The 138,426-nt window shown below is 52.1% G+C and overlaps 6 protein-coding genes and 1 long non-coding RNA gene across 14 annotated transcripts; 4 read left to right on the top strand and 3 right to left on the bottom strand.

Moving 5' to 3' along the window:
• Window positions 1-18,966: 18,966 nt before the first annotated feature.
• RSPO1 (R-spondin 1) lies at window positions 18,967-45,918 on the top strand. Of its 3 annotated transcripts, none has more exons than XM_061360748.1 (6): window positions 18,967-19,161; window positions 39,898-40,293; window positions 41,873-42,064; window positions 42,832-42,981; window positions 43,578-43,766; window positions 44,301-45,918. In XM_061360748.1, exons 2-6 carry the CDS (start codon window positions 40,200-40,202, stop codon window positions 44,456-44,458), a joined length of 783 nt encoding a protein of 260 aa, XP_061216732.1. In that variant the 5' UTR covers window positions 18,967-19,161; window positions 39,898-40,199; the 3' UTR covers window positions 44,459-45,918. The 3 variants fall into 3 exon arrangements, with proteins under 3 accessions (XP_061216732.1, XP_061216734.1, XP_061216735.1); XM_061360750.1 differs by lacking the exon at window positions 18,967-19,161 and adding an exon at window positions 31,057-31,553; XM_061360751.1 differs by lacking the exon at window positions 18,967-19,161 and adding an exon at window positions 31,938-32,072.
• Window positions 45,919-47,704: 1,786 nt separating this feature from the next.
• LOC133216213 (uncharacterized) lies at window positions 47,705-50,583 on the bottom strand. Its single transcript, XR_009726578.1, has 2 exons — window positions 50,367-50,583; window positions 47,705-48,903 (listed from the first exon to the last, which is right to left on the bottom strand). It is a non-coding gene; the product is annotated as an uncharacterized LOC133216213 (long non-coding RNA).
• A 273-nt stretch (window positions 50,584-50,856) lies between these two features.
• Window positions 50,857-62,622, top strand: GNL2 (G protein nucleolar 2). The gene is made up of 16 exons (XM_061360747.1): window positions 50,857-50,997; window positions 51,087-51,171; window positions 52,281-52,375; window positions 52,820-52,959; window positions 54,292-54,476; window positions 54,948-55,014; window positions 56,309-56,467; window positions 57,025-57,138; window positions 57,846-57,974; window positions 58,670-58,774; window positions 58,882-59,040; window positions 59,189-59,296; window positions 59,609-60,036; window positions 60,678-60,757; window positions 61,424-61,515; window positions 62,442-62,622. Exons 1-16 carry the CDS (start codon window positions 50,934-50,936, stop codon window positions 62,589-62,591), a joined length of 2,160 nt encoding a protein of 719 aa, XP_061216731.1. The 5' UTR covers window positions 50,857-50,933; the 3' UTR covers window positions 62,592-62,622.
• Window positions 62,623-63,274: 652 nt separating this feature from the next.
• On the bottom strand, window positions 63,275-67,182 carry DNALI1 (dynein axonemal light intermediate chain 1). The gene is made up of 6 exons (XM_061360752.1): window positions 67,075-67,182; window positions 66,873-66,997; window positions 66,622-66,791; window positions 65,784-65,962; window positions 65,333-65,497; window positions 63,275-63,614 (listed from the first exon to the last, which is right to left on the bottom strand). The coding sequence occupies exons 1-6, from the start codon at window positions 67,153-67,155 to the stop codon at window positions 63,579-63,581; spliced, it is 756 nt and encodes a 251-aa protein (XP_061216736.1). The 5' UTR covers window positions 67,156-67,182; the 3' UTR covers window positions 63,275-63,578.
• An 86-nt stretch (window positions 67,183-67,268) lies between these two features.
• Window positions 67,269-71,032, top strand: SNIP1 (Smad nuclear interacting protein 1). The gene is made up of 4 exons (XM_061360753.1): window positions 67,269-67,500; window positions 67,584-67,680; window positions 68,319-68,908; window positions 69,536-71,032. Exons 1-4 carry the CDS (start codon window positions 67,331-67,333, stop codon window positions 69,798-69,800), a joined length of 1,122 nt encoding a protein of 373 aa, XP_061216737.1. The 5' UTR covers window positions 67,269-67,330; the 3' UTR covers window positions 69,801-71,032.
• A 360-nt stretch (window positions 71,033-71,392) lies between these two features.
• Window positions 71,393-78,529, top strand: MEAF6 (MYST/Esa1 associated factor 6). 6 transcript variants are annotated; one of them, XR_009726579.1, is made up of 8 exons: window positions 71,393-71,521; window positions 71,670-71,785; window positions 71,875-71,962; window positions 72,384-72,429; window positions 72,980-73,172; window positions 76,554-76,611; window positions 77,256-77,289; window positions 77,755-78,529. XR_009726579.1 is itself a non-coding variant. In XM_061360773.1 (8 exons), exons 1-8 carry the CDS (start codon window positions 71,426-71,428, stop codon window positions 77,761-77,763), a joined length of 612 nt encoding a protein of 203 aa, XP_061216757.1. In that variant the 5' UTR covers window positions 71,393-71,425; the 3' UTR covers window positions 77,764-78,529. The 6 variants fall into 6 exon arrangements, 5 of the variants coding, with proteins under 5 accessions (XP_061216757.1, XP_061216758.1, XP_061216759.1 ...); XM_061360773.1 differs by lacking the exon at window positions 76,554-76,611 and adding an exon at window positions 76,421-76,450; XM_061360774.1 differs by lacking the exon at window positions 76,554-76,611.
• Window positions 78,530-89,186: 10,657 nt separating this feature from the next.
• ZC3H12A (zinc finger CCCH-type containing 12A) lies at window positions 89,187-96,065 on the bottom strand. The gene is made up of 6 exons (XM_061360754.1): window positions 95,917-96,065; window positions 95,261-95,782; window positions 92,106-92,245; window positions 91,230-91,464; window positions 90,596-90,702; window positions 89,187-90,472 (listed from the first exon to the last, which is right to left on the bottom strand). Exons 2-6 carry the CDS (start codon window positions 95,737-95,739, stop codon window positions 89,448-89,450), a joined length of 1,986 nt encoding a protein of 661 aa, XP_061216738.1. The 5' UTR covers window positions 95,740-95,782; window positions 95,917-96,065; the 3' UTR covers window positions 89,187-89,447.
• Between the last annotated feature and the right edge of the window lie 42,361 nt (window positions 96,066-138,426).

Below are 138,426 nucleotides of genomic sequence, written 5' to 3' on the forward strand. Positions count from 1 at the left end.
CAGGCAGCCCTCCATGGCTTTGACAGATGTTCCTGGCACTAAAGCATGAGGATGCTTTGTGGATTGCTTCTGGTCCGGACCAGGTTGGCTCCTGCGCAACGGCAGAGCTCTGGGAAGGTGCATCCCTGGGAGCGCTCCTTGGCTTTGGCAGGCGATGTCCTGGTGAAGAGCCTGGTGCTGGGCATCACCTCCCCAGCCTCCCCCTGTATCCCATCCCGGTGTGGAGGTGTCAGCTGTGGTGGCACAGGGTTAAGGCAGGCGTTAGGAGCAGTGGGTGAAGATCTCAGGCTTCACCAGCAGCTTCTGAAGATGTTGAAGCATCAGATGTTGATGAAGATGTTGAAGGGCTCCAGAGGAACCAGGGGCTTGTGTGTCTGCCTCCCTTTGTGCCATATGTAGATGTGGATTCTGATGTCCCAAAGACAACAGCCACCCACCCTGGTGCAGAAGCACCTGGATCCTGCCCATGCAGCCAGGACAGACCCTGGGTACCTCAGGGCTCTGCACTTCCCCATCCTCCCTTTGCCTAACATTGGTGTTAAACCAGTGAGGAGTGATTTGGGCAGGACAAAGCCCCACTGTGAGCTCAAAAGGTGTCACCTGGAGTCAAAGCAAAGTCACTGAAATGGGGAGAAATTCTCATTTAATTTGGTTCATTTGTTATAATGATTCTTCACCATGGGCCATATTAAACACTTCAGTGATTTTTGCCTCTAAACCCCTCTTGCAGGGATTGTGATGAAAGGTATATTTATTGTACTTCAGCTTGGAAAGTTGTTTCAGATGTTTCCAATTCATCAACTGGTTCAGACATCTGTTCCTGGTTGGGGCAGAGAAGCTTAACTTGCACACACACACACGAAAAAAGCTCATTTTGGAGCTTTTTATGATGAGCTTTCTAATCCTAACAAGTTGTCAAATAGTGCTAATAGCCAGGTCACCCGTGGCCCTGTCACCCCCCGGCTGCCAGGTAGCTTGGGGCTACCTGGCTTGGCTTTGGGGATTAGGTGACAGCTCCCCACTATGAGCCTGCCCCTTGGCTCTGCACCCACTGGGACTGGAGGGGAGAGACTCCCCCAGTGCCACCCCAGAAGGGGCTGGTCCAGGCGGGATGTGTCTGGGATGTGCAGCCGGACCAACGGGCTCGCCTTGGGATTGCAAAATCTGGCTCAAAATCAGACCAAAACTATAATATTTAGAAATACTTCAGAAACTCAAACCTCAAAGCCCAGTTTGAGGGAGGGGGCCTGAAATATTTCATCGAGGCAAAGAATCCATCGCTTTGTTTTGGTCACAACTTTTCAGTGAATATCCATTGCACTTCACCAACAAAAGGCAGTGAGGTCATTCCAAGTGAAAAATCAAAATGATTCATTCAGAAAATGTCAAAACAGGATGTTTTGGTACTGTCAGCCCTCTATTTCCAGATCGCTTTCCAAAGAGATTCTGGTTAAATGGACCAGGTTGTGGAAGGTGCTGGGATTTCGGAGGAAGAATGACATTCCCTGACAGGACACGGGCAGCCACAACTCCCTCCCCTGTTGCTGCTCCAAAGTTCTCTTCCAGCTCTCATTAATACTGGCCGCTAAGAGGGCTGTGACTGTAACGCATCCCAGCATCTCCCATCCCAAACCCTGAGTCATGAGGCCAAGCTGAAGGCAGACACTGTGCTTTGCAGAAGTAAAGCACTCAGGTCCAAGCCAGATGCACACATACATGCACACACCCCCAAACCCAGCAGCTCCTGGTTTTTAAGGAGTTAAAGCTCTTGCTTTACCCCTGTTATCTCCCAGCCTTTCTTGGAGGCTGCGCTTTGCACTGGACTGGACCCACTATGGGCTCTATGTGCTGCTGCAGTGATGCCAGGGAGACAAGTGGGTGAGTTGGGTAAGGATATCCCTGGAGCATCCTTTGCTGGGCAGCACAGAGCCTTGGTCATTGCTGTAGATGCCTTTTGCCTGCAGACACCCTCCCCAAGCACAGCTGCTAAGGAGGAATATGATGGATGAGCTGAGGGCTTGTTTCCAACACACAGTAAAAGCTGTGTCCTATTGGTACAAGGCCAATTAGCAGGAACAACTGAGAATGATGGACTGCAGGAATTCTGTCCTGATGGTGCACAGAAAGCTTCTCATGCTCCAGCCAAAGAGAAGGTGAGATGCTCTGGAGGTACCCAAGGATGGATTCATCAGGGCATTGAAGCCCTGCAGTCAATTGCAACCAGACACTGCTCACAGGGGAGCAAGTGGGGTGACTTCAACCCTGGATCCAGGCTCACCTTGGCCTTCAGTCCTCCTTCAGTATTTAATGAGGTCCTGGCAGCAATTGGCATTTAATGGGGTTCTGGCAGTCCCCAAGGACCGCCAGGTCCGGACAGAAAGGGCACAGCCTGGGCAGGACAGTGCCTCAGCTGCAAGCAAGCAACAGCTTTGGACATCTAATGAACAACCCATAGGCTTGGGGGAGCCAGGGGATCCCTACTGGGATTCTTCTCCAGGGTCCCAGTGGGCAGTTGCACCCATCTGGTGATGGAAGCCTGGGACAAGCAGGCTCCATTTGGCCTGGAGCGTGTCCGGCTTCTCCAGGCACATCAATGGGTACGGTGATGGATGTGACCTCCTGGTACAGCCACCAAGAGTGAGGAGTGAGGTGCCCCAATGCAGGCAGGGGGTTTGGGACCCTGTGGGCAGCACTGGGAACCACCAGCTCCCAGTACCAGGCTGCTTTCCCAGGAGAGCACAGCTCCAGGAATGTCAGCTCCTTAATGAACCCCGAGCCCTGTCACCTGCCTGGGGTGTGAACCCCGCAGCCGCAGTCTGTGCATGGCCCAAGGGGACAGTGAGCAAAGTTAATTGAACCACGTTCCTGACATTCACACCGCGGCTCCCCCGTTTCCCTGTGCCAAGCAGCCTGAGAGCTTCCCAAGGCGTAATCCCCGGTGGGAGACAGGCTGTCTAGCGGCTCGGTGAATGCGGCAAATCCCAGCCGGGTGAATCTGCCCTCTGGTGCTTGCGGAGATTCTTTAATGGAAGCAAATGTTGCCATGGCGGGGCAGAGAAAGCCCCTTGACAGATGCAGGCTGGGGAACAAGGGACAAGGCACAATCTCATTAGCACCTGCAGCCTCAGCTGGTTATTGGATTGGGATGCTTTGAATTTTTATTGTATGGCATCCTTAGGTTCTCACCCTTCTTGCAGCACAAGGAGCAGGTCTGGGGCAGGTTGGGGGCATTCCTGCTCTCATCAGCATCAGCATCCAGCATGATGGGATCCTTTCTATTATCATAGACTCATGGAATGGTTTTGGGGTTGGAAGGGACCTTAAAGCTCCTCCAGCTCCAACCCCTGCCACGGACAGGGACCCCTTCCACTGGAGCAGCTTGCTCCAAGCCCCTGTGTCCAACCTGGCCTTGAGCACTGCCAGGGATGGGGCAGCCACAGCTTCTCTGGGCACCCTGTGCCAGCGCCTCAGCACCCTCACAGGGAAGGTTTTTTTTCCTATTATCTAATTGGATATTAGATATTAAACATTAGATACTGGCTATTAGATATCAGACACTAGAGCTGCTGCCGGAGCTCCCAGTGAAAGGCAGACTGCCTGCCCTGCAAGTTAATGATGCCACAGAGGACCAGCTCCATCCTGGGGAGCTGGAGTGGGACTCAGGGGTGAATGGGCATGGAATGACACTAAGGGGCACTGCAAACAGGAGGATGGGATAGAGAGGTGCCACCCTTGCTGCAGATGCCAGCACTGCAGGAGAGAGGGAGAAGAGGGTTTGTGCCTATCCCTGATTCCTTCTGTAAAATGCCTTTGTGCCCTGCTGTGCTAGAAGCAATGACTTAAGCTGGAGACACACTGCCCACTGGGCTTGCCTGCAGTCCCACCCCATCCCATTCCATCATGCCCATCCTGTCCCATGGCAGCTGTGCTGAGGCTGTCCCTGCTCAGCAGCACATGGCTCATCACTGAAGCACTGGTGAGATGTCTGTGTCCATTCCTTGTCCACATCCCAGGCAGCCTCTGCAATCGGAACAGTCTGCTCTCTGCAGCAATTATCACATTTCCCTTTGCTCAGCCAGCTTTGTTACCTGAATGGGAATCAGAATGATCCAACTTCAAAGCTGAGCTGGGATGCTGGGAGCTGGGCACCACCTGGTGCTCTTACCCTGGATGATGGTGACTCGGGATGAGCAGAGCTTCTACATGCACTGAAGATGCTGTTTAACATCCTCCATCCACCCTGACCCATCCTCTCGCTCCCACTCTCCCCACAGCCAGTGCAGTGCACAAAGAGGGTGTGACAAAGCCTTTGAGGCATCACTCATCCCCCAAAGAGCCGTGCAGCACTTGCTGGTGCTGCTGCTGTGCTTCCAATTAGCTCACATCTGTTAGAGCTCTCCTTCCCTCCAGCCCCCACCTCGAGCGCCTGCAAGTGATTTTAGGCAGTAATAACAGAAATCACGAAACCTGAAATGAATCTAAACAAAAGGAATCATTCAAATTACCCTTAACCCTTGGAAGGCCAGGCCCTGCCCGTAACAAAGAGGCTCAGGTTTGATGTACTCCATGACACGGATCCAACATCTTGGCCAACTGAGTCATGACCTGCAGGAGAACCCAGCTGCTCGGCTCACTCAGGCTCCGGAGCACAATGGATTATTTATGCTGGGAGTATCTGACCCAGATGTGTGGTGCAGCACCCCGTGGTTCACATGGCATCCAACCTCTCTGCTCAGCACGCAGCAAACCTGGCCCCTGCCGTGCTCTGCAGGCTGGGGGTCCATGGGGACACTTGACTTCAGTTTCTAGAGTTTTCCTGCTGGAGGGAATAGATGCATATGTGTTGGGAATGCTGCTGCTTTCCCCCTCCATTGTGCCATGCAGCGCTGTGCTGTTGTAATTTAAGATGCAATTGCTCTTCCTAAAACTTTTAATTTCTCCTTTAATCAATTTAAATGCCTCTCTAATTTCTTAAGATTCCACCCTGTGCCCAGAGAAGCTGTGGCTGCCCCATCCCTGGCAGTGCTCAAGGCCAGGTTGGACACAGGGGCTTGGAGCAAGCTGCTCCAGTGGAAGGGGTCCCTGCCCATGGCAGGGGTTGGAGCTGGATGAGCTTTAAGGCCCCGTCCGACCCAAACCAGTCTGGGATTCAATGATTCTATGATAACCAATATGCTTGGCACCCTCTGCAGTGACTGGGTTGATCATAGCTTGTGGCCAGGCTTATCCTGGCATGGATGGATGGATGGATGGATGGATGGATGGATGGATAGATGGATGTGTGGTTTTGATACCAGATCTCTTGGTTGTCAGAGGGTAGGCAAACACCAAAGCACACAGAGCCCATGAACCGTGATTTCAGCCCATGAATGGAGCTGTCCTGTGCCGTTGCCACCCTGGGATTCCTGGCCTGGAAGACTCCAGATGTCCACAGTATTTTTATTACTGCTCTCCAGAATTCTCAAAGGGCCAAATAAATAAATAATACAGCTTTTTTTTTTTTATATTTTCTTTTAGGAACCCACCAGCTTCTTTCAACGTGGCCCAATTCTGAGGCATTTCTGTGGGTTGTTGCAAATGACCCCCAAGCAGGAGGTTAATGCTGGCGGTTATGGTTAGCAGTCACCCACAAGCTGGAGGCTTCTGACACTGCTAATAAGGCACATGTGTGTGAATGGAGAATGCAGCATGTGGCAGCACCAGGATTTCCTGCGTTCGGGGTTGTCTGAAGCACGAGGAGATGCCGGGGCTCAGGTTTCCCTGACCCAACCGAGCACCGTGCTTCTCGTCCACCACCTGCAAGGAGCAGGGCAATGAACACCAGTTGTGGTGCGGAGGAGGCTTGAGCACCTGAATGGGGATCGGGTCAGTGCCCTTCCCTTTCCTGCTGATCTCCAGCAACCAAGGGTTAGAAGGCCCAGATTTTCACTTCAGATCCATTTACAGCTAAGGCTGCTTGTGATTTAATACTGGTTATTTATTTGCATTACATGCCTGTTTTGCATGGCAATGAGCATCTCCTAAGCCTGCCCACACAGCCAACACCTCCATAGGCTTTCCCTTCCAGGCTTAGAGAGCTGCCCTGCAGACAGCAACCCAATCTCTCCTGATTTCCCTGCTCATTTCCAGACTCCACAATTCCCACATAAGCTCGACTCCAACTTGAGCAGCTGACTGGGCACACAACTGCAGAGCAGAGAATAAAGCACAGATTCATCAGTGCTGGCGTGGTGATCACAACTGGCGGTTATTTATCCTTCTTATCCCTGTACGAATATGGATCCCATGTGGACACCTGGATAATTTAAGGAAAAAAAGGAGCATTAAAGATGATGTATTCAATAATCATTTATTGAAAACATTCAAGGCCAGGTTGGAGGGGGCTTGGAGCAACCTGCTGTAGTGGAAGGTGTCCTTGTACATGGCAGGGAGTTGGAACTGGATGAGCTTTAAGGTCCCTTCCAACCCAAACCAGTCTGGGATGATTCTGTGACTAAAGTAATGTCCATCTCTCCAGAGAGATGTCAGAGGAAAAGGTAGGGAAGACTCCCAAGCAGGATGAAGGCCAGGGAGAAGGCAAGTTCCCCATGGCATGCAGGAAGGTGGCGGCTTGTTGGCCACAAATCCATGCGTTTGTGAAGCCCTTTCTCATCTCTGTCCATCAAAGAGATGCCTCCCAACCCAGGCCTCTTAGGAGCTGGCCTTACAAGCAGTGCAGTACTTTGACAGGTTGCACCACTGAAGAAATGCCATTTGACAGCAGCAGTATCACATTCTGCCATTGCGCTGTAATAGCTGTTTTTGCAGGGGGGGGATCTGTGCTCCTCTTACTCTGCAGTCACAGGAAATGTGTTTTTCACTTTCTTACTATGCTTAAAAATAGCATTAAGTTTTTTGCTGATCACATGATTAGAGAAAAAAAAGCTAAGTGAATGATGCAGGGAGTAAAAACATGTGGCACAGCAAAAACAAATTAGGTTCGCATATGTTTTGTGTAACCCTCAAGACTTGTCTGTATTAGATATCAGTAATGAAAAGAATATTAAACTCTAACAGCACAAAATGCCATATGCTTAGGAATTCAAAGAGGAACAATGCATTTGCATTGGATGCTCCTGAATGGAAAATGCCCACAAATAAGTGTTTTTTCCTTTGCTGTGGAAAAAAACCACCCTATCCTTCCTATAGTTTTCACTAACTGCTTAGTAAGTTCTGGGTGCTGCTGCTGGAAGCCTCTTGTGTGTTCACCCCATGCAGCATCGGGGGCCATGTGTTGGGGACGGCCACAACACATGGTAATGGGAGAAGCACCCATACACATGGTGCCTGATGGAGCCAGCAGGGTCACCAGCTCCTTTCCCAGGTTTTCCTCCAATCCACAGCTTGGTGATGACCACAAGGAACCAGGTTTTGCCTATGTGCTGGGAAGAGGGATGGGTGGCGGTGGGGAAGCATCCTCCATCCCTGTCCCTACCTACCATCCCTATCCCCGTCTCCATCCTTATCCCTATCCCCATCTCCATCCCTATCCCTGTCTCCATCTCCATCCTCATCCCTGTCCCTATCCCATTGCGAGGCCCCCGGGTGCAGCCCCAGGCTCCGGGGGGGAGCGTGTGTTTATCCCTCCTGTTTACGAGCTGCGAGTGGGGATCCTCGGCGTGACTCACTGCCTGCAGCCACGAGTCAACCACAACTGTAACTTTCCAGTTTGCCTCGGAAAAACGGGGCGGAGGGTGGCGTGAAGAGGGAGGAAGAGCTGGAAAACGTTAGGAAAAGGCAGCAGAGGCTCTAAAGAGACCAGAGGCAGCTGAGAAAAACAACAAACAGTCTTAGAAGGATATTAACATTTTAACGAGAATTCCTTTAATTTAATCACAATGAGATTCACCGAGAGGAGGAAGAAACAGAAAGCTTCATTTGAGACCCCTAATGAAAAACTCTTCATGCTACGGGCCAGTGCTCCTGCAATTAATTCCCCTTGGTGGAGAGTTTCCATGTGCACCTCCGGAGTCAGAGCTTTCACGCCTTGGCATTCGCAGAGCGACCAAGGGGATGGCAGAGATTTAGTTGCTTTAATCTTCTGCATCTTCTTCTGATGTCTGTGGCATCGCAGACATTGCCACAGCCGCTCACTGGGACGTCCCAAGTGGAAACATGTGAGGTGGCAGGAGGCTCGAAAACTAAGGGGGACTAAGCCGGTGGGGATGTCTTTGGGGGCTGAGGACCCCCAACATGGGGAGCTGACAAGACCCAAGCCAAAGATGGGCTTGAAATCCTGCTGTGGGCAGAAATGAGCAGGAGGGCGGCCAGGTCACCCTGTGGCTGGGTGCAGCACCCACAAAGGCTGTGCCAAAGCCCCGTGCATCCCATGAGACCCCCGTGGTGCTCACAAGGGGACTTGGGGTGAGATGTCCCCATCAGGCAGAGTGGCCGTGCCCAGGGCATGGGTGTCATGTCTGAGCCGAGGAAGCTGCTTGGTAAGTGCTACCCTCGCCTTGCCCCAGCAAATAAAATAAACTCATTGGGGTTTTACGTGGAAGCAATGTTTTACTGCCTCCGAGCCCAGCCGGGGCGCAAGGGAGCCGAAGGCAGACAGTACAAACGGCACGTCCTAAACGGCAGTTTGAAAAGCTCAAGGCAAGCTTGTAAAGATTTTATTTGCATACGAGGCTGTAATGAATAAAGGAATTGGCATCGCCGCCTCCGCCACCCTCCAAGAGCCCTGTCTGCTTTCCCCAAGCAAAGCCCCATGGAGCAGTGGCCGTGACGCCAGGCCCCTGGTGCGGGCAGTGTGGGGCTCCGAGAGGCTCTCCTGGCCCCCCCATAGACCACAGAATCAACCAGGTTGGCAAAGTCCTTGACGATCACCGAGTCCAACCGTTACCGCAGCCCTGCCAAGGCCACCACTGAACCATGGCACCATCATGAGCCACAGCGCTGCTGAAGGGCAGCAGAGCCTCCACTGGCACTGCTGGTGACAAGGCACCCCGTTCTCAGGCTTATTGCTTTGGGAAGTCTTTTAACAGAAACATATTCTGCATTTAACCATTGTCCTTGGGGACAAAAGCAGAGATGCTGAGTGCATGGGCAAGGATGTCCTGAAGTGCTCAGCCCAGCCAAGGGCTGCTTGGTGCCCTGCTCTGAGCCATGCGTGCATCCCTGCTTCCCAAGCATCTCCTGACCTCCCCCAGCCTCCCCAGCACTAAATGCACTGCTGCCCTTTCCCAGATGCCCTTCCCAGGGTGACTTCACCAGGCTAATCCCAGGCAACTGCTGAACCATTGTCTGCTCAGCGCTGAGCTAGGATATTATGGCTGGGAAAACTTCCTTCCAAACTGCAAGCTGTGTGAACAGAACTTGTTTAAAATAGCTGCTTTAACAAACAAACAGGGCCAGCTCCGTTTCCATCAGCATCTCCTCTCCTCAAACATCAACATTTACGTTTCAGTAACAGGAGACTGCCTTCAGCCGCAGCCACGCTGATCGTCAGGGCTCTCGCCTGCATTACTGGCAAAGGGCAGGAGAGAGGGAGCTGCTGAATGGCCAGTTTGTGCAGTGACAGAATTCCAGGCATCCCAACGCAGCCCTGCCAGCACAGTCCCTGGACCTCGGCTCCATGGGGTGCCCAAGTGGCACCATGGGTACCACGGGTGCCACGGGAAGGGGCTGGTGCTTCTGGGCGCATCCCATGGGATGGAAAGGAGTCAGAAAGCCCGTGAGCCACAAAGCATCCCGAGGACGGACTTTGAAGCCCACATTGTTTTCATTTGGATGTTGTTATTGAAAAAGGCACTTGCATGTTTTCTGGTAAAGCAGTTTGCTGAACTGTTTCCTCTTCTTCTCCAGCTTAGACCAGAACCCGATGGGAGCACACACGGGGCCTGGTTGTGAGCATCTGAGCAAGGGGCAGGAAGGTTTGTGAAGGAAGAAGCCCAAGTGGCACCAGGCAGCTGGTGTCAGGCTGTGATGGTAAGGTCCCAGACTTCTCTGATTGCTTCTCTGATGCCAGCCAGTCCACGTGGTAGACATAGAGTGAAGGTGCCATAGTTCTGCAGGGAATTCACGTTGTTTCTAGAGCTACCTGATAACGCTGAACAGTTGGGCTTATCCAAAAAAGCAGCATGGTGTGGTGATAGGCAGGAACCCTGGGGTGCTGCTGCTGCCTCTTCAAGCCAGTTCTTGAGAAGAAAGGGTGGCCTCTGCTTTGGAAACCACTTTCACCGACTGGTAAAGCCAGAGGATCCCTGCTTAGCTGGAAACTACCCCTCCAACAGAGCAAATTAATTATGTCCCAAAGACAGTGCGAGAAGCAGTGAGGAGGCCAGCTGGAAGCAGCGCCGAGTCCTCTCGCACCAAGGGCCAAGTTCCACTTCACATGACATCAGTGAGCGCTTTGTCTGCGATGCCAATGCAATCAAGGTCTGTCTCGGGTGCAGACAGCTGCCTTCATGGAGAGGAGAAAATCCAGGCCTCTGCATGATGCTCCCAGCGCAACCGGTACCCTCCCTGCCCTGCATCCACAAGGGGATCTGGAGTGCACCACCCTGTGCTGCAGCTCGGGCAGGCTCTGCCCATGGCAGCACCCATAAAGCCCCACAGGGTGAGAAGGAGCTGGTGTGGGACAAGGTGTCCTCCTGCATGCCTGGGGCCTGGCCAGGATGGGAGTCCCAAGGGACTGGGAAGGTGATGGGGGTCTGCAGCCAACGGCTCCAGTTCCATTTGCCCTTGGGAAGGGGTGAGTGTGGCCCTCGGTGATGCTTTTAGCCCTCGGGAATGGGGATGGGGACTGGGAGGGAGCTGTGCCCAGGGCCTCTCCTTCAGCCACACTGAGGACAGGATGAAAACCTTCCTGAAGGAGCCCATTTCGTTGCTGGAAACAGCTCTTCGGGAGCTGGGGGTTCTGATAGCTGATGCTCTATACATGTGGCCCCGTGCAATGTGCAGCAGCCCGGGATGGACACAATGGACACACACAGCTCGCTCCTTCCCGTGACATCCCTGTGGATGTGCTGCAGAAGGTGGGAAGCAGTGCAGGAGCAGAGGGAGGAGAGACCCCAGGAATGGGTCCTTTAGGAGGGAAGGCGCTGGTGCATCCTCCTTGGCTGCAGTGCTGTGTCAGGGAGTCTCAGTGCAGCCTGGGCATTGCAGCTCCCTGCACCCCCTGCACACCAGCACCAGCCCTTCCAAGCCTGACACTCAGGATGGGGACATCCCCCCTGGGAATGAGCAGGGCAGGTCCGACACGGATTGTCCCAACCCATCCCTCCTCTGCTGCTGAGCGCCAGCAGAGCCGTGCGCTGCCTCCCCTGCGAGCAGCACTCAGGTTACACTTGACACAGAGAAGTGGCAGCAAAATGGCTTTAATTTATTTACTTTTTAAATGTAATGACGGAAAACAAAACATGTTGCAAAAGTTGTTTGTTTCGTACCCAGCTCTGCACAGACCCACTGAGGAAGGAGTGGCTCCTGGCAGCTCCTGCTCTTCGGAGACCGGCGATTACTGAGCCGACACGCTGTGCCAAGGACCAGACGGCTGCTGGAGACACCCTGCATCCCCAGGGGCTGAGCCTCAGAGAGGGCCACGATACCCTGGCAAAGGTACCTGGACATGGGGCTCCTGGGGCCATGCTGCTGACCCGCAGTTGCAGAGGGCTGTAGGTGCCACAGGCAGCCCAAGTGAGTGATGAGAGAAGGAGCTCTAAGTGAAGGACACGCTCCTGCAAACCCTCCAGTAACAGCACCCTTGGTCTGCTTTGCTTCATGCCTGTCCAGGGTGCAGCCCCCTCCAGACCAGGCACAGGGCAGGGTCAATCATAGAATCACAGAATGGTTTGGGTTGGAAAGGACCTCAAGAGCATCCAGTTCCAACCATAAGCAGGGATGCCTCACACTAGACCACATTGCTCAAGAATCTGTCCAACCTGGCCTTGAACACTGCCAGGGATGGAGCAATGCAGGGAGTGTGCCTGCCTCCTGGGAGAAGGGGCACCCACCAACACAGCTCGAGCCTCCCTGTGTGGAGGAGAAGGGAGCTGTCAGCAGACCCGGTGGCCCTGGGGCAGCCACCCTGGTGAAGGGCTCCAAAGTGGCGTGGGGTTGGGTCTGGGTCATGCGGGAGGGAAGGCGCTGGTGTGTCTTGAAAGCCAGACCCCAAGATGCGCCTCGAGACACCAGCCCCCTCGGTCCAAACTTTCCCCTGGCACTGTCAGCCCTCAGAATTTATGGTGGACCACCAAGCCTGGGCATTGTCAAGCACCTAATTGAAAACACTGTAAAAGCAACACGGCAACAAGGCCTGGGAGCCCGATGCTGATGGCCACCCGGGTGTTCCGTGGTACCGGGGGCCCGGCATGGCACAGCCGGTGTGCAACGGTGGTGAGGAGCTGGGGTCCTGCTTGCTGGGTGCTGCCCAGCCCCGGGTCCATCCCAATCAGGAGCCTGGAGGCAGGGGAGACGCCATGGGGAAGCCTCCTGCAGCCGTGCTGCCTCCTGCACGGGAGGGTGCTCTTTCCCAGAACTTGGGTTAGGAGATACTCATGAGTTAATTAATCCTTGAGTTCTTAAGCAGAGACATATTTATGAGCCTTGTAAGAAGCTGGGGCCTGGAGAGACATTTCTTTATTCTTCCTCCAGCTCAGCTGAAGGAAACCATAAGGGGAAAGAGCGACTGAGCCACGAAAGCATGGAAGATGGATTTCGGGCTGGTGATGGGGAAACAAAACCCAACTTGCTGGGGTGGGAACAGTGGCCAAGTGACAGCTCCCTTCCCTCTCCTTTGTCTTCTTGTTCTTTGTCTACAGGGTGCTTGCTAGAGCCTGGCCGCTGGATGCCAGGGTATCTCCAGCGTTTGAAGTGCATATGTGAAACACACACATGGTGTGAGTGCCCACCGCCAGCCTCCCTGGCTCCTTTGGGCTGGAGGGGGCTGTTGCCGTGGTCCCATTACCCCCTGCCCAGCAGCAAGAAGCACAGGCAATGCTTTGGGGTGAAGGTTTGGTCCATGAGCACCCGAAGAACAGCTATTGAGGACATGGGAGGGACTGCACTGCCTGCACCTCCTGTACCCAGCCCTCTCTTTGCCCTCTCCTGGCTGGGTTGCCTCCGGTTTCCTTCCCTGACGCTGCAGCCCCTGCTCAAACACACCTGCATGCCCTTCGCAGCTCTCCAAACTGCCCCATAAACAGACCTGGGCATGAGGAAGGTGTTAAAGCAGCTTCTTGCTCCCTGCAATTCCCATGTGCAGTCTCCCCACAGCAGCAAGCGAGGTCTGGCTCCCAGGAGCTCTGGCATCTCCTGCCAAGTGGATCTGACGGGATCTTCTCCCAGGAGATGTGGGGCACCGCTGGGAGCGGGTGGGAATTGCCATTGGTTGCCTGCAGCCAGGGGAGCAGGGGAGGGCAGTGATGCTGCTTACATCAGCCAAGATGCCGATGGAAAACCAAGAGTGGAAGAAACATCCACTGCGCTTTCACTGGGCTTCTCTGCTGCATCACAAGCAGCCAAGAAAGTGCATGATGGGGACAGCCAGATGCCTTCCTGCGCAGGGCACATTTATTTCAGGCTAAGAGCTTGGAGTTGAGGCTATTTTGCTTTATCCCTTTCCTCAGAGTGAGCTGCTTATGACATTCCCTGTCTCCCTGCAATCACCGCTTTATCTATCCACCTCAAATGATGCTTCCTCAGCTTTACTGCGCATCTTGGCCAATAGCGGCCGAGAAATGTGGCCACCACATGTTGGCAGCAATTGAATCCTGGGCACATTTTTTCTCTGCACAGCCTTTAAGCTGTGGGAACCATTTCAAAGGAAACCATTCCCCCTATAACATGCTTGTGATCTGAAGATGTCTATTTAGATGGCAGCCCGGCATTAATTTAGCAATTCACTACAGAGTTTGGCGTGATGTTTAAAGCACTAAAATAAATTGTGGTGAAGTCGTTTCCCTCAAACCAGATTGTGTGGTTTACATTATTTGTCAACCTTAAGTACAACTGGCATGTTTGTATCACTCATGCAAAGCCCCATTGTGCCTCTCTAGAAGGGGGAAGAATCCGCACAGAAAACGCATCCAAGTTCCTGCCCCGGCAGTCTCATATCCCTGGGAGATCTGCCCCGGAGGCACACAGCCCAACTGGCTGGAAGAGAGCCTGGGCTTTCCTCAGGATGATGGGTGTTAAGTGCAGGCTCATATAGGTTATATTACAAAGGGCCGTTTTAATCAGACACAGATTTGTACTTTCTGCCTGCAGTGCCTGAAATCCACCGAGCCGCGATGACTTAGACACGCACATACGGGCACACACATGCACACTGACGTGTGAACGGGGCTGCACGGGGACCCGGGTGGCTGTTTGCCCACCGAGGATGCTGCCTGCTGCCAGCACTGGGTGACAGCCTGGGCCTGACACCACTGCCCTGCACACGGTGTCCTGCCACCCTGCCCGCTGTGCCCAGCTCCTTCCTCTCGGGAGAGCCTGGTTTGGTGTCCCAAAGGCAGCCAAAGGGAGCTGGGGTGGGCTTCTGGTCTCGTTGAAGGCTCTGAAGGCTGCAGGGGAGTGTTTGCCTCTGGCCAGGCTGAGGTTGTGCCCCATCGGGCAGCACTGCGGGGTCCCCTCGCCTCTCTGGCCATGCCCGCGCTGTCGCAGTGCCACCAGACCTGGGTGTCCCTGCTGCCTTTGGCTCTCGGGACGTGTGCGGGGTCAGATGGGGACAGCGCGTCGGCACTTTCACCAGCGGCGCCGGGAGCAGGTTGGAGGGGCGTGCTGTGGTGCTGAGCCTGCCTCCGGGCGAGCAGGCGGGATCCCGCCTGTGATCTCAGTGCTTTATCCCTTCCTTCCCTTCCCTCGGTCCCTGCAGCCAGAGAAATCCCTGTCACAGCTCTCCGCGCCTAAGCGGGGCTGGCAGCGCCGGGTTGCTTCATTCCTCTACCTCCCAGGGGCTCCCGAACGCCAGAAGAGCTGTCCCGCGGGAAGCAGCCGAGGCTTTGCACTGACACAATCGCACCCGCACGTCTCCTCCAGCTCTTGCTGGCTCTCATGGAGGGTGCTCCGCACCACACCGAGCTGCCCTCGGGGCGCAAGGATCACGGGGCAGGTTCGCTCCGCATGGAAGCGGCAACCCCCCCACCCTCCGCTCCAGCAACCCCATCCCAACCCTAGGAATCCCTGTCTAAGAATCCTCTATCTCCCTCTACTCAGCCCCCCCGTGCTACATACCCCACCTCTACAGGTCCCTAGACCTGGATGGGAGCACATCCGTGCTCTCCTCCCGCAGCTCACTGCATCGCAATGTGCGCTCGGAGAGCAGCAGCTCGTCAGCTGCGTTTCTTCTGCAGCATCTCTGAATTGTAAGAGACACCCAATTTTCTGGAAATTGAATTCAGACAATAAAAACCTCGCTTGCTCCCAAGAGCCGTCTGTGTGTGCTCTGGCAGGGTACATGTTTGTGCTTTCATTGGATAATGGCAGAAACTCCCTTGCTCGGATGAAAGCTCAAAGGGATGGAGCAGAAGCAGATCCAGGCTGCTCAGGCATCTGGCAGCACCGTCTGCAGCCTCTAGACGCAGATGTCCATCCCCTGCCATCAGCCAGTGCCCAGGTAGCCTGTGCAGCGTCTGTCCTCAGCAGTACTTTAGATGAGACATCGCCCAGTACAAACACATCGCAATAAAGGCAGCACAAAAGCTCCCAGCCGCGGCATTAAATAATTGTCACATTTTTCTCCTGTAAGGATTAGCGTTCCTGCTAACCTTGCAGCCCTTCATTGAGCTATTGTCACCCCTGCACAATCGCCAAGGGATTAGGGTGTCTGCGGAGCAGCCTGTCCTGTCCTCGCTATTGTGCGCTCCCGGCGGGGGGAGGAAATCCGGCGACAGCAGCCGTAAAGTCCCTGCGGCGGGGACGCCAGATTCACTGCAGGGACAGGCACAAGGCAGCCCCTCGGCAGCCGGGGCCTGGATGTCTGCGGTGGTACCTGGGAACCATCCCTGCATCCGCGCTGCTGGCTGGGAGCGTGGCCGGGTTGGTGGTACCCATGCTTGGGATGCCCGGCATAGGGTACCACTGCCTTGGGCACCAGGGAACCAATTCCCGTCCCATCCTAGGAGCAGGGTGCCCGCACCGGGCTCCTGGGCCTCCGAAGGCGCGTTCATAAATCTGAACGCTGAGGAAATCCCATAAAAAATGGAACAGGAAATACAGAGCCATAAAGGGAAGCTCTTGGCTTTTCTTGCCGGCTGTCGGCAATGCCCGCTGTGTGCGCTGCACTCAGGCACCTGGCAGCCACAGCAGGACCTTGGCCGGGACAGGCTGGATTAGCAGCTAGTTCCCACAGCCCTCCCTTTGGAGCAGGAGGAGAGGAGTATGGCAGCAACACAGGCTGATGCTCTTGGGAGCAGGACTTGGGTTTCTGCAGAGCTCAGTCTCACAGGCACACAGCACAGGCAAAAACTGTGTTGCAAGGATGCGAGAGAGAACAAGAATGCTAAAGCAAACACAAGATTTATGCACATAGGTCCCATAAAGGTCTTACAATGCTTATAAATGACAATACATATTGTCATCCCAGCGTCTATGTTCAGTAGCAAAGGAGAAGAAGTCTCCAGCTCTGGAGCTATTGCACAAGAACAGAGAATGGAAAACAACCTCATCTACTTGTCTCCAACATCTGGACCCTGCTTCAGCATCCCCACTCCCATGGCACTTTCCCAAGGGAAAGAACCTCCACTGAGAAAGGGGGAGGATGAAAAGAGAGCCCAGAGAGACTGTGGTGCACAGGGAGCAGAGCCCAGCATCCTTTTGGTGTGCCCAGTTTGGACTGCTCAACCAGCAAACACCAGGTGCCAGCTCCAGTCCTCTGCTCAGATAGGGACAGACTGAAGTCACTGTCATGGATGGGTGCTGGTTTTTTGGGCATTCATTCTGCCAAAGGGCTTGATCAGGCTTTTGGAGAGGTGTTTGGGTTGAGGCAGACCTGCACAGAGAGGATCTGCAATGGTAAAAGCAGCATCTGGACCCCCCCAGCCCAGCAGGAGTTGTACTTGCCAGCTCTTTGGCAAGGCATTCAGTATTAGGAAGCCAGCACTTGCTCATTGTTACTGCTGTGCAGTGGGATTTCATGGTAGGTTTTCATCAGCTTTGCACATGTTTGATCATACAAATAGGGACTGAACCTCCCCACAAGTGACAGCAGCCTGGCTGCCCAGGGCCTGTTGGGATTTTGGGGGAAAGATGTCCGTTCTCATCCAGAAACTCTGTATTCTCTCTGCACGTGGGGATAATTTGGCTTCCTTTCTGGTGCCATGGCAGAGAAAAGGCTTCTCCCTCTGCCTTGGGGATTGCAGGTGGCCACGCGTGGGAAAAGAGTGATGCCTTCCACAGAGAAGTCCAGGACAAACGTGGCACCAGCATGAACATAAAGATAAGAAGAAGTCACCCACAGTCCAAGGGAGTTTGCTTTCCACTGGGCTTTGCCAGCAGAGTTGGGAGTGAGTGCCCTGGGGAATGGTGTAGGTGGCCTTGGAACCCCCTTGGAACTGACTGGTGATGTCCCAAAGGGTGCATCTTATGGTGCATGCTGAATGTTAGGCTGGTGGTTGGCCATAGAGCTAAATCCTACAGCAGGAGCTTTCCATGGGCACCTCTACTGGAGGTGAGATGTGGGATTTTCATCTTAATCTGGTTTGCTTCATCTGGAGAGGCTTGGAGCAATGAGTCCTGCAGTGAAGCTGGCTCTTCTCAGAGTGATCTCATGAGGCTGCAATGAACCCTTGTGGGCAGAGAAAGACCTGGGGGTACCGGGTCCCCTGCAGGCACTCATGGATGGGGGCACCCTGTGCTACTGTGGGACTTCTTCTCATTGAGCCCCTCTATTTTCTATTAAGGTGTCCATTCTCAAAAGCAGGTGGGGACTCTGGTTACCGGGATCCATCCTAAGACATCTGGAGCGAGGCTGATTTCAGGAGGCAGCAGCAAACGGGCTTTGTGCCTGTTGAAAATTCATCTCTTCTATAGCCCAGAAATACAAGGATTGGGTTTGGAAAACACAAGCAGCTGCAAGCCCCTCTTTCTTCTGAGGGCAGGAGGTAGCGATGACCCCGCTCTTCGTTGCTCTGACTCCTGTGTGGGGCAGACCAGCTCTGGGGCACGCAGTGAAATCAGTTTCACTGCATTCATTTTCCACCAGGGAAGGTCATGAGGGCCGGGATGGGTGTCCCGCCCTGCGAGGAGAAATCAGCTCATGCCAATGCAGCCACCAGCGCGGCGGTCCGAGGGTGGGAGTCCCCGCGTTGTGACCGGTGGTTATTGGCTATTCCGGAGCTGGTTTCCATGAGGATCATTTTTTTTATGGGTGAAAAAAAAAACCCAAAACCCTAAATTGAACAATTCTGGATTCATCCCCATGTGGAGCGGGAAAAATTTTGAAATCTTGAGCATTTTTGAGGGCTTCAAAACAATTTCCCACCCAGTTATAGCCACCAGTCCCATCAGGATGTGTTTGAAACCACTCCAGCAGGAGCTGAGCAGAGCTGGTCTCAGCTGGATACCGCTCTCGACGAGAAATGCCGTGGTGAGGGGTCATGTTTCTTCAGAAAAGAAGTATCTTCAATAGGTCAGGAAGTTATTAGTGTCTGCTAACAATAAGAGCTTTGGATTGATTCAATAGATGCTCATTTTAATTGTAAAATGCCAGTAATGAGAAATGTGCCATCCAATGACTCATTTTTCCCTTGTAAAAATTATTGGACATTTTTATTAGTTTTACAAATGACAGGACCTCGTATTTCTGAGAACACTTTATACAAGCCTTGCACAAGCCCACTCTCATAAAAGCGTGTCTGTGGTGACATCCGGAGCCACAAGAAGGGGAGCGGTAGAAAGGCCCAAAGTGGTGAGGACAGCCCACAAGTGGAACTGGCAGGACCGAACCCCAAGAGGGTGGGAAGGGGTGGATACAGCACCGGAGACATGAGCCTCGGCGCTCCTTCCCAGCAGTGCCTTTCTGGAGAGGCACGGGGCACACAAGGGGATGGGTGCCAGCCGGCGCCCCGAGGTCGGCCCGGCGCAGAGCCCCGGAGCGGGGCAGCGGCGCCGGTGTTGAGACGGGCGATGCACCGGGCACAGGGAGGGCAGGAACCAGCCCCGGCCGGGTAGAGCTGAGCCAAGGTAAGCGCCGTCCCCCAGCCGCGGCCCCTCTGCGGCCGGCGCTGGGCAGAGCGGGGACCAAGCATCCTCCTCCTCCGCTCCCAACGGAGCCGCCGCTTGGCGCCGTTAACCCCAGCGCCCGGCGTTATCCGTGTCGGGGTTATCTCTGCCGGCAGACAGCGGGGGCCCGGAGCGCGGAGCGCGCCTGCCCTCGGCTTGCGAGGAACAAGATAAGGGGCTGAGCGCAGCCAGGGAGCAGGGGGCACGGGGACATCCCACAGCCAGCCCGCCTGTGCGCTGGATGGGGCTGGCGGGGAGTGCCGTCAGGGTGTTCCTCCTTCTCCGGAGAACAGAAGAGCTGCTTTGGCCAGCTTTGCTCTTTTGTAAAATCCAAGCCATTTCCCATGGAGAATTAATTTGCACAAGGAAGGGGGGGGCAGGGAATAGTTTTAGGGAATTTCTCATTGCAGCGTCTCCTTTCCTCTCTCTTGTTGACGTTATTTGTATTTCTGTTTACATCCCATGACAAGTCATCCGTGCGCAGCGTACCATGGGCTGGCATGATGTGACATAATGCAAGAGCCGAGATAGCCTCCTGCTGCTATTTTAGTGGGGAGGATATTTTAAACTTTATGTTATCCAGGAAATTTCTGGAATATTTGTCTTCATTCCAAGCCAGAATGAAAACAATTCCTGAAATGTTGGAAGTTCCCGTGAAAAAAAGTAGTGAGAGCTTCCAGCTCTGGCACTGCTCGACAGCTGGGCAATGGGAGGCCTCGGCAGCAGGCAGTGGGCAGCAGGAGCAGGGAATGGGCAGTGGGAGCAGGGAATAGGCAACAAGGACTGGACAGTGGGAGCAGGGAATACTCAGGAGGGAGTGGGCAGCCAGAGCAGGAATGGGCAGTGAGCAGCAGGCAGAAGGCATCACACCTCTGCCCATGCCTTGCTGCAGCCTGGCATGCATTTGCTTTCCAACAGCACAACTGCAATCGTGCATTAGGGCACAGATATAATGGGGATGGCTGAAGGAAAGGCACAGGGAGAGTACCAGGCACAGGGATGGAGATGTCTTGGACCTAGCAGATGCCACAACCTCCCAGCATCACCCGGGCAAGGGGCTGGGACAGGGAGCAGGATGTGCCGCGGTGTCAGCGGAGGGCAGTGGGGACAGGCAGCCCTGCCATGAGCTTGTGCAGCAGGCACAGCCCTGCCTCTCCCTCCCCACGAGGCGCAGGACCCGATGCTGGGCTGGGGGGGGCTGCAGACGCTGGGTTGTGGCAGCTTCCCCCAGCGTTGCTCTTGGTCAGTGCAGTTCTGGGCCTGTCTGTGGGCTCTCCTCAAGGGCATTGCTCCAGCCCGAGCCCCCGGGGCTGATGCTCTGCAGGGAAGGTTGAGGTTGTGCAGGGCACAGAAGCGACTCCATCAGTCCCCCACGCTCCAGGGCAGACGCTTCCTTGTGCCAGGATGTGCCAGGAGAGACCCAGGGCTGCTTTGCAAACCCTCTCTGGTTTGTGGGGGCCAGCCCAGGGAGGGAGAGCCTCAGCCGGCAGCTGCGGGGCTGCAGGAAGGAGGGATCCGCTCCGAGCCCCAGCGCTGCATCTGCTGAGCCTGAGCCGCCGTGGGACAGGCAGCGCTGCATAGGGACCGCAGGGAGCCGGGGTCTGTGTGTCTGTGTCGGGGTGGGAAGCACCGTCAGGTTCCCAACGCGTTTCCCTTTGCCTTTGCCGCTGCGCTGAGGCTCTCAGTGCTCGGAGCTTTTGTTTTGTGTACTCTGGGAACCGACAATTTGTAAAGACACGCTGCTGGGCTAATCCTCCACCAGCTCCCGCAGCAGAGACCAGCTGGGCTCTGGCAGCTCCCTCCCTTCTCCCGCTTCAGCCTGCTAAAGCCGCGAGTGTCTGTAACCAGTAGCTCGCAGGTTTTGACTTATACGCAAAGCAGAGCAGCAGCAGCCTTCTGCAGCCGGCAGCCGGCACTGCACAGGCACGTCGGGCTCCTGCGCCAGCACAGGGACCTGCTGGGTGGGCAGGCAGAGCCGTGCCAACAAGGTGCTGAGAGCCGCGCTGAGTCCTGGGGGCGATGCCAGCCTCGGTGGTGAAATCATCTTGGCTCTCTCCTGGCTTCGGAGCCGTTGTTATGCCCTGGAGATGCTCAAGGAAGGGAGCTCTTTCCACGGCACGGTTTGCCGTGGCTCCGGTCCATGAGCTAATGCATTGGGGAAGCAATGAAATTAGACTCTAAAACAAAGGTAGCTCCCTCTTTGCGCGCAGGAAAGCCCATCCACGGCACATGGTTTTAACAGAGAGCACAGTAGCGCTGTGAGTCTTGAACCAAGTTGTGCTGCCTCCTCTGTTGAGCCCCAGGCTCCATAGCCGTGCTGGGTGAGCATAGGTAGAGCACTAGGAATAGGGAGAGCTGCCCCACTTAAGGGAGGTTCAGGAGAACTTGGATCTCAGGGTGCTGAGATTTCAATGGGTCCAGGGGTTGGTGCATAGATAGGTGCTGGATGGCATCAAACCCCACATCTTTCCCAGGGGTTAGCAGGCAGTGAACACAGGGCTGGAAGCTAATCCGCTAATCCCGGGTGTGCCAAGGAGAAAGGCTGCACAGGGGCATCCTGAGCAAGCCAGATGGCAGTGCAGATAAATACAGCCCTGCGAGCTGTGCCCTGGGCTGCTGCATGCAGCTTGGAGGAGGCGGACAAGCAGGATGCTGCTGGTAGCCACTGGCTGCTCAAACAGACACCAGTGTCCCAGCAGACAGGCTGGCTCGCTCCAGAATGATCCCAGCTCCCCTGCATCCTATTGCTCCCCAGTCCCAACCAGTGCCGCCGCAGCTCAGTTTGGGGCTAGCTACAACTGGTGCCATAGGATGGCAGCACAAATGGTGCCATCGGAAAGGTTATGGATCACCCCAAAATGTTCATCACCTCTTTGCCAAAGTCCTGCTCTGATGAGACAGCCCAGGCTGACCCCAAAGTTCATCTGGCACAAGAGCTGCCCCATCCATCGCCTCTCGGGCTGTACTGGGGAATGGCAGGGGTTGGGGGGGGGCATGTAGCCAAGGGACCAGCTCTGCTCACAAGGAGACCTGCCCCAGGTCATCCCTGATGGCAGCAGTTGAACAGGGAGCTGGTGATGCCAATTGCCCCCCTGCTCCCAGGGATGTGCTGCGGGGGCACAGGCACAGAGCTGGGTTTGCCCTTTGCAGAGACAAGGCAGCATCTTCCCACGATGGGAGGATGAGGCAGCAGCAAAGGATGAGGGTTCCCCACCCAGGGCACCCCTGTCCTCTGTGGGTAGCAGTGCCCTGGGGAGCTGCGGAAGCTGAGCATCCATTGGGCTCATCCTGCAGCTCCTCGTGGGGAGGTCCGAGCCCATGGCCCTGTGTGCAAAGAGCCTGTGATTTTCAAGAGAACTCATTCTGAAGCTGACTGGAGGCTGTCAGAGCAAATCAGTTGCAGTCTGAGCTAGCCACTTGTCTCTGCCTTAACCCTGGGAAAGCAACTGGGCTGCAAATGTTTACCTTATGAGGCAAACCATCAATATCCTTGAAACTTTGATTAAAAAGAATACTGGACGAGAGCATCTTGTGGGTTTCTTTTCTGGTTTTTTCTTCTCCCTGATTCGTTTCACAATAAGCCAGAAGCATGGCTTGAGTTAGGGCTTTGGCAGGGGCTTTTATCATGATGGATATAGTGGAGGAGAGAAAAGAAGTTTGGTTATCAGAGGATGCCAGAACTCAACTTCCTCACACATAGATTTAATAATGCAAAAGTTCTCCTTTAAAGGTCTCCTTAGAACAAATCCCAGTCATCACAAAATCCATGGAGATAAATTAAATTACATTTTAATAGTGGAGAAATTCCTGGGCCGGGCGCAGTGAAAGTAATGTTCTGTCTTAGACAAAAGTAGCCTCATCTCCCATCTGAATGCTACCATATGAAAAACTTAATTGGAAATGGAACCCCACAGCTTCCAAGGCACAACAAGAGGCCGTCATGGCTGGGCTAGCTCTCTTGCAGGCATTACAGGCACTGGAGCATTATTCTTCTCCCCCTTTTGTAAATGAAAAGGCGTCTCCAAGAAACAGCATCCAACATGTATCTGCTGGAGCTGCATCTGGAAGTGGCTGGCCACGGACAGTTGTGTCCAGCATAACCTAAGCTCTTCCTAAGGGAACAAGGATGCAAAGCACTGTGCTTCCCATACAGGCTTCATGCACTTGAGAGCCCCACAAGAGGCTTCGGCATCACGGTGCTCCGGTGAAGCATCCTTGCCTTTGCCTCGGATCGTTGTTTTCCGCTCTGCCACCTTTCCAAGCTGGGCTCAATCCGTTCTCATCTTCACACTGTCATCCTGAATGTGTTTAGGATATGTAAAGATGCTTCCCATGCAGACACAGACATTTAAAGGGCATGGGGTGTGTGCGGTACGTGCCTCAGGATGGGGTGATGCGGGGTGCAGGCTGGGCCAGCCTCACCTCGAGGCCCTGCGTGATGAACACTCCCCAAAACCGAAAGAAAGGGGGAAAACCAGGCAGGAAAAGCGCGAGGGAAGAGCTGCCTTGTTCCTCTCCGTGTCTGCACAATCCCCAGATCCCTCGGCAGAATTAGCTCCTTGCAGAGCACTGCATTCAATTAATTATATAGTTTAAAACACAATGCGTAGACGGATCCCATCGACACCAGCAAAGCTCTTGGCTCCGCTGGAAACCTCTGTGAAGCCGCAGTGCAGCAGAAGTCAGGCTGTGCCACAGGAGATGCTCTTGAATTGTCATTAAAACCATTGTAGTGTACTAGAAATGCCACAGAACGCAGCTTTTGCTGCTCAAGGAGCCCTTCCATGTGTGTTTTTAACTGATTTAGCTGGGCTGGTTTCAGTACAGTGGGATTCCTGTCTGCTTGCATGAGCCTGGGATGAGCAGTGCGGGGTACATGGGCTTCCTATGGGGACATGGGGACACCCCATCTTCACCTTTTGGTGCTGCTTCAGTGCAACCCAGATCACCCCCATCAATGCTGCAGCAGGAACACCCAGCTCATACCTATGGGGATCCCAAAGCACCCCAGGGCCCTAAAACCACCCGCAGGTCCTGCCTGCTCCCTGCAGGGCACAGATGGGCAGCAAGGAGCTGAACCAGGGCTCCCTCACCCATTCCTCGTTGTTCCCAGAGCCAGCCTGGACCTCTGCTGTGGCTGCTGCAGGTTACTGATGGGGGGCACCCGGGACTCCCAGGGTCACCATCCTGCATCCCCACGCAGCGATGGGAGCCCACAACCATTACAAGCTTCCTGCATGTCCCGCCGCTGGGGCTTGCTCACACATGATGCCTCACATCTGGGATCCGAGCTGGTTGGTGGGGATGGTAGTGCCATTTCCATGTCAAGCTGCAGCTTTTTTACCCCCAGCCGTTTCAGGGCTCGCAGCTATTGTGTGGGGTTTTTAATGTTGCAAGAATTTATATTGGGGGAAAAAAAAAAAGGGCCTTTTTTATCCCCCCCCCCCTTCTTTTCCCAATGCCTTGGGAAATGTCATCCAGCAGGAATGTTCCCAAGAGCTTCCCATGGCCGAGAAGAGGCTGGGCTCAAGCAGGGGCCCCCATGCCCAGCTCCCACCCTTGTGCCCAGCCTCCTGCCACTGGCTCTTTAAGCTGTGGCTCCCTTGGGTGCCCCATCCCTGCTCCCCACGCATTGCCCCACACTTCCAGGGAAGCAGGGCCGGCCCTGCCCCATGGCAGCACCAGGTCCTGCTCCGCTGCTGATGAGGCAGAAGGGAGGAGGCTTGGAGAGGGACAAGCTGTGAACAGAGCCAGATCTTCTGCTTAAGGTGTTTCGTGCCCTCTTGGCTGTGCCAATGGCCTCTTCCACTTCCAGCTTTGGACAGAGCTACAAGAAACGCTGGAAACCCCAGACCTGTGGTTTGTCATCATTCAAACTCCATTCAATTGCGTCCCAAAGCAATTCACTTTTCCCAAACATCAAAGCCTTCACAGTGATGCTGGGAGAGGGAGGGCTTCCCCCATGAATCCCAATGGCTCCTGCACTCCCTGCCCTGCTCTGGTCCCAGGGGCTGGACACCTGCATTGGCTGCAGCCAGGAGACCAGGCTGGCTGTCCCCTCATAGCACATAGAGCTTCAGCCTGAGTGAGAAGGGTGATGTGCTTTGGAAATGGATTAGTACTGTGTGATGGGCCCAGGATTCAGATGGGTTTATTGAGCAGCTTCAGCCTGGGGAGAGGGATGCACCTCAGAGGGGGTTGTGAGAGTAAGGGCAGGGAGAGCTGAGGCATTGCGTGCAGGAGGAGGAGGCAGATCTTCCCCATGAAAGTGCAAGTGATGCTAATAATGATTGCCCCATGTGAAGGTGCTGGATGCCTTTTTCCAGGCTCAGCATCGCGTCACAAACCCCTTCCACAGGACTCATTGTGGGACAGAAAAGGCTGCATCAGATGTGTCTGTGTTCACCAGCAGCTTTGCTGTGATTGACCTCAGAGGGTTCTGGTTCATGTGTAGGGAAGGGAGTAGAGAAAGGTGTTTGCAAACCCACCTGCCTGTTGGGTTCTAGACGGCAGGGAAATGACAAGCTCAGAGGGCAATGCCTGGGGCCGTGCACGGGGCAATGTGTGTGTGGCAATGAGCAGGGCAGTGCACAAGGCAGTGCACAGCACCATGTGCAGGGCAATGAGCAGCGCAGTGCACAGCACCATGTGCAGGGCCATGCACAGGCAGTGTGGAGGGAGCCCCAGCCTGCCTTGCTTTGGTACTTAGGGCATGGCAGCCTCATCTGGGGCTCAAAACCCAGCCCCAGGACCAGGTACCATAAAGAAATAATGAGGAGAAAGAAGTAAGGATGAGATGCCAGGATCAGAGTGGTCCTGCACTCCCCTGCGTGCCAGCGGATGCTGCGGGATGCAGGTGGGATGCTGGTACCCAGGGTGCCCTCACCGCCCCATCAGCACTGCCCTCCTCCCCAGCATCCAAAGTTGTTTAAAGGCAACTGCATAGGAAAAGCTGTAACAGCTCCTGCCTCTGCAAGCACAGTGTGCTGCTGTCCCTGCCGGCGCTCGGAGCTGGTTTGCCTCAAGGAATCCGTGAGATTCGTCCTGCTGTGATCTGTAACAATATTGGGATTAAATTAGCTTCCCTGAGCTGCAGAGGGGTCAGTGTGTAAGGCCCCCTGGTTAATCCAGCAGGCCAAAGAGAACAGAAGCCTCCCTGCATTGGGAAAGGAAAACAACGGGGTCTGTTTGCAATCCGTGGAGCTAATTCAAACAGCATTCCTCAAACAACAGGGGAAAAAGGGCCTTCGGAGCAAATGAGAAAGGAGCATTTCCCAACATGCGCACGGCATCGCTCCTTGGAAGGAGGGAGAATGTCCAGGCCTGCATGGGGTGCCAGTGAGGAGATCCTGAAAGCAGGGCAGGTCCCTGGGGCACGCATGGGAGCTCCCTCCCTGCCCTGTTCCTGGGGAGCACGAAGCGAGCTGGTCCTGCCAGACCCCTCCTGACCTGCCTTGGGCAGCACGGGGGTGCGGGCAGACTGCCCATGACACAGCAGTGGGATGGGGTACTTGGATCTTGCTCTGCCTTCATTTCATCCCATTTTCCTGGCTCAGCACCAAACCGGGGTGAGCTCCCCAGGGATGTTCCTGGAGGGACACGAGCATCCCAGCACGGCCACAGCCAGAGCAAGGTTAGGAAGCAGCATTGCCGGGCTGTGAAAGCCCAGGCTTGCTTGCTCTGCCCAAGGAGAAGAGGCATGCCTGGGTGATCCTATCAGGATCACTCCCGTTCCTCTTGCTTTCCCATGGAAGGCATGATCCTGCGTGCCCCCATGCCTGACCCCCCCCAGCACGGCTTGTGCAGCCTGCCTCAGGAACTCGATAGTCGTCTTTGCAACCAGAGCACTTATTTATGCAGCAAGCTCGGCACTTGGGATAACTGCATTGTTGGGGACCCAGGACCGCAGGTGTTCGGATGCTGCTGCCCAGGCTATCAATGATGCTGCAGGAGATAAGCCTTCTGTGTTAAAGCAGGGTGCAGGGGAGCAGGGGAGCGTCAGAGACAACTTCAGGATGTTCTTGCTTTCCTTCTGCTTTCTCGGCGAGCGTCTCGCTTGCTTTTTGCTTATGCTGAGATATTATCACAGGCTGATGAGGCACCGGGGATGAGTAATGCACCCTCTGTGCCAGCGGAGAACTTGTAGGCACTGGTACCTGCCTCTGCACACAGGGTTAACGTCAGGAGCCCTGGGTCTGACAGAAGCTGTGGTGCTCAGGGCCGGAGCTGCTGGGTGCAACCCCACTGCCTGCATCCATACAGGCAGAGGGATGCAGCTCCTGGCAGCTCAGTCCCAGCCTGGAAGTCCCCATGGTCCCCAGGCAGGGTGGGCTTTCCATGGAGGAGAGGCCTTTCCCCTGGCTGATTGAAGCAGAGGGGGATGAAGGGCAGGAGATGGAGAGGGATGAACTCAGAGCAAAAACCAGCAGGTTTTTAATGGGGAGGGGAACCGCAGGCTTGAATGGTGGGGCTGGGGATGTGGGGAGTCCTCCCCTGCTCCCTTTGGCTTTGTACAGAGCAGGGCACAGAGCCAGACAGGGAAAGGCCGGTGCTGAACGGGCAGAATCACCCATAATGGTGACAGGATAGCTGTAGTGCAGGATTAGACCTGCTGCTTGCTTTTCCACCTAACGTGGCCAAAACTGGTGAATTCAGGCAGCCTTTGTCTGCTTTGCCCACCCCTTTCCCCCATGCAGCACATTCCCAAAGGCATTCAGGATGATGGCTGTGGATGACGCTCCCTGGGTACCACATCGGGTGCTGGCACTGCCACCACAGCCTGGCTGGAGGAGCCCAGCCTGCCGGGTACCTGCTCAGAGAGGACTTCTGTGGGCAGCAGGGAAAACCTCCAGAGCCAGCAGCTCTGCTTCCAATCTGGAGCCGCTTGGCTTTTCTACCCTGCTCCAATGTGGAATTTCACGTCCTTTTGTACAAGAGAGAAACAACCTGTTTAGGATTAATTTAGGATCAGCCTTAACAGCCATTAGCTAAAGAAAACCAAACGGGGAAATGAGCTGCCTGTCAGAAGGGGAAGAAATGTGGGACTCGGTGCTGCATTTATTGTGGAGGGTGTTAAGGCAGGATTTAGTGTGATTTACTGTCCTCTGCAGTGATACCTTCCAACACCAGGAGCTGGCAAGCTCCTTTGCATGCAGTCAGATACGCTTCTCTATGCACTAATTATTGACGTGTCCAGTAGCCCTGCTCTTGCAGCTGGGTTTGTCAGCATTCCCATTATAAAGCTCTGTCTTTAGGGTTTATTGCTCAGTTATAAACATTTGCTCCAGACGGAAACTTGATCTACAGCCGTCAACCGGAGCTGCAGTGCTCTGAGAGAGGGGAGGAAGGAAAAGGTTTGGCTGTTCGAGGCAAGTGTCAAACACAAGGTCTTTGGCTCGTTAGGTTTTCACTCTTACAGCCAACACAGTGATGCTGTCCCAGAGCCACATCGATGGGACTTCAGAATACCCTAGAATAGAAAGTGAAAAAGCTCCAAATCGAAAGAGGGAAGGTCTTTACTATGGAGATTTGCCACAGTGGCTGCTCAGCATCTGCCCAATGTTCAAAACACGTTCACTGATGCTCCTGTGAGATAGCAACGATCTCAGAAGGTATCATTTGCAAGCAGGAAAGCAGGGACCTTTAGCAAGGTGCCAAAGAAACTTCCAGATGAATAAACCCTCCATACACACGTGCATTAACACAAGCACAACGCAAAGAAGAAGCTGTGAAGGGTGAATTCTTCTTGCCTGTTTTGGGTTATTTTGCATCTTTGTGTTGATACCTGCCCCCATGCAGGCGCTGTGCAAAGCAGAGGTGATTCCAAGGGTGTGAATAACTCATACCCAGGAGATCCTCCAAGCCTGTGTATTCAGGGTCTGTTCTATGCCATGTCCCATACCTTTGCTCTGCTCTTCCTCAGGGCTGCCAACTCAAAGAGTGCTCTGCTGGGGATGCTCAGAGTCCTTAGCAGGGACCTGTGGGCAGCAGAAATCAAAGGGGACCTGCCCCATCTCTCCATCATGGGACCCAGGGTGGGATTCAGGAATCACTGCAGGGCCCAACACAGCCTTTTGAAGAGCCTGTGCCCTCTGGCTTCCAGCTAGGAGCCCTGTGAGCTTGGGGAGGATCAAGTGCAGATACTGCTGCTCCTCGTTGCTTCAAGCCTTTAGTAAGCAGTGCAGAGTGAGTCACCCTGCTGGGCATGGCTGTCTCACCCAGCAGCGCGTTGTCCTGGGCTGTCCCTAGGAACACTTGGAAGCTAAGACAATGTTACTCATTACAGAAGGGTTATGGCATCTGCTCGAGCGGATCTTACGCCTAAAATAAAGGGTGGACCCTGGTCAATGCTTGGAGAAGTTGACGCACAAAAGGGGGAAGGTAAAGATGGTGCTTTCAGTGCAGCTCCCTCTGCAGCTCCCTGCCTCCTGCCCGTTGCCAGGCACTGGTTTGGGCTTTGTGTAAACCACATGGTTATGGACAAATAGCCACCATGTAGAGAGTTTAGAAGATGCTGGCACTGACTCTGAAGCATCCCTCTAAAAGCATGAGGATTACTTCCACAGGAGAAAGCCAGAGGCAATGGGGCAAGGAAGGAGTTAGGGGCAAGCTTTCTGCCTGAGATTCCCAGGAGAGGGAAAGTGAACAAGAAGCAGCAGCCTCCTTGCCAGCTGCAGAGTCCAAGAGCAGGGGTAGCTCAGCAAAGCAGGGAGAAGGCATACAACATCCTCATGTGCTGAGGTTGATGCTCTTACACGATAAGGAAGGGAGGATGTGGCACCCCTCTCACTGCATCCCTTGGGTGGGAGTGAGCCCTGACCCTGCAGACCGGGAACATGCAACCTGCTTTTGCTATCTGGGTTCTTGGAGGAGCTGAAGGGAAGCAAAACCCCTCCCCAGGACACTGATAGCATGCCCAGAGGCTGGCCAGCAGCTTGCCACCCAGCCATGCACCTATCAGGGTACCATACCTGCATTGGCAGAGCCCCATGGCCATGGGCATTGCATCGGCCCCACAAGAGCAAGGAATGAGGGTCAGTCAGGCATGCAGAGGGACCCACACGGTGCTGCAGCCACTTGAGAAGTGGGCAGACACCAATCCCTGTAAATGGCTTGTACAGAGAGACAGTGGGACAAGGTCCAGCACGGCTCCATGTGTCCGATGGCATGTGTCCTGGAAACACCAGCTTCCTGTCTGAGCCCACAGTGCAGGGGGCATGAGAAGGGATGGGGGCCTTCATCTCCCCTGTGGCCAGGGCACTTCTGCCTCCTCTATGGGGGACCAGCACACTGGGGCTACTCCTGTGTTCCCCTATGCACCCATGTGAAGCTGGGCTCCATTCCACATCCCATCGGAGAAGGGAAGGGCAGCTGACAACAGCAGCAGGAGGAAAGCTCCCGTGCTGCTCAGGTGTGACGAGGGGCAGGTATCCCAGGCCAGCCCCACCGCAGTCACGCTGCTTTCCTGAGCGTGAGCATTTCCTCCTGCTGCAGAGCCAGAGATGGAAAAACATCCAGGCTTTGAAGCCCTTTGCTCAGTGCTTTCCCCGCTCCAGAGGATAATAAGCTGCTTTTAATATCTGACATGTTTATTAACAGATGCAGTTGTGACAGCCGATGACTTCATGTGCCAGTTACCACTGAAATGTTAGTAATAACTTGGAATTAACTGTCATAAATAAAGTAGACTACAAAGGCAACTAGATGGTGTGTCATTCTGCAGTAATTCACCGAGACCCCGTTGGCTCTGCGAGCAACACTGGAAGGTCCTTTGTGGAGCTCCAGTCCGGGTTTTGCAACAGTCACAATATTTTGGCTGGATATTGTCTTAGGAGGTGGTACTAGTGGGGTGGAATTCCCTCATGCAGGAGTTTGCACTAGATGCCTTTACAAAGCTGGATACTCGGGTAATAATAATAATAAAAAGCCCCTACCCGGTGGATGGGGATGGAGTCTACGGCATTGAGACCAGGATTTATTAATGTGCAAATCGCCCTGATATGATCACATACTTTCTGCTTTGCATACGCAGGGAGCAGCGTGGGCTGATGGAGTAGGAACTAGCCTGGGCGATCTTTACGAGCTGAAATCCTGCACATCACTGAAGGGTTTGTTTCTCTGCGAAGCTGTTAGAAACCTGCTTTAGGAAAGCAAGTGAACCAAAGCCCCGGCCCCAAACGCACCAGACCGCTCCATGAACTCGCCATGCATCGATTCCTCATTGTTTTTGACAGAAACGTGCGTGTAACTTTATCTGGAGGAGCCGAGGATTTTTGTAGTGGGGCTTGTAGTGGTTTAAACCTGAGGCATCCGTAGAGCCTTTTCAGCAGTGATGAGGGAGTGACAAGTCGGAGGTAAGGGTTTCCGAATGCGGGTTTGTTTAGATGAAGCTTTTGCAATGCGGGCTGCTAATGAGGAGCGCCAGCCTTGTCAGCATCCGACTTGCGGGTTTGCCTTGTGCAATGTGGGTAACGAGTCCAGACAATGAGAGCTGGGAGGAATCACAGCGCGATCTGTCGCGATCCCAGTCTCTCCCTACCCCCCCCCCCTACGCTCCCCCCCCCAAGGTGTGCGGGGGGCTTTGCGGGAGGCTGGGCTGCTGCACGCTGGCCCCTGCCGCTCTTCTGCCTTCCCGGAGCGGGGAAGGGGGCACGGGGAGCGGGTGGCACCATTGATCCGCTCGCTGGAGCTCGCTGCTGGTCCTGGATCAGCCCCAGTGCCCTGCCGGCTTCCCCGCTGGCTGCCAGAGACGGGAGCGTGCCCGTAGCTGAGCAATGAGGGGACGAGGCGGTTGAGCAGGCTCAGCATCGCTGCGGCTGCGCCCGCAGAGGACGGCACCCATGGGGGCACGGCAGGCACCCGGAGAGCGCGGGGTGAGTACGGACTCCCATGGGGGATCAGTGGGGAAAGGGTTTAACAGCGATCCTGGTGGTGATGAGAGCTCCGTGTTAACACCGCACCTTGATGCTGCTGGACCGCGGTGTGCTGCTGAGCCTGTGGGTCAGCGAGGGAGCGGGGCATCCCGCAGGGCGCTCCCGCAGCCAGGCGGGGATGCGGCTCCCTGACAAGGGCTGGGGGCAAGGTGATGTTTCAGCCTCTGTCCTCTTGATGCTCTGAGCCAAGGTGCTGCGAGGTGTGGGTGCAGGCAGCTGGGGAAGGGGCACACCTGCACTGATGGGGTTTCTTGTAGGTGTTTCCTTGAATGGCCCTGATGGATGAGGGGGTACCCAGGTGATGCGCTTTGGGTTTGGAGGGGTGCCTTCCAGTAAAAGGCATTAAAACAGGGCAATACCAGCCAAAGCAAACATTGCTCAGCATGGCAGGCCTGGAGCCTTCACACTCCCAAATGGGGCTTGGTGAGTACCAGTGCAAAACCCTTGTTACCTGGAGGTCTCTGAACCTGGGGCAGTGCTTACACCCTGCTCTGGTGGCCAGGTTTATGCTGAGATCCCACAGGAATCCCGTGAAACATCAGCCTGGAGTGTTCTCCAGCGGGAGTGACTTTGCCCAAAGTCCATCCATGGCCCTGGAGCACCCGATCCCCACTGCAGGGCCAGGGCCGTGGGTTTGGGTGGGAGCAGGACAGAATTCCCAGCGGGCCTGGAAACCACCCTGGGAAAAAGGCTCCTTTCAGCTGGATCAGCTCCGCAGCCGCTGCGAGAGCAGCAGCACCACCCTGAGGGACACAGCAGGGAGAGAGCCGGGGGTGCAGGGGCACGGATGTGACCCCCTGAGCACAGGCAAAGGCAGGGCATAAACCTTGCATTGCCATCACCTGAGCTTGACTTGAGCTGGCAGAGCACCTCTGCTCTATGGGGCTGTGAGGCTGCAGGGAACTGGGGTCAGGTCATCCCTGGGCTGTGGGCATAGTGGGGACCATGCAGCCAAGGGAGGAAGGGGATGGAAGGCAGAGACACCTTCCCCAGAGACAACCTGTGCTCTGCCTGGGGAGGGAAGTGCTGTCTTTGACTGAGACCCCCCCCTCTGCAGTCCTGAGTTCAGCTCCCAACACAAGAGGGATGTGGAGCTGCTTGAGTGAGTTCAGAGGAGGCCATGGAGATGCTCCAAGGGCTGGAGCAGCTCTGCTCTGGAAACAGGCTGAGGGAGCTGGGCTGGGTCAGCCTGGAGAAGGCTCAGAAGAGACCTTACAACAGCCTTCCAATAGCTAAAGGGGGGCTACGGGAAACCTGGAGAGGGGCTTGGGACAGGGGCCTGTAGGGACAGGCCAAGGGGAATGGCTTGAACCTGCCCGAGGGGAGACTGAGCTGAGCTCTTAGGCAGAAGCTCTTCCCTGTGAGGGTGCTGAGGCGCTGGCACAGGGTGCCCAGAGAAGCTGTGGCTGCCCCATCCCTGGCAGTGCTCAAGGCCAGGTTGGACACAGGGGCTTGGAGCAAGCTGCTCCAGTGGAAGGGGTCCCTGCCCGTGCAGGGGTTGGAGCTGGAGGAGCTTTAAGGTCCCTTCCAACACAAATCAGGCTGGGATCCTATGGTTCTGTGAGCACATACCAGCCTTCCAGCCATACCCAACACCACCTGCCTCTGAGGATCATCCTCTGGGATTGCAGCCGGGTGCTGTGGACCAGCTGCAGGATGCCCTTCATGGCAAACCACCCTGAGCGATGCCAGAGCTCAGAGCTTGCTCCCTCTGACCTGGCTGCTGTCACCCCTCAAAGAGGCAGAGCTTGAGCTTGTGCCCCATGCCCAAAGCTGAGGCTCCCGGTTATTTGTCCCACTTGTGTTTGCTCCTGCTGCTGAAACCAGTGCTCCTGGCTCTGCGGGGCTCAGGCTTCCCAGTGACGTTCACCGGGAATCCCTGCAGGAAGCTCACACTTGGCAAATGCTTCCTTTGCACATGGCCAAGCAGAAGGCCCCGGGGGCTGTTTAGGGTCTTGGACTCTGCTTTTGCCTGGAGAAGGGGCTTAGCACAGCAGCTTGAGGCTGCTCCTGCAAGCCCTGGGAATGTGCTTTCAGAAAGGCTGCATTTAGAGATGTGGAAGGTTGCTGCAAGCCCTTCATTTATACTGGAAAAAGAGGGGAATTGGGTATTGAGCTGAACGGGTGCACACTCCAATGGGATGAGAGCCTTAGCAGCCCTGGCTGTGCTGCATCAGACCCTCCTGCTGGCACACTCAGTGTTTCCAGGACTGGGAGCTGTACTCTGATACGGTGTGCATCCACTCTGCACTGCTGAGCACATCCCTGCATGGCAATAGGGCTTTTAGGGTTGGCAAAGAGCCCCTTTGACAGAAGAGCAAGGTTTTCAGTGATGCTCTGAAATGGACCGGTTTGCAGTTCCTGGTCTGAAATTCGCTTTGGTTCCTGCTGGTTTAGTGCATTTTGTCCCTGGCACTGAACCTTGGAGGCTTAAACCTGCTTCATGTTGTACCTCATAGGAATAGGTTTGCTTTATCAGTGACTGCACCTAAATCCCCGGGCAGCTTCTGTCTGTGGCACTGGAGCTGTTCCTGCTGGGATGACTCCAGTGCCTGCTCCGGGGCTTCGCTGCTTCCTTCTCCTCCAGCCCAGCATGCAGCCTCTGTGCTCCAGCAAGAGGGTAATGGAAATCCCCCAGTAAAAGGTTTCCTGATGTTTTACAATGCTGGAGCACAAGCGCTCCCGGGGAGAGGCCTGTGGCACTGCTAATCACAGCATTACTCGGAGCAGCTACTGTGCCGGGCACTGCACAGGGAGCGGAGCAAGGAGCAGGGGTGCTCCTATAGCAGAACCCTGGAGCGTCCCCATGCTCCAGGCTGGAACAGAGGGGTGGCCACAGGCAGGAGCCTCTCCTCAGTGTATTCCCCATTAGCGGCTCCCAGCACGGCTCCGCAGATCAGGGAATGCAGTGCAGAAGCTGGTGGAAGGAGTCAGACCTCAACAATGCTGCGGAGAACTGTGCTGCCAGATTGGCTTTTATGATTTCATTTCTCCCCATGCAGTCGATGGGCTGGGGATCCTGCAGAACTTGGCGCTCGGGGAGGGGCTCAAATGAAGACCTTCTGCTTCGGAAATGTGACTTAATGCAGCCTGCTTTTATTGCTTCAAGGATTAAGCAGAACAAAGTGGCTCTGCCCGTGCATGTGCAGAGATGTTTGCCTCCTGGAGAAGTGTGAGACACCCTGTGGCAGGCGCAATGACCGAGCCCTGCGTGCATGGGACCTGCTTCCATCCATGCAGGGTTTCACATGCTCCTACAGCGCTGTCTGTGCCTTGACAACAGGGACAAGTCCTCAGTGACAGGGTTTAGCCCTGGACTTGATCATCTTAAAAGTGTTTTCCAACCTGGTTGATTCTATGATTCTATGAAACACTGCTTGGAATGACAGCAGGAAGGGGAGACTTACTGTAGTGATAGGACAAGGGGTAATGGGTTAAAACTTAAACAGGGGAAGTTTAGATTGGATATAAGGAGGAAATTCTTTCCTGTGAGGGTGGTGAGGCACTGGAATGGGTGCCCAGGGAGGTTGTGAATGCTCCATCCCTGGCAGTGTTCAAGGCCAGGTTGGACGAGGCCTTGGGTGATATGGTTTAGAGCGAGGTGTCCCTGCCCATGGCAGGAGGGTTGGAGCTTGATGATCTTAAGGTCCTTTCCAACCCGAACTATTCTATGATTCTATGACTTTCCCAAAGAGAATTCCCAACCCTGCTCCCTGCAGGTCTGCACTGCCTTCCTCCCAGTGCAGAGCAGACAGGGAGCTGCAGGCATGGGGGTCACCCAGAGCAGGCAGTGCAGAGACATTGTGTTCAGGAAGCACAAGCATTGGGTCCATCTTCGTGTGCATGGAAATAGGAATAACTGTGCCACAGGGCTGAATGAGGTGTGGGTTTGGTACTGCTGGTCCTTCAGCATCCCAGCTTGCAGCTCCTGTGCAGCCCTGACCCAGTGGGGTTTTGTGCTGAGGAGCCACCCATCAGTGCTCACCTCTTTGTCCCTTTCCCTTGCTGCTGCCCAGTGAAGCCAGCTCTGGAGATGTTCCAACTGGATGAGGCTCCTGCTCTGCACACCCTGAGGCTGGTTCCTGACACCCCTGTCTCCTGGTGCTGGGGAACAAGGGAGGATGCGCACTGGGGAGCCCGCTGGCTCCGCTCCCTCGCCGGGCTGGGAGCTGCACAGGCACACGTGGGGCTGCGAGCTTCAGATCCCTCGGGGAAGCTTTGCCTGCCGGAGGCTTTTGCCAAGGGAGGGCAAGGCACACAGAGAGATAAACGGGAGCGTGTGTGGGCTCCTGCTTGTCTGAAAGATGCCTCCTCTCCTGCTGGCTGCGTCCCACCTCCGAGGCTCAGCCGTGCTGGAGGAGCAGCTCGGATGCTCTCCAGGGCAGGGCTGGATCGTGGAGGGTGCAGCGGTGCCTCCTGATCCCTGCACCAGCATCGCTGCTGGCCAAGGGGTTTGGTGGGCACTGGGGGGCTGAGCCACCCTCAGTGGGATGGCTGGCCCTGGTGCTGGTCCCCTCCTGCCCCTGCATGGTCTCCTTTACCTCCCCTATGGTACTCACTCGGATTTGTCCCCCTGCTCTGGCTGGCTCACTGTGCCTGGAGTGAGGACCGCTGTGCGCCCCACAGACCCCATCCTCATGCTCCTCTTCTCCACAGCAGCCCACTCTCATTTCCTCCTCCTCTTCCTCCTCCCGCTCCCCTCCTTGCACCTCTGATACAGATCCAGGTGCCATTGTCATTATCTGAGGAGCTCGATAGAAGCTTAAACAAAGGCAGGTTGGGGAATCTGCTGGTTGCTGCCACAACAACCAACCTCCCTGCAGCCTTTCCTGGGGCCGAGATAGGGCTGCAACCAAACCAACCCCGGTGAAACCCTGCAAAACCCCATCTCCTGCAGGCAAAGACACTTCTGAGACCTGTCCTTGCTTATTCAAGACATGCAAGATACCCCTCAATAGGGGAAATTCAAGTCCTCTACCCAGCCCCAGTCCCTGTAAGCCCCAATCCCCCTGTGCTCAGAGCTGATGTCCAGCTGCTGTTGGCAGCAGGCCTGGCACTTCCTGGGGGTTCATTACTGCTGCTGCTGCAATCAGGCTTGGTCCTGCCTCCAGCCCTCACACAAGCATCTGGTCCTTCTCTCCCAGATGCAGGAAAGCTTTGGAGAGCCCGTTTACATTATGGCTAGCCTGATACCTTCAGCAAGAGGCAATATATCAGCAATTTAGTTATTGAGGATTAGGTCTTGAATATCCTGGGGATACAACGTTGGTCTTTCTCACCTTGTGTGTAGGAGGACTAATGGTAAATTATCTGGATGGTTTACATTTTCTGGCTTGCATTGGAGCTCCCAAGGACCAATTTATCCTGATGGAACTGCAAACAAGGCTTACTGTCATCTCGGATGCAGGGGCCAGGTCTCTCCAGTAATGAACTCAGAGCAGCTCAGGTTATCCCAAATCCTTCCTGTCGATGGGATAATGGCATAAATCCTGCTAATGTTTAGACTGGAAATTGTTTGCAGCAACCTGAGCTTGACCGATGGCTGCACCAGCTGAAAGAGGCATAATCTGTGTCCTGAGGTGAGGGTGGGAAGAGCTGGAAGCCTGGCCCTTGTGCTGCAGCCTCCGCTGGTGGGCACGCCGCAGACACTGAGTGTTGGAACACGGGGATCGTGCTATAGGCAGCATCCAGGATGCTGGGAGCTTTCCTGTGCTGAGCGGGCATCTGTGGCTGTCTTGGGGCTAGAAAGCAAGGAAACAAGGAGGGAAAAGCGGGTGCTTGCCTGGTTTGTGTTGAGCCTCCATGTTTCCCATGGCACCTCCCTGCCCTTGCACTGAGCGAGCCCCAAAAGATGGGGTCTGTGGAGGCAGCACAAGCTGCACGCTGGCTCTTGGCAGGCTGGGGCTGTGTTTGCTCCATCAGGATATCCCTGCTGCTGTCCCCACACCGAGGAGACTCTGCCCTGTGTGTGTTGTGTCAACACCCGGAGCAGGCTCAGCCTGTGCTGCCTCTGACTGCGCTTCACCTGTAAAGCCGCAGTAATTAAAGGCCAGGGGCAGCACCGTGCTCCCTCCAGAGCTCGGCACTCATTTAGGGACCGTTTGGGCCGTGCTGTGCTGACGCTGCTCTGCGCACACCGGGTAGCACCCACGTGGCCCCCTGTGGCTGTGCCACGCTGTGCATTGCTATGCTGTGCCATGCCATCCATCCGCAACATCCTTCCTCTCCTGGATGCTTCACCCCAGGTCCCTGCACATCAGCAGCGCGCGGAGGGAGGCTGTGGGACTGGGGTGGGTTAGGGTTAGGGTTAGGGGTTAGGGCTCTGCTCAATGCTCCCAACAGCCCAGCTCAAGTATTTGCCAGTGTTTATAAAGCAGCTTGCAGCAAACAGCCCTGAAGTGCAGAACGAGTCCATGCTTACACAGGCAGTGCTGTGCTCCTGCCCCAGCAGTGCACCACAATCACTGCAGGGACACAGAGAGGTCAAAGGCATCGGGGGCACACGTGAGCCAAAGCTGCCACAAGGTGCCCGCTCCGGGTCACATCTTGGCATCGAAGCACGTGCTGCTGCAAGGCTCAGTGGTACCCGGTCACATCCCCCTTCAGCAGCTGCTGCGGGCAGCCCTCTCTGCTCAGGTATTTTGCTGCTGTGGCCATAGCCACCTCACAGACGGTGGCCCTTCAGCCACCCATGGTGGGCACGGAAAGGGACTGGAACCCCAGGGCCCGTGTCTGTCATAGAGACGGGCTGCAGCCGGGCATCATTCCAGCACCATCACTGTCGGCCGTTTGAGGCATCGGCGACTGCACAGTTATTATAAAGGGATTATACCCATTTTCTGTTTCATTTGAGTTCACAGAGTGAATGTTGTCGCCTGTATTCCCACACAACGGCAGCCGTTGGCAGGGCTTCCCCCTGCCAGCTGCAGAGAGGAGCATGGCTCTGCTTGGCAGTGCCAGAGCTCTTGGTGCAGCAATGATGTTGCCTTTCCTTCCCACCAGCCACAGAGCATCACACTGCTCCGCACTGGGCCTGCCTGCACTGCCTCTGCCCTGGAGCAGGAGCAAGGAATCGGATGCTCCAGGGCGAGGACAGGGCACACGCTGGCTCCCATGCAGGCTGTGCCTGCAGCCCTGCTTGCCATCCAGCATCTTGCTGCCGCGCTGGGCTTCCCTTTGCACTCACGCAAAGCACTTGGGCATCTCACCCTGTGCAGGCAGCGCTGACCCTGCCCTGCCGCTCCGGGGCAATGGGAGCTGGGAGGTTTGGAAATTCCCTCCGAGCAGAGACGCGCAGTTTTGGGCAGCTCGCGGGACGATCCCGCCCTGTCCCCAGACAGCCCCGGCTCCGGCGTTGGGGCTGCAGCTCGCTTTCTGCTCGGCTCGACGACCAGCCCCAGAGGTGCCCACTTGATGGGAAACATCTTGTGTGCTTGGCAGCGCGCAGAGGCCATCTGCTCCTCGAGGAGGGGCGGCCGAGGGGGGACTGGCACTCTTCTAAACAACTTCCAGCTCGAACCGTACGCTGCATCGGCCGATGGCAAAGCCGTGTCGGGCGCTGCGGCGCGCGCTCGGTTATTGACTTATGGATGAGGTTGGGGGGCGGTTCGCCCCACTCCGGGGGCCGCCGTCTGCCTGCACCCTCTATGTGCGGCTCCCCTGGTTCACCCCACAGCTTCCGTGCTTGCCCGCTGCGGTGCCGAGCCCAACCATTCCGGGAACGATGTCGGCTGTTGAGTTAATCTGTTCTCCTCTTCCTTTGCAGTCCCTGCGAGCGCACTTGGAAACTGCACGCAGCTAACGCTCGCTGCCAGAGCCCCCCGATGGGACTAGAGCCAGGCTCCTGCGCTCCTTACGGGGATGAAGGTAGAGCCATGTTACCTGCTACCTAAGCTCGCTGTCGCTGGCGCCGTTTGTGGATGTGGTCCTGTACCAGGCTTCGCGCACAGACTCTCAGCTCTGATCCCGCCCGAGACGTTTTAGCAGCGGCAGACAGAGATCCCCAGCTGTGGAGCGGGCTCCTCCGACCACCCTGCGACGGAGGGGCTGCAGCGCTGGAGAGTTACTATGCAGCTTGGACTGTTTGTGGTGGTGGTTTTTCTAAGCTCCATGGATCTAACGGGCAGCAGCAAAGTGGCGAAGGGCAAGAGGCAAAGACGAAGTACGTATGAAACGCTTTCCTTCCCTACTTCTTCTCGTGGTGCTCTGCGCTTCGGGCACACGGGGAATGCGTTTTACCAACACAGAGAGCCAGGGGTGCCCTGGGAGTCCTTGGAGCAGCCCTAAATCACACTCCCATTCAGAGATGTGCGTTCACTGCCCCACATTAGACCTGACACAGGCCAAGGGGTGGCCCGGTGCAACCCGAGGTGCATGGGGGTTTAAGCACCCCTCCAGGCTGGATGATGCTCGGCTGGTCCCAGCTTGGGGCTCCACGTAGGGCAACCAGGCTGCGCCGGCTCAAGAGCAGCGGCACGGGTTTGCCCTCGTTTATGTAAGCTCGCTTGTAGAACTGTTTTACATTAAAACTGGTTTAAATTCAATTATATAAAAATGATTTTCTATTAAAACTGGGACTGCTGAGCCCTGTGAGAACAAGGAAAACTTGACGTCATGCCTAATGCTATAAAGTGCAATTTTCAGCGAGGGCCCGGTTTCTACCTTTGCCATAGAGGCAGATCTTGGCTCCACGGCCCAGCGCTGCAGGAGGAATGGGGCCGCATCCCCTGGGAATCACCCCACATGAGGGGCCAGGGCCCAGAATCCCAAGGGGCCATCCCAGAGCAGGCCCAGCAAACCTCCTTGCACTGAGGATCCACTGGGATGGGGACCCCCTTTGCTTTCTGTGTCACTTCCCATGCCCGAGGACCCAGTGATGGGGCTGGGACAGGCAGCAGGGGAGCTGCTGGGGTCTCGGGTCAGTGGAGGGGGAGAGGAAAGTTTTGCTACCTCTTGGTCTGGCATGTGAACGCTGTGATGCTCCGCGCTCGCTTTGGAGGGGTAGGAAATGTGGCATTTAAAAGAATACATCTTTTTAAATCCACAGCTTTTCTATAAACAAGGACACTGCTTGCATAATAAACTAATAAAAATAACCTGCATTCTAGCCTGCAAAGAATGCTATTGGTTTCAAAACAAGCAGCATTTTTATATGATAATTAAAAGCAGAAAACTCTCTCAAGACATGGGATTGAGTATTTTTCTTGGACTGGATTTAGGAGCTGAGAACACATCTCTATTTTGGGGGCAGTGAAATCTCCTGCACTGCCAGATATAGTTAACATAAGCAGGGTCACAGCGAGATCTAGCTCAGGACGCGGCCTGGCTCGAAGCACAGCACAGTTTTGCTCCAGCACCCCTTGGCTCTGGTCCCCGCTTGTCCTGCACCGTGCCCATGGCTCAGCTGGGGTGGCACCGCCTGCTCCAAGAGGGGACATGGCAGGGATGCACTGGTCCACCCGGACCCATGTCCCCTATGGGTGTCTGCGTGGTGGGAGACAGAGCTGGGACCCTCTTGAGCTGGTGGCTGCTTCTGGGTGCTGCTGCTGCTGATGGGACCCTCACACCTGCGCTTGATGCTGGTGTCTGTGGGCATCAGCAGCGGTGCTGGGAGCGCATCAGGTCCTTGGCCTGCCTCGGTCCCTGCCCTTCCTGAGGGTGTTTTGGGGTCAACCCCAATGCATGCAGAGCCCAGCCATGCACACAGACACTAATCACCCCCTCTCCTCTTGCCTTTCCAGTTAGCACCGAGCTGAGTCAGGGCTGTGCCAGAGGCTGCGACCTGTGCTCCGAGTTCAATGGGTGCCTGAGATGCTCCCCCAAACTCTTCATCCTTCTGGAGAGGAATGATATCCGGCAAATCGGGATCTGCCTTCCATCTTGTCCGCTGGGGTACTTTGGCCTTCGCAATACAGACATGAACAAGTGCATCAGTGAGTATGGGAGGGAATGGGTGCAATGGGGGAGGGTGGCGTTAATTTGAGGGGCCACCTCCAGCGAGGTGAGATGCTCTGCCTGTATCAAAGGCAGAAGGCACCAATTAACCCAGGGAACAACCCCACAATTTATGCTGTCAGACTGACCCCCTCCTTCTCTATGGGGGAGAAGGGGAAGATGCTTTCAGCTTTTAAGGTACTGCTCGCACAATTACCTTTTCCACCTCCTCTGCCCGTTCCTCATAGCCAAGCAACTCTCTGAACCACAGTCCTTGGCCTGGGGCTGCCTCTTTCAGCCAGAGCAACAGAAAGAAGCTGGACATGGAAAAATAGGATCACTTCCCTTCAGTTTCACACAAACCACCCTCATAGCCAGATTTCCATCTAACCTCCATTCTTTGCAGCCCATATTGTAGCTTCAGCTGGAGCTGTTGGCATGGGACTTCATTCTTTGCACTGTCCCGCTCTGGCTGAGTGTTGCTCAAGCTGAACATCAGCCCAAACCTTTTCCACCCTGATCCTGATTTGGATCTGGCAGCGGCTGCTGCTGCCTATGGGAGCCGCAGCACAGTAGCTCTGTCCTGTACCAGGGAGGGATGCAAAGACACAGCCAGGCCTGGCAGGACATTCAGAGACTTGCCCTGGCTGTTGGCAGAGCCCTTGGGGCCAGGAATGAACTCTGCTTCGCAGTCGAGAGCTTCCTGAGCTGTTTGTTCACATCAGGCTTCATGATGCCTTTGTGGTTGGTTGTTTTTCCCCCACAGAATGCAAAATTGAGAACTGTGAGTCCTGTTTCAGTCGAAACTTTTGCACAAAATGTAAGGAAGGTTTGTATTTGCACAAAGGGAGATGCTACGTCACATGCCCCGAAGGCTACTCTGCTGCCAACGGCACCATGGAGTGCAGCAGTCCTGGTAAGCGATGCTTGGGCATCTGAATTGCTGGAGTGTGGGTTAGGGGATAAATCAAACCCCTCAGAGACAGTGGCAAGGAAAGGGATGCTTGAAAACTTAGGAAGCTGCTGGGGAAATGCACATCTGGGGCTGTTCAGCCTGGAGAAGAGAAGGCTGCGTGGAGACCTCACAGCAGCCTTCCAGTATCTGAAGGGGGCCTATAGGGATGCTGGGGAGGGACTCTTCATTAGGGACTGTAGTGGTAGGACAAGGGGTAATGGGGTAAAACTTAAAAAGGGGAAGTTTAGATTGGATATAAGGAGGAAATTCTTTCCTGTGAGGGTGGTGAGGCACTGGAATGGGTTGCCCAGGGAGGTTGTGAATGCTCCATCCCTGGCAGTGTTCAAGGCCAGGCTGGATGAGGCCTTGGGTGACCTGGTTTAGTGTGAGGTGTCCCTGCCTATGGCAGGGGGGTTGGAACTGGATGATCTTAAGGTCCTTTCCAACCCTAGCTATTCTATGGTTCTATGATTCTATCTATCTGAGCCTAAAGCGAGGGGGAAGCTGAAGGGGAAGGGAAACAAGGGTCACCGCTGGCCTCTCTTGTTATCCGGCAGCACAATGTGAAATGAGCGAATGGGGGCCCTGGGGGCCCTGCTCCAAGAAGAGGAAGCTCTGTGGCTTCAAGAAGGGCAACGAAGACCGAACGCGGCGGATTCTGCAGGCTCCCTCCGGAGACGTGTCCCTGTGTCCTGCCACCACGGAGGTGCGGCGATGCACGGTGCAGAAGAGCCAGTGCCCCGAAGGTGAGCACACGTGGAGTCATAGAATGGTTTGGGTTGGAGAGGACCTTGAGATCATCCAGTTCCAGCCAAAGCTGGATGCCTGTGCGCTGCAGTGGTGGGAGTCATCTTCTCCTCTCCCAGAGTGCTTAGGTCTGGAATTTGAGTGTTTGGGGGATGAATGGTGGTTTGGTCACTCTCTTATGGGATGGACAAGATTTGCAGCTGGGTTGAGTGCTTACAGCAGTGACTAACACCACTGTGGCCAAGCTGTTGCTCTGATGCACACAGCAGCATTAGCTCAGGGGCTTGGTATGCACCCCGGAGAAGTGCAAGTGTTCACACTTCTGCTGGAGACTGACAATTACAAAGCTAAGTCCAGATTTGACCCTCCCTCCCCGTTTGTGTTTAAGCAGCAGCTCACAATGAAAAGCACAGACCAGCAGACAGGGCAGCACTCAAGTACCTCTGTGCATGCAGAGGGGAGCAGGACCTTTTGGCTATGGGCTAGCTGGGTTCTGCCGGAGAGCCTCATGGTGCCTCTTTGCTTTGCTGCAGGGAAAAGGAAGAAGAAGGAAGAGCAAGGAAAGCAAGATAATGCGAATGGGAACAGGAATCGGAAAGACACCAAAGACGCTAAGTCTGGCACCAAGAAGAGGAAGAGCAAACAGAGAGGGGCTGCGGTCCTCACCACGTCCGCTAGCCCTGCCCAGTAGCTGCCCCTTTATGTCACCTGATGGCAAGACTTCATTGCTGCTATGTATATGAAAGCTTTATTGAACCAGAGCACTGCTACACAACACATACACATGTCCAGAAAGACAGACATATACTCCCCGACTGATCCACAGACCCAACAGAAACCACATACACAATGCATAAGGAGGCTGCACACACCCACACCACCCCGGACCATGGAGATACGCTGCTGAGAAGAGGAGTGGGAGCACACACGGAGGGATGCTCATCTCCCCATGGCTCCACAGGCATGCTGCGGGGAGGAGAGGTGGAGCACGAGTCAGTGGAGGACCCAGAGACTTCATGACCAAAGGCCTCAACTCGAGACCGGGTGCAGCACAGCTGCAGCCACAGGGATGAGACTGGACCCATGTGGCCGCTCTCCCCAGCCTGGGACCCTGACTCACACGAAGGCAGTGGCCTCTTTCTCTTCCCCCTGCCCTTTATTTTGTGTTTTAAGCTGTATGACTTTATCATTGCGAATACATGTTAAACGGTTGTGGTCAGAGGTCAGTGGTATCTGCCCTGAATCTGCTTCAAGTTATTTCAAATTAAAAACAAACAAAAAACCAACCCCCAAAACCCCAAAATGACAACCAGCTTCCTGAGTGTGTGGTTCATGCCTTGGCCCCTATGGAGGCTGGTGTCCCACAGGACAGAGACTCACTTGTGGAAGGGAAACTCACCAAAGCTCTAAGAAAAGCCCAGATTACGTTGCCAGCTGCACTGCAGCCACCCATCAGCCATCCTGTGCCCACAGGACCCCAGCTGTGCTCCACGGAGCCCCTGAGGAATTCCCTCCCTGAAGGATGCTGTTAACATGCAGCAGCTTGGGAAAAGGAAAGGTTACAACAGGCTGTGGAAGTGCTGTGACTCCGCTCCTACACTCACAGCAGCAGGACTCCATCCCGGGCTAGGGACAACGCTTGTCCGTCTGTGCAGACATCACTCAGGCACGTAGCAGGAGGGGAGGCAGGCAGGAGGGGGAAAGCACAGTTTGGGCTCTGCAGAAGAGAAGCACACTGATAGGTTTAGTAGGAACTCCTGGTCTGCACGGCTGGAATTCCCTGGATTCAGCACAAAGCGCTCCTGACGGCAAGAGCTGACAACTGGGTCGAGGAACTGGGCTGAGGACCATGCGGGATGGAGGCTTAGTGAGACCTGTGTGCTTCTCTGCATGGAGAGCTCTACCCTCAGCAGTGTCATGAGGTGGCATCCTGCTCAGTTTCCCTTCTGTTGTAAAACGTGCTTCCTCCATATAAACGTGTGCAGCCGTTTCGTTCCTCTAGAGTTCAGCAGAAGCCCTCTGGTCCTGAGGGATGGAGCTGGGATGCGCGTGGGGTGGATCAGTGACGTGCTGCTGAAGCTCCTAGCTCCCCTGGTAAGGTGATGGGCAGGGAAAAGCTCACCCCAAAGCTAAACCTGGTGAATACCACCTCCGCTGGTGGTTCATGGCACCCACTGAGGACTCAGCACTGGCAGAGGACACCTGAACTCTGCCCCCTTCACCCCGGCTGGTTCAGCTCAGTGCAGGACGTGGGAGCTGCACAGTTGTTCCTGCTCCGGAGCTGTACCAAGCTCTCCGTGACTGCTCTGCTGGCAGCAGAACCTTTCAGCCCATCATCCACTTTGTGTTTAAGTAAACAAGAAGCCGTTATATCTTTTAAAGGGGATTCCATTTCAGCACAATGATAAACGACCAGCATTCCAAGCAGGGAGAGAAAGAGGTTCTTAAAAGTCATCCTTTTGAGTTGTTTATGGATCATGTTCAAACGATTCCTGAAAGCCTCCCAGCTGAAAGATCTGATCTCACTCGATTCTCCAGCCTCAGCTAGCCTGTGAGATGAGTATTCTGTTTGTGCCAGGGTGTTGCATGTAAGCAGAACCGTTTTTCCCTTCCGCTTTTGCAGCAATAATCAGTAACCCTTTCATGAACCTCAGCTTGCTAATTCATAAACAACTCCTCCCTCCCTCCTGCTGCAGTATCTCAATCCAGTTCTCAACAAGGATTAGGGGAAAGAGAGAGTGCATTAGGAAGGTTTGATACACAGAGGCTCTGTTAACCGACTGGATTCCCTTCCGTAACTCATGGCAATATTAGCACAATGATTTCAAAACGAAACTGCATGTGACAGATCAACACAACCTGTTCTATAGAACTCTCTAGAGTTTTCTAGATAAACTGACAGACCACTTTCTGTCGTGGCCTTTTCTCTTCTTTCTTCCCTTTTCATAGCAAAATGGGAAGAAGAAGGGCCAAAGGCAAAGGGAAGTTTAAAATGCGTGTTAAGAATATCCAAGATTTTTTCAGTATGGGTGATATTGAAATTAAATTGTTTTAGAAAAATTAGGAAGAAAAAAGGATTAAAAATAAATCCAATTTCTTGGTATGCAATCAGTTCAAGATTTGTGCTGGTTCACTTCTGAATCTAGAAACATTTTGCCTTTGACCAAGGTGATTTGCGCACTGAGCTCAACAGTCCAAGCCAGAGACTTCCTTACATAGGCTGGTGTCATCTCAACTCCCATGCACATGAATGCTCTCTTTCAGCCCATCAAACAAGATCTGTTGTGGTGTTCTCTCCATGGCATCACTGTAAAATACGCTTCTTTAAACAAATAAATAAATACATGGGTTTGCTGAACAAGCTTTGTTTGCTTTATTCACCCAAAACTGGAGGGAAACCCCAGCTCTAACCAAAACTCTCCAGAAAAAGAGAGCCTTTGGGGTAATTCATTGATGCAATGGGGGATAAAGGGCAAGGAATAAAATGTTAACAGCTTACAATCATGGGTTTGGAACTGTTTAATTTCTATCTCATTCATGGAGATTTAGGAGCTAAAGCAGACAAATTCCACCAAACACAGGTTGGTTGTATTATGTTCTTACCCTCTCTGTGTAATATAAATCTGTAGTTTTCATCAGCTACAGTCAAGTTAAATGGGTGCACGTATACTCCTCAAACAAGAATTCACCAGCTTTCTACCCCCATGGAGATGGAGGCAATGTATACACTTTTTAGTTCATGTTTATGTTAAAAAGATTTCTCACTCAGAAGAAATCTCTGCTTTGATTAAAGGAAACAGAGTAGGATAGTGAAACAGGTTACCCCTAATGCTACTATTTGGATTACATTGCCTGAGATCACTAAAAGGGAGATTTTACATGTATTTACAGATTGTATTAAGTCAATAGTGCTCACAGAGAGAGATGTTAGGTATAATCAGTTTAAAATCTCTATTAAAACTACAGAAATACCAGCTGTATTTAACCAGTCACCATAAATAAATCACACCAATGGCATTTATACACATAATATATTATACCCAACTGAATGCCAAACCATCGTTTAGATGGAGCTGCTTGCCAGCATCTTCATGATATTCGAAGAGCAGCAGGATCTTAGTGGGAAAACAGAGGCAATTGGGCAGATAATATATTGTTATTTACTACACAAGCTCAAATGCCTGGTTAGAACCTGGCATTTAGGCCAAAAGGCCATGTCAAATCCTGTGCCACACAAAGCCGATGTTCAGCTTTCCACAAAAGAAATCACTTTTCATGACTATTAAAATCAAATCACAAAACTAAGCATTTGTACATAAATGCTTTAGCTTCTATTGCTAGTAACCACTTCATTCCTGTCAGAAAGATCAGATTTCTCCTCCCTCCAGCTTCCCCCTGTTGCTTTCCATCACCATTTTGGGAAGTCCAGATCCAAGGCAACAGTATCTGGGATCACTTTGTTTTGGTCTGTTAAGGAGCCATCAAACCTGGAGCTTGTTGCCAAGGAGCCCTGCTTCAGCTCTTGTGAGCTTTGTCCCTGAAAACCCATTCCTGAGGAGCTGAGCTGGGAAAACTACTGTGGTGATAAACCATCTACTGTATCTTCTGGCTGTGGTTGGGATGATTTTGAAGGCTGGCTAAGAAACCCACTTCTGTCCTTGTGTTCTGCAGGGAATCACTGCAACAGGGAGAGTAAGATGGCTGATGTTGCCTTTACCCTGTTAAAACCAAGTAGCTCAATTCCGTGCTGAAAAAGTGCTCTGATTTCAAGTCCAGTCTTGTTCTGAAGTCTTGGAGATCTCCTTTTCCTTCATTTAATTGACAAAATCTGTAGATCATACAAGGAAGACAGCCCCTGCCAAAAATCAAACATCACTGGTTTTTAATAATACAATGGGAATAACCCCTTAGAACATATGTAATTATGGCAATGAGTCATTCCAATGGCATCACATAACCACATTCACTGGGATTTTGACAAGGAAGAGGCCACATAAAACTCAAAAGTGATTTCATTTCAGGCCAGTCATGCCAATGGAGCCGAGGCCGTGCGGCAGATCTGACAGGCTGGGCTTCCATCATCGACCCCTCTGTCTTGTCGGGTACACAGCAGGGACAAGATCCCACTGCAGGCAACTCAAAAAGAAGAAGAAAAGAGAAGTTAAAAACTGAAATGGGAGGATGCATCAATAGCAAAGGAAAGGCTCATGAGTCATAGAGCAGCAAAAAATGAGTAGAGTAGGATATCTGACTGGCATGTGAACAGATACACAAGTAAACAACCACAGTTAGAGAGATCCTGCAACTTAAATACTGACTCTTAGCCCCAGCAATGCAATTTGGGTCAGGAAAACCAGGGGAAGAGAGGGCCATGCAGCCGAAAGGATGCATTGATTCCAATCTGAATGCAATTCCCAGATGCTGTCAGGAGAATCTGTTCTTCTGACAGCAAATCCAGGCTCGCAGCCCACTCTGATCAGGACGAAAGGGCTCACCATGAGCAGGGTTGGGGACAGCGGTGCTGAGACGTCCCTGTTAAGCTTCCAATGTGGGAATTCAGCAAGTAACTCTGAGGCATTACCAATAGAAGTTCTCCACGACATAACCTCATGTCTGAAGCGAGCTATTTCTATTCTTTCACAGAAAAAGACAGCAGCTTTCTGGGTGCGCTCCAAGATTATCTTGCTAACAATAAAAAGGGTGTTTTCTTAAGGAAAAGGAAGAAAGAGTGGGGGAGAACAGAGCAAGGATTACTCAACTATTTAGTCTAAAAACTCTGAAAATCAAAAGCATCTTCTGACAGATTGATATCAACTCTAATAGAAAACACACTTGTCCTGGGAAAACTCTGCTACATGAGCCTCAAGTCTGATAGCTTCAACAATTATCTGCAATTTGGCATTAATTTCTTAGGCCCACATCAATGTGTGCTTTTTAAATGCCCAAGGCACAGATAATTCTAGTAAGAGAGAGAGAGAAAAAAACCCACCCAAAAGACATCATAGGCTTAACCAAAACAGGCTCAACATGAGACCTCCATCTTACAAAACATCTCCCAAGTCTCATTAAGAGGCTGTTGTATTATGCATTACCTAAAAGCAAAACGCTGAAAAGCATTAGAAGAACAAAATCTCAGCAGCTCTGTTATTGTTCTGGATTTAGAGGAGCATTAGCAGAACGGGGAGGAAATGGAACAAGCCGTGAAGGCTCTGCTGCTAATAAGGGTTTAGGAACCATGGGCCAGAGCTTTGATTTGGGGGACGAATCCTCAACGTGTTGAGCAGCTTAGCCCCACCCCAATCTCTGGTCTAAATTAACACCGTTTCAGTGGAGCTTTGTTAATTCCCCCTAGGTGAGGATCTTTCCAATCTCTATTAGAACCTGGCAGTAACAGCGATGGAGGCTCAGCCTTCAGATACTGCAGTGCCTGTGCAATTCTTTACATGCACACCCAAACAGCCATGTTATTCCTAAGTTTAAGAAGCCAGTAACCCAGCAATAACCCTGTGTGCCCACGAACACCCCAACGCTGCCCCATGTGAGTGTGCTCCCCCCAGCACCTTACACCCGCAAACCATCCTGTGACCGCCCTCATTCACCGCGCAAGGGAAGCGGCACCAACGCCGAGCTCCCAAATGATTCTTATTATGTTGCTGTGAACAAACATCATTCCACAAACAATGAGGGCTGCTCTGCCAGCACCCTCGCTATTACAGCATCCTCTGCCTTTGAACCGGCCTGCGGACCTCCCCCTGCCCTGGGCAGGAGCCCCGCACACACAGCAGCGGCCCAACCGATGGGGCCGCCTCCCACCGGGGCCTCGCGGCCTCTCCCTGCCGCACCCGAGGGCGGGTGGTGGCGGCCTGGAGCTGGGGAGGCCCCGGGAAGACCGGCGGGAGGAGCGGGGAACCCACCGGGGAAGCGGAGAGGGGGGCACCGGGCGGGGACCGGGGCTGGGCCACTCGCACGCGTTGCCATGGCGACCGGAAGGCGCACACGTGGTTGCGCCTGCGCAGGCGGACGGGGGAGTCAGCGGAAGTGCGTCATGGCGCTGAGCGCCGCACGCCGGAATTGGCTTTGCCACCGCTTCCTGGCCGGTGTGGTGCGTGTGGCGGTGCGGCCGCTCGGTTCTTCTCGTCCGTGGTGAGCGCGGCCCCGCTTGCACCATGGTGAAGCCACGCTACAAGGGGCGCAGCACCATCAACCCCTCCCGCGCCAGCACCAACCCCGGTACGTAGGGGAGGGACACGGACACGCAGACCGGGCTGTGCCAGGCCCCGCTGGACCGGGCCTGACCCGGCGCTGTTTTGTCTCCGCAGATCGCGTGGGGGGAGAGGGAGGAAACAACATGCGGGACCGGGCCACCATCCGGCGCCTCAACATGTACCGGCAGAAAGAACGGAGGTGAGCGCGCCTCGGCCCTGGCCTGGTGCCGGGAGCACGGCAGCGAGCAGGAGCCGGGCGGTGCGGTGTCAGTACCGCTGCCGGCCGGTGCGGTGTCAGTACCGCTGCCGCCCGCGCCGTGCGGACACCGGGGCCTCGCTACTCAAAGAGCGCGTTTCTCAGCTTGCGCTCCGGCTGTGGCAGGACAAAGCACTGCTCCAGTGGAAGGTGCCCTTGCCCGTGGCAGAGGGTTGGAACTGGATGAGCTTTAAGCTCCCTTCCAACCCAAACCACTCTGTGATGTTTTCTGTCACACCATGAGCTGAGAAGCCTTGTCCTATGCTGTGTTGCGTGTCAGGGAATACAGCTGGAAAACACATGGTGCAGAACATCTGGTGTGATCTCAACGTAGGGTCGTGAACCCCGAAATGCCCAGAATTCCTTCATTTCCCACAACAAAACCCAAAAGTTCACCTCAGAATGTCCAAAAAGCCCGGCTTCCAACTGGTTCCTTTGCTGCGAGATGTCCCTTCACTGTGCTTGATTATCACTGGCTGTGGAGCAGCTCCCACCTTGTAAACACGTGCCTTGGTCCTGGTGTAGATGCTGTGGGGCTTTCTGGGAGTCCTGGTTCAGATTGGCAGTTGTGTTTTGTTTTGCCGGATTTCACTTTGTTTTGAGAGCAGCCTGGGGAATAGGTATTAAAAAAAGAATAAAATTGGTAAATTTAAGCCACATCTCAGCTTGGAAATTATCTTCTGATGAGCGCTCTGCACCAACTGATGGGTAGAGCTGATTGAAAAGTTCCACATGAGCCCATGAGGGAAAGAATTGCAGCTTGGTGCCTTTTGCACCCCAGTAAATCATTCCTGGTCTGACACAAGCAGCCATCATGAAGAGCTTGGTCAAACTGGAGTGAGATTTGAGCTGTCATCACTTCTTCTGGCCTGGTGTTTAACTTAATGGGCCTTTACTGGCAGCACCATCCCTGCTGAGGATCTCAGGAGCATCAGTTCTACATGAAAGATCTTTCTGGATGTTGTGGATGTACTTGTGGTGTAGTGAACCGCGGCACTAGTGGTGTGTATACTGCTCTTGCATATTTACATGTGTTCTCATTTTTCACTTAGAAACAAATACGGTAAAGTGATCAGGCCTCTACAGTATCAGTCAACAGTGGCACCAGGCACCGTTGCAAGAGTGGAACCAAATATTAAATGGTTTGGTGAGTTTCTTCCAACTTCAGACTCTGCAGCTTCAAAACTGTTGCTCTCTGTGTTTGCTGGAGGGTGTTTGCTGTGGATTTGTGGTCTTGGTGCTGTGTGGGACAGGAACTGAAAACAAAGGTGAAGGACCATGGGTGTGGACGCACGTGGACCTGTACTTTGGGTGTTTGCTTTCCACACACTCCTCTAAAGGGTGGTTATTCTTTGCTCACATTGTGCTTTCTGTATGTTAAGTGTCTCAGGGATACTCTTCATGTTTTCTTGGAATGAAAGGGATTGGCTTATTTATGCTTATTTGGGGTTTATCTCAGGTAAAATCCTCTGTTTCTTGTCACTGGTAGTTCTGATTCCAGACAAAGCATTAATACTTTATTAGCATCACCAGGTCTCTGGAGCAGTTAAGCTGAGCAATGGTCAGGTGCAGTGTGTGTTTTTACATGCAGGAAATACTCGTGTGATCAAGCAATCATCCTTACAAAAGTTTCAAGAAGAAATGGAAAATGTCATGAAAGATCCTTACAAAGTGGTCATGAAGCAAAAAAAGCTGCCGATGTCTCTTTTCTATGATCGCATTAAACCACACGTGGGTATCGTTCATCTCTACAGATACATTTAGTATAATGGCTTTACACTGAACAAGGGGAGACTGAGCTGAGCTCTTAGGCAGAAGCTCTTCCCTGTGAGGGTGCTGAGGCGCTGGCACAGGCTGCCCAGAGAAGCTGTGGCTGCCCCATCCCTGGCAGTGCTCAAGGCCAGGTTGGACACAGGGGCTTGGAGCAAGCTGCTCCAGTGGAAGGGGTCCCTGCCCGTGGCAGGGGTTGGACCTGGAGGAGCTTTAAGGTCCCTTCCAACACAAAACATTCTATGATTTATCTGTGGGCAATTGGGTTGTCTCTGTTCCATCTGTGTAATGTCTTCTGGAAGCATTGGAAGGGGAAGTTGGAGTGGCTGACTTGGGGAGGGATGTTTTTGAGAGCCTAATGCTGTAGATATTGAATTAGACATTGAATATGAAGCCAAAGAAATGGTCTATTACTTCCCCCTTGTTTGGGAGAAGATCTATTATTTATTAGAAATTCTCATTAGAAAACTTATCCTCAAACATCCCAGGTCTCAGTGGACCTGCTTAGAATACCTGCAGCAGCTTGCCACCCTCTGCTGTAATGCCTCTAATCCTTCGTGTGACAGAGGGACCTCTTTTGAGGATCCTTTGTACCACAGACACTCTCGTGTGATGAATATGAACTTTTTTTTATGTGCTTTTTATCTCATGCAGGCAGCCTTCATTTCTAGTGCATCAGGTTTTAGTTATTACCAGGTTTCTTTCGTGATGTCTGAACTATTATTTTGGACCCTTGTGAGCTGTTTTTTTTTCAGATGGAAACTTCCCAGGTTTATGTCATAAAAATGTTACTTAAATGAAGGGAAAAGTTATAAGAAACTAAAATGTGCATTACCAAAACAAATTGCTTCTTTCAGCAGTGAATTGTGTGCTGTTCCAAGAAAAGTTGGCATTCATTACAAGGCTTTAAAATCTACAGTTTTGATTGTAATTACTCCTGACAAAAATCTGTGAATTTGGCCAGATTTGTGCACTTGTTAGAAAAATAAGAAATGATCAAAGATAGCAGCTGAATTTTCATCATTGTAGCTTTAATTACGTTTGACATCATTTATGGGCAAAGAACTGAAGCATAGCTCTTTGGCAAGTGCAGTGTGTTTTGTTGCTTATTAAATATCCACTCTGATGTTTTTCAAAGATTAAGCTGGAGAACTCAAACACTGTTAGGAAAATGCCTGTAACTCTGGTCGCAGGTTGCAGAGTTGAGCTGAACTAAGGTCTTGTTCACTGCATGTCACGAAAGATGGAAAACACGGTGCTTGTGGGGGTTTTTATCAACCTCTTTTTCCTTAGACGTCCAGAGTTCACATTCTTGACACAGAAACATTTGAAACAACATTTGGCCCCAAGGCACAAAGGAAAAGACCAAATCTTTCTGCTAGTGATGTGCAGTCTCTGGTGGAGAATGCTGAAGCCTCATCAGGAGCTTATGATCAGGGCAAGGACCGAGACCTGGTGACAGAAGACACTGGTGTAAGGTAACTAGAACAGAGAAATGATTTGTTGTTTCCATTTCTGGAAAGCCAGCTTCATTTGTAAAGAAGTATCTAGTCCGTCCATGGACACTGTTTCTGTATGAGGAGAGGGAAAGTGAAATTAGCTCAATTTGTCATTTTTTTCAATCCTGTTTTGCCCTGTGTATTTAACCAAATTGTTGTTTCCATGAGATTCTTGTGGCTTTGTTCATAATTCCATCCTCACATTTTGGGGCAACTATAATTCCATCCTCACGTTTAGATAAGGAAGTAACCAGTGGACACGTAGGAACCTTGGAAAGAGGGCATGTTTGTAGGATCTTCCTGCAAGGGGGAGGATAGGGAGAGGGAGCTGAATCCCAGCTGCCTGTTACTCATGCCCCATCTCCTCTTTTGTCTGTCAATGGCTGTAGAGAAGTCAACACTGTAACCCTGTTATTGTGGCTGCTGATGTCTCTGGTAATCTACTTCCAGGGATGAAGCACAAGAGGATATATATAGGAAAGGACAGTCCAAAAGAATCTGGGGTGAGCTCTACAAGGTAAGCAACCTTTGTAATTTGCAGCAGAGTCGTGGCTGTCAGCCTTTAGAGAGTCAGATGCTTCAGCACAGCATTGGGTATCCTATACAGCAATAATCAGAAAAGCTCTGAAAGCTATTTATTGCTCCAATAGGGAAGCTTTGGTACACTTGGAATTTGCTGTAAAGTTTCTTAGAAACGTTAAGACTTTTTCATGCAGACATGTCCTGAGTTTGTCATTCCCTGGCCTGCACTCCCTGTCAGCCTACTTGAACTGACTGACTTGAAACCATACACCCTTTTTCTGGTACCAGTACAGTACATACACACAGAAATAGCCAGCTGTAGAGGAGAGCAGAGATTCAATTCAAACATCTGACTGAGCTCATGTCCCACTGGAATATGCATCCTTAAAATAGATGATCCAGAGATGGACTGGCAGGGCAGTGGTGTTAACTCCTTTTGGATCCCTGGGACTTCACAGATAAACCAGCCACATGCCCTGAATTTTCTTCAGACTAAAACCATCTGGCACTTTGATAGGGTCATCTCTGGAGGGCTCTGACCCTCAATTCCCTGTGAGCCACCTTGACAGGTAGAGAAATGGAAACAGACAATGAATTAGGACTTAAAGAACAGTCTGCTTGTGTGCTCTCAGTGCCTGTTAGGTGTGGAAGTGCTTGACTTTCTGCTCTGAATTTCTGGATGTGGATTAAAACCTTTTCATTTAGATCTGAAAGCCCTGGGAATGATAGAGCCAAACAGATTTCAGTAAAACCCTGCCAAAAATGCAGGAAAATGCTGTGAAACAAATTCATTTGGCTTGAAGCAAGTCATAAAATGACAGCTCCCTGCTGGAGATACTTAGTGGGCTAACAGCAGGTTCCTCCTTGGTTGTGTGTTTCATATTGGTCCAGAAAACATACTTTATATCCTGATCCTTTCTGAAATGGCAGGGTTGAATTGCTGTGGAATGGATGGTGAACACTGGTTTTTGTCTACTGAAGCAACTAATTTTCCCATGTGGGTGCAGTGTTTTCTTTCTCCAAGTGTTACAAGCATCTTCCTGGTGTGCAGAACAGGTAAAAGCTACTGAGGTGTCCAGTCTGGATTTGGTAGGGAGTTGAGAGAAAAGTGAGTGGAGTATTGATGAGTATTAGTCTGAGCTTCACTACTCTGTGGGGACGTAACTGTTGATTGTGAAGGACACAAGGTTTTTAGATGCAGTTCAGCAAATAACTAGTTTTCGTTTTGAAGGACAGATGTCTGGCTTTCTGTAAAATCCTTTCCTTCTGTGTGGTTTCTTTTTTTCCAGGTTATAGATTCATCAGATGTTGTTGTTCAAGTTCTTGATGCCAGGGATCCCATGGGTACTCGCTCCCCTCATGTGGAATCTTATCTTAAAAAGGAGAAACACTGGAAACATCTCATTTTTGTCCTGAATAAATGTGATCTTGTTCCTACCTGGGCTACTGTAAGCACATTCCTACTTGTTATTCCATGGAGCTTCTTTGTTCCTTTTGTAGCCTCTGCTTTAATTCTGTTGCCAGTCCTCATTCTCAAAGTGCAGAATGTAACTGGGTCAATGGGAACTCTCTGCTTGCCTGCTATAAAAGTAACAATTACCATGTAAATCTGTTCAGGTTTGGCTGAGTTGAGCAACCCTCACCAGCCACAAATTCTCTACTTCCTCTGTCTGGATTTAACAGTTCAGCTGGTGTCTCCAGAGTACGCTAAATGGTCGTGCACGTAAGATCCGTATCCACCACAGCTGGTTTGCTTTATGTCTTTAAACTAATTAGTTTTAGCAGTGAAGGCGTTTTTGGGAAATGGCTTGTCTTTTAGAAAAACAGTACTGAGTGTTTTTAGCTATTGCCTTGCTGAAATGCTTCAGAGGTTCTTACACAGCAGTTTTCATAGACAGTTGCATTTGTACCCAAGTGAACATGCTGTGTACTTCTGCTCCTAAGTAGATTGTTTTACCACCTCCACAGCACAGGGTTCCTAACCAAGTAATGTTTTCCTCTTTAGAAGCGCTGGGTGGCTGTCCTTTCCCAGGAGTATCCAACACTGGCTTTTCATGCCAGCCTCACGAACCCTTTTGGCAAAGGTGCTTTCATACAGCTTTTAAGGCAGTTTGGAAAGGTATGGAACCATTCGGGGGATTTCTGTTATTTGGGCCATGGGGGTTAGTGTGGAGTCTTGTGTTAGCATTTGGGGTTCAGTACATTCTCTATGGGCATGCTATCAACAACTTCATAAATAAAGCTCCCCTCTATGGAGAGAAAATGGAAAATATTCCTTCAAATGCATTCAAAGTGTTTGTCAAACTGAGGAGATCCAGAAAGAGTGGGTTTCACCAGCAGTCTGGCCTAGGTTTCTTGTAGACAGTGTCTCATAGACACTCCTAGGTCTCAGCTGAATGTGTAGAAGAAAGGAATATATTTCACTCCCATTCATGTATGTGTATTCTGTTGAGGTATTTTCATTTTAAGTGTCTTCATCTATCCAAGAAAGACACCTTCTGTTGTCTTTAGATTACTGTCTCTTCAAGCCATATCTATATTCTGTCCTCTCAGCATAAATGGTTTCTAACTAAGGTGCTCACAAGTAATTTTAGAGCAGCCAGGAGCACAAGGGGATTATGTCTTACTTTTGAAATAGCAGATACTTTCTTCAGTGCTCGGAGTTCTTTGGTGGCAAGTTGGTTGTACCCAATTTCTCGTGATAGAAATGAGAGATGATCTCATTTTTTGATCTGGTGCTTAGGAGTCCCCTTTGCCTTTCAATATAGAGGGAACAGTAGAACTGTAGTAACTCTGAGGTGATATAAACATGCTCTTTCTTAACAGTTACACTCTGACAAGAAGCAGATCAGTGTGGGGTTCATCGGTTACCCAAACGTTGGCAAAAGCTCAGTGATCAATACGTTACGCTCTAAGAAGGTCTGCAACGTGGCCCCTATTGCAGGGGAAACTAAGGTAGGAAGAGATCCCTCCATTAAAGATACAAATTAATTGTGTAAGTGTATTGTTAAAGGCAGACTTCATATAAAATTAGCTCAATGATGTTTTCAAGTCTTGCTTGAAGAACTATCTGGGCTACCTAACTGTGAGTCTGAGTAGTGGCTGGTTGACAGTCATTGCTCTGAAGCGTTGCTGCTGGGAGCATTCTTGTGTTCCTCCTCTGCCTGCACTGTAGTGCTGAGATCTGAATGCTCAGCTTGCGCTGGCTCAGCATCTGTGCTCTCCTACATCAAATGAGTTGGGTTTATTTGTGCTGTCAGGCTCTGTTAGTGCTGGTTTTCTAACTCTCTTCAAGAATGTGCCAGTAAACAAGTGAACAGAGTTACAGGAATCTTCTTTGCTAGCTTGTTCCTTTTACTCCTAAATGTCACGAGTTAAGGATCGTAGAAAAAGAAAACCATGGAATATCACAGTTTATTGTGATTGTAGTTTCCTCACCTTATTCCTGTGAGTTAATAGTTGGATGCAAACACCACAGGAATGGCTTTGAAACAGAAGGAGCAAGGTGGAACACACCTTGACTAGCTTACAGAGTTATATTCTATTTCTGTGTGTTAATACCAAGTTCCTAAGTCTTGTGTATTAAAACCATGCATTTAAAAAGCAGAGTGTGGAAGGAGGTAACATGGGGAACTACTGATCTCTTTCAGGTGTGGCAATACATTACCTTGATGAGGCGGATTTTTCTCATCGACTGCCCAGGTGTGGTTTATCCATCTGGAGACACAGAAACAGACATTGTGCTGAAGGGAGTGGTATGTGTCTGTGCATAATGCTGGCAAATCCTTGCTGGTGTCAGTGTGATGGGTTCAAAATGAATGCACACTTTCCAAAGGGTTGATATTCCACCGTTCATTTTCAGGTTCAAGTTGAAAAGATTAAGAGCCCTGAGGATCACATTAGTGCCGTGCTGGAAAGAGCCAAACCAGAGTACATCAGAAAGACGTACAAAATTGATTCCTGGAATGATACAGAAGACTTCCTTGAGAAACTTGCTTCTAGGACTGGAAAACTGCTAAAGGTGTGACAACGTTGTGTATGTGCAGGCTGGAAGAGCATGTGGCCTGTTCCTGACCAAGGGAAATAGGAATATTTCCATTACTTACACTTAATAGAAAGGCAGTATGCCCTGCAAACATGAACATCAGTTGTTACTGTTGTCTTTCCAGGGTGGTGAGCCTGACCTGCAGACTGTGAGCAAGATGGTTCTTAATGACTGGCAGAGGGGCAGAATTCCATTCTTTGTGAAGCCACCAAATGCAGAAACAGGTCCCCAGGTTAGAATGTGATGCTTGCGCCTCTTCTCACATACTTGTTTTGCCTCCTGGAGTGCCATGTGATTTGGGTAGTGCATGGCTTGGGCTGTGCCCAGTCTGGTGATTCAGGTGACACTCACTTGAATTTGAGGACCAGGCAACAGTGCTCTTTGCAGAGATGTCTCATCATTTTACACCACCTCACTGCCAGTAATGTCAGCAATTATCACATAGTTAGCTTGTCATCTTTCAAAGAGATAAAGTGGAAATCGCTGTAAGAGATGCTGGGCCATACTTTGTGAATAATATATCCATTGCATGTCTTCTTTCCAGCCTCCTGCATTGGCAGCAGCTGTGACATCAAGCCAAGATAATAATGAGAAGATCTCTGAGTCCCTAGAATCAAGTGTGGAGGCAGCAGAAGAGAAGAGGAATACAGACACTGAAATCAAGCAGCTCATGTCCCATGTTCGGCAGAACTTCGGGAGGATTAATGTGGCACCACAGTTCTCAGAAGAAGACCTGGTTCCTGTAGATGTGCCAGGCTTTGAAACGGACAATGATTCTTCTGGAGAGGAGGAGCAGGAAGAGGAGAAAGAGGAAAATGAGCAACATCAAGACTTAGCAGAGGAGGAATCGCAGGTGGCTGTCCCAGGTGCCAAGGAGAGCTCTAAAGCAGCTCTTAAGGCTTTGGATGAGAAGATAGCAAAATACAAAAGATTTCTGGATAAAGCCAAAGCCAAGAGATTCTCAGCAATCAGGTATCTGAGGATGTTCAGTGACACCTATTTCACAGGGGGAAAAGGGTTAATGTGATGCTGCAGTAGTTTCTCTCCATTCATGGCTTGCTTGGCTGGTTCCGCTGTGTTGCCACACACAAGCTGCCACAGCTTAATCTAGTTTAGCCTTAAAAATCTGAACTTTGCCTAAGCAGCAGTTTGGTTTTGAAAGATTATTCAGAGAAGTCCTATTTAGCAGCATGACAAAGTGCTTTCTCTTCTGGAAAGCTGCTGCTTAGGCTATGGATTAGAAATCTGTTGGTTTTCTGGGTAGCAGCATTGGATCTTTCCTTAATGTTGGGTTCTTCCCTGAGCAATACCAAGGCTGCTGTCCTACCTGGATACACCAGCTAGGTCTCCATGCATGTGCATCCTTGCTCTTCCATCAGGCCCAGTTTCAATGAAGCTCACTGTGAGGGTTAAGACGTCAAGGTTAAGTGTTACATTTTGTCCCTTTGTGCAGCACACAAGCTCACTAACTCCAGAGACAAGATTACCATGACGTGTTTTAGGTGCGAAGGCTGTTTCTTTGCTGCTGGGATCCGCTGCAGACTGATTGCATCTCAGAGGTGGTTTCATTCTGTGTTAGAACATTCTTTCATTGCTTATTTTCTCTCTTGCAGAATCCCGAAGCAGCTGAGTGAAAAAGTGTTTGCAAAGTCCATGCAGAAGCCTGAAGAACCCAAAGCAACTGAAGACAGAGGTAAATCAAGATTAGTAGATGTTCTTAATCTACATTTGGAAATGCTGTAAGCATGAGAAGAGAGTGAGTTAGGGGGAGAAGCGTTTGTTAGCCTCTGATTGCAAGTTTGGTTCCCTAAAGCTTGTTAAATCCATAGCTACCTTAAGGGCTCCCTGATGACCTTTGCTGTAGCCTTTCTGTAGGCTTGTCTGTAGAAGTCCCTCTGTTAGAGAATGAAGGTGGAGACAAATGTTGCATTTCCAAAAGAATGGTGCTATGGGGAGCTTGTGTTCCCTATGGTGTAATGTTACACAGAAGGGAGTGGAAGGGGTTTATGATGTTATAAAAGCACAGCAATACTCCAGGCTATAGGATTTACTGTGGTGACTTCAAGAGTCTGTGGCTTCAGTTTCCATCGTAAGTTTGATTAAAGGCAAACCCTATTGTGCCAGGACTGTGAAGTTCTTCTGGACTTGCATGGGGCTTTAAGCAGTCTCAAGGGCAGTTTCATAGTACTAGTGAGTGATTTTCTGGTGAGGAACTTGCATGCTGTTTGCATAGAAGCTGTTGAAATACAACCAAAGGAATGCTTTGCTAAAGTAGATGGAACGATGACCCTAGTCTTAAGTTCTGCAAGCAGATTGGTGTTTTGGAAGGTGCCCCAGTAGTGATCTCTGCTGTTTGCAGGCACCACAGAGAAGACAAGAAAAAGGAAAGCAGAAGAGGAAGATGATGATGATTTGGGTAAACAGCCATGCAAGAAACTTACATCCAAAGAAGTAAGTGTGTTTTCTTGTAGTACAACAAACGTGCAGAGTGCTAGAGCTGGCTTTTTGTATACATAGATTGACCATTACCACATAAGGGCTTTGAGACTGAGCACTAATAGGAGGGAGTGAGCTCAGGGACTGTAGCTGAGTGTCCTGGTTTTGGTGTTCGGTTAAACCACAACGCTGAGGTTGGGTGAATGTGAAGACACGGTGACTTGCTGTGGACATGCAATATGCAGGAGCATGTTCCAGCTGAGCATGGACCCATAAAAGGGTCCAACAGGTAACCACAATGGGAAGAGTGTTGAAGGGGAGACTTCTTTGTGGGTAATGGTCCTGCTTTCGGTGTTAGCTGGCACTGCAAAGAGAGCAGGGTCTAAATCCTGGGAGATGAGAGGATTTGGAAGTAGATGGGCAGTCCTGGTCTGTCTTTAGTGAAAGTCACTGCTGGTTTCCGTTCATGTTAGTCAAGCCTAAACTAATTCCAAATAATTATGTACTAAGTGATATCGTCTGCAGGACTTTGAAAGGGATTTATAAGTGTACTTATATGGTGTGTAAATAGTTTTTAGGGCATTGCTATGGGTTGTTAGGGCAGTCAGAGGGGAGCAGATGGCCAAATTGTTTGTGAGCATTGTCACATCGTCTCTTGAAGACCTCTTACATGCCCGTGCACATCACACTGCTTCTTGTAAAGAAGCTCTTGTAAAGGTTAAAGTTACCTTCCTTTGTTTAAGAGCACGGGTAGGTTCCATGTAGATGTCCATATGTTCACATCAGTAATGTTTCCTTTGAATTGATTGTATTTAAGGTACGTGGAATGCGAAGCGAATGACATTTGAAAGCTGCAAACGAATCCAGGCTATGGATACTGTGGATTTGCTAATGTGGTTTGTGTGTATGTATTTGCTAATGTGGTTTGTGTGTATTTGCAGAGAAGACGAGCTGAGAGGCAGCAGCGCTCCAAGAAAGTCGGAGTCCGGTATTATGAAACTCACAACGTGAAAAATAAGAATAAGAACAAGAAAAAAACTGGCTTGGAGGGACAGAGATCAAAGCCCCAAAAACCCAAACATAAGCAATAATTGCTTATTCTATTAAATTTTACATAAAACAGCTCTAGTATGCAGTGGCTTTTTTTAATATGAAACTTGTACTTCCCATTCAAAGCCCAGTTTGAGTTGTCTGCCTCGTTCCCAGGAGTAGCATCTCGCTCTTTGTTTCTGCATCATCTGAAAGTCCTTTATGCAGTTGGAGATCCTGGTATTTCCACATCCCTGTCTGAGGCCAGTAAACACTGCATTGGCAAAACAGCTCCTGAAGTGGTATTTAGTGGTGGTGGCTGGTCTTGTTTGTTTGATTTTTCTGGAAAAATTCAGATTTATGGAGGTTTTTCATGTAATTAAAGTAGATTCTCTTTCCTATGACTGTTTGCTGGATGTAACCAGTTAGTTACACAGGTACCTCTAGTGAAGATTGCATTCGCTTCCATTGAGAAGCAATGCCTGGCATGGTGGTGTACCCCTTTGTCTCATTAGAAATAACCATGTATTTCTCATCCTAGTTACTGCTAACAGTACTGGCAGGGGATTTTGATGTACAATTTACACCAACATGCACCTACTCAAGGAAATAACCCCCCAGACACCCTGCCCACGAATGACCTGGCTTTGATTTGTGGTGAATGTGACTTAGATTTATTGTAGATGCTTTGTATATGGTTTCTCATACTTTATATGACATTCTCAAAGTAATAATGTTACAGAGATGCATATAGAAATGTTTATTGCTTTGAAGGTCATGTAGCATGTTACCAGCAGGCAAGTCCCAGCCATGCTTGCTGTTCAAAGAGCTGAATGCTGAGACAGCACTGAAAAAGGGTGCAGTAATTAATGAAGCTCTTGAAATTCAACTCTTCAAGAGACAAAGAAGGACAGAACACAACTGTGCTGCTTCAGTTACCGGTAAGTGAAAATTCAAGCTTGTTTTACAAAGACAACTCTTTGTTACTAATTGCAAACTTCTTGCTCTGACAGCTCTTCTGAATGCTGCCTGGAGGATAAGAACAAAATCTACTTATTTGGTGCAATGATGCTTTCCAGTTGTGCCTGAAAAACAAACGAGACAGTAAGTCAAATTAGATTTAATATAAAAAAATAAACCCACGTTGCTGTAAAGTGATAAATTATCTGTTTGATATTCAAAGCGAGGAGCTGAGGGATGCTGCAATACTTTTAAGAGAAGCAGGCCGGGGTTGTTTTTTCTCTGAGCTATCCCATTCCTTACTACACATTTTATAAATTAGCTTTTTGCTCTTGGCATACACACTTGTTGCATTCTGAGAAGAAAAGAGCTGGCATTGGTTCCGTACAATGAAAGAGCCGTTTAATAATGTAAAGCACTGAAGAGGAAATTAAATAAAAGCTGTTGAAACAGTGGTCCGAATTCTCTGATTTCAGGCTGGACTATGTTAGCTAAATTAAATATTTGGCTCTCTAGCATTTGGAACACAAACCCTGGAACAGAAGTATCTGGGAACAGCGAGTTTTGCAGTTACTGAGACAACTTGACGCCCAATTAGTAGATTTATCAGAGAGCTACTCGTGCTCGGGGAGCACGTCCTGTGTGAAGCATCCAGGACTCCTGGGTTGTCCTCTTCTAGAGCTGCCATGAAAAAGAAATGACAGCAGTGTATCCACAGCTGTTGGAGTACTTCAGGAAACGTGGGTTCTGTGGCAATGTATGTTTGATCTAAGAGTTACTTCATCTTGCACCCTAGAACATTTCAAGATGGCTTGAAGGAGTCAATGGTTTAGAAAGGAGAAACTGAAGGGTGAAGATAAGGAGAGCAGCTCAGTGTAAAGGAAAAAGAACCCTAGACTGGTTTGTGTTGGAAAGGACCTCAAAGCTCCTCCAGTTCCAACCCCCTGCCACAGGCAGGGACACCTTCCACTGGAGCAGCTTGCTCCAAGCCCCTGTGTCCAACCTGGCCTTGAACACTGGGAGGGATGGGGCAGCCACAGCTTCTCTGTGGGCACCCTGTGCCAGCGCCTCAGCACCCTCACAGGGAAGAGCTTCTGCCTAAGAGCTCAGCTCAGTCTCCGCTCTGATCGTTCTTTAGCTGTATCCAGAAACATTAAACGTTTAGGGTAACATTTTGTCTTTACTCACTGGGATTTTTTCCTTTCAAAAGCAAAGTAACGAGCAGAAGCTGTTTTCACCAAAGCAGCATGCACAAAATTGCTCCTGTAATTATTTAGTCCCTGCTGCGTAAGTACACAATTGTTCCTATTATGCAATATTTAATGTTAAATGGTGCAGCTTGTTATCAGGGAATCAACTGTAATGGCCAGCAGCAAAGGAACAAAACATCTCAACTTGCCAGCACTAGATTTTCTGATTTGTAGCTGGGAAGGGGTGGTGCTGACATTGTAACCTCACAGTCAAGTTGTGCAGGAGCAGATTCCTGGAGTATTGGTCAAGTTTGAAGCATCTGACTGTAACAATTCATCATTTTCTGAACAAATTCTGCCCTCTCCCTGGCAAACGTCTGCGTATGAGTAGAATTTGGGTATTCTCACCTGCTGTTTTCATCATCAGGTTTACTGATGGTGACCGGTTGAGTGAGCAAGGAAGCAGAGAATGCGAAAGCACTATTTTTCCCATTTCAGTGAGAATTTAAAGGAAGAAGAACATTAATGCAAACACCTTCATAAGTGTAATACTTCTAAATCCATGAGGAGAAAGTTATTTCTGTGTATTTCTAACTACAAACTGACAAGATTGACCATTACTACTTGAAATGGTCTTTTTGTTTTTAACTAACCTTCAGCTGCTGATTGGTTCTTTTCAGGAGCTGCACCTCTTCAGTGTGTTTCTTTTCTTCTATCTGCCTCCTTTCATTTTCCCGTTTTTCAATAGCTTCACATTTAGCTTTCTGGTCACTCACTTGTGCTTCCAGCTCCCGCTTTTCCTCTTCTAGCTCTGCAATCTTAAAGAAGAGTATAGATCCCTCAAGTTTTCTTTGTTAATAATCAATATTCAGTTAAGATGGGACAAAGCTCTACATTGTACAGTCTTTATCACGTTCCAGACATCATAGCACATCATTTGCTCAATGCAATTAAGCCCTGAGAAAACAGACAAGTATTCTGATGATCTTTACTGCCATCCAGTGGCAATAGAAATAACTGGTTCCATATAAAGCTTTAAATGTACTATCCCTATGCTGTATCACACGCAGCAAACTGCATTCTGGGGTGAACAGCCCAACTTACTCTTTTTATCATGTCAGATTTGCCGTGCTCAGATTGCAGTGCCTTCCTCATGCCAAACGCAACACTGCTCTCGTACAGCGTCTGGTAAGCAGCCATGGTCATCTGGATTTCATCCCTGACCCGCAGCAGCAGCAGTCCTCGCTCAGCACAGTTGATCGTGACTTCTCGGATCAGTTCATCTTTAAAGCAAGGGTACAACAGTCTACTTAGTCATTTATCTGGGAATGCTGGATCCACACAGGGCCCCGAGCTTTGTTGTCTTTCACCCGTTCTCTGCACCATGAAAGCAGCATGGGTTTAGTACAGATAGTAAAATTACTTTCTTTTGTATGCTGGCATGTAAAAGCAGAGTGGTGGTGTAGAACCTGTGGTCACAACAGTGATAGTGATCCACTGAAGCTGTAAGAGCAAGTGCCTAAAACATTGTAATGATTTCTTGCAGGGGAAGCTTACAGAAGAACCAAGAGCCTCCAGAAGATTCCTGCTCAATGTCAGCACCATGGCAGCAGAGAGTGTAAGTCTTTAACAGTTACAGAGCCTTTCAAGTTATTTAAAACTATTGGGTTAAGTACAACTAAGGGATTTTTATGCTTGTTTGCAATTTTTACTGCTTTACAACATGTCTTTCGAGGAACATGGTCTGTATAGAAGCTGACAGCGTCAGCAGGTGCTGATGGGCACCTTGGCCTGACATGTGGATCCCTGACAAGGAAGGCAAAGGCAGTGTGCCCTTCCCTTGCCTGGTGGTCCCTACCCTATGGGCTGTGTTAAGCCTCCTTGGAGGAGGAGGAGAATAGCAGCTGGGGCCTGGCTGTGGGAGCTGCAGGGGGGCACTGACCGAAGCACTGCGAGTAGAGCTCCCTGCGCACGGGGCAGATGCCGGTCTCCCGCGCCTGCCTCTGCTGCAGCCGCAGGTCCAGCTGCTCCTGCAGGTGAACGACGTCCAGGCGGGTGCTGGGCGTGCTGGACACCTCCTGCACCCACAGCTTGTTGTCCTCCGTCCATTCCCTGCCAGGAGAAACACGGGGTGTTACCGGGCACCGCCAGGCACGGTGTGTGTGTTGGGGGGGGGAGCCCGGCTGCGCTCACCGCGGCGGCAGGATGGCGTTGAGGAGCTCCTGCGTCTGCTTCCCGGCCGCGGCGGCCGTGCTGGGCGGCGGGACGGGTCCTGTCGGGGCGGGCGGCGCCGAGCGGCTCGCCTGCAGCGGTGGGGTCTGCGGAGAGAGCAGAGCGCGGTGGGCAAGGGCGGGACGGGGCCCTCGGGCGGCCCGGCCCGGCCGGTCCCGCTCACCCCGGGGGAGCGCTTCTCCGTGCGGCGGGAGACGAGCATCGGCGGGTTGTACCGCAGCAGCGAGTCCGGCGGTGGGATCATGGCGGCCTCGGATGCCGTTGTCGCTATGGCAACGACGCCGTGCGGGAGGCGCCTGCGCGGTTGGGCGCTATTAAGCGCAGGCGCAGAGCTGCCTGAGGGCGGGGCGGTGCTTGCCGGAAGTGCTTCCGGGCACCGGAAGCGGGGCGCGCTTCCCTTTGTGGCGGCCGGCGGCGCCATGGAGGCGGAGGCCGAGCGGCGGCGGGAGCGGAGGCGCCGGGACGTGGCGGTGAAGGCCGAGAAGCGGAGCCCCCGGCGCTCCGGCTCCCGCTCGGCGCGGGGCAGCCAATCTCCGCCTGCCGAGGAGCGGCGGGGCCCGGCCGGGTCGCGCCAGGGCAGGAGCAGCAGGTAGGGCCGGGCTCGGTGGCTGCGGGCCTTGCGCTCCGCCCGACCCGGCTCCGCTCCTCATTCTTGCTCTCGTTGCTTTAAAGGTCGCCCAAGAGGAAGAGCAAGTCCGGGCGGAGGAGCCGGTCCCCGCGCGGCAGGAGGAGCCGCAGCCCGCACCACGCCGCCGTGAAGGTGAAGCAGGTAATTGGCATTGTCGGTAGCACCGAGGCCCGGTCCTGCCCGCGGAGGTGTTAGCGGGGCCTTGCGCGCTTCATGACGCTGTCCGACAGCGGTTCCTGTGGGACTCGGCCGTGAGAGGTACGAATTACAGCATCCCAGCCTGGTTTGGGTTGGAAGGGGCCTTAAAGCTCATCCAGTTCCAACCCCCTGCCACGGGCAGGAACACCTTCCACTAGAGCAGCTTGCTCCAAAACGACTTCTCGGCTGGCAGTTACATTCCACGAATCCTTGTAGTGTGAGCGTCAGGAGGAGGGTCCTGGCACTTTAAGAGCTCTTGCTGCCCACCCCAGGCCTTGCCAGAAGTACACATGTGTGCATGAACCCAGCCTGTGCCCTCATGCAAGCTGCTTCTGCGAGCTCCTTTGCCCAGTGCAGATGATGCATTGCACAGTTGCTTGATCTCTCTTTGGTGAGAATTGTGGGAATCGAGATAGCTTGGCAAGGAAGGCAGTTTCTCTCGTGTAGCAGTAGATCCCCTGACAGCGTCCAAGTGTGTGTTTTCCATGCGTAGGATTGTGATTTGCTTAAAAGCCGAGGTAGATTTGCTGCTCTTTCGTGCCAGTTCTGCCTGCGTTGCTGTAAGTGATTCTTCATTCCAGGAGCGAGATGATCACTGCCGGAGAGGAAACGAGGAGCGAAAGCAGAGATACCCATCAGAACCAGAACACAGGAGAGACAGGAGCGGTGACAGAGACAGGCACAGAGACCACGCAGACAGAAGGAAGAACCTGAATGAGCGGCCTGGAGTCCGTGGCCACGAGCGAGAGAGGGATGTCCACAACATCCGTGAGCAGCAAGCAGAGAGGGAGTTTTACAATGAGAGAAGACGAGAGCATCGACAAAACAACCAAGGCAGTGGCGCTGAGCAGAAACCAGAACTGGGGCAGTCTGATAACAAACCTAAAGAAAAACCTGCTGTGAAGAAAGAGAAGCCAAGCTTTGAACTGTCGGGGGCGCTGCTGGAGGACACCAACACTTTCCGAGGTGTGGTGATCAAGTACAGCGAGCCCCCTGAAGCGCGCATTCCGAAGAAGCGCTGGCGCCTTTATCCCTTCAAAAACGATGAGTTTCTGCCAGTCATGTACATTCACAGGCAGAGTGCTTATCTGCTGGGCAGGCACCGCAGGATTGCAGATATTCCCATCGACCACCCCTCCTGCTCGAAGCAGCACGCTGTGTTTCAGTACCGGTAAGTACCTGCTGATGAAACAGGATTATTCAGGAAAGAGAAAGAAAAGCAAGCAAACCCCCCTGGATGTGCACGGTCGAGAGGTATGAGTTTGCTGTCAAATACATTAGAGATGGGATTTATGTTGGCTGCTGCACATCATCCTAGCAGTAATCAAAGCCATCTGTAATTCCTCCTATTTAACCACAAGCAGCCTTTTAGTAAGACAAATGACACAGCAGGGTTAGGCAGAGCTGATGTGTATCCTAACTGGAATGATCTGGCAGGTGTAATTGGCAGTAAAAGTGTTTGAGAAAGAGTTTTTATCCATGTGGCCTTTCACAGCAACGTGTGCCCATCTCCTCTGGAACAGCAGGGGTTGCCTGCTGCTGAAGACAAAGATGCTCTCATAGGGCACAGCCATCTGTTCTGGTGTAGGAATTGCTTTATTATATTACCAGAAGTTTTAGGAGGTGATGCAGTCTCAGAATCTGCTCAGTCTCACAGTTTCCCCTTGCTCTCATCAGGCTTGTTCTGATCTCTGTGAGTGCAGATGAGTATTAACTGCACCAGGGGAACCCGTCTGCTTTCGGAGCGTGTTTCCTTGCTGGCTGTTGTGATGGAATGGGTGTTGTTTTGTTTCACCAGGCTCGTGGAGTACACCCGTGCCGATGGTACCGTTGGCCGCAGAGTGAGGCCCTACATCATCGACCTGGGCTCTGGGAATGGCACTTTCCTAAACAACCAGCGGATTGAGCCGCAGCGCTACTATGAACTGAAGGAGAAGGATGTGCTCAAGTTCGGGTTCAGCAGCAGGGAATACGTTCTTCTCCATGAATCCTCGGATAAATCCGAGGCCAACACAAAGGACGATGATGATGATGATGAGAAGGAGGAAGAGTCTGACAGTTAACAGATGAGGAGGGAAAGGGAAGGGGCAGGAGAGAGAAATTGCAGTTGAACGTGCATTGGAGCATCGCAGCACTGATGCCTCTTATTGCCTTAAAGTCCTTTTTCTGTTGCTCTTCTGTTCTCATAGTTTGTTTTGGGGGACTTCCCTGGTTATTCATTTCTGATAGTTCTGCATATTGGGAAATACAGCTTTTCTTTGTTCTTTTTTTCTCCGCTTTTCCTCCCCAACAAGCAGAAGAGCACCTGGATGTGAAAGCTCTGATGCTGGGAGAACTCCACAGACGTTGAAGGACATTTCTGCCAGGAAATGACTTAGAACACAGCTGGTGTATTTGAAATGATTTTTATTGACTGTTTTCTCATAGCCCTTTGAAAATGCTCCTTAACAGAAATCTTAGTTAGAAAGTAACCCCATGAGTTTTGTAACACATCATGTTCCCTAGTTGGCCAAATTCCTTTGCCTGATAGGAATTCTGGACAGGAGAGTTTAGCTGGCTGGCTAGTAATGAGGTGGAGAAGTTGGCATGCGCTGGGTACTTGGTTTGCCTTGTGAGGGTCTTTCACTGGAATTCACCACCCAAAAATCACGAGGCAATTGGAAATAGAAGTCAAAGTCTTCCTGGGGCTTCAGGTGCTGCTGGTGTGGTTTGGGAGCCGAGATCTGGGTCGTCTTCCCACGCATGGTGCTGAGCTTATGCTGGATATCAAGTGTTAGGGGCTGGAGCCTTTATTTCTGGCACCACCCCAGCCCACAAATAACTTCTCCTTGGTTTTGTTTGCATTACACAAAGACCTATGTGGTGATTTGTTTCAACCCGAGTTTGCACTATTTTTCTTTTGATAAAGAAAATACACAAATCACTTGTTTAAAATACTTCCCCCCCCCCCTTGAAACAAGGCTTTAAGAAGAGGATGAACAGTTCCACTCCCTCAAGTACATGCATCTTTGGATGTCTCCCCCCCCATGGCTTCACACTGTAAGAAACATGCATTTTCCACGCTGCTCCCAGTGCGTGTTTGTTCCGTGGTCGCGGGCTCTCTGACCTGTGCTCATGTGCTGTGCACGCATGTTGCACACGTTCCATGTTGCACGCACAGGCTGGAACACTTGGGATGTAAATACAGGGCATTGCTGCAGGGTTTCACATGGTAGGTAGCGTTTTGACTCGGAGGATCTCCTTTATATTATACTCTAAGGGTTTTTAAATAAAGAATTTGTAAATTTAGCCCTAATTACTTTTAGGTGTTAATATTTCTCGGGGGTGCCTTTCTTTTCCTTTATGTTCTTTGAAAACATGAACTGATGATGGGATGGAGGGCACTAAATACGTTAAGGAACCATATAAAGCATGGTTTGGGTACGGGGGAGGCTCCTCCCTCCCTTTCGGGGTCCTTTGCCCCTGGGTTCAGCCTCAACTCAGGGGGCCGGAGCGCTGTCACCGAGTCCCTAACGCTGGGCCCTGCTCCGGGGTGACCGGGGCGGAGCGGAGAGGAGAGGAGAGGCGGGGCCGGGGCGGAGCGGTTGGGCCGGGCCGGGCCGTGCTCGGCGCTGCCCCCGGCGGCCCCTCCCGGCAGCGCAGCCGCCGCCCCGCTCCGCCCGCCCGGCCCGCTCAGGCCGCAGCCGCCATGGCCGCGCTGCACGCCAAGGCCGGCGGCCCCCCGCAGATCCCCGACACCCGCCGGGAGCTGGCGGAGCTCGTGAAGCGCAAGCAGGAGCTGGCGGTGAGCAACGGGGCCCGGCGGGGGAAGCGGCGGCGGCGGCGGGGCCTGGGCCGCGGGTGGCGGCGGCGGGGCCGGGAGGCGGCGGGGCCTGGGCCGCGGGGCGGGCGCGGGGCCGGGCCTGCTGCATGCGCTGCGCTGTGCCCGGCAGGAGACGCTGGCCAACCTGGAGCGGCAGATCTACGCCTTCGAGGGCAGCTACCTGGAGGACACGCAGATGTACGGGAACATCATCCGCGGCTGGGACCGCTACCTCACCAACCAGAAGTGAGTGAGCGACGGGCGGACGGAGGGAGGGAGGGAGGCAGCGCCGGGCCCCCTCCATGCCCCCTCCATGCCCGTTCTGCCTCTTTCAGGAACTCCAACAGCAAGAACGACCGCAGGAACCGCAAGTTCAAGGAGGCGGAGCGGCTCTTCAGCAAGTCCTCGGTCACCTCGGCAGCGGTGAGAGCCGGGCTGGACCCCGGCGGGCTGAGCACACATCCCGGTCCCCATCCCCATCGTCATCCCTTGGTGCTCCTCGGTGCATATGGTCCCACGGTGCTCTGGTTGCCCAGGCTGCTGCAGGACCAGTTTTCCATTTAAGCTCCTCTTCCCCAACCCTAGCATCTTCATCCCATGTAGCAGCCTCTTTCAGAGCCCTCTTCCCATTTAGTGCCCAGAGAGGTGGAAGGGAACCACCCGTGCTTGTCACTGCCATCATGTCCTTATCTTTTTGCTCCTACCCCCTATCTCCTGTGCTGGTGCTGGATTGTGAGCCCTCAGGCAAAAGCCTGGTGTGTCTTTGTGAGGTGATCTCTATGCTTTTCAACATTTGAGAAGTGGGGAGTCACTGCTCCCATTAACACCCCTTCTGCTTTCCTAGGCGGTCAGTGCATTAGCTGGAGTTCAGGACCAGCTCATTGAGAAGCGTAAGTGGCTTTTTCCTTTCTCTCAGGATTTGGAAGGAATGATGCTTCTGTCTCCAGCTGCCTGGACCCGGGCTGTACTCACTGCTCCCTGTGTGAGTACAGCCTCCATCCCGGGCGCTCCCGCACAGCTGCTGCCTGCACAAGGCAGCAAAGGCGCCCTGTGAGACTCAAGTAAAGTTGTTTCCTTTCTCGAGTAAACTCTGACACTCAACAAGAGTTCAGTGTGCGTTAAACTCATTTCAATGGGGTTGGTGCTCTTTGGAGAAAGAGGCTGAAAGAGCTGAAGCAACCCCTTGGTGTGTGTTATCAGTCAGAGGGACATGTGGAGAGCCGCATACCTTCAGGACATTTAAAAATGGGGTTGTAATTGATACCCAACTGGGTACATTTCTGGCCTGCTCCACTTGCTGTGGAGGTAGCTGCTGGCCTTAGGGGATGCTTCAGGTTCTATCTACCTCCTGATGCAGTAAGGTTTAGGCTGGCTCTGCTGCCCGTGCACTGTGCTCTACAGGGAGGTAACTTGTGTTCCCCTTTGCTTGTCCTGCTCTAGGGGAGCCGGGCAGCGGCACGGAAAGCGACACTTCTCCAGACTTCCACAATCAGGAGAACGAACCCAACCAGGAGGATGCTGAGGAGCTGGATGGGTCTGTGCAGGGGGTGAAACCCCAGAAAGCTGCTTCTTCTACTTCTTCGGGGAGCCACCACAGCAGCCACAAAAAGCGGAAGAACAAAAATCGACACAGGTTAGTGGCAGCAGCAGCCTTCTCGCCATGCCTGCTGCGCAGTTAGCTGCTGTTGGGTTGCTGTGATGTGAATGAGTAACTCGTTAGAATAACAAGCAGCTGGGGTTGTTTGTGTCAGAAACCTTTCTGGGTTTGAGTTGTACCTGTCCCATAGCATTTAGTGCCCCATTGCTGTATCAAGGAGGGGAAAACATGAAGGAGTTAATCAAGCAGCACAGGGTGCTGACTCCAGCTCTGGTCCAGCCATACTTTTGAGCAGGCTTTCTCAAGTCTCCTGTCTGTCCAGGAGAATAAAGCTGTCTGCCTCCCAGCAGAGGAAGATGGCAGTCCTGGCCTCCTGTGCTTGCTTACTGGTTTGTGCAGGACCAAGTGAGATGGGAATGTCAGAGCTTTCTTTGGAAAGGGGGGTGAAACGGAAAAGCAAGTCTAAATGTTCTGGGGATTGTGGGCCCTTCCAGTATCTTCACGAAGATTCCTATTCCAAGCCCTTTTAGCTGTCATGTACCAAACTGAGTCTCTTGATCATGACATAGAAGAGTTGCTTTGCTACGTTAACCTCAAAGTGTTTATTGTTAAGCTGATCCATGTGAAACAAAGATTTCCTGAACTCTTTATGGCTGGATTTAGGTGAATGGTTCTGACCTGTGAACCCCATAAAGCGTGATGCAGTGTGGCAGGCTGATGGCTCACACACTCCGTGCCTCACAGCGCTGCTCTCTATGGGCCAACATAACCTGCTGCTGGACCATAGAATCCCAGCCTGGTTTGGGTTGAAAGGAACCTTAAAGCTCCTCCAGCTCCAACCCCTGCCACGGGCAGGGACCCCTTCCACTGGAGCAGCTTGCTCCAAGCCCCTGTGTCCAACCTGGCCTTGAGCACTGCCAGGGATGGGGCAGCCACAGCTTCTCTGGGCACCCTGTGCCAGCGCCTCAGCACCCTCACAGGGAAGAGCTTCTGCCTAAGAGCTCAGCTCAGTCTCCCCTCGGGCAGGGTAAAGCCATTCCTCTGTCATGGAAAGCCATTAAAGGCAGGAGTCAGGCCTTAAGGGAGGAAACATGCTCTTGGAAAGAGGAGGCATTTACTGCAGAAATGCAGTAAGTGCAGAGCTTGGCTTTGGATGGGCTTTTCTCTTTAAGGGAACTTCTCATGAGTTAACGAGAGAGATGTTTTAAAGAGCAGTGGTTAAAATGTCCAGGGTTGCTGGGGGAAGGTTGGAGTGGGAGATGCAGAGGGAGGTATAGTGCTTGAGAAGTGTTTATCTGCTTTCTCCTTCATTAGGTTTTGGGGCATTAGTGTGTCTTTAATTCTTAGATCAGAATTTGCTTCCCACACCAGTCTTAATTGGGCAAACCTCCTAAAATACTGGGTGTCCCTTGGGTTCCTCGTGAGTCCAAAGCAGTTCAAAACTCTGTTATTGCCTCTAGACAATTGGAAAGACGTTGAATAACACAAGAAACTCCATCTGTGAATAAGTTCACAGAAACAGCCTCTAAACCTGAAGTACAGCTTAGGAAAACTGCTGTATCAAATGCATTCCAAAATGCTCTTCTAAGCACTCACCTGGCCAGCAAACCCATCCTCTGCACACACACTGGGGTGCAATCCAGATGCTGTAAATAACACTTTTGCTCCATTGCATAACCTGAACTGTAGGGACAGGAGTTAGGAAGAATCTGCCCTGCTGACAGGTTGTGGTGCTTTGGGGTTTCTTCTCCATTCCTTCCACTGAAACAGCTGATGCTGGGTACTGGCGGGGACAGTGTTGGACGTGAAGAGCCCTGGTCTGATCTGGTATGGCAATTCTTATCCTCCTAAGAGGTACATCAGACACATCCACGTTACAGAAAGGCTTAGTTAGTGATTGACTATTTTGTAATGCTTAGCATGGGCAGGTAAGAGAATTAAAAGAAGATAATTTAAGTTTGTAACAAAAACTCTTGTTAAAATTGTGATTACTATTACTATCCCCTAAATTTTGGCAGAAAAGACCAATTTATATCTGGCTTAAAAACCCCCAAGGAAAAAGCAGTCCCAGTCTACCAATAATAGAGCTATGTGCTTTAAAATGCATTGCAGCCCGGAGTGCTGTCAGAAGAGACCTGAGGGTCTGTTTCTTGAGTGCCATAGAATGAAAAAGAACCTAAAGAAACAGTGGCTTTTCTCTTTGATCAGAAGCTCTTGTGTTTGCCAGCACCCTGCCAGCGCAGTGTTCTGCTCTCCTGGTCCTGGAGCACGGGGAGGAGTTGGGAACTGAAGGTGCATTGAGTCCACTGGGTGTTCTGCTTTGTATGCCTCTTGGAGGGGTGTTGGGAATGGGATTCAGACTGGGCGGAACTGGTGTGAATAGGCAGGTCAGCTCCCAGCAGTGAAAACCAGGGAATCAGATGAAGTTGCAGTGTCTTTACTGCAGTCCTCTGTTCCCTGTGAACCCACAGGAAGGCCAGGATGGTTATTTTCTATGGGCTCAGCAGTTTTCATGCCTAAAAAGTGTTTCAGGAGAAAACAATACTGCTCTTAGAAAGTCCCTGCTGAAAAGCTCCCGAGTTGGAGCTGGTTTGTGGAGCAGCCCTTTCCAGCACACACAGTTGTTGGCTCTGAGGCAGGACTGTTCCTAGAGGCCGCCCTGTGGCATGGTGTGAATGCTGAGGCGAGGGGTGGGAATGTCACCAGCCTGTCACTAGCTTTGGCCAAATGACCCTGTTCTCTTTTTAGCTCTAGAAAGGAAGCGAGTGCAAGAGGATGTGTGTGTGCGAGTGCGTTGTGAGGCTCTTCAAATGCCAAGTCAGCCACTTCATTCTGTGTCCCCGGCTCTGCCTGAACCAGCTTTGCTTTGCTGTAATAACCTAGACAAAGCCTCTGCTCTCTGACCCCCCCTCTTTCGGTTTTGCAAGCGAATCAGTTTTCCTCTCTCTGAGCTAGGGGGCACTCCCGAGGGTCTGTCTGATGATAGCTCCGTTTTCAGCACCTAAAATCCCCTCCCTAAACCCACTCTGCCTCTGTTCTAACACCTCTGTTACCCAGAAACCCAATTGGGGAGGGGGACTCGATCTGGAGTGCTTTTTGTGCCCGAGTTGGGTTAAGAGATCTTAAGAAAGAACTTGATGGCATTTGAATACTGGCTTTATTATTTCTTTTATTTCCTTTGATTTTTTTTAGTAATCTCGCTAGGGTGGCTAATCAACTAATTTATTTAATTCATTAGTATATTAATTTCTATTGCTTTCTTCCTTTCAAATGCTGCCCCTCAGCCCGTCTGGCATGTTTGATTATGACTTTGAGTAAGTTTGACTTGAATTAGTACTTGTGCTGTGTTGTTAGTGTGTAGACACCAATGTGCCTTTTGAGACCTTTCTAACCCATAGTTTATCTGTTTAATTGTAGGTATGTATATTAGGTTAGGCTGGGAAGTTTTTTTTAAAAACAGAAAAACGTGATGGAGGTAACATTTTATTTAATAACTTCAGCAAAATTCAATTAACTTCACTCTCCTTTACTTTTCTATTTCATTTTTTTTTACTTAAAATAGAGCAAACTTTTTAACTTAAACCCGTAGTTTAAAAACCTGATTCTTCTGGCTTTGCTTCTGAAGGAGATGAGTGTAGATTGGATATTTCCTTCTGGAAAAATGTAATCAAACTCCATACCTTTGACTCATATAATCCCTGCTCATCTTGAACTCCTCTCTATCCCAAGTAAATAACCATCACCACTATGTCTGAATAATTACCTGTGGCATAGTTACACATCTAACAAATTAACATAGAGCATGCGTGTTTAACCTCATTTCTTTATGCTGCATAACTTCCCTGTGATTTTGGTTATGAACCTTTTATTAACTCCTGTTTTGAGTGGACCCAATATGCATTTTGGCAAATAAGAAAGAATCCACTCTCTTGTCTCTTTGCTGTTCTCTTGTCCAGTAATACTGGGACAGTGATTTGGCTCAGCCCAATTGAGAATGTGGATTGAATTAACCAAATAGTCTTTGTTGTAGCCTGTGCCATATGCAGTAGCTGGTTCTTTGAACGCTAGTGTTGGTTTAATGTATTGAAATGGACATTTCTCTTATCTTTCCAACCACAGGATTGATCTCAAGTTAAACAAAAAGCCAAGAGCCGTAAGTATCAGTGCTCTGTCATTGTTTTCATTGCTCATCTGTAGACTTGAGTGGCTGACTGACTCCTAATCTTAGAAAGCCTCCCTCTGCTGTAATTTAACCTTATTTTCATGGTTGAGGAGAATCATGGTATGAGCTAAGCATTGTCTTGTGGATGTAACAGTAAATAAGCCCAGGTAGGCTTGTTATGAAGCCAGGTCACAGTTAATCCTATGCACTTCTCATGAAGAAAGCTGTTTTGCGTCCTGTTGCCTTGTCATGATCTGGAGCATTAGAAGCATCTGGTTTGAGTTGATGTGTTCTTGAACTAAGGTTTTGAAGGGTCCTTTCTTCTGAACGTTTAGCTACATGTTTTGCCTGCAACTAATGGTGTGTAGAAATGAGAGAAGACTGAGAATCCCAGCTCTGCAAGCAGAACTGAAGGTAGAAAGGTGTTAATGTGCCCATCCTTTCCTTTCTCTGCAGGACTACTAGACTCATCAGTGCTGATGCTTCTGGGATTTAGGTCTGCGTGAATCCCCACTGAGAAAATGCCAGTTGACTGAATGAGCATGATGGCAGCTCTCTGGCCAAGTGTCTGCGGATGGGAGTGACTCACTCTCAAGAACTTAGATGGGGGGAGAAACTCTTGGACCATGTACTTTGCATCATTTATACGTCACCTGAGTTGCAGGAAGACTAAGGTGTAGTAGCAGTGGTAGTCCTGAATTCCTGGCTATTCTGTGCTTCCATCTCAGTCGGGAGCTTCCTAGAATTGGCTGACGTTGCTGCTGCCACCCCTGTCATCTGCAAACCCATGGAGAGGTATTTCTTTTTCCACTGGAAGTGGGCTGTGATTCAGTGTGGCCCATCCATGTTGTTAAGACTTAGATTACTTTTGTTGCTGATACTTAGCTTTGTAGTTTTGGTTTTGTTGGTTCTGTTGTGTGGGTATATTTTTTACAGCCAAGTGTATAGCTAACAAATGGACTTTTGGTTTCTTTGGTTTCATCCATGTAGAGTGGCAGGAACAGCTCCTTTTGGTTCTTTGTCAGGCAGAGAAGAAGGTGGTTAACCCTTTTCTCTGCAGTTTCATTTTAAACACCATCTCCTAAAATCTACACAGTGCTTTTAGAGGCGGGGAAGGCTGGAGCTTGAAGCCGTCTTGCTCTTTGCTGTCTTTGAGATCGGGTGGGTTCTCTTTTTAATACAAACTGATGTCATTTGTACATAAACAATAAAAGGTACATGTTTGTCTCTCTTCTCACAGTTTGTTCAGTCCAGAATCTGACTCTTGGTGCTTTGTGTTCTCCATCTGCTAAGTGAGGACTTTGTGGAATTCTTCCACTTGCACACAGTAGCTGCTCCTTGGCTCATGACCATGAGGAGGTTTCCTTTGTGCTTTCTTTCCTCTCGTAGACATAACAGGGAGTACTTGTAAGGATTGCCAGGCACTAATCTCCAGCTGTGTTCAACTAAGCCTGCTGCAAGGTAGGACTGGGTTCTCAGTCAGTTCTTGCTGATACTGGCAGAATGCCTGCAGATAAGGGCCGAGCAGCCTGGGTTGTCACTGGAAGAGCACACAGTGGAATGAGGGTTGGGTGCTTTTCACGGCAGCGAGGTCAAGATACCAGTGCTGATGCTGAAATCAGCTTTGCTTTCCTCAAGGTGCTAAGGTGCTGTAATGCAGCTGTGTCTACTTAAACTGTGCTGATGGAGGCCGTGCCATGGGAGCAGTTATCACTTTCCTGGTGTCTTGGCTCTTTTTGGGGTCCCTTTGGGCATCCCAGTCAGTCAGAGCAGTACCTAAGAGCCAAGGCAAATGAATAGGAGCAAAGCTCTCCCATTGTCTGGCTCCGGGATCAAGGCGGCTCAGTGGGAGCTGGTTTATCCTGGGGCTGGTGCTCTGCTGTCAGGGGCTGGCAGCTGCTTATCTATGGGGATGTAACAGCTTAACAGGCAAGCTGCAAAGCTGGCCTACTTTGTGTTTGAAGCAGCAGAGGTTAAAGAGAGGGGGGTGGAAGATCCAAGAAACAGCACAACCCCTGCAAAGCCTCGTTTTTCCATAGCTCTGGAAAGAAGGCGTTGCAGGGGATGGGTTTGCATTACTCGGCCTTGGTACAGAAGCAGTTTTAATCCTCCTCCTGCTGCTGCTCCAAAGCAAGGATCACAAGAACGCCTCAACTTCAAAGGGACCAAAGCACCTCTGAGCTGGAGGAAAGCTGCTCTGCCCTTTAGGCCAGCCCATTGACCTGCAGAGGAACAGCAAAGGGCTCGCACAGCTTGGGGTGAGTGAGTCCTGGGTGTGCAGGCGTGGTTGTGCTGGTGCCCATCAGCTCCACGTTCCCTGTGATACACAGCAGGGAGCAGGGGATGAAGCAGTGTTTGTCACTGAAGAACTGGAACAGCCTCTTCCGATGGGGACCGTGTCTGGTGGCAGCAGCATGGGGAGCCAGCGCATTGATGGCAATGGCAAACGTGTGCTTCACCACAGCTATTCCCACCCAGGCCCTTTGGCTGCTATGAGATGGGTGAGATTAAGAGCCCACAGGGCCCATGGGGTCTGTCCCAGCAGAGGGAACAGGCTCTGTCCCAGCACAGCCCCAGCTCTGCAGCACTGGTAGCACGGTAAGGCAGGGAGAGGTGCTCTGATCACCTTGGGAACAAGCACCATCACCTACACAAGTGCCCCGAGGTGGGTACTGGAGCCTGACTCCTATTTTATGTCTCAAGATCTCTGTTTTTCCTCCTAAACAACAAAACTAAGGCTCTCCAGCACAGGCAGGGCCTGGCTTTGGACACAGCAGTGAGGGCGAGCTCTTGATGAAAGCTAGAAGCAGTTTCAATCACAAGTCCTTTGCTTGCAGAGCAGCTGAGGAGTGGCCGAGCAGCGCCTGTCCCTATGGCCACCAAAGGCAGAGCAGGAGCAGCACTAATCCCCTGCCCAGTCTCGTCACCAAGAGGATTACGCAGTTTATGGAGCCCAGGCAAGCAGCAGAGCAGCCCTGAGGCCCCAGGAGCCGTGTCCAGGAGGGCTCCATGCACGGTGCAGCACCGGTAAGGGGGCAGAGCTGGGCAGGGGGTGCAGGTTTACCTGCTGAGCACAAGTCCCACATCCCAAGTGCTGGAATCCGGTCTGGGAATCTCTTGCCCTCCCTTTCAGGAGCCTGGCTGGACACCAGCACATGGTGCTGTGCCCTGGAGCTCCCCATTCACCCCTGCACGGTGGGTGAGCATCCTGGGGCCCTGCGCCATCCCCTCTCCATCTGCTCTGCAGGGCCCCCATGGGCAGGCAGCGCCGTGCAGCAGGGCCCAGGTGGAGGCAGCTCCTTCGTGCTGGGTGCCGGTGGCTCCTGTTGCTGTCCGGGACAGCGCTCCAGGGGCTGCAGTGGCTCTGGAGGCTGGCGTGGGTCAGTACCACGGGGCCCCTTCCCCAAGGGCTGGCACTCATTTGTGTTGGCTCCAGGCACCGTGTGGGCATGGGTGCATCGCATGGGGTGCTGCGGGTTGAGGCCAGTTGGGGGATCGGGAACCCTTGGGGCTTGGCTCTTGGTAGTGCACGGCTCTGCCCCCAAGAGCCCTGGGCACACTGCATGAGGCAGGTTTGCTCACCATGGACCCACTCCCCCAGTACCTGCTGGTCTTCTACAAGAGCTGCTGGGACATCGCCTTCCAGGGCACCGAGGAGGTAACTCCATGGGGGATGCAGAGACCTCTGCTCCCTGGGGCACATCCGAGCCTGGTGCCGTGGTGCTGGGTGGCACCAGCAGGGCTGCAGGTCCCCAAGGCACAGCACAGCCGTCATGGTGAGTGCCAGGGCCATGGGTTCAGCTGCCCGTGGCCATCAGTCCCTGCTGTCCATGGTGGCTTCCAGCTCTGCGCGGTGCTGAGGTTGAGGCTGGAAAGCGGCAGCGAGGAGAGTGAGGAGGAGGAGGAGGATGGGGACCCCAGTGCTGCACTGGAGCCGGGGCAAACAGGTGGGTCCCGGGTGCAGGGGTTCCCTGGTGCAGGTGGGTCCCTGGAGCAGGGGGGTCTCTGGAGCAGGGGGGTCTCTGGAGCAGGGTGGGTGCCATTGGGGTGCTGGCAGTGCTGAGCTGCGGTCCCAGGGCGCGGTGATGCCGGCGAGGCCGTGCTGGAGAGGCTGCAGGCACTGGAGGCCGACGTCCGCTTCCTCTGCACCGAGCTGGGCGCTGAGAAGCTGCTGTGGAGCAGCCGGTTCCTGGAGTTGCTGCGGGAGCAGCAGGGGCTGCACCAGAGGGTGAGTGCCTGCAGGACCCCCAGAGCCCCCCACGGCCCCTCCAGCACCCCGGACCCTTGCTCCCTGTCCCAGCTGCAGGAGTGGGCGCTGCGCTGGGACCACGGTGACGGCCCCGAGCTGCTGGGGGATGCGGAGGTGCCGAACACCACTGGGAGCCCCCAGGTAGAGCAGGGGAAAGGGGAGCCCCTGGTGGGAGAGGGGGTCCTGCACCAGAACTGGGAATGGGGCTCTGCCATGGGGACACCTCCAGCTCCATGCGGGCACTGGGAGGTACCGGGAGGAGATGGGGCCGTGCTCCCGCACTCGCACAGCTCCGGTCAGCGCTTCCCTTCTCACCCTTCTGCTCTGTTGAAGGAGGCCGATGGCTGGAGCTGCCCTGGCAGCCGGGACCAGCCCCAGCCAGGCCCCTGGGGCCAGCGGCTCCGTGATGGCCCATGAAGGTGGGAGCAGGGCGGCAGGAGAGGGGAAGGAGCCGCACATCACTCCCTGCCCGGGCAGGACGGCACCATCCAGCTCCTGTTCCCATACGTGTCCCCGTACATGCCTCCATCCCCCAGTGCCAGCCAGGCCCTGCCTGGTCCTGCCCATTCAGAGCTGCAGCAGGAAGCAGCCTGGAGGCAGGGGAAGGTGAGCAGCTCCCATGGGGCTACCCCGGGGCTGGCTGTGGCGGAACCCAGCAGCGAGCATCATCCAGATCTGCTGCAACTTGTTGGGAGCCACCCCACAGAAGGGGTGAGGGCACAGCCAGCTCCCCATCACCGTGCACAGTGGGGCCACACAAGGATTGCAAAACACAGGCACTGCCCCGTTTACTTCCTCGTTGGCCGGATCAGACCCCTCCGTCAGCGGCTCCATGCACGTGTTGTAACGCTCAGCTGGCTCCTTGCAACATCCCATGGTGAGAACCGGCTCTGCTGGGGCAGCTCGGGGACCCTCATCCCTGGAGAGGGGCTCAGCCAGGGATGCTGCGCCACGGGAGGACCAGGATGGAGCAGGGCGCTGAGCCTTCCATAAGTGCCAGGACAGGCCTTGGGCTCCCATACAGGGTGCAGGAGCGATGGGGCCACCCCGTGCCCAAGCCCTGGTCCCCCCTGCTCCATCCTCCCACTGCTGTGAAATAGGGGTGCTGCGGCCCCGGCCCTGATGCACTCAGGGAAGTGCTCCCTGCACACGGGAGTGGCGCTGCCGAGGGGAGCAGCTCCCCCTGCTCGGGATGCTCCTCACCAGCCCCCTTATGTGGTCCTGAGCTGCCCTCAGCCACCTCCACCAGCAGGGACCCCACAAGTGTCTGGCACTGAGGGACCCCCCAACAGTGGCAGGTAAAGGGGGGACAAAGCCCATTGCAGAGGCTGCCCCTAACAGACAGCAGCCACTTTGGTTTCATTGCCAGCATCAGGCAGACTCATCCGAACTGTGGAGCCGCTGCCCTGCAGAGCACATGGAAACCATCCCCACAGCCCCGAGTGCAGCCTCTGTGCCCACCCCAGGGCGCTGGCTGCATGCAGGGACCCGGGACAGGCTCCCCAGCAAGCAGGGATGGTTCCTCCCAACGTGCCCATGCAGCACCCAGCACCAGCAGGGAACTGATGCAATGCAAATAGCAGCGGCCTGACTCACCCTGCACCGACCTGGCTCCTGCCCGCTGCTGGAGGTGGGACAGCCCCGTGCTTTGAAACACCAAAACAAACCAGGTCCTGCAACCGAGACACCGGTGGGGCCCTGCAGCACCAAAACCCCAGGCCCAGGTGGGCTGCAGGGACCAGAGCATCCAGAAGAGCTGCAGCGGTGGTACCTGCGTTGACCCCTTCCAGCCCCATGCGCAGGCAGCCCCGCTGCAGCATCCTCACCGCATCCATCACCCAGGGAGGCAATCACTGCCTCCCCGCCTGCAGAAACCTTTCCCCAGGCCAACACCATGCAAAGGCTCCTGCCCTATTGCTCAAGCTGGTGCTGCACCTACCCCAGCACCCCTGTGCAGTGTGGGGCCATGGGGAAGATGCTTCTCAGGGCTGGCTTTGCCGGGAGGGCCGAGCTCCCCATGGCACTGCACGGAGGGGTTTGTCCTGCTCCAGGAGAAGCAGAGACAGAGGAAGCTGCCCTGGAGCAGCTCCTTCAGGGGAAGCTTTCCCCAGGCAAACCCTGAAGGAGCACGGGGGTGTTCAGGGCTAAACCCCAGGCACTGAGGAAGCTGGGGAGAGGTGAACTGAAAAATACATGGCTGGAGGGTGAGCACTGCTGCGCTCCGCATCCCTGCCTCCTCCTCTGCCTGCTTTCAGAGCATCACGGCCTGGTTTGGGTTGAAGGGACCTTAAAGCTCACCCAGCTCCAACCCCAACCCCTTCCACTGGAGCAGCTTGCTCCAAGCCCCTGTGTCCAACCTGGCCTTGAGCACTGCCAGGGATGGGGCAGCCACAGCTTCTCTGGGCACCCTGTGCCAGCGCCTCAGCACCCTCACAGGGAAGAGCTTCTGCCTAAGAGCTCAGCTCAGTCTCCCCTCGGGCAGGTTCAAGCCATTCCCCTTGCCCTGTCCCTGCAGGCCCTTTCCTTCCCCCCAGGACCCTCTCCAGCCGTTACCGTTCTGCTCACTCTGGTGCAGCGTTTCCTCCTGCATTGCTCACTTCCTCCATGCCTCACAGCAATGCCTGTGCCAGAGCTGAGCTGCTGCTGCGCTCGGGACACCCCTTCCTCCCTGCAGCCTCAGACCTGGGTTTGGTGCTGAACCTGCTGCCCTGTAAGGTGGCATCACCACACACACACACGTGTGCCTCCATCACACAGCATCCCCTTCCCCATGGCCTGTGCAGAGCCTCGGATCAGATCCCTGCCTCTGGAAACGCCTTGAAACATTAGAGTCAAGCTGGCCACATCCTGCACATCCCCTGTGGGAGGAACCAGATGGGGTCAAGTTGGAGTTTAAGGAGCAAGAAGAGCACAAGCAGAGCCTGGGAGCCGGATGGGGCCCCATGGACACTGGGTACCAGTGGAGGCAATGGATATTCGGTACGTGAACTCTGAATAATCCCAAAAGATAGAGCAAGGCCAGGAGAGGCCCTGGGAAGCTGAAGCAAGCAAGATAAGAGCTGGAATTCACTGAGTTATGAGAACTGTGGGCTGTTGGCAGCTTTTGAGGTCAAGTTCTCACACCTGAGCTTAACCAATTATGTGTTAGTCACTAAGGGTCTTCAAGACATGGATCCAATCATAATATGCCAAATCACTGTAAGTGCATGTAAGCAATGGTATATAAGGAGTTAAGGCTTTGCAATAAACGGCTTTTGTCTGATCCCACTGATCTCTGACTGGGTCCATGTACTTTGTGCAGCAGGTACCCGATTCCCTCCCAGCTGGAGGCCGCATCCCCTGCCCAGGGCCCTTCCTGGGTCACTGACCCAGGGGAAGGCAGGAGGGGAGCAGGCAGGCTCTGACCTCTGCCACAGCAGCTTCCCATTTCTGCCTTCCTTTGCTGGAGGGCTGCTTTACAGAACAATGCTCCAGCTCCCTGCAGAGGGGCTCTTCCCCTGCCTCTTCACCCCCTCTTTGTGCCGCGGGAGCAAAGCCTGTCCTTGGATGGTGTCCAATCGCCTTCCCATCTATTCCTGGCACAGCTGGGAGGGTAAAGAGGAGATTGCTCTTCTCTAGCCCCAAACCACACGGGTGGACCCCTCATTCCTATAGGGATGCTGGGGATGGACTCTTCATTAGGGACCGCAGGGACAGGACAAGGGGTAATGGGTTAAAACTGAAACAGGGGAAGTTTAGATTGGATATAAGGAGGAAATTCTTTCCTGTTAGGATGCTGAGGCACTGGAATGGATTGCCCAGGGAGGTTGTGAATGCTCCATCCCTGGCAGTGTTCAAGGCCAGGTTGGACGAGGCCTTGGGTGAGATGGTTTAGTGGCAGGGGGGTTGGAACTGGATGATCTTAAGGTCCTTTCCAACCCTAACAATTCTGATTCCTCTTTACAAACACCCTCACTCAGCCTCCTCACTTTCACACCCAAGTTTTCCCTATTCAAACCCTCCCTCCTCCGTTCCCTTTACACTGTCTCATGAAACATAGAATCATAGAGTAGTTAGGGTCGGAAAGGACCTTAAGATCATCCAGTTCCAACCCCCTGCCATGGGCAGGGACACCTCACACTAAACCATCTCACCCAAGGCCTCGTCCAACCTGGCCTTGAACACTGCCAGGGATGGAGCATTCACAGCCTCCCTGGGCACCCATTCCAGTGCCTCACCACCCTCACAGGAAAGAATTTCCTCCATATATATATATATATATATATATAATGCTTTTGGGGGGATGCAGCCACAGTGATGTGACCACTCCAACAACTTGGCTTGGAAGGGATGGGCTCACCAGACTCGGACTGCTCACAGCCATCCGGCAGCTCCCTGTTAGCCCCACTGCCCAACAGGAACGGCCTTGCATCACCTCCTCTTTCCCAGAGTTGCACCCTAACATTTCCCAGGAGCCTTCTGCCCCCCAGCTCCTCCCTTCAAAGAGAGCAGCAGCAGTTCCTCACCATGCTGGGGTTAGCAAAAGCTGCTCAGAGGCTGACAGGATGGAGACAGGGCAAGCCTGAAGCACAGGAAGCTTTCAGCAGGGTGCCTGTGTGTGACCTTAACTTGAAGAGATCAGCAAAGCGAGAGGAAGATCTAACCTATTTTAGATGGATAAGAAACACAATGCAAGAGCACAGCAGTTCTGACAGGTCCTCCCCACCGATGCGCCCCGAGGAAGCGGTAAGCCACAGGCTGCGTCGTGACAGCTCCACAATAACAGTGGGCAGGGAGGCAGCTCCTCTGACTCAGTGCAGGGGGAACCAAACACCCATCAGTGATGGTTCTGAGCAGTGCTCCCCTGGGCACCACAGCCCAGGTCCACCAGGATGCCTGGCACATGGGGAAGTGGTACTTACACTCCAACACAGAGGATGCTCCAGTTCACTCACGCAGAAGCCTTGGATGGGAGAATGAGAGCTCGGAACTGGATCTCCCTTGGGAGCAGTTTGTGGGGATAGTTTTGGTTTGTGCTAAGGACCAACCCTCCCTGATTGCTCCATGTGCCAACAAGACTGTCACTGCAATAGGAAAGGGCTGTTAACATCACAACCAGATGAATCACCACCACCTCTTCCTCTCCTGGTTACGGTAACAAACCTCATCCTGCCCAGATTCCCTTAGTAGCGTTGGTCCAGTTTGATAGAAGTAAAGATTCCCCCCACAGCCAGTAAATGACCTTTCAAGACTGTGAGGTTCCAGGTTTGGGTTCTGAAGCAAAGCCCTATCTCCAGGAGCCTTCCTTGCTTGTGTTGAGCTAGAAAAGGTCATTGCCCTGGATTAAATTAAGAGCACACATTTGAATAAAGACCAGATTTAGCAGCTCAGGGAAGAACACGCTGTGCTGTGAGATAGCAGGTGGGAGGGGAAGGTTCTTATACAGGAATGTGAGCACTGATACTCCTATTGCCTTTCCTCCCCAGTTCATAACAGAGCTTTAGAGCAAAGTCTTGACATGTTAGTGCGCTATCATGCTCCCCATCTGACACAGATGTGCTATAACTGGATGAAATATGTCTTCTTTCCAGGCTGCACTGTGGAACTGCCCACTGGAACTCAAGCACAGCCCATACTATTCCAGAGTAATGAGGAATGTGTTATTCCCAAGACATCCAGCACCATTGTGGTTCTCATAGTGGAACACGCCAGCACACTGCTGCCCCCCTCCACCTCCCCTGTGCAGGAGCCAACCTCAGCAATGCCCTGTGAGCAGTGAACACTGGATGTGCTGTGGTTTGCTATGGCAGTTTGGAGCTTCGATTTCTGGCCCTGTGACACTGCATCAGTTACCAAACCCATCAATACATCCAAGCCATCAGACTGCGTATGGAGAGCCAAGATTGCCAGAGGAAGGCCAGGGAGGAAGAGGATTCCCTGACTTCCATGGAAAGCCAGCCAAAACGCTGACTGGGCCTTCAAAAAGCCACCAGAGTCCAAAGAATTCAACTCAGCAGTTTTTATTTATATACCAACATGTTCTTGCTTTGCCATGGCTTTCACCCGGCTGCCTCCATTCAGTACATGGGCTATACACTGCATAATGCCAGAGAGGTCAGTAAAACATCAGCTTGTGAGCATACAATGTTAATCTTCTGATTGCAAGAGAAGCAGCATGTATGAGCATTCATTCCATCAGAACACCAAACCCCACCACGCCAAGTAACACAATGGCCGAGTCGAGTAACACCCTAATTAAAACCAGCCTCAAGCAGCAGAGTTGCTGGGCAATAACATTAAAAACCATTTTTCCTGTAATTTACAAATATGCAAAGTCTCAGGTTACTTAAAATTAAGAAGCATTTTGCTTACTAACATGAAACATTACTGGTCAGTAATGTATCGTAATTCACTGGGTATACAGGTTTCTGTGTCCCTGTGGTTTCTATGGCACATGGTGCCAGTCTGGGTAGGTCACTCCTTGGACAGTCAGAGGGAAGAAGAGGGCTCTCCAATTGCTGTATCCTGCTCTCCCCATCATGACTTGCCACTCAACGACCTGGGTTTAACCACAAGCTGGACGTATTTAAAAACACATAACAAAACCACACAGATACAATGTGTATCAACAAATCAACTGCTTCTGGCCTGCAAGTGCAAGAAACACCTCTGCATTCTAAGCACAGTGAAATGCCAGGACCAGAACCAATTACTACAGCAATTGGTTTTGCATCTTTAAAATCAGTTACAGTATCTACAGTAAAAAAAAACATCTTTCAGAGTAAAAGGGAATGAGAGGGGAACAGTCTTACCAAGTAAGCCTTGTTCTACATTTTTGGATGCTGCTATAGTTTGACAAAGCTGAAGGGGACAGGAGAACACTGGTAGGAAGATGAAGCAACAGCTTTACAGAGGAAAAACTATTAAGGAATCCTCCAGAATAGGACTGGCAGCAGTCCAGACATGACTACAGCTGGTTTAGTGGGTGCTCAAAGCTATTGCTGTCTGCAGACACAAGGCACAACATCATAAATCCTCCCTGTCAGTGGTGTACAGAGATAGCCTAAGCGAGGTACCAGGCAAGGCCAATGTTTCAGCATCAACACCGTGGTCACCCTCGTGTTCTGACAACTGCATGTCCCAGCTCCGGAGCAGTGTCAGGCCTCTCATCCTGAGGAAGGGCTGCACTCCCAGCTCCTGTTTCCTGGGAGCCGAGCAGCTTGCTAAGCACTTGTGGTACACATTGGAGAGCTGCCTCATCTCAGGAAGGGCAGCTTCAGTGGGACAGGTATGGAAAGCATCCTCAGAGAAGTGCACCAGTAAATCAGAGCCAGCTAAACCTAGCTTCGTACTAGATAGAATCCACCACTTCCCTCAGATCTGCATGGCAGGATGTCATAATGAGGCTTAGTTAACAGCTAAGAACAGCCTTGACAATGCATTTCAATCTTAACAAGCCTCATGCCACTGCAAAGGTACTAGCCCAGATCTTTCATAAGCCCCCCCACCCAAGTCGTCCCTCTGCATGCCCAACATACACTAAACCATCTCAAAACTGATGCTTATGGGAGGAGTAAGGTCACACGCACTTCCTGAACAACTGCAGGAATTTAGGGTGGGCCTAACTCACTGTGCAACCCCCAGAGGAAAAGTCCTGCAACCTCTTCTGTTCAGCACCCAGAGCCTCTTCAACAGCCCCTGGGGAAGATGGGACCCTAAGGTGCTCTCACCTAAGAGGGGCATGCTGTCATACCTAGACCAGAATTTGCTGTGAGCATACCACATCTGGTATCCAGCTTCCAACTAGAGCCTGGTACTTCCAAGGAGTAAGAAGGAGCCCTCAGAAGGCAGCTATGGCAGCTACAGAGTGCAAACACCGCCCTTTAAGCTTTTCCCATGCCTGGCTGCCCTCAGCATCACCTCATATACCTGGATTCTGGGACTTGTATGTGAGTATCTCTGCAGCGAGCCTTTGGGGATCCAGAAGCCGAGGGAAACGGCTCATCACAGCATCAACTAAGTGGGGATGGAAGATGCCACACAGCTTGACATGCACGTTGGCCCGTTCCTCTGCAAACTGGTCAGACACAGCCCACTGGCAGGAGTCCCCATACGCTGGCCCTGGGGCTCTCTGCACTGAGCGAGGATCTCGCACACTGGAAGATCTCACTTGAGGAGGAGGCATCTGGTATGGTTCAGACCAGTACTCACGAGAATGGGGTGGAGGGGTGGTATACTCACTGGGCAGACTGTATTGCCCAGCATTAGCTGGGTGTACCGGTACTCCATAGCCTGAGAAAGAGTGAGGTGGTCCTGAGTGAGATATCTCAGGGCTATACTGCAAGAAGCTAGCACCAGAGGAAGAAGATTTGTGGGAACCATGCTTGTAAGAGACCAGACCATTTTGCTCTAAGCTGGGAGAATGTGGGTAGATGGGTCTCTGCCTACCGCAGGTGCAGACTGCCACCTGGTCAGCATGGGAATGATCACAGTGACTGGTAGATCTGTAAGGCCACATATCAGACAGTTGGTTCTCCAGAGATCCAATGCCTGAGTCAAGATGCTCCTGAGAGGTGTAAGCCAGAGAGTCCATATGAGGCTGCTGGTACCTGTCAGAGGACCTGTGGCTCCCACTGTTAGGGGGGACGCTGCCTGGCACACAGCCTTTGACCTGAAGCACAGCATCGCTGGCCTTTGCCTTGTGGGTGAAGCTCTTCCTCTCTGCAGAGACCTTCTGCAAAGAGCTTTTATCACTCTCTGAGGGCATAGAGCACAAGAGCTCTGCCTGGGAACCTCTTTTGCCCTTTTTCTCCTCCTTGGCACTGGTACTTCTGGTAGGAGACAACCTTGCATTGGCTCGGAGTTCATCAGCTAATGAGCGCTGGGGCTGATTGATCCTTTCGGGGTGGTAGAATTTACACTTAATTCCATAAGTGCATTTCTTCCCTGTAAGGAAAGGCAGAGCATGGAATGAGCATGGCATGACCAGCTGAACTTCACTTTGCTAATAATGTACATACTACACTTGCACAGACACCTCAGTCTTCACATTTAGAAGGCAGCTCTTACCATAAGGGCACTGCTGTTTCTTGTTTTCTGGCACCACAGGTTTCTTTCTGAGGAAGTTATCCAGGCTGGGGCCATGGCGCCCTAAGGGATCATCTGGAGGCATAAACCTAAAGGAAAATAAAACTCATTCAGGAGCAGTTCACTTTCCTGGGTCAGGGTGTCATTTCTTCTTCAAGTCTCCCGTTTCATTAAAGAGTAAGAATAAAAGCTCCTATCTGAGCCCCAAGAAGCCTTCCCAATTCACTGCAGACAGAACCTTCCTGTCTCCAGCTAAAGACCAACATGAAATGCTTCACTGCAGGCACAAGGTTCTGTGCTCTGTTGCTGATCAGAATTAGTACTTGCTGCAGGGCCTGCTAATGACTGTCCTGTGAGGAAACTGAGCCTCAAAGCTCTCCTAGGAGCTCCACTACAGCAGAGCTCCTACCTCTAAGCTATGAGCAGCTATTGAGATGCCTCCAATTTCTTATGCCTTTGTACCTCGTCACAGTTGGGCAACTCTTCCCACCACACTTCCTTCTACAGTTCTGTACCAGCCTTTTGTTCTTTTCATACCTCACTTGCTATTGCTTCATTAAAACACGACAGCTCACCCAGATCTGATTTAAAAGCACAGGAAGAATGGGAAACGTACTTGTCATTAACAAAGGAATACATCAGCAGGCGCTCCTCGATGAACTTCTTCCACTCAGGACGCTCGTTCTGCAGGTCCCGATAAGTATCGTTGGAAACCACAATGCCATCAGACTCATGTGCCAGCTTCACAATGAAGCGATCGTCGTAGCAGACAACGCGTTTGCCTCCAACCCTCCTGGAAGGAGTGAAGACCAGAATTTTCTTCTTTTCAAGGTCACGGAGAATGTACTGGTCTAGAACAAACACAACTGTGAACACACATACGCAGCCCAAAGGCCTTCGCACACATAAAGCGACATCATCGAGACATGACAGGATTCATGTAAAGTCACTCCACCTCTCCCACAATCCAGCCTGTATGCTCATCTCTTTGCTTACACCATCCATCAGGCTGTCAGAAGGGGACTCCCACACCCAGTACCTGCATGGCACCCACAAACACTCAGAGCACACAGAGGCTGCTGTAATAGTCAGTCCCATCCACATAATCCTCGGCATGCAAAGTGCAATATGCATTTAAGACTGGCAGGCTCCTATCTTTTATCATGCCATATTACAGGCATAGGTTTCTGGGTAAAGCTATTTGGAAATCTCAGCTCTTTGCAAGTTCGGAGCAAACTGCTCTCAATGTGAGTAATTCTTACCAAGCTTTAACTTTTAGCATGAAGAAATTCTGTCCAGGCTACGGTGTCAAGTATGTTACAGTCAAACACTCACTTTGGGGAGAAGTTAATGACTAATTCTCACTGGGCAGCAGCTTACTGGATCTCTTACTACTCAGATCTTCCACTCATAAGTTAATTACTAACTACAGCTCATTAACTGACACAGCAGTAAGCCTGAAAAGCCACTTTTGGTTTTCATATTTCCACACCTGTTATAAGCACATCTGGTCGTGGCTGCTCCTTCCTCCAAGATGGCACAAAGACTGTAATATCCTTGTGTCCCCTGTCCCAAAACCACTGGACAGCCAGAAGGATACCTCGGCAGGAGAACACCTCTTTATTTCCATGGCTGCAAAGAAGAACAGGAAGACTCTCAATAGTCAGGATATGGACAGACCAGTCAGGCAATACAGTAAGCAAACAGATCCAGCAACTCGGAAAAACTCTAGTGAAGAAGCATTAAGAGCAGCACAATCAGTATTTGTTACTCATCTTGTGTAAACAGCATCAGCAACTCATAATTACTGCTCCTTTCAGCACCTGAGGACCAAGAAACACCCAAATCCTCACCAGGAGGGAAAGAGCAGCTGTAATAGTTGCAGCTGCTGAAACAGAACCTTTGCTTTAACTCTGGACTGTAGATCTGTATTTTTAGCCCTGAGTACAATGTGAACTTCAACACCCTTTGTCCTAGTCTGCCAGCAGCTAATTCCTGCCAGCATAAACTGTACCCTCACCAGGGGTTTTGCTTGTAAAGTTATTCTGATAACTTCAGGAAAAAAGACATCTTATACACTTACATCAAGACAACCAGCACTTAAAGATGCTTCATTATTATATTATGGCCCCAAATCAGTGACAAAGGTGGCATCTGCACAAACCTAACACCTCCTGTTAACAGGATCAGCACTCAATGTCCTAACAGCACTTGTCAGTTTGAGAACAAAGTTTGACAACAGCATCAGAAGCCACGCACCAATGCAGAAAGCTGCTGCTTAATTCTTTATTAGGTCCTATCAATAGTTTCCAGAACTAAGAGGAAACTACAGCTTCTGTTTTACAAGTGCCAGTAGTTACAGCATAATCAGCTCTTTTGCTGGTAATGGTTCTGGCAAACATTCAACATTTCTGTATCACAGCCCTATATTGCATTCTGGGGATCTACCAGCCTGTGTTTCATGATAACACGCTGGTAAGATGTACTATACTGAAGATAACTGGTCTCATAATTCAGCCAGATTTCCTCACCTGGGCACTGCTCCTGCCCTCAGGTTTACCCTTCCCATCTACACTCCAGTAACATTTCAACTCCATGTAGCACACCAGTGAACTCCTCCATTAAGCGATTACCAAAGAACCTACATCCCAGCAGAGACACTGCTAAAATCTATTCCATAGTAGCACCAGAAAGAAACTTGACTTCTCCTGCCCTCACCCTTCTCTGAAACTGTTAGGAAGATCAGAGTTATAGACTTTTTAGAGTAAGCATTTTGGTACTTTCAGCATGAAAACTAACACCTACAGAGACACCCGATGTACATTCAGAATCCCAAGTTACAGAAAGGCTGACATTAACAATTGGAACCAAGACACTCTAAGAGGTTTCAGATACTCTAAGAGGTTTCTCCAGTGTCAGACCGGTTTTGCTGCAGTTACCCAGACACAGGTCACTGTGATCTCTTAGAGATAAATACAAAAAGCAGAAGTTTTTCTTTCTGAGTCCCTGCTACCAATCTCACATCTCCAGAAGGCACCTAAATGGGCTGATCTGATTTGGCAGCAGCCAAGGAAAAATTCCCTTAGAAGGAAGTAAAAGCTAATTTCCACTCTGATTTGCATATGTTTGTCAAGAGCTGCTCAGCCAGGCCGCTGTACACACGGCAAATGAATCAGCAGGGAACATCACACCATCAATACAGGAAGTTTCAGAATGGAATTCCCCTTCTAGCATATTGCTTAAAAAAGGCAGCATGCTTCTCTCCTATCGGGCTCTGTCCCATCAGCAGCATTACTGCCACCTGGCCTGCCCTCAGTCACATCTGCTGGGCTCTTTGGGATAACTTCCATAGGGAAGGGGCTCTGCATTCAAGCCCCACAACCAGTTCTGTTGTTTAAGCACTTCTCCAAGCTCTATTAGCCCAGGTCTCACAATGGGCCATTCTCCTCAAGTGACTGCAGAGCTGCTGGAGAGCCACAGGGAAAGGGCTGAGCTCTCCCGTGCACACCCAGGTCCCACCTTTTCTTCTCCAACCTCACTCCATTGCCACCAGAATTCCTTATTTCCCCTGGGAGGCGCAGGCCGGCTGTTGCTTGCACAGCAGACTGAACCCATCTCTGCTCAGTCCCATTCTCAGAACTGCCAGCCACAGCCTAGAGAAAACCACACCTGCAAGCAAAGCTCCACTCAGCACTTTCACCTTCGACAAAAGCTCCAGGAATCCAGAGCAGCTGTGTGCAAACAGACTTATGCTTTAATTAAGAAGTCTTTGTACACAAACAGACACTACAAGACCTATTAAACTAAAACACAGCGAAGGAGGCTTGCTTTTGAACTGCAACAGCAGAGCCCAGTTCTGAAACTTGAATGTATTAAATTAACCCAGCCCAGACTCCTTGTGTAGAGGTGTGGAACACAACATCAAGGGCTGGGGTGAGGGCAGGCAATGCTCAGCACCATACCCAAGGTGACAGCAGGGACATCAAGCCAGTAAATATTCAACTCATGGGTGCTCCATGGATATCAAGGCTCCTGCACTCCCACTAAAGCAGCTCCACAGGCTGCCTCTGGTCACAGTGCCCAACGGGACCTGTGCCATCAGCACCTATGATGCTGAGGATGACCTGCAGCCCCGGACAGGCTGGAGAGGCCCTTTAACATCTTACCTGTTCTCTGTACAATACACAAAGTCAGCCAAAATACAAGAGCCACAATTCAGAGACTGGTCTCCAATGCAGGAGACAGCTCTGTATTACAGAGCCTCCTCTAATTAACCCTGTAATTATTTATTGAGCAACTTCCTGCTACTGAAACTTACATAAAGCCATTAGGTAAGAGGACAATGTATCTTCAGTTATCCTCCTCCTAAGCTGGGACACACAAGGAAATGACTCTATTTCCCCAGAAAGCGTGCCTGCCTCTGTCAGAACCCTGTGACCACTGCTCAGGGGCCGGCAGAGACCATGGGCAGGACAGGCACCAAGGCAGACGCGATGCTCATCAGTGCCCTGGGAAACATGACCAGAGCACCCAGCTGCTTGCAGACTCCATGCTCTTGGCACCCCTCAGACCATGTAAAACCAGCACCCCACTGAGCACCAACAGCCCCAAAGGGACCACCATGGCCACCCAGAGCCCCAAACGCACCTCATGGCCACGTTGCTGCCATCGATAACGATGGGCTTCAGGTTATCGCTCTCCGCCTCCTCCGGGCCCGGCGCCGGGCTCTTGTTCCCGGCTCCCCCCCGCGGCACCAGCGGGGCCTCCTTGGTGTCCGCCGGGCTCTCGGTGCTGTCCCGCTCGGCCGGGCCGTGCTTCACCAGCTCCCCCAGCACCGTGTTGGTGTCGGCGTTCAGCCCCAGCTTCTGCAGCACGACGTGGATCTCCGAGGAGGAGTACCCGAGCTTGCGGAAGAAATCCACCTTCAGCTGCATCTCGGCGCTGTCGCAGGGCTCCCGCCCGGGGCTCCCCGGCTCCTCCGGCGGCTCCGCGCCGGGCAGGCCGAGGCAGCGGCCCTCGCTCGCCTCTCTGCCGCTCATCCTCTCCCCAAGCCGGGACGCCGGCGGCCTGGCTGCCGGGAGCGCCTCAGGCCAGCCCGGGGCGGAGGAGACGCTGCCCGCGCTCATGGCTCCCCGCGGGGTACTCCCGGCCTCGGCTCACGCTCAGGACCTGCGGGCCAAAGCGGGCGTTAGCAGCGGGGCCCGGCCTCCGCAGGGACCCCGGGCCAGGCCGCGCCGTGGAAGGCCTGGCCGGCCCCCCCCCGCCGCCCCGGAGCCGCCCTCCCTTCCGTCCCCGTCCCTTACCGGCCTGCCCCCGCCGGGCCGCCGCTGCGTCTCCATGGGGCCAGCGCGCACCGGGCGGCGGCCGCCGCTTTATACCGGGGCCCGGGCCGCGCTGCGCCAACGCGGAAGGGCAGAGCGGGCGGGGGCGGAGCAGCGGCCGCTTCCCGGTCCGCCCCGCGCCCCGCCCGGCTCGGCCCTGCTGCTGGGACCGGTGCTCCGGACCGGACCGGACCGGGCCTGGCCTCTCCGCCGGGCGAGCGGAGCAGGGCAGGGGCTCGGCCACCCGCTCCCCCCGCTCGGCGTCCCCGGTTCCTCGGGGCCCTCTCTGCGGAGCAGCCCCGCAGATGTCGGTGCAGGTCCCGCTGCAAACACCTGGCTCCTATGCAAATCGTGTTGCAACGCGGGCAGATTTGCCCCGACAAGCGCGCTCGTTAGGTAAATGCAGCCTCCCGCTTCCCGGTGTCCTCCTGGGACCTCCTCCTCCTCCTTGCTGGGGGCTGTGGGGGGGGCCTCAGCCCCGCTTCGAGCCGCAGAGCCGCTGGAGGGCATCTTCATGGTGGATGGAGGGGGTCAATGCGGTGGAGAAGCTGGTTCCTCAGGGGGTTCCAGCTTGTCCTTGGCTGCTGTTACTCCGAGGTTACACACATTAAAACTCCAGTCCTGGCTCTGTTTTACTCTCCCCTTCCCCATCAGAGGTGGATGTCAAATGGCAGTTGGGTCCCTGAGCTCCAAAGCGCCTGCTCAGTGCATCCCAAGAGAGATAGCGCATCCCCTGACCCACATGGAGTGTAAGGTGGTACCAACTCGTTGACTCTCACATGTTAAGGAGCAGGCCCTGGCCTTAGGGCTGTCAGGAAAGCATCACTCAATGCCCATGGAAAGCAGAGGACACCCAGGAGCTGAAGCTGGAAAGGAAGGGAAATGGGGTGGAAGGCAGGGGACGGTGGGTTCAGTCAGACCCCGCCATCACCAAGGGGCTACTGAGGATGCTGCGGTTCAAACTGAGCCTAAGCTGCAGGCGGCTTTAGGCAGGAGGAGCGTGTGAACACAGACACAAGCTTTGGGCCCATGAGCAATGGTGCTCGCTGTGTTTGGTTCTGTATGCGCTGCTCTTGGACACAGCACATGGTGACACTGGAGTCACGCCATGGATGCACGCAGCAGAGCACGGCCGGGTGACAGCAGCATCTCCCACCGCGGTGACCTGCCCGGGGGTGCCCATGCAGGCTGCGTGCTCCATGTCCAACAGGCAGGAGGCTGGAGCCTCTGACACACGGCTCGTGCACCGCTCTGCTCCCGATGCCATGCCTGTGGCTGTAATTGAGCCGGTGGAAGCGCATCACCCTGGGCTTTTAGAGCAGATAGGAGCCAGCAGGAAGCATCTGTCAACCGCCAGTACCTGTCCCCTGAGTGCTGTGTGAAGTCACCCCTGCAGCCTGTGTGTAAGGGCAGGATTGGAACCAGCATTTCACAATGTGCGAGATTTTTGCATCTCTGACTCCTGATTAATCATTCCTAAACAATTTAATGAAGGTAGTTGCAAATTTGCTTCCCTGAGGCCATGTACCAGAGCCCGGCTTAAGAGCAAGGGAACTCTCCCAGTTACAGGAATACATTTGCATTCATCTTCCTTGTGGTTACCCTGAACAATCATTTTTTTCTTGTCTCTGGCCATGTCTGAAACCGCACTGTGTACTCAACAGTAACACACACACAGAGGCTAGATTCAGATCACAGATAATATCCTTAGTCAGTACTTAAGTAGGTGCTTTCCCAACTCTTCTTTCCTTTGGAATCTACTCCAGTCAGCATGAATTTAGCATTGTTTATATGCTTTTGCTTCCAGGCTAAAGTCGATTGCACCAAAAAGCATGGCCACAGATGTGCTTTTTATAGGAAATACCCCAAAGTCAGAGCCACAAAACTGGATCTCCTCATTTATGCAAAGCAGTGACAGCAACTGCACGCTGCCTGGTTTGATTTGGTAAGAAGAGATGCCAAGGTAGAGGGTCTTGGCTTCTCCACCCTAGAAGTCAAAAGGGGTCATGGGCTGGCTGCACCCCAAGGCTCCCGGTGCTTACTTTTGATTTTCATTCCCTTTCCTTTTCACATTTGCAAATTGCTTTGAAGAGAAAGCGCTTCGGCTGCTTGGCACTGCGAGGGCTGCTGCGGAGCCTGCAGCTTCTGAGGGCATGAAGGCTTCCAGAACAAAGGCTCTGCTAGGATCACTGGTGCACCCCTCACAACCACCTACAGGGGAGGAGGTTTTGCTTCCTCCCTGGGCAAGGGTGCCCTGTGAAGGGAGAGGTCCTGCAGAGCCATCTCCTCTTCCTGCTGCTGGGTAAGGCTCCTACAGCATCTCAGTCCAAAGCAAGAAACTGGCTCTCAACTGTGATTTGAGAGCGTATTGACCCGTCCCAGTGCGCAGCCCTGCTGAGGAGGCGTTGCAGTTAAATTCCTTGTGCAAACACGCCTGGAGCATCTTTAGGGACAGTCCCGCCTCTGCTCCGCTCTCCCCTGGCCCTTGTGCCGTGGGGCTGCTGCTGCCATTGCTGTCACGGTGCTTTCCAACTGCTGCTTCCTCCAGATGTGCCCGCAGGTCTGTGCCCCGCTCTGCTCTGCTCCCCCGGGGGTCAGGGCTAGCAGGACTTCAGTGAAAGCACTGCCCTGGGAGCATTTCCCCATGGAAAACCAGCACAGCCGCAGGTTGAGTTGTCCCAGCCCGAGGAATGCTGGAGGAGCTGCAGAACAGAGAACAAGGCTGAGGGCAGGGAAGGAGCTGTATGCAGAGAGCCAAAACAGCACCAGGTCTGCCAGAGACATGCCAAGAACCTTACCATGGATTTCACATGGGGTGCTGAGCCCCTCCATGGTGCTTTGCAGCAGTGCCTTCTAACTTGCACACTCTGCTTCCGCATCCAGACCCCCAACAAACCCCCCTTTGGTTCGGAAGGAATCCTGCACAGATGATGGTTTGGGCTCAGGCCCTCAGATCTCCACAATGTGACTGTCCTTCTGCTGGGGTTGGATGGTGGGGATGGGCATAGTCCTGGTCCCTGGGCTGAGGCGCTCAGTGGGGAGGTTGGGATGGGAAGCGGGGTGCTGAGCACGGCTGTTGGGCAGCTGCATCACCCCCTTTCTGCTGCAGGACAGGCACTGCTGGGCTGCTGAGTGCTGCTGTGGCTCCGTCCTGCTGGGAGGTATCTGCACCCACAGGAAAGGGGTGGAAATCCCCTCTGCAGCGCATGCATGCCTGGGGCCTTTCCTGAGGAGGAACCTGTGAGACTGAGGGCGATGGGATGGGGAAGGCGCGGTCAGGTGGTAGACCCAGGCTGGGCATTAAGGGCAGCCAGCAGTGTCTCATGCTGCGGGAGGGTTACCTTTCTGAATCAGGCCTTCTCATAAGCAGCAGTGACAGCAGGAGCCCTGTCCCAGGGATGGGCTCAGTCCCTCCCAATCCTCCATCTCCTTCCAGTTCTTTGCTGACTCAGCATATGCTCTCCTCCAGTCTGCCTCATTGCTCATGAACAAGGCTCGTTAAATCCTGACATCCCATCTTCTTCTAGGGCTTTTTCTAGGTATTACCACTCCCATGTCCCAGATTGTAAAGGAAGAGCTCATCCTCTGGCAAAGCATCCTTCATCCCCCACTCGTACATTTAACACAGTCAAAATAGGTGGCATTCAAGGATTGTATTATCTGCTGGTGGGGAAGAAGCTCGCCACGTGCCAGTCCCTTGGGAAGAGATGCCAGATGCTAACCCATCCCGATCAGGAGCCCTGTCAAAAAGTGGCTTTGGACCTGGCTGCCTACCTATGAAAGCATAAGGCAGCTAACTTGTGCTTCAAAATGGGCTAATTAAGCCTCATTTATAAATGCCTATATGGGACCACTTCGGTTAATGAAGGACAATTTAAATGGTCTTATCCAGTAGCATCTGGGAGTAACTTAAACTGAATTAAGCCCACTTTAATTTCGAATGAGAGTTCTATGCAGAATTTTAATGCTCTTTAATCCACTTTAGATTCAGTTACTTCAATTTAATTTTCTTAAGAGTCCTGTGTAGACAAGCCCTGAGCAATGAGGGGCAGGTCCCTTGAGCTACCTGGGAGGGGATGAGGCTGCCTTGTGCTCCTGACTGCTTTGGCATCCTAAATCCCTGCTCATCTCTGGGGTGACCTAATGGCTCAGCTCACTGCACTCGTCAACCTGCGCTCCAGGGTGATGGGAACAACACCAAAGAGATGAACTAAATCCTCCCGTCACCTGCGACGCAGGGATTCAAGAGGCTGGCAGGGCTGTGTCTGGATTTACTTTTACAGGGAGCAGTATAATTTATTACACAGTACTCAGCACATCTAGGAGTTAAAGGGAAAAAAACCCAAGTGATGATTTATGCCCTTTCTTTGGAAGAGGGTCACCGTGCCTCACGAGGAAAGCCAAGCAATAACGCTGGCAGGAAAGCTTAGCAACATCCCTTTAGAGCAGTTTGCTTTTATAGCCGCAACCACTCACATTTATGGAGATGCTGACTGAGAGACCATCTGCTTCCCTCGCTGGCCTCAATAAAGACGTCTCTGATGGCAGCATCATAGCTGGTTGCCAGAGCGAGAACCCATCAGCTGACACACGCTCCAGTTTGGAAGCGTGCCCGGCGGAGGCACCAGTGGGAAGGTCACTCCCCTCTCATGGGAGCTCCGCTCCGGTGCACACGTCGCCTGGTCCCCAGTGGCGCAATGTGCCATAGTGATGAGAGAGGGGAGGAGGAAGCTCAAATCCTCTCAGAGGAAAAGGGAAGTTATGGAGGGAGAGCTAGAGGAGAAGCAAAGCAAGGATCTGCAGAACTGACTGACTCACGTTCTGAGCCTGTGCGCCCGCAGTACCCATCCCATTGCGAGCTTCATCCGCGAGTACGAGATTCCTCTGCAGCTGCAGACAAAGGCACTGATTTCTCACTGAAGTGTTCTCTCTTGAACTTATTCCTTGGCTTTTAACAAGATCCTCATGAGCACTCTGTGGAGTAACTTACTCCCTGCGTAGCCCAAGGGCTCCTTGAAGAGCAGACGGGTTTCTGAGGCAATCGCTTGCTCTGCAGGAGAGCACACACTCCCCAGGGACCATGCCAGAGTAATTTATTTGCTTGTCACTGTGCCTGCCTGTCTGCCTGAGTAGACACGGCCTTAGGTACTGCTCCAACTAAGCAGCCTTGATCTCTACCTTTGGTCTGAGTGAATGATGGCATTAAGTTTTAGGAGGATGGTTTTATTCCCTCAGTGACGGATGGATCGGGCACACCCTGGCTGTTGTTTTTCCTCTTGTGCTTCCGTCAAGGAAAAGAGCGATCCTTTCGGTGTCTGCTTTGAGTCGAAACTGCTGCTGAGGCTTGAAGGAACAGGGTTGAAGGAACAGCACCACTGTGGTGCTGTGCTAGTGTGTGCGATCCTGCAAGGAGCTGTGAAATGCATCCTCATCCTCCCCATCCGCCCCACTGTGCAGCTCACCCTGCATCTCCCAAGGTCATCTGTGAATGGTAAAGCTGCAGAGCAGTGAGGCACAGACAAACCACAGCGCAGCTCCTAGGAAACCCTGTGACCAAACAGCAAGGCAAGGGGCTTGGCTGGGCCTGGGAAAGTGGTTTCCCCATCCCTGCTCTGGAGCCAAAGAGGATTGGTCCCACTGCCCCTGCCCACGGTGCACCAGTGACTCAGTATCTGCATGATTCCTCCCTGCTGTCATCGCTTCAGCCCTGCAGATGCATTTAGCAGAAGTACCCAGAGCATTTGCACTCAAGTAGCACCCTCTCCTTCCCGAAGCAGCGCTCCGGGCTTACTGGATAACCTCAGGTTTACCACAGCAGAGCCAAAGAGAGAAGCTACAGACTCAACTAATGAATAATGATGGGGAAACCCAAGCAGTTACGCAAGTGCCTGTGACAGCAGCTATTTACCGTTTCGCTAAGCTCTTCCCAGTCACAGCCCCTCTGCCAGAAAATGTCAGCTCTCCCTTTGTCCAGAAGCATCCCCGTCTGCTCAGCCCAGGGCTTCTTCAGATGCAGCTTCTGTAGCCATGGATTTGCTGTACTCTGACATGCCCGGGAGCGTTTAGTACTTCAGAGCTAAAAGAATAATAGAAGATGAACAAACGTGTCAAGGTATTAACATAAGATGTTTAAATAGACAGGCACGGAGTATTTTATCCCACCGGAGCAATGTGAAGAGCAGAGGATTTATGCCCATTGCTGAACAAATACCTCTTGAGAAGCAGTTTTTGGTCTAAGGAACCCAAAGCAGAGGACACACGAGCAAGGGAGCGGCAGGGCCAGGAGATCTCCTGCTCTTCCCCTCCAGGGATGGAGGCAGGAGAAGGGGACAGAGCTCACCACTGTGCCTACATGATGGGCATCAGAGTGCGGACAGCACAGCTACGCCTCTGGAGCCCTGCACATGCCAGGGCAGCAGACAAAGCTTCCCCAGTTGCCCAGGGCTGAGATCCCTGCAGGGCCCCACAGAGAGCCCTGGTGCCCATTTGTAGTCTTGTTGCATCATGTCCATCATGTGCCTCCAGCATGCGGGTGCGTGGTGACATTGGGACCCAGCTCAGCACATGGGCTGGGAGCGAGTCAGGTCAGCAGGGCTGGCTGCCATGGCTCATAGCTCTTAGTCATCTGCGGGCACGTCTCTGGGATGAATGGAGACATGTAGAGAACCCAGAAGTGTCAACGGCTTCGTGAGCAGAGGGACACGCATCCCGAGCTGTCTGCTCTGGGGTTTGCCAGCCCTGGGAGCAGGAACTGCTCCCTGAGTCACAGGACGTGCTCTCACCTGGCAGCTATCAGTGCCTGCAGGAGGGAGCAGCAGAGGGGCAGCGGCCATCCAGCATCCCCAGGCAAGGGCTCATCCAGTTCCAACTCCCTGCCAACTCCCTTTCACTGTGTCCAACCCGGCCTTGAACACTGCCAGGGATGGAGCAGCCACAGCTTCTCTGGGCACCCTGTGACAGGGAAGAACTTGTGCCTAAGAGCTCATCTCAATCCACTTTCAGGCTGTCCATCCGGGAATGAATTCCAAGTGTTCCCAGGCTGGAGCATCTGCTCTGGGCATCCAGGAGGTCAGGGAAAGGACTTGAGATGTCCTTCCCTTACAAGCGCTGCTGCAGCCCACAAACCCAAGGGGTTAATTCCCTTAACAGCATCTTCGGACCCTGGCTCCTTGCAGACCCCTCACACAGGGCTGGGTGTCCCCAGTGCTCCCATTGAAGGAACGGGACTCCCCTTGCTCCAGCAGGCACCGAGCCGAGCGCAGGAAACTCATTTCCTCCTTCTGCCAACCACGGCAGCGGGCTCAGCGCAGAGCCCAGACACGGGGGCCGGGGGCCGCCACCGCTGCCTGCGCAATGTGGGGCAGCGCTGCCTGCCCCGGGGCCGCCCCACGGCGCGGATGTGTCAGCGGGGCAGAGGCAAACAGAGAGCGCGGCTCCCCCCGCGCCGCTCCGTGATGTCAGCGGGAGCCGCTCCGTGCGCCGGGCAGCCGTGACTCAGCCGGTGCCAGGGGCCCAGGAATGCTTTCCTACCTGCTGCGCCTAGGGGAGGCGTTACCTGCCCCACGGGCTGCCTGCGGTGGGAGGCGAGCGCCGTGTTTCGCACCCGTTGTGCAATGCGCGCAATGCAGGCGAGCAACGGCGCTGGGCTCTCCCTCCGCTCCGTCCGTCCCCATGAGGCAAGCCCGTGCTTTCGCTACCTGGGGAATTCCCGGTGTGGGTTGTGCCGTGCTGGTGCGGAGCCAGAGCAGCCTCCGGCTGCTCCTGGGGAGAGGTGGATTTGGGCAGCAGCCAGGGCACAGAGAGCTGCCCCTCGCACAGCACCAGGGATGCTTGGGATGCTGTGGCCAGTGCCCTGTGCTCCTGGCACCCCTTGCGCTTCCCAGCCCTGATCCCGGTGTGTTCAGTTCTGCTGAGGCTCCGCAGCCCCGCCAGGCCCCAGCCTGTCTTTCCACTTTTACACAACAGTGCGCAAAAGAAGTGATGCATTTATTGCAACACAGCAGCATCTGGAAGCACAAGGCTCCAGAGACACAATATTCAGGAACAACGTGTGGGATCCAAGGTCTGTTTGTCAGACTATTTCGGTTAAGACCTCACAAGCCTTCACCAACATCCTCCCAACCCACGCGCCTGATTCACATCTGGCATCAAGTAAAGCGAGCAAAGAAGTGGTTGCGCTTTCAGGTTCGCTCTTTGAGACATCCTGTATCCCTTTTCTAAGCGTTACATTTCTTTTCTCAGCCTTCCACCTAGAGGACTGAGCAAGGCTTTACAATTCAGTCCACACTGTGCGACTGGTTGTGTGTCCCCCCGGCTTTGTGGAATGAGCATTTGGGATGAAAAGGATGCTGTGATACAGGGAGGAGGTTATTGAGAAGCTAAGGCCTGGTTAATGCTCTCTTCAGGCATGCTGATAGATGTATGTTGCATTTCTGGGCTTGCCTTGTCAATCTTATGTGTAGAAATTGAAGCATTTCCTTTGGTTTATAATCCTGAATTCTCTCTACAGTAAATGCCAATAACTTCCATGGCTTAGAGCAGAAGATAAACCTGGTGTGCCTCTCCCAAGCTCCTGCCTACCTGCAGGCTTGACAGAGCAGTGCATCCTTCTCTTCCTTCCTGAGCACCGCCTTGCTGTGAAGGGTGGGAAGTTGGCTCTTTCCCAGCAATACCTGCATTTTGGTAGGAAAAAAACGTGTTTCCATGAAAACAGAGGACTCTTTTCTGTTTCGTTTTGCTTTAGCAGCGACTCTGCTCATTAATGTGCTGTTGAAACAAAGGGGAAAACCTGTGTGCGCAACAGCTCCTTGGGAAATACCAGCGGTAGGAACCCGGGGGTCTGGTTTGGCTTCTTGCTTGGGTAAGACTCAAGCTCCTCAGGCGGAGAGCTGAGGAGGCGTCCTGCTTCACCAGTGGTCCAGCTTCTGGCTGGTGCTGTCACACAGGCTTCAGCCTGCTCCCACCCTGCCCTGGTCTGTGTGGGGCTGGGGCAGCTCATCCTGCAGAAGGGCCCCCGGAGCCTTCCCTGGAGGAGTTTGGAATGCTGTGGGAAGCCACAAGGAGGAGAAAGTGCCAAGCCTCACCCAGCTGATGCAGCCCTCGAGGGGATGGATGATGGTGGGGGAGAGCCGGTGGAGCTGGGGGCAGGCTGGGAAGCCTCATCCCTGGCCTCAGAGTGCAGGGAGCCCAGGGATCCTGCACCAGATCCGTGCTCCCAGGGTCCCACCTAGACAAGGAAGCCCTGGGCAGCTCTCCCAGTGCTTCACCAGGGCCCCGATGGGGGCAGGACTGGTGCCAGAGGCTTATCCCTGCTCTTGCGACAGCCCAGGGCTGGGAAACCTGCTCCAAACTGTTGAGGAGGTGACACCCATCCAGGGCTGGCCCATGGGAAAGGCACTGGCACAGGGTGCCCAGAGAAGCTGTGGCTGCCCCGTCCCTGGCAGTGCTCAAGGCCAGGTTGGACACAGGGGCTTGGAGCAAGCTGCTCCAGTGGAAGGGGTTGGAGCTGAAGGAGCTTTAAGGTCCTTTCTAACCCAAACCAGTCTGTGTTTCATGGCTTCTGAGCACTCCACGGCCACAAACCATCAACTGAACGATGGTAAAGGCAAAGACTTCCAGGCTGTGCTTAGCACACAGCTGCAAACACTAATCCATTAAACAACTATAAAAACAGATCCACGCTAATAACCTGTTGCAGCTCAAGGCATTTAAGCAATTCTCTATCTTTCTGTAATTCTTTGTAATAATAATTAAATGACCTTTAAAATAGCAGTGGGTGGAAAAATTCCGTACAGCTGAATAGCAATTCAGCAACTGCTAAAGAATATTGAAAATCAAGAAGAAAAAACCCCCCCACGCTTTGATGCTAAGGGATGAGGGAAAATAAACCAGAAATGAAGCAATCGAGCGTGAAGCTGGAAGTTTGCTCTTTGTTTGCACTGATTTAGGCACAATAAATCCAGGAGCACAAAACACCCCTCAGATCAGTGAGCAGGAACCCGGACTGACCTCAGCCCATGTTGACAAGTTCTTTATACCCCATGGTCAGAACATGAGGGACAACAAAGCGGGTGATGGCACAAAGTTTGCTTAACGGGGAGCTTTGCCATCACCAGCAGTGATTAGAGAGCAGCTGGGCTGGGAGTGCTGAGGGCTTGGGTCCTGAAGGACCTAAGACCTAACCTGCTCTAGTGGAAGTTGTCCTTGCCCATGGCAGGGGCTTGGAACTGAATGAGCTTTAAGGTCCCTTCCAACACCAGTCTGTGATTCCATGGTTCCCCAGAAGCTGGTTGTGTGCTCTGTGTGTGCTCACAAACCAGGTCTGAAAAGCCAGGGCTGGAGAGGAAGGTGCTGGTCCCTCTGCCCTATATCCACTTGCCAAGCAGCAACCACCCCTTGTGCCCGTCTTGCTTTGAGCATCCATTTCCCCCTCTCCCATACAAACACCAGGGCAGCCCTGAGGCCACGGTGATGGCTCTATGGTGACAACCACTCAACCAGCCACCCTCTGTCCTCAGTTCACCTTGCTGGGAGGGAACAGCACGGCCAAGGACATGGGGCTGGAGGGACACGGGGCCTCCGCCGAGACCACCCCAAGCAGAGCCCGCAGTGTCCTGGGAGAGGAGCTATTGCTGCAGCGCAGCGGCCGCCCGCCTCCCCGCCGGTATCGCCGCCTCGCAGCCCTGCGCTGGGTTTGATCCCTGCGAGACGTGGGATTTATCTCCCTCGCTTTCATGTGCTTTTAAGGAAACACCACTTTTTTTTTTTTTTAATCTAATTTCTGCTGCTTTTTATCATCACAAAGAGTTTTTAATGAAAGGAGGAAGCGCCCGTTTCTGCGGTTATTTCGATGTAAAACAAACAAGGCAGCTTTCAAAATGACAATCCCGTGTGTGGCATTTTCTCCCTTAACAGAACGCACAGAGATGGGCAAAACCAATTAACAGGAGGCTGAGACTCGGCACTCGGCAAAACTAAACAACAGGGCTCTGCAAAAGGAATGATTTATTCAAAGGGAGCTGGAGAAAGGGATGGAGAGGAGGGGAGGAGGCAAAGCTCCCCCCGAAATGAAGACAAACAAATCTGCATCTTACCTCGTGTTCCTCAGATGGGCTTCAGAGCCCCACGGATCGGGGGGAACACGGGAATGGCAAAGGGAATGTCTGGGACCAGGAGCTTCGGGGAAAGCTGGGAACATCCTGAGTCAGGGCTCGGATGCTGTGGGAGAGGTTGGCTCCTAAAATGCCCCTGCTCCAGACCGGCAGCTCAGGCAGGGCTCCTCCAGAGGCCCTTCGGGAGGGTGCTGCTTCCTTCCCATATTCCCCTCTGCTTCCAGATCTCCTCCCACCATGGAACAAAATGAGCTCCAGCAGAAGTTAAACTGGAGTCAGAAAGGGAGCAAAGGTGATGGGAAAGAGGAAGCTGAGCAGGAGCAGGACAATGATGCTGCTGCCTGCCCCAGCAACGGCGCTGCTCCTGCGTGGGGCTGTGATCAGCAGCGTGGTTGGTGACACCATGGGGGGCTCCAGATGAGCTGCCTGCAAAGGGAGGAGGGAGTGGAAGTGGGGTTAATCACTCGTTAGCAACCCGAGGGCTGTGCCTGCAGGGTTCAGGATTTACAGGCCCTGGGAGCAAGCCTGAGCTGGGCTCTGATTGCTGCAATCACTGCAGAATGGGGATGGGGTTTATTTGCCTGCTCTGCACCTCATCTGCAGGGTGAAGCGGTGAATTCTTTCTGGTAGCAAAGTGTCTGGGATGCATTTAACCAGTGATTGAGCCCTGCTGGGCCAGAGCAGGGGCTGAGTCCCGTCTTGCAGCATCACACAAGTGAACTGCACCAGAGATCACAGTGGGAGAGAGTCCCTCTGCCTGGTGAATAAAATATGGAGCAGCATTATTTATTGTGCTTCCAGCTCTGGAATCCATAGAGCAAGGGATGGAGGAGGCAAAAGTGACCAGGGGCAGCAGCAGTCCAGCCCCAGGCAGGACCTCTCAGCTTCCTGTCTTGAAAGAAGAGGCAATTCCTAGGAGGAAGAACTCAGGAAGGGATGTGCTTGCTGAACCCACAGCAGCTTCGGCAGAAAGAGGTCATGAGAGCATTTTACACCCATTTATGTGGGAAACAAAGCTAATGTCGTACTATTTCAGCCCGAAGCTGGCAGTCTGCAGTGCCAGATGCAAGTGGGGAGCCCTAAGCCTGGCTTTGGAGGGGACACCAGCTCCCTGCTTGTGAGCCAGGCTGGCAGGGCAATTCCATCAGTGAATGGTGCTGCCTGGCCATAGGAGCACCCAGAGAGCAGCACGGGGCTCGTAGGCATGCGAGGGCACAGAGCAGGAACCCTCCTGTGTGTGGGAAGTGCAGCTTTGCACTGAAACAAGAGAAGCAAGGAAGCCTATGGAAAGAGAGGAGCAAGCTGCCAAGCCAGGTCATCCATCTCGGCAGCGCCTGCGTCAGGATGATTCATGCCTTCCAATTTACTCCCAGCTCAAATCTAAAGTAAATCAGCCCGGCTTGTTCCACCCCGTGCAATGGGACACAGAGCAGGGTGTGAGGAGCATCCCGCCCATCCACATCCAGTGCTTGTGCCTCCTGTGTTAGAGCCACGATGGTTGTTTCCTGATAGGTGAAGGGAGCAGAGGAGATGCCTTGGGAAGGGAGATGGGGTGCCAAAGGGAATGATGAGAATGGATTCTTTTCAATATGCTCTTCAGTAGCTTTTCTGCAGCAATTCATGGAATCAAGGGGAATTGCTTTAATCTGATACTGGGGGATTCTTCCCTGTGAGGGCTGTGGAAGGTGTCCCTTCCCTGGTTGGAACTGGGTGAGCTTTAAGTTTCCTTCCATCCCAAACCAGTCTGGGATGCTACGGTTCTATAGTTACTGACAAAGGGCAGTGTTTTGCAGGCAGAGCCCAATCCCAGCTTCAGTGGAAGCAGCCTGGCAGGGTTCATATTTGTCTCTCATCAGTTCAAGGGCAATTTCATTTTCAAGTTATTGATTTGAGTTTCACGGTGTTTGAAAAACACTGGGCAAAAAAAAGGAGATTTGATCTCTTTAAGGACAACCATTGAAGGAACGTGCGCCTCGGCCTCAGAGCCTTAAATATAACTTGGGTTATAAATAACTTGGCAATTCTGGGTTAAAGATGAGCTGACTGTGATTTCGGAGTATGTCAAATGGGGGGCAGAGACCCCCACGAGGGCCACGTGCAGCCATGATATCCCAGGTCTGTGACAAGGACAAGGAGCTTTCCCTCGGTGCAGGATGATGGGGAAAAGCAAGGAAAAGAAGAGGGTTTGGGGGTCCAGGGGTTTCAGTTCATGCCCTGAACTTGTCTCTGCTCTTGAGCCATTTTAGTGTAAGAAGTTGTAGGTCTGACTGCTCCTCGCTGGCTTGAAGCGCCCATGGGGCTGCTCCCGTTCCCATTTCCTGGCTATCAGCAGTAACCGTGGCTGCACAGTTTCGGGCATGATGGCAATCAGCAGCGATTGTCTGCACAGAGCAAGGCTGGAAGGGTGAAACCAGCGCCTGTGGCACCAGAGCTGCAGAACCCAGCGTGGGGCTGAGTGTGTCCCATGCTCCTGAGGGAGCAGCCTTGAGCAGAGGGGCAGGCAGAGCCCCCGGTACAACCCACTCCAGCCCCAAGAACTCAAAGTGATGGCCAAGTGTATGAATTCATCATTACAGCTCCAAGAGCAGTGGAACCTTCAGAAATCATTTCTTAAATTGAGGACTGAAATTTCAGCATCGCTAAGGGGTGCGGGAAGAAATCTGGGCAGTGTGAAAGCCAGAGCTGGGCCACTGTGTTCTCAATACCTGCAAGAAACCTGGAGAGGGGCTTGGGACAAGGGCCTGTAGGGACAGGCCAAGGGGAATGGCTTGAACCTGCCCGAGGGGAGACTGAGCTGAGCTCTTAGGCAGAAGCTCTTCCCTGTGAGGGTGCTGAGGCGCTGGCACAGGGTGCCCAGAGAAGCTGTGGCTGCCCCATCCCTGGCAGTGCTCAAGGCCAGGTTGGACACAGGGGCTTGGAGCAAGCTGCTCCAGTGGAAGGGGTCCCTGCCCGTGGCAGGGGTTGGAGCTGGAGGAGCTTTAAGGTCCCTTCAACCCAACCCAGGTGGTCAGTCTATGGTTCCATGTCCTCACAGTGCTGTGCTGCCCGCAGACCAGGCTGCAGGGCTGTGTCCTCTCCAGCCTTTCGTGCTCCCCATGGAAACCCTCCCCTGGAGATGCTGGCAGAAGCAGCTTGCTTGTGGCTGTGCTGCAGCTCTGCCCGGTTCTGCAGCCTGGGGGAGCTCGGCTGATGGGCTTTCCTGAGGATGCTGTAAGGACCAGGTTTGGCTGGCAGTCCTGCAACAGCAGTGACAAAGTGCAATAACGCCTGTTAATGAGCCAGACGCGCTTTAAACACTCACTCACTTTCCGCTCAGATTAAGTATTTATCTACTTGTTTCCTACCAATCAATAAATGAAAATCAGCTCGATGGAGGTGAGGTCTGTGGGAGTCCGCAGTCATTTGTAACTCTGGTTCTCATGTCTGCTCTAATGAGCACAGCTGGGGAGACGCAGCCCAGGCCGTGCTCTGAACGCAATGAACCCAGCAGAGCATCCTCTCCAGCTCTGTGCCAGCCCAGGGAGCGCATCCACTTTGTCTTTCCAAGTTCCCTCCTTTCCCTTTGGTAGGAGCAAGCCAAGAGGGCTGGGAAGCAGGAGGTGAAGCCAGCGCTGGTGAGGTCTCAGCCGAGTGTTGACACAGGTTGGGAACCATTCTGACTTGTTCCCTGCTCTTTGGATAAGCTGGAGGAGTTATCCCTTAAAGGCTTCTTTGTGTTTTGCTTCCATTATTTGGAGCCAGTGGAGTTTGGAAGTTCTTGGAAAATGGGATTTGCCTGCCTGGAGAGCCCAGTGGTGTGCCACAGGCAAGGCTGGGTGGGAAAATGCAACAGAGACTTGGGGAATTCCAATCCCAGGGAAGGGAAGGACCCCGGGGCTCCATCTTACCCCTTTTCCCTGCTCCAGGCCCTGTCCATCCCGGCTCTGATGAATGTTCTCAGGGCAGCTCCTAAAAGGATCCATAAAGGGGACTTTTCAGCTGCTCTTGGGCATCCCCTAGAGCTCAGCATCCTGCAGAGATGGTTTTGCAGCCAAAATATCCTAGAACCGGTCCCCAGAAGAGACCACTTCCAGAAGGGCCGTCCCATCTGTACTCCCCATGCTGAACCTGCCGCATGCTCCATGTGGCTGCGGTCGGCAGCTCTGCTAACTCCTCCAAAGTGAGAAGGCAAAACTTCTAAATCTATTATCTTGGGCCATTCCGCATCTGTTACCCGGTGGCTGCAGTCCCAGTGCTGGAGGCACCATATGGCTGGCATTGTTATGAGGAAAGCAGCACACAGGCAAAGAGCAGCAGGGCTGGGAACAGAACGGGCTGCAATTGAAATTCACCTTGCTGCTAACTGCAGACTAAACGGCTGAGCCAGAGGGACCGGGTATCTCATTGCAGCGCTTAGGACAGTGTTTCATTCTCTTCTGAAGGAGCCCTGAAGTATTTCTATGTTGTGCCTGGTTTAAAACCACAGGCGCTGCTTCCGCTCCAAGTGCAGCGCAACGCTTCCTCCTCTCGCTAATGAGGGTTGTACAAATACGAGTGGTAAAACATGCCCTGAATAGTGCTCTGAATTTTTCATGACACGGGAAATAAGAGCGTCCCTGAAGGGAGCTGCTTCTCCTCAGTACCAGCGTGGTGGAAATACTGCGCTCATGGGGCAAGCCTGCCGTTAGCTGGACCTGGGTGAGCTGCCCATCATCCTCCAGCAGAACCCGCCCCAGCCCAGTGTAATGAGGCTGCAATTGAGCATCCCCAGCCCCTCCTCTGATGCCATCAAAAACAAATATGCTTGGCAGAGTGAAACACATCCAAGCCTCTGTCTTTGGGTGCAGCCCTTTCCCTGCAAGCTGTGGGTCCCCATTCGACCCCTGCCATGGGAAGCGCATCCCCCATCCCAGTGCAGCGTGGTGATTCCTGCTCACCCAACACCACACAGCAGCAACGTGCAAGGGGCTGGGAGAGCTGTTTTCTGGCCCAGTGAACACAAATAACCTGTGCACACCCATGTGCCAGGATGGCTGTGCCCCACTTTGTTTCCTTTGGGTGCTGTTTGGGAGGGCAGCAGGAAAGAGGTAGGAATGCTTTTGTGATGACAGGCAGGAAGATCCCAGCCCTGCTCTGCGGTGGGTATGGACAGGTAGTTTTCCATCTCTGCAGTGAGGAAAGGCAGCAAGCTGCTGACACAGCTCAGCCTCTGCTCAGGTGAAACTGCAGCCCGCACCTCTCTCATCGGAGGTGACTGCATCTCCCCTGCCCAGCCCGTCCGTGGTGCTCCCCTTTGCGTGCTTTGCTTTGAATGCTTGAGCAGACCTGGGCTCCACAACCACAGGACACGAGCTTGAGGATGCTTCCTGCTAATGAGGTCTCTGAGGGTTTCTGCTTCCACCTTTCCCTGCTCTCCTCCGCAGTTACAGCGGCAGCCGGGCTGGCATTGCCATCAGCACCTCCTGCTGCCGTGCAGCTCTGGGGGGGAACCTGCCATGGAACTTGCTCTGCAGGCTGAAGTTCGGCATGAGGGGGTCTCCTTCCTCTTTGGAGTGGAAGCTGAGGGCAGAGCAGAGCCATGGTGGTGTGGGGAGGGAGCATGGGAATGAGCAAACTCCCAAGGGATGCCACCGCTCTCTGCACTGGACCAAGCAGATCCCAGGATCGAGCTGATCTCTTCCTGCACTGCCCTGGCTCCCCCCAGTTCACCCACACGGGGTTTTGCCCACCCATAGGTGAGAGAAGAGCTTCAGCAATACAGCTGCCAATGCCAGCTGTGTACGGAAAGAGAAGCTGTTTGCTACAGGAGGTGTGCTGGTGTTACCTGCTCTGTCTGAAGAAGAAACATCCTGCTGCTTCCCTGGTGCCTTCTGATGGTACCCACATCCCCGTGTTTCCCTGTGGCACTGAGGGACCTCTTCGTGTCCTCCCCTAGCCAGGCTCTGTCCAGACAGGACAGGGCAGCGCTCAGATTTCAGCTCTGATTTCCTCCTCTCCATTTTATCCCTCTGCATGGAGGTTTTCTCCAAGCCTCGCAGCCCTCTTTGATCTCCGAATATTGATGTAAATATTGTATGCTCCTGCCTCAGGCTCCAGGAAACCCAGATGTTCAATTGATCAGACCTGAACATGGAGTTCAAGAGCTCTGCAAAGCACATGAAATAATAAACGTGGTCCAGAGCGGAGCCTCTGTGTTCAGGATCAAATTCAGGGTTAATTCGTTCTTCTTGACAGCTACTGCAGGAGGCAGAGCCATTTAGCAAACTAATTGAGGGGTGGAATCTGCATGAGCTGAGGTCAACAGGTCCCGTACAATTAATACCCAAATCAGGCTGACATAGAAAGGCACAATGCACTTCTTGTATCTGTGAACTGTGGGGACTGAAACATCCCACAGGAGGAGCTGGGAGCACTTGTGGATGGAAGCAGGGAAGCTGAGACGACATCTGATTGCAGCTGCTGCTCGCATGCATCCTTCACATGATGAAACTCGCTTCGGGACAGGTGGAGTAACTTTATAGCATCACAGGATCAAAGACTGATTGGAGTTGGAAGGGACCTTAAACCTCATCCAGGTCCAACCCCTGTCACGAGGTTGGAACCAGCTTGCTCCAAGCCCCTGTGTCCAACCTGGCCTTGAGCACTGCCAGGGATGGGGCAGCCACAGCTTCTCTGGGCACCCTGTGCCAGCGCCTCAGCACCCTCACAGGGAAGAGCTTCTGCCTAAGAGCTCAGCACAGTCTCCCCTTGGGCAGGTTCAAGCCATTCCCCTTGGCCTGTCCCTGAAGAGCGAGGGGTGATGGGGCTGCTGTGATGCTTGAGCTGCCTTCCACACAGGCACAGCATCCAGACAGTGGAAACCAAGGCCTTGGGGCTGCACATAGCCAGGTCAGGGCAGCAGCAGGGCTGGACCGCAGCACAGTGCTCAGCATCCCTGGCCAGCCGGGGTCTCTGGGTAGGAAGCTGAGTAAGGCTGAGCCCAAGTTTTCCTCGAGCTCCTCGTGCTGGTGTTTAGCTAAGTTTAAATGAGCTGTGATTAAGCTAATTTCAAGCTAATTAACTCTGAAAGATATCCTCCACTTTTTAAAATTCTAAGTGCTTGTTCATTAGGGTACCGGCTGCGTCACTGCAGCACGAGGGGCTCAGTGCAGAGCCAGCGGCAGAGTCATGCCTGGCATCCGAATATTTGTTATCTAATTAAATGGCATAATTAATGAACTGTTACTGTACTGCTGCTGGGGGGATGCGTGCCCTTGTGCAGGTAAGGGGGAATGCTCCCTGCTTTGAGGCTGCCTTGTGCCCAGGGCAGGAGGCCATGTGCACCCTTTCCAAGTGAGATGCTCTAAACCCAGGCTTGAATAACCCCCCCCAGCCATGGCCCTGTGGTGCAGCTGCATCCCAGCACTGCCAGGGCCATGGGAAATGGGGAGAGGAAGCTGACTGGGAGCACAGCACTGCCTGCACACTGTGAGCAACGAGCTGATTGTGTCATTGCTGAGATCTAATGGCTTTTGCGTTCAGTTTCTGGCTCAGTGGAACATCACTTGATGGAATGCACCAGAGGAAGGGCTGGGCAATCCCCAGATGCCTCGGCCTTCAGTTCAGCCTGAGTGAGCACACCGGAGCACAGCAGCCGCTGCATCCCTGCCTGCTTTCCTGGGAAAGGCCTGGAGGAGCCAGGATCCCTCACCCAGCCCTCCTGCACCTCCTGATGCACACTGCCACTGACAAACCCCCTTCAATACGCAGTGAAGGAGCTCTGGCTGTGCCTGGCATTGTGCTGAAGCAACAGCACGTCACAGGGGGCATTTCATGAGCAGTGGAAGAGGCTCAGATAGGTGACCTCTGCATTAAAAACCCTCAAAGCATCAACACAGCATCACCGGGTGCAGCAAAGATCTAAATGGTACATCATCATAATTCAGGAGTTTTCCTTTCCTGCCCAGGTCATTCTGCACTGAATGGAAACCAGAGAGCTCTTCCATTATTCTTTACATCCTTCTCTTGTTCCTTCAAGTGAAAAACCTGAAAATCCCTGAGAAGGTCATGAAATACAGTTACAATGGAGTGAGAGGCATTAGATTGAAGGATTGATCCTGGCAGCAAAGCCATTTTCCTCTGTTGTGCACACATAAATACATCCAGATTGTGTGTTGAGTGATGAGCTGCCTCCACAGATGGGCTCTCAGCACAGGGAGGGGGACAGAGCACGTTCTGCTCCGTGTCCCTGTGCTGCTGGGCTTGGCTATGTCCTCTGCATGCTCTTCTTTTGCTCCTCATGAAGCTCAGATGGACCCTGGTGCTCCTGGTAGGACCATAGTGGTCTGGGTGGGCTCTGTGGTGCTGGGTGCCTCACCAGTGGCAACCAGCTGGAGTCTGTCTCCAGTTCATTCTGCATTGGACTGGGCATGAAGGATGATCAGTGCTGGCTGCTGGAGGCAGAGATCCCCATGCAGAGCCTCAGGGAGGTGCCTGTGGGGCTGCTGAAGCTTAAGGAAGGGCTTTGGAAAAGAGACAGGAGAGTTCATGTCTGGTTCGTGCATGAATAAGTGAAGGCAATTTGAGGCTCTGTCACCCCGGTGCTCTGAGCTCTCCTAAGGGCTCGTATTCCAGATGCTCGGAGGTGATGGGTGAAGGTGCTGCACTGGAGAGCATCACAGGAAGCTCTACAGGGTTCAATCCTGTGAAGCCAAGTGAACACCATGGAAACAACCTGGCCTTGGGATCCTGATGTAAATTCTGCCCTCAGTTTTCCAATGCAGACAAAGAGACCCTCTGGGTACCTGTGGGCAGCTCCTTCCTCTGATATCTTCAGGTTGCAACAGACCTTTTTGTCTTGATAGATGCAAATACTACTGACATGACCCAGGGCCTGCCTGCCCCTTATCTGCTCCTGTCCAGGGGACAAGAACAGGGACCACTGAAGCTTTAAGAGCAGGTTTCCTTCCTCCTTTGCCGTCCGGCTGGAGTGCCACAGCTCCCATGTTAAGTTCAGTTGAGATGGAAGAGCACAGCAAAACCTCTTCCTAAAGGGGATGTACATCAACGCTGAGATCTCTTTTACCTAATAATGCAGTGATACGTTCCAGAAAGAGAGGAGACACTGCTTGGAATGTGATCCAATACGGACTGCTCCTCTCCAGCCTTGCTCTCCTCCAAACCTGCTCTGACTAACCAACCCGAGCTGCTCGGTTTGCACAGCAGACAGCTCAGGTCGGGGCTGTTCTGTGCCTGAGAGCTCTGCTTCCAAGGCGGTGCAGTTTGATGCTAATTTGAGGTAATGAATTGAGCTTAAGAGTCATAATCTCCAGTTCTGCGCTCTCTCATCTGTGGCTTCAGAGATGTAGGAAAGGCTTGGTGCAAACTAATTCTTTGTGAGAGCTTGCTCTTGTCATTAGCAGTGATGAAGGGAAACACTCTGTGATTATTTCAGAACTCTCAGAAATGCAAAGAGATTTTTTTTCCCCCTTCTGTATCCTTTACAGGGAAGTAGAAGCAAAGCTGTGGGGGAAGAGCAGGAAAACCATCCCAGTTCTGGGACCTGGTGTTGTGCTCCTGCTTCCCCTGCACAAAGCAGACGGTGTTGCACCTTGCTGATGCTCCTATGCTGCTGTATGGGAGGTTTAAATAGTCAAAGACTTCAGATTTAAACAGCTGAAGGCTTCGGTTTGGAAAAGAAACTACTGCAGTGGGAGAAAGCACAGTTCTCTGTATTTTGATGGCTGTGAAGGGTATAAATAGGGAATGATTCTTGATCTTTTCTCCTACTACAAAAGCAGGGGTCCTCGAACAGAATTATCACATGAGAGCTGGGAACACACCACTATACATTTTGAAACAATGCTTTGCTAATGATGAAACTCATCTCACCAGGGTATTGCCTAAACCAAAGCAAAGGGGTTCGAAGAAGAATCAGACAAAATCCATGCCTATTAAAGGTGGTGATGTGCTTGTAAAGTCTGGCTTAGGAAGTCGTTGGTCCCTGTAAGTTACCATCATCAAGTGGCTCTTGGTTGAACTCACATTGGTGCCTCCTCAGTGCACCAAGGACCCCTGTGCCAGGCAGTGACTCAGGTGAGGGTCTTGCTGTCTACAGCTCTCCCCCTCCTTCCAGAGAGCTTCCTTCTCCCTGATGCTCCCTCCTTTAGAGCAGCCTCCTCCCCATGGGACACTGTTTTACTCCAATGGCTCAAAGCTTCTGGAGGGCAGAGGGGGATGAAAGGGACTCCAGCTCCGGTGGGTCCCAGCCCAGCCCCTTTCCATCCTGGCATCACCAGCAGATGCCATGGGAGGGATGCAGCCAGCACCTTGGTGATCGATTGCCAGGGACGAATTCTTTCTATAGCCAAGTAGAACACTTAGTTTTTAATCACACAAGCAGTAAAGATGTTGAAACTGGTTTCTGCTCTTCTATTTGCACTGCTGAGGTGTTTAATATGTCTTCAAGAGGTGCATTGTGGCCCCAGGGCTGCTGCGAGTGTCCATCTCTTGCTCTGTAAGGCAGGCTGTCTGTCTGCCTGTCCACATAGCTCCTGGTGGTTATCCCTGCCTCTGCTCCTTGTCAGCTTTGTATTTATTAAGGTGGTTCAGCAAATAAAAAGTGATTTGGTTGGGGTTTTTTTCACCCTTATAAACCAGCCAGAGATGAGTGGGTGAAAAATGACAGATGAGCGGAAACCAATCCTCCAGCATCATAAGAAGAAAACGGGGGGGGGAAGAAAAGAAACCTTTTTACTGTGATTGTGCAGAAAATCAATAAAGCACCACTACAAGGCGGTGCTGCAGATAACAAGCAGATTATATCAGTTTTCATGGAACATATTGTTTGGCAGGCGGAATGCTCACCGAGGATGTACTGGTGCCACATAAAGTTTAAGTCAGTGGTGTTGGCTGGCAGATTTAAATAAACCCTAAATGCTGACATTTTTGATGGTTATTATTTATTCAATAGCTGGGGATGTCAAATCTTGTTGTCATCAGTTTTGCTAAGCAAGGGGAGCTCCAGGCAGAGGCAGGCAGTCCTTACACTGGTGATGGATAGACAGTTCATCCTGCACGATCCCAGGTGAATACTGACCCTGAACCAGGCTCCAGGGCAGCCACAGGGACACTCTCCCTTTTGACACTGCAAATCCCCATGGCAAATGCCTATCTGTGCCCTCAGACATGCACCTTGTGGGGCCATGCACCCGCTGGAGGCTGTGCTGGATGGAGCCGCTCAGGAGCATCCCCTGGGATGAGCAGGGAACCAGCACCGGGTGCTCCATCTCCTGCCACTTGCCCAAGCCACTGGGCAACTCCATCTTCCAACCACTGCAGGAGGTCGGAAAGGCAGAGCATTAATGGTGCAGGCAAATTACTGCTGTGCTCCATAGGGTACCCTGCAAATCAAGCTGATTGATGCCGTGCCAATGCCAGAGGAGAAGGAAGTTCAGCCTGAGCATCCAACCTCCCTTTCCCACCCCTACATCACCTGGGACACCGGATCAATAGAAGAAATATTATTGGTGCTTAAAGGCAAACGGTTTCAATCTACCCATCTGAAACCACCCATTTGAAACCCCTCTGTCTGCCATCTACCCATTTGAAACCCCTCTGTCTGCCATCTACCCATTAGAAACCCCTCTGTCTGCCATCTACCCATCTAAAACCCCTCTGTCTGCCATCTACCCATCTAAAACCCCTCTGTCTGCCATCCACCCATCTGAAACCCCTCTGTCTGCCATCTACCCATCTGAAACCCCTCTGTCTGCCATCTACCCATCTGAAACCCCTCTGTCTGCCATCTACCCATCTGAAACCCCTCTGTCTGCCATCTACCCATCTAAAACCCCTCTGTCTGCCATCTACCCATCTGAAACCCCTCTGTCTGCCATCTACCCATCTGAAACCCCTCTGTCTGCCATCTACCCATCTAAAACACCATTATTTTTTCTCCACAGAAACACTATTATTTTTTCTCCTATTAAAAGCCCCCAGGTTTTTAATAGGCCCACTGCCAATTGCAGGCAGTTGCAGAGCTCTCACTCTTGTGCTAATTGCAAAGCTAATTGTTCTTATTGCAAAACCCATTATATAGTATAGTTATATTGCAGTTAACGAGATGTTTGGATTAAATGGCTCACTGAAAGTCAATAAAAAGAAATTTGCTTGACTATTCCTTTAATTTTTCAGATGCACTGTTAATACACTGTTAATTCCCCCTAAAGGCCTGGATTCATTAAACTGCTTAAAGCAGGACTAATATATACATATTTTGTGCAAAGGCATTAAAGCAGAACACCAGAGCAGTGAGCACGTGTTGGGCAATGCAGATGCCAAACAGGGGTGCAGTTGCTGACCCAAAGGAAGAAACCAGCCAACCCACCAAGCAACCGGGTTTCCTGGCTGGGAAGTGCAGGATGCCACACACTGTGCTGCAGTCAGAGAACAGCACAGCCAGGCAGGAAACACCCTGAGACTGTAGAAAGAGAGGGTGCACTGCCTTTGAAGGGATGCTCTGCTTGGGGACAAGTGGTGGGAGAACTTAGAGCAGCTCCCAGTGCTTAAAGAGGCTACAAGAAACCTAGAGAGAGGCTTTGGACAAGGGCCTGTAGGGACAGGGCAAGGGGAATGGCTTGAACCTGCCCCAGGGGAGACTGAGCTGAGCTCTTAGGCAGAAGCTCTTCCCTGTGAGGGTGCTGAGGTGCTAACACAGGGTGCCCAGAGGAGCCTACCCTGGGTCTATGGTAGGTGCTGTCTGCCTTACAGTAACGACCAGCTTATTTGGGTTTGCCAGCACTTTGCCTGCCATTCCCAAAAGCGGACTGTCAGCCTCCCAGGACCCAACAAAGCGCAGCAGGAGCAATATGAACATATCTCCTTTCCAAAATTAGATGGGAAAGCACGTGGCACTTTTAGAAAGAATCCCGAGCATCTGAGCTCTGAGCAGAAAAGCCTCGTTCCACCTGCAACGAACTATAAAGAATGAATGAATGCCTTTTATACTGGCTTGTCTTGCTATAAGAACCCCTTCCTACTTCATTTGTCCCATTGTTGTGTGCACTCCATGGGATGCTGCCCTCGGGTTTTCACCTGCTGCTTGAGCACAGAGCTGGAGCTGCTCAGAGACAGTCGGACCTTGTGTCTGGTCTCGGGGACATGTGGGCAGAGGTGGGTGAGGGACTGCTGCTCAAGGAGCCTTTTCAAGGGCAAATGCAAACCAATCTGGTGAATACTGAGGATATTTTACATAGAAGTGAAATGTGTAAAGGAAATCCTTCAGTCTCACTTCCCACTTTGCCTGGCACAGGCTCCTGACACGCAGCCAACAAGATATGACAGAGAGTTACGCCTTTAAATATGAACAGAGGAGTGAGAAGCTGAAAAGCAGCATAAAGGGGCAGTCACGCTCCTCCTGCCTGAACTGGGGCTGTTCCTAGCGACACGATGGCTTAATTAGCTAACCTGAGCACAAAGAGAAACAGGAGAAAGGAAGGATGCTGCTGCCTCTGGTTCTGTGTCCAAACAGGTTTCACTGCTGGGCTTTAAAAGCCCAGATGCCAAGCACCAGCTTTTCTATAACTGAGTGACCAGGGCTGCATCGAGCAGCACCGGCTGCAAGTGTCACCCGTGGGGCTCCTTCTGCTTCCTCCTCGCACTCCTCAGGGTGTTTGGAGGCCCCTCTGTTCTAGGACACGGGTGCTGGAGTCCTGCATGTGTGCCCTTCAGAACTAATGAAACCCATCGCCAGTGCTGCAGCCCCGGTGCAGCACGGTGCAATGTGCGGCGTGCACGGCTCAGGGACTTCAAAGTGTGCAACAAAATAAAGAGGATGACAAGGAACCATAAAAGGCACAACAAGAAACGAGATCTAATGAGGGTTCGGAGTCATTACCTAGATCAAAGTTAGGCACATTCAGAAACCGGCCCTAAGAGTGGAGAGTGAAGAGCAGAGCTTGACTGTGCCCCTGAGCCTGAATGAAAGGGAAGGGAAAAGGAAAGGGAAAGGGAAAGGGAAAGGGAAAGGGAAAGGGAAAGGGAAAGGGAAAGGGAAAGGGAAAAGGGAAGGGAAAAGGAAAGGGAAAGGGAAAAGGGAAGAGAAAAGGAAAGGGAAAAGGGAAGGGAAAAGGAAAGAGAAAGGGAAAGAGAAAAGGGAAGGGAAAAGGGAAGGGAAAGGAAAGAGAAAGGGTAAGGGAAAAGGGAAGGGAAAAGGAAAGGGAAAGGGAAAAGGGAAGGGAAAGGAAAGGGAAAAGGAAAGGGAAAAGAAAACGTAAGGGAAAGGAAGAGTGGCTGAGAAGCCCCTTCTCTCCCTCTGCCCCATGCTGTGGCCCCAAGGACTTTCACAGGGCACACAAATGGCTTGGAAGGATGGGAGAAGCTGTGCTGCATGTCCCAGATGTAAAAAGGCAGGTCTATGATCTGGGAGCAAACGACACTGCAATTAAACATCAAGAAATAACAGCAGCTGTGTCCAGCACATCCTTCTGTTAGCACAAAAGAGAAACAAGGGCAGTGAAGGAGCCAGACAGCTGCTTGGAATATGCTGCAGACCAATTTAAACCCCAGAAACCAGGATCTCGGTGTACCTCGCCCTTCAAGTCCGTGATGGAAATTGCTGCATTCTGAAAGTCCCTGTTGTTTCTCCAAGTTATGGACATCATTTGACAAAGCCGAGCTGCAGAAGGGCTTCCCACCATGTTTCACGTTTTACTCTGGAACTTACTGCAGTAACAGGACAGGAAAATGAAACCCGAACTTTAAAATCCCCCAAGGTTACCCTCAGACTCCACTGAAAATCCTTCCCAAAGCCTTGAGCTCCTGTTCCTACTGGGAAAAGACAGGGAGCAATAAATCACGGCCGGAAGGCAAATGGCAGCAATTAAAGTCCTCTCTGGGAGCCCATGTCTCTGCGGGCAGGGCTGGACCGCAGCCCCATCACCTGCTGCCGACAGACGCTGGTGCCGTAGGGAAGGGTGAAGCCTCCGGCACTGCCGGGAGCGGTGCCAGGAGCTGGGATGCCCTTGAGAGCCAGCCGGCAGCTCGGGAACACGGCAGGACCCAGTGATGGATCACTGCCCTCTCCCGCATCACCCCGAAGGGCCCCATTGCAGGGCTGTGTGACCGCGGTGGCAACGGCTGTGGCCTGGGTCACAGCTCCTCTTTTCTACCCTTGTGCCTTTGGTAGCTCATTGTCTCCTGCCCTCCTCGCCCCTGGCAGAGGGGCTCTGGAGCCTGGGATGAGTGGTGCATGCAGAGGGAGCGCTGGCGCAGGGTGCAGGATGCACTGCCTGGCCCCCAGCATCCCTTCACTGACTGGGAGCTGAAGTGACCCCAGCAAGCAGGGACAGGAGCAGGAGGCAGGTGATGAGGATGTATTTCACCTTTCATAAGTAATGAAAGCAAGCAAAGGGCAATAGGTTAAATCACTCTGCGGGGAAAGCTTTACTGCGTGCCCAAATTGAACACAAAAGCCTGGTCTCCTTTTTGGGCAGAGCCTGCTTGTGGGTCACTCCTTAAGGTTTAATGAGCAGCCTTCGGTTTGAAAGAGAGCAGGCAGGAAGGAGGGAAGACTGCTGCTTGCTGCTGGCTTTGGAGTGGGAATGGCCAGATTGATATGAGGCAACTCTGAACTCGTAAAGGACACCAGGGGCATGGCAGTGGTCCGGATGGTAAACCCAGGGATGTGTCAGGGTGCGGGTGCCCCTGCCCCTGGCAGGGGTGCTGGAAGCAGATGATCTTTAAGGTCCCTTCCAACCCAAACCATTTGCTGAGTTTATCACACTCAAAGCCAGGAGGAAAGCAGTTTCTCTATGAACCCATGTTCTAGCTTAGAATGCCTTCCTTAATTATGGAATTTGCAGTTACACTTTGCATAACAGCTAATGAATTAGTTAACAGTGACAAAGCTCTGACCAGATAAGCTCTGTTCCATCAGTGCAGAGCACGCACCAGGGCAGGAACACTGGGTCTGGGCTGCTCCAGCCACCTCCTTGAATCCAAGGGGGAATTGTCTCACTGAGAGACCCCAACGCCTTCCCATAGGCGAGCATCCTCCACACCAGCACCTCCCTGCTGGCAGGACTTCACCGTGCCATTGGCATTTGCCCACGTTCACATCACCAGTCATTATTGCCTTGCCAAGAAGCAAGTTTCTGTTCCCTAGGACTCATCTTCAGCTTCATTAAAGCGGGGCTTGATTACTGAATTTTTAACCAGGGGAGGCTCCCTGGACCATTACTGCCTCCCTCCCATGTTTATTAAAGCAATAACTTTGGGTTTAAAGGGACAAGTTTCCCTTGAGCTCCCTCACACTTTGGTGCCCTGATTAAAAAGTATAAATTTAGGGATTTATGCTTCGAAGAAGCATAAATCGGGCTCCTCAAAGTCCTGGGGAGCCAGACCATGATGCGCTCCGAGACGGCTCTGCAGAGGACTGCGCAGGGATGAGAATGAAGGTGTAGGTGGAGCGCACGCCGGGGCCCTTATTTACAGCTCTGCTCACTTTGTGGGAGCTCTGATTAAAATTGCATTGCCTCTTTCTTTCAGAGAGCAGAGGCTCTGCAGGATGCGCTGCAGATGGAGCCCCTGCCCCAGAGCCTTTGAGGAGCAGCTGCTCCTGCATCCTCGGGCCCTGTGTCCCCTCCAAGCTCTGCTCCACATCCTTGCCTTTGAGTTCTGCAGCCCAAATCTGGGGGATAAGGAGCAACTCGGGGTGCAGGCAGGCAGGAGGGTTGGTGCAGATGTCCCGCTGCAGTACATGTTGGAAGTGGGCTGTGGGGATAAAGCTGGAATACATTCTAATGTGGCTTCAGCATCCTATAGGGGATGTGTGGCTTTAACTAGGTCTGAGATCTTCTTGCTTTAATTTCATCTCGTCAGCAAAATGTAATCCATTTCAACAGACAACACAGGAGATACGTTAGCCTGATCATCTCTGGAGACCCTGGCTTCTCTCACAGGTCCTGGCTTTCTTGGTGGTGGAAAAAAGGGCACATTTAAAACAGAATGGCTTAGAACGGTGGTATCATTTAGGTTGGAAAAGACCCTTAAGATCATTGGCTTCCATAATGCAGCTGGTCTATAGCCAGGCACACGGATGTGCTTTCTGCACCCTCAGCCTGATCACTTGTCCCTACCTTCCAAGAGTAACAGCTTATTCAGGGAACACCCCCCGCCTGCTCATCACAGCTCTGCTGGGGCCGCAAGTGTCCATCTACTGTCACTTTCCCTTTACTTTGGTGATCCTGGCTTTCCTCTTGGCTGATGCTGAATATATTCTGGTAGTCACCTTTTTAACATGGAAAGTTTGTTTTCAGCAGGCCTGCAGTACCCAGTCCACACTGTTCCATGATATAAACCCTGTAAAGCTCTTTTCATTGATGCCCCATTGTAACAAATGAACTTCAGAACCTGGCACTGCCTCTGGAGGATGAAGGGAGCTCACTCCGTTTCTTCTGCCTGCAGTAACAGGAGGTGTTCTGATAGCTTCAGGTTGCTTGAAATCAGTCATTATTTTGTGATGAATTCCAAAAATAATGTCAGACATTAAAAAAAAAATAAATCTCATTTTGTTAAATGTTAAAGCTATCGATATTTTCCAAAGGGAGCATTGCAATTTTTCACTTTGAAATGAAATGATTTGGGGCTTCACTGTCCTGTATTTACCAAAGAAAGGAAACCTTCAGTGTAAAGAGCACCAAAAAGTTTCATTTCACATTAACCCTACATTATTTATTCCTTATTCCTCCAGCTCACCTCAGCAGTGAGGTACAGGGATTCATTCACTCATCTCTGTTCTCCCTCTTTCTTCTCTCTCAAGCATTGTAGAACACACCTCACGGCAATAATCACATTGATTTATATTGTTAACATGTTCGCATTAGTATGTAATGTATTTGTGTATTTGTTAATGAATTCACACCAAAAGGACCCCATGCACATGCAATGAGCACCTACAAGGATTTCTCATCTGTGCAATACTTAACCAGTGGGTCTCAAACTATGTGGAAATAACTCTGCACGATAAAACCTTGTGTATTCTGAGCGGGGCAAATCCATCTCTGGCAGATTTCTCTGCTTCTGCTCTCTTTCTTACTTTCAGAAAGCTGTGTCATTATTTATTGCTCCTATTTCCACACTGTGAAAGCTCAGTGCCTATATTAAGGCCGGCGCTGCTCAGACGCACGAACGCAAGCCTACGCACAGCTGCCCTTTTATATCGCATGCAAATCTAGATTGACATCATGGGAAGCTCATAAATCAGAGTCCTTTCACACTGACAACTGCGGGAGCAGCCCTGTGAGTCCGTGATTTTGATGCCCAAGCCTGGAGCAGGGACCCTCTGTAGAGCCATGGATTAAATCCCAGATCAGTTGTGGAAGTCCCTGATTTAATGATCACATTCCTACTCAAGGGCAGGGCAAGCACATGGAGACAGAGCCCATTGCTCCTCTGCTTTGGTGAGTTCCTGCCAAGAGGGAGGAGGTGCATTTAGGCTTTCATGCTGGGGGACCTGAGAGGTTTTTCAGCACCAAGAATTCCTGCAAAGGCTTCACCAGGAAGCAACGATGTCTGACAAAGCTCTTCCCACCCCACATGGACTTCCGTGTGATTAAAGCATCCAACCACCCAGCACTGCAAAGTGCTGCTCCATCAGCAAAAGAGTGAGTCAGGCAGTGCTGGAGCATCCTTTTGTGCCTGCAGACCCATGGAACCCTGCCCTGAGTCAAGGTCACTGGGCCTTGTTCTGCCCAGGATCCAGATCTGGACCATGACAGAAAACACGCGCCTTCCATCTCCATCTGAGCCAGAAGCAATTGCTCTCTGATGGCCATGGCCATGGCCATAAATTGTGATGGTTGGGGGAAAAAAAGGAAGAGAAAAGGAGAGAAGAGCTGACACAATTTAATTCCCGAATCCCCAGCTCTGGAGCCAGAATGAAAATACCATTTCCTTTGTCCTTCACATCCTGAGCGTGCTCAGTGCACCAGGGGCAGTGGAAAGCCAGGGCTCCAGAGCAGGGATGGATGGATGAGACAGTCAGCAAGCAATGGGTCATACTGGTGTCTTTGCATTAAGACATTCTGAAGGATGGGGACATCAGGGATTTCTATGAACTCTTTTCTGATCTTAAACTGCTAAATCATGCCCAAGTTCCCCTTTTCTATTTTGCTTCTACAAATTCAGTCAAGTGCTGATGAGATAAAGATTTAATGTCGAGCAAGAAGGAACAAGCGGCTGGAATAAAAGCATCTGTCAGAGCACAAGATTTATGGGGAGCACGCAGGAGAAAATGAGTCACATTTGATATTCAGCTGCCAGTTGCTTCCCTCTGCCTGAAGCGGGTGAGTGACCGCTGGCCAGAGCCTCTCCAAGCACAGATCTCAGTGCTGCCAGGGCACCAAACCTCCATCACATTCTGCTCCTGCATCCTGCAGTGGTGCCAGGACAGCCGGATCCACAGGTTTCCCCCATTCCTTTAGGAAAACATCCCTTTCTCCTCTTCCTCTCTGCTCGGCTGGGGTTTCTGCTCTATTTTCAGTGTTATATCATCTACAAGTCTGGAAAAATGGGGTTTAGTGTCTGACCACAAACAGTTCAGGCAGTTCTATACAAAACCGTATTTTCTCTGAGGTTCCCATATAGGATCCTAGACTGGTTTGGGTTGGAAGGGACCTTAAAGTTCATCCAGTTCCAACCCCTGCCATGCGCAGGGACCTCTTCCACTGGAGCAGCTTGCTCCAAGCCCCTGTGTCCAACCTGGCCTTGAGCACTGCCAGGGATGGGGCAGCCACAGCTTCTCTGGGCACCCTGTGCCAGCGCCTCAGCACCCTCACAGGGAAGAGCTTCTGCCTAATGTCTAATATACATTTGTATATATATTTACATACATCCATATATGTATACATGGATATATTTACATACATCCATATATGTATACATGAACCCCTCAACCTCCTCCTCTCATGCAGTCTTACCCAGGGCCAGTGGTGATCGCTGCAACCTCATACCTAAGAATAACAGAGATCTGCCTCCTTCAGCTGAGAGATGCGACCGGACTTTTCCCTGTTATCTTTCTGTTTCCATGGTAATAAAAGTAGCTTCTGATAAAGGCTATTTCCTAAGTACAGTGGGGTTTGGTAATTTTAGAAGCATTATAGCCCAGACTTCAAATGGTCGGTGCTGCTCAGGGTTGTTTCTGGCTCAGGCTAATTGCAGGTGGATGCAAGCAGGTCCTCAGAGTCCAGGGGAAGATGCTGGGCTGAGGTTCCCCTGGTTATCATTCTACTCCTAATGGTTAAAGCCCTTTGCTCAGTCTCAGGCACATTTTGGGACTGGCGCCTTTCACAGCAGTTGGTGTAACTTTGCAGGAAGCCATCAGGCTTCTTGTCACCTGAACAAGCCTTGCAGCCGGCAGCTGATTTACTTATTAGCATGAAAAAGAAATAATGCCTCTCGTTTCCCACAGCCTGTAATACCACTGTGTAAAAGTGATACCCCATTCATGTACTATGGGATGAAATCCAGCTCCGCCTGCATCATAAAGATGACAAATGGTTCCTGTGCTCCACTCCCAGCTTCCACCTAAGCTGCTGTCCGGGTTCCTACACAGACACTGGACCTGGTGTTTTGACTATTGCTGCCACAGGGACCCTCTGGTTAGGAAGCATGGGACCAGGACCCCCTCCTTTCCTCAGGTGATGGGGGATGCAGCTCATCCATGATGCTGCAGAAGGCTTCGCCACACAGACCCCCCATTCCCTGGTGAAACAACAGTGGGATGAGGCAGAATTCCATAATTTTCCCATTTTCAGTTCTCAATTTGAAGGTTTAGAGGCAATTCAGCTCCTGGAGCAGAGGGACACAGAAACTCTTCCCATGTTGTCCCCAGGGGCTTCACCCAGACAGCACCTCAGTGAATCATGTGCCAGTGTGCAGTTAAATCAACAGAGCTGCTGAGAACAGTTCTGACCTGCAGAATCAGATCTCCCTTACCCTCAATAAGCCAATCTTTAATAAGTGTGAACCTTCTAATTTAGTGTCATATCAAATAATAACCTTCGCGTTTAAACTGTTGCTAATATTAGTCAAACAATCACAGATAAGAGCCAGAGGCTCCTTGTCTCTCTCGTTACCACATACTTGCAATTAATATTTATAAAGCAGGAGGGATGGGGTTTTTCAGATGGGAATTTTAAGCTGTCCTTTGTATTTTCAGATGCAGGGTGCAAAATTCATAGGCTCCCCTTCACCTTCACTATAAGAACAGAGGTTTTCATCTGACATTGAATCATAGAATGGTTTGGGTTGGAAGGGACCTTAAAGGTGATCCAGCTCCCCATGAGCAGGGACACCTTCCACTAGAGCAGGTTGCTCCAAGCCCCATCCAGCCTGACCTTGAACACTGCCAGGGATGGGGCAGCCACAATGACATATTGGATAACATTAGCCTGGAGGGATAGATGGGAAGCAAATCACTGCAGTTCTGCTGTGCACCAGCACCGTCACGGTTTCACACTGGAAATGCCCCTGGATTTGGCTATGGAAAGATAACTTTTGGAGCACTTGTTAAAAAACAAAAAAACCCCAAACTTTCACCCTTTAGTGAAAGTTTTAATAATTTCCCATTGCTTTATGTAGAATCTTTACAATTATTTATTTCCAATATCTTATTGTGAAACTGGAATTAAAATATCCCAATAGACTATGGCAGAAACCTTTGCATAAACCTGAGAGGATTCTCCCCCAGTAATAAGTCCCCAAGGTAAAATAAATTACAGAAGAAAATGTTTCAGAGTAACTGCTCCCAATTAAAACTTCACCCAGGTTTACACTCCACAACTATTCCTTTTTTCAACATGAGAAGCATAAAAATGACACATGCCCAGCATATGAAACTGAGCCTGGGAATCAAGTGATTTATTCACTCTGCCTACTTAAAACACGGGCCCCAGGGACACGGGTCCTTGTTCCCTTTGCCTGCTTGACTCTCACTGCTGCACATAGATGCTCTTACCAGCAAACTCGCCTATGCACAAGAGGGCTGATGCACACATATGTGCATAGGGTGTGTATAGAGTAACACCAGTGTCATCCAGACACATACAGGGATGTGCGTGCCCAGCAGGAAACTGTCCCTATAGCCATTATAGGACAAGGCTTTATCTGCAAAATCCTCTTCCCTGAGGAAAGAGCCAGATTGAACAACAGCAAATCATGGAATCACAGGCTGGTTTGTGTTGGAAGGGACACTAAATCTCATCCAGCTCCAACCCCCTGCCATGGGCAGGGACACCTTCCACTGGAGAAGCTTGCTCCAAGCCCCATCCAACCTGGCCATGGGACACCCAAAATGTCCATGGTTCCCTCAGTTCTGTGCTGGAAAGCTAAAGGGAAAGAAGGAAATATGAAGAGTAATGTTTAATCATCTTTTCTATGCCATATGGATTTAGGGATGGATAATGCAATGCTTCTCCTTCCCCAAGTGCTCACAGAGAACCAGCCCCATCCCAGAAGAAGGCGAAGCAGGAACAGCCCAACGTTAATCACTCCAAGCAATGGTAGAGCAGGAACCTATGAGCTGGAATGGCCAAACTCCCTCCTGTCATTTCTCACTTCATTATTCCCTTGCATTTTGTGATTAATATCAATAAAAGATACATTAGAATTGCAGAAATCATGGAAATGTCAAACATCTCTCACTCGCTTTGGTAAGAACTTTGTTAAGTACCAAATGCAAATGTGCAGCTGGTGCCTCTGACATTTTGGTTCCTTTGCTGGCACGGGCTAATCAATTCAGTTGCTAATTTTAGTTTTATCAGCAGCAAATCTGTTCGATTTTCAAGGCTCTGGTTTAGGCCAATTAATTTCTAATCAAATTACCTATGTTCTGATAGGTTCCGCCTGCGCTCTCAGTCCTAGGTCTGCAGGGCACGACCTTGCAGGCAGCAGATGATGCTTTGTCCTGCTCTGCTTGATGAGGACACATTAATTAAGCCATTAGTGGTGATGAGGGGGTAGAGGGGGTCCCTTCTCCTCCTACCTGCTGCAATGCACAGCCCCAGCGCAGCAGCCCCAGCCCTTATGGTAAATCACAATGGGATCTCAGTGCTTCCCATGGGCTCAGACCTACCCTTGTCCACCTTGGGAAGGTCCCTTCATAAGGGCAGGTCCCATCCCACCCATTCCCCACAGCAGTGAAAACAACATCCAGCTTTGTGCCAAAAAGGGGCCCTGAGCCCTTCCCAGGGCAGTGGTGGAGTCACCATCCCTGGTGTAGACAAGGCCATTGGTGACATGGTTTAGTGGTGGCCTTGACAGTGCTGGGGAACAGTTGGGCCTGATAACCTTAAAGGTCTTTTCCAACCTGGTTGACTCTATGATTCCATAACTGAGAGACCGAAGACACGAGCACAAGTGTGTGTGTCAGGTGCTTGTGGCTGGGAAAAGTCCCTACTGATAAAACATAATTGAGTTTTAGAACTGCTGGAATAGGGGAATATGATGGGAAATCCGGTTCCTCTCCGTGTCAGCTAATTTTCCATTTAGATGCTGGTTTTAAAACATGTTAGGCCATGTATTTATTGCCATTAGAATTTTTTTAGGCTTCCCTTTTCCTTTCGCCTGCAAATCTCTTTGACAAAGGGTGTTATTAGTGTGGCAATTACCAACCCAGCTATTACACTTGTGCAATGCAGCATTAAATACACCTCAGAATTGATTGCTTTCCGATTTTGAACAGATATGTATGTGTCTATGTGTGCATATATATATATGCAGAAATATCTGTGCCTATGTGTGTTTGCTTGATTGTCAAGTGGGAATGAATCACAGCAAAAGCTTAATTTTGCTTAAAGATACCTTTAAAAAGAAACACTTTCAAATATCAATATTATCACTTCGAAGAAGCATTTCCTAGAAAAACTGTTGCATGTTTAAAGCAGGGGTGGGACACCAGGGCAGCCAGATGAGGACACACAGCCAGGTCATACAGCGACTACAGAGACCCTGCTTTGCCAAGACACTGGATAATTTCCCTTTAGGATCTTACTGCCTCCTCATGGGGCTTGAAGCAACCTGGTCTAGTGGAAAATGTCCCTGCCTGGGGCAGAGGGTTGGAATGGGATGAGCTTTGGGTTCCCTTCCAACCCAGACCACTCTGTGATTCTGTGGTTCAGATACCAGCATGACGCATGAAACAATGTGGGCACAATTAAGCAATCTGTAACCAAATGGCATCTTCCCCATGCATCTCAAAGCATTGCCAGGGTCCCACAGTGCTGCAGCAGCTCAATCCCATGGGATGATCCAGCCCTGCAGCTGCCCTCTGGCTTTTCAGCAGGGCTTAAGGGCAAGAGAAGAGGGGGAGTTAGAGAAAGCCCTACAAAGCTCAGTCTGAAGAGCAGTAATCGGCTTTTACCTGCTCTCTAACAATCAAACCCAATCCCATCCTTCCCCTGACAGCTCTGCACCACCAGCCAGCTCTGCTCACCTGCTTGCTTCCACCACAGATGGGAAGATTTGTCCTCCCTCTCCTTCCCCTGGCAAAGGAGCACGAGCCCCTCTCATGACCCATTACATTGTGGAGCCATCCACCCTTTAATATCACTGATGAAAATACCAGCAGCTCCTCCAGTTACCAGCCAGGAAAATAATGAGCTCACATCTGAAGACGATGATCAAGGCTGGGTGACATTTACCTCCCGTGACAGCTCTTGGAGGATTACTCAGGCTGGGAGCATTTCCTCTTTGCCTTGTTGGCATAGCCCTTCCTAAGAGTGCTTGTTTTCCTATGGATGCTCTACTGGGTCTGTGTGGCAAGGGTTTGGTACTAGGGGGACTACAGGGGTGGCTTCTGTGAGAAGCTGCTAGAAGCTTCACCCATGTCCAAGGGAGCAGGAGAACTCAAGTTCTGAGCAACCTGGTCTAGTTGAAGATGTCCCTGCTCATTGCAGGGGGCTGGACTAGATGAGCTTTGAAGGTCCCTTCCAATCCAAACTGTCCAATGAGTCTATGAAATCTCTGATTTTATCCCTACACAAGGAATTTCTGCTCCTTTTACGAGCTGTCGGGAGCCCTCCTCCCTCTCTGCCTGTATCCATAAGGAAGAGGAAGGAGAGAGAAACTTGTCTCCATCTCCCCAATTTACAGGATAAGTAAGTGGAAGCACGGGAGCCAAGATGTTTAAATCATGCATCCTAATGCGATGTTGCTGTGCAACCAGAGCCGAGCAGCAGGCAAGCCTGCGAGCGCCGGCCCCGAGGGAGGACAACTCATGGAGCAGAAGTTGCTCTGTTGATGCTGCTGATCCCATACAGGCTTCTTCCTCCTCCCTGCTCCTTTCCCTCCAGGACAGCAGCTGTTCCTCGAGCAAGCCCTGTGCTTTCTTTGCCTCATCAATGTACCCTGGTGGGCCTTCCATACATTTCTTCTTATTCTGCCTGACATCTGTTCACAGTTTGTCTCTAATTCCTCACTCGGCTCCTCCTTGCCTGACTCTGGCCATAGATAAACTTGTGCAGCTTGTGGGGAAAAACCTTCCTCTCCATCCTGCTTGTGCCCAGCATGGGAGAAGTTGCTTCTCTTGGAAGGTGAATCTCTGCAGCGCAGCCCTGCTTGAGACCAGGGTGGTGGGATGGGGTGAGAGCAGGTCCCCATGGCAGCCTGGCACTCACCACCTACCTGGGACCACAGGGCAGCTGCTGTGTGGGATGCCTGCAATCCGGTGGATAGCTAAATAACCCTTAACATCAGCTTTTTAAAGGGCAAACCAGCTCTGGCCATATGCAGGTGCAAGTGAGAGCCAAACATGTGCAGGATGCTTTGGATCTTCTGGAACGAAAGGGAGATATAAACTAATGGGTGGATGCCAGCTGGTAATGGTAAGCAGATGGCAGGAAGACTGCTGAGAGAGGACTGGTTTATTTACTTGCTTATTCATTTCTAGACCATATTTTGGGAAAAGAAAATGAACCTGACTGCATCACCCACCTGCAACCAGAGAGAGCCATGGATACCTGTGCCCGTCCCTGTTCATCCTGCTGCGAGTTCCTGCTCTCTTGTATTGATCTGCTCTTTATGAAGGCTGGTGGACAGGGACTGGGTCCCTCCACTCTTCTGCACAGCTCTGCAAAGCTGGGCCTCATCCTAGAGTGGAGCTGGGATGTGAAAACTCCTAACAAGCACAGAGCCACAGGAAAACACACTGCGAGGGGCCACTTGCCTGCCTCAGGCAAGAGCAGCTCTGCTCCACCATTCCTAGAGATGTTTATTGTACCCTGTTCTTAGAAACCACCAATCCCAGGTGCTCTCCAGCCACCTCTGCTCTTGTCCTTCAGGTTTTTAACTCCAAGGTTTTTAACCTTTAATCCCTTTTATTGCAAGTGCTCACAGCGAGGACTTACTGGGACCATGGTACCCCCCAGCTCTAAGCCCCACTCTGCTTGTGCCCACACTGAGACCCTCAGCCTCATCCTTCTATAACTCCTCTGTGCCTCAAACACATCTCCAATGTGGGAAACCCTGTCCCAGCCCCAACTGCTTTAAACCTCCCCTCCAGCACTGAAGTATTCCTAAAGCAGCAGGAGAGTGCAGTGAGCTCAGACACAATAAATCCCATCCAAAGCCCAAAGAGCAACTGGCCCCAACAGCACATGTGGAATGCTGATGCTCAAAGGCATCTGCCCATAAGAAGGCATCTTCTGGGTAAAACCTTCCTAGCTGATGCTGGAGTAAAACCACCAGAGCTGCAGCCTCAGTGGCAGGAGCACTTTTGCCTTTCAACTTCCATTTCATTCCAGAACCACTAACAAGAATTGAGCAGTCACTTGGCACATGTGCCTGTCTCATGCGCCTGCACCAGCTCCCTTTGTCACACAGCTGGCTTTTGCTGGTGGTGTGGAGGAGACACAGTCATAGAACACTTAGGGGTGGAAAGGACCTTAAGGTCATCCAGTTCCTTTTCCTTCCAGTTGGATTATGTTCCTCAGATCTCTGGATAAAACCACTTCAAGCTCATCCTCACTGACCTGCTGCCTTTAGTCACTGGGTTTAATGGAGGCAGATGGAAGAAAGGATAAATCCAGCACTCCAGCCTTCACCAGCGCCTCTGCTCTGTCCTTCCTGCAGCAGCACAGCAATGCCAATAGGATTTGCTTTGAACACCAGGGAGGAAGGCAGTGATGCTCTGCCCATCCCTAGCCCCATGTACACTCCCAGTTCAGCTTGCGCAGCGAGGCAAGCCTAGGAGCATGCTCACCATTGCTCAGCATCATTTGTATCATTGCTAATTGAGCTCTTCCTCCCCTCTTGTTTTTGCTGTTAGCAATTAGCACTAATAATCCCCCTCCCCTCCGTGGGGAATATGAAATAAATCCTCCCAGGAGAGCACACCACCTCCTTGCCGCTCATCCCGCTCCAGTCCCACGAAGCCAAGGCAGCCTCCGCATCCTGACATCCCCATGCATCTACTCCTCTGGCTGCTGTTTTAGGATACGGGGGGAAAGAACCACTGGAGGGGTGATGGAAACCCACCTCCTCCTGGGGGGGTGGGAGAGCCTCCAGGAAGGAGCTCACCCAGGATTTTGGGGACAAGGAGAAGAAGGACTCTGGTGGGGAGGAAATGGGGAGCCGGGCTGGGATTCCACCCCTTGGGACATTAATCCTGCCTAAACTGACCTCTCAGCTCTGAGAGATACCTGTCCCCCACCCTGCTGCTTCTGTAGCTTTTCCCCTTCTCGATGTGAAGAAGCTCTTTTCTGATTGAACTAATTATGCTGATTGAATTTCCTCCCTCTCTCTGTCTCCGCGTGTGAAAGGTTTCCTTAATTTGATGGAGGTAATTGTTATGCACACACTGTCAGATGTTAATGCAATTCCGTGATTGACAGGTAATCAGCGCATCAGTTGTACAAAAAGAGTGAATAAGTCTGTAATTTTATTTCCCCTGATTCCAGTGTGTGGGATGGCAGGAAAATCTAAATTAGCAATCAGGGAAGGCAACCCTGCTCCTGAGCGAGCCGGGGTGATGGGCTGGGGCTGGCATTGCAAGGTCTCAGGCCAGCTCTGAGGGGTTTACCTGCAACACAGCACTGGCTGCTGAGCCTCATACAGCTGCTTTTCACAGGAGCTCATTCAGGGTTCAGATCTGATCCCACCAGCGCCTGCATCCGTGCTTCTGGAGCAGCATCTACACATGATGCGCACAGTAAAAGTGGGAATGTGCTTCCCACTGAAAGAGGTAGAAACACCCCCGGGAACAGCAACGTTTTGGTACCCCCCAAAGTGCCCCCAAGAAGGCTGTGAGCAACGTCAAGCTTTGCTAGGCTGGAGGATGAAGTCGGGTGAGGATGCACACAGTTCCCGGAGCATCCCCTGGGTGAGGCACACACTAAGCACTGTCTCCACAGGGTGATGGGATAACTGCTGGGCCAGTGCTCCCCTGGGCTTCCCACCATAGCACCAGGGAAGGAAGGAAGGGAGCAGCTTGGAGATTCTTGCTCTGCACCTTCCATTTGGGCTGGTGGAGCTGAGTGACAGAGGAAGAACCAGACTGGTGCTCCCACCAGCAGCTGCCAGCGTCTGCCCATGTCATTTACTGCTTGTCAGCTGCTGACAAGCCCCAGACAGGCGGGAGGCAGGAATGCCAAAACACACAGTGCTCCAGAACGCTTGCTGAGGCTTCTTAGACTCCCGCTTTGCTTTCTTTAGCAAGGCCCTGATGTAATTATTTGCTCATCTCCCCGCTTGGATCCCAGGGATATCACTGTCTGCACAACAGCGCTGGCTTGAAATGCAGAGCAGAGACACACGCACCCAGAGTGATTTGCTCTTGTTGTCAAGGCTGAGGCTGGTGTCGGCACACACGCTCCGGGTACAGCCCTGTGTGTGCCAACAGAGCTGTGGAGGAGCACACAAGAAATCACAGGGTGCTGGGGGCCCAGAAACCCACCTGCAGCTGGAAGAGAGAACCCAGGGTAAGGAAACCAGTGACCATCCACTGCACTCCATAGAAATGGGCTCATTTATCATAGAACCCCAGACTGGTTTGGGTTGGAAGGAACCTTAAAGCTCATCCAGCTCCAACCCCTGCCACAGGCAGGGACCCCTTCCACTGGAGCAGCTTGCTCCAAGCCCTGTCCAACCCAGCCTTGAACACTGCCAGGGATGGGGCAGCCCCTGCAGGATGGGGACCTGCAGCTCAGGGGCTGGGGATGGCAGACAACAGGGGAAATGGAGAAAGACTGTGAACAGCATCAGCTGAATGCTCCCATTAACATAATAAAGGGTCGAATCCTATCTATGAAGAGCTGGGAATGAATAGCTAGATTTGCCATTAGTAAGATTTAGCTGAAATACTTCAAATCCCTTTTGGAAGGATTTTAGTCTTTAGTAAGGCTGGTTCTCTCCCTCAGAGCATGCATAAAACAGGCTATTCAAGGCAAAACCCGTGTGCTGATTCGGATGCACAGCCCTGCCCTGCACTTCAATAGAATTGAGCAGGGTATAAGCCAGTGAAGAGCTCTGCCCATAATGGACATGATACAGGAGACTCAGGAGCTTAGTGGTTCTTAGGGAAAGAAAGAGGGTGTGAGAGGAGAAGATTAGTGGAGGACTTCACTGAAGTCAATAAATCCCAAGGAAAAGAAGATGCCACTATGCTGGCAGAGCTCCCTTCATATCACAGCACACATAAAACACTGTCTCCAGCTAAAAGGCTGTTTGACATTGGAGAAAATTAGACAGATACTTTTTCTCCAGTCGCATGCAAAAAAAACCCCTGCAAAGGGCAGCAGCTGGAGCAGCTGGTAAAGACATTAAAACTCAGATTTAGACAAGCATCACCAGGCAAAAAAGATCTTAGGATTAGGCTGCTGATTTGTCCTCACAGATGGGGACAGGGCCGTATTGTCAAAGCAGTGTAAATAGGCTGGAGGAGGAGCACCAGGCACTGCATACATCTCATGCAGGAGTGAGGGATGCACCAGGAGCAAAACACCCGGCTCCATCCATGGGGACTGAGCAAAGCATCAGGGTCACCCCAGGGCTCAGACCTGAGCAGTCCCCCCACACCTACTGGGGTGGAGCAAATGACCCCTCACAGCACAGCCCTGAGGAGCTCACAACACTAAAACCCAGCACATGGATCTCAGTTTCTTTTACAGCCAAAAATGAAAGATTAAACATTAAGGCACACTCTACACCACGTGCTGAGGGCCTGACTGCAGGGCAACGTGGATTGGGAGCAGCAGAGATCCACATACCTTCCCTCCCCTGTGTGAGGGTAATTCCCACTTTGGCACAGCCTTCATTTGGTTTTGTATGGCCTGAATCAGAAATTTGCTGCTGATCTGCATCTCTGATACCCTGCAATATTTGTGAACTGCTCAGGATTAGGGCACATCAAACCAACTGCCTCCGACGCCTTTCCAGGCACCAAGAGTCCCAGCTGCTAGAAGGTGGGAGCAGAGCGGAGAGGCTCCATACTGTTCATCTGCAGCATCCAGAGAGGTCCTCAGCTGACACAGAACCCCAGACTGCTTTGGGTTGAAGGGACCTTAAAGCTCCTCCAGCTCCAACCCCTGCCCCTTCCACTGGAGCAGCTTGCTCCAAGCCCCTGTGTCCAACCTGGCCTTGAGCACTGCCAGGGATGGGGCAGCCACAGCTTCTCTGGGCACCCTGTGCCAGCGCCTCAGCACCCTCACAGGGAAGAGCTTCTGCCTAAGAGCTCAGCTCAGTCTCCCCTCGGGCAGGTTCAAGCCATTCCCCCTTCACTCTCCGAGCTGTTGCAGGAAAGCGCCGGCCAAGAGCATCACAGAGTGCACCCGGAGCCAGCCGCGAGCGGAGCTGCGGCCGCAGGGTCTGTAGGTGGCAATCGCATCTTGCGAGCGGAGGCAGGCGGGTGCTGCGGGTGCTGCGGCCGCCGGCTCTGCCCGAGGGAGCCGGGATGGGGAAGGGGCTCTGGTGCTGGGAGCCCCCCCCAAGCCCACTGCTCGCTCCTGGCCTGTTAAACGCCTGATACCCGCTAACAAAGAGCCAGGGGTATTTCCTCAGCAGGGGGTAACTCCAGACAGGAATAACCTCGCCTCTTGATGTTTATTAGCCCTTTCCACTCTGGTTTCCAGCTGCAGATCTGTTCGTGCCATGCAGCCCGTGCTGGTGTTCACGGCACAAACGCGGTCATGCTGCATGGCACACATAAACACCTATTATTCACCCACTGAGTGCTCATACAACCTCATTCAATGCTTCCAAGAAGCAGGAGGTGCTTTAGCCACAGGGCAGTAGCTCGGAGCACCGGCTGCTGCACAAGGCAAAATGCCTGGAAGGAGCTGAGCCTGACTCTGTGGCTGACCAGGAACCATGTAAAACTGACACGAAATGGGACATTCCCTGGAGCTGGCTGGTGGCACCCAGTCAGGAC

This window comes from Neopsephotus bourkii, unplaced genomic scaffold (assembly GCF_033783945.1).
Source record: "Neopsephotus bourkii isolate Nb327-2 ecotype Australia unplaced genomic scaffold, CSIRO-AGI_Nbou_v1 NB_1036, whole genome shotgun sequence".
Lineage (NCBI taxonomy): Eukaryota > Metazoa > Chordata > Aves > Psittaciformes > Psittacidae > Neopsephotus > Neopsephotus bourkii.

Bases quoted from the DNA above. Each gene is read 5' to 3' on its own strand.
- RSPO1 (XM_061360748.1), top strand. From the start codon at position 40,200: ATGCAGCTTGGACTGTTTGTGGTGGTGGTTTTTCTAAGCTCCATGGAT. The intron at 40,294-41,872 runs GTACGTATGAAA...TTGCCTTTCCAG, and splicing joins GGGCAAGAGGCAAAGACGAA to TTAGCACCGAGCTGAGTCAG. The intron at 42,982-43,577 runs GTAAGCGATGCT...GTTATCCGGCAG, and splicing joins CATGGAGTGCAGCAGTCCTG to CACAATGTGAAATGAGCGAA.
- GNL2 (XM_061360747.1), top strand. From the start codon at position 50,934: ATGGTGAAGCCACGCTACAAGGGGCGCAGCACCATCAACCCCTCCCGC. The intron at 54,477-54,947 runs GTAACTAGAACA...ATCTACTTCCAG, and splicing joins ACAGAAGACACTGGTGTAAG to GGATGAAGCACAAGAGGATA. The intron at 56,468-57,024 runs GTAAGCACATTC...TTTCCTCTTTAG, and splicing joins TTGTTCCTACCTGGGCTACT to AAGCGCTGGGTGGCTGTCCT.
- DNALI1 (XM_061360752.1), bottom strand. From the start codon at position 67,155: ATGATCCCACCGCCGGACTCGCTGCTGCGGTACAACCCGCCGATGCTC. The intron at 66,792-66,872 runs GTGAGCGCAGCC...TTCTCCTGGCAG, and splicing joins AACGCCATCCTGCCGCCGCG to GGAATGGACGGAGGACAACA. The intron at 63,615-65,332 runs GTTAGTTAAAAA...TTTGTTTTTCAG, and splicing joins GAACCAATCAGCAGCTGAAG to GCACAACTGGAAAGCATCAT.
- SNIP1 (XM_061360753.1), top strand. From the start codon at position 67,331: ATGGAGGCGGAGGCCGAGCGGCGGCGGGAGCGGAGGCGCCGGGACGTG. The intron at 67,501-67,583 runs GTAGGGCCGGGC...GTTGCTTTAAAG, and splicing joins CGCCAGGGCAGGAGCAGCAG to GTCGCCCAAGAGGAAGAGCA. The intron at 67,681-68,318 runs GTAATTGGCATT...TCTTCATTCCAG, and splicing joins CCGCCGTGAAGGTGAAGCAG to GAGCGAGATGATCACTGCCG.
- MEAF6 (XM_061360777.1), top strand. From the start codon at position 71,426: ATGGCCGCGCTGCACGCCAAGGCCGGCGGCCCCCCGCAGATCCCCGAC. The intron at 71,522-71,669 runs GTGAGCAACGGG...TGTGCCCGGCAG, and splicing joins AGCGCAAGCAGGAGCTGGCG to GAGACGCTGGCCAACCTGGA. The intron at 71,963-72,383 runs GTGAGAGCCGGG...CTGCTTTCCTAG, and splicing joins CCTCGGTCACCTCGGCAGCG to GCGGTCAGTGCATTAGCTGG.
- ZC3H12A (XM_061360754.1), bottom strand. From the start codon at position 95,739: ATGAGCGCGGGCAGCGTCTCCTCCGCCCCGGGCTGGCCTGAGGCGCTC. The intron at 92,246-95,260 runs GTGCGTTTGGGG...TCTTCTTTGCAG, and splicing joins GGCAGCAACGTGGCCATGAG to CCATGGAAATAAAGAGGTGT. The intron at 90,473-90,595 runs GTAAGAGCTGCC...CTTTCCTTACAG, and splicing joins GAAACAGCAGTGCCCTTATG to GGAAGAAATGCACTTATGGA.